This window comes from Phyllobates terribilis, unplaced genomic scaffold (assembly GCF_046119375.1).
Source record: "Phyllobates terribilis strain yellow unplaced genomic scaffold, ASM4611937v1 Scaffold_7__3_contigs__length_470593459, whole genome shotgun sequence".
Lineage (NCBI taxonomy): Eukaryota > Metazoa > Chordata > Amphibia > Anura > Dendrobatidae > Phyllobates > Phyllobates terribilis.
This window is the reverse complement of record NW_027362767.1, coordinates 7,711,089-7,854,780: the sequence shown is the minus strand read 5'-3', so window position 1 is coordinate 7,854,780 and position 143,692 is coordinate 7,711,089. Positions and strand designations below refer to the sequence as shown.

General features: G+C 51.3%; 5 protein-coding genes across 9 annotated transcripts; 2 read left to right on the top strand and 3 right to left on the bottom strand.

Annotated features, from left to right (window-relative positions):
• Window positions 1–54,914: 54,914 nt before the first annotated feature.
• EIF2B2 (eukaryotic translation initiation factor 2B subunit beta) lies at window positions 54,915–68,671 on the top strand. Of its 2 annotated transcripts, XM_073638095.1 has the most exons (9): window positions 54,915–55,184; window positions 66,527–66,647; window positions 67,043–67,191; window positions 67,362–67,525; window positions 67,609–67,701; window positions 67,733–67,885; window positions 67,966–68,103; window positions 68,337–68,403; window positions 68,492–68,671. In XM_073638095.1, the coding sequence occupies exons 1-9, from the start codon at window positions 55,022–55,024 to the stop codon at window positions 68,647–68,649; spliced, it is 1,206 nt and encodes a 401-aa protein (XP_073494196.1). In that variant the 5' UTR covers window positions 54,915–55,021; the 3' UTR covers window positions 68,650–68,671. The 2 variants fall into 2 exon arrangements, with proteins under 2 accessions (XP_073494196.1, XP_073494197.1); XM_073638096.1 differs by lacking the exon at window positions 67,609–67,701 and having other exon boundaries at window positions 54,917–55,184; window positions 67,790–67,885.
• Window positions 67,006–78,416, bottom strand: LOC141153373 (DNA mismatch repair protein Mlh3-like). Its single transcript, XM_073638079.1, has 10 exons — window positions 78,261–78,416; window positions 76,458–76,562; window positions 75,462–75,534; window positions 75,302–75,373; window positions 75,126–75,231; window positions 74,894–75,053; window positions 71,499–71,522; window positions 69,133–69,211; window positions 68,831–68,982; window positions 67,006–68,753 (listed from the first exon to the last, which is right to left on the bottom strand). The coding sequence occupies exons 1-10, from the start codon at window positions 78,414–78,416 to the stop codon at window positions 68,688–68,690; spliced, it is 993 nt and encodes a 330-aa protein (XP_073494180.1). The 3' UTR covers window positions 67,006–68,687.
• Window positions 78,417–78,499: 83 nt separating this feature from the next.
• ACYP1 (acylphosphatase 1) lies at window positions 78,500–87,775 on the bottom strand. Of its 2 annotated transcripts, XM_073638090.1 has the most exons (3): window positions 87,455–87,688; window positions 84,201–84,334; window positions 83,600–84,110 (listed from the first exon to the last, which is right to left on the bottom strand). In XM_073638090.1, exons 2-3 carry the CDS (start codon window positions 84,282–84,284, stop codon window positions 83,895–83,897), a joined length of 300 nt encoding a protein of 99 aa, XP_073494191.1. In that variant the 5' UTR covers window positions 84,285–84,334; window positions 87,455–87,688; the 3' UTR covers window positions 83,600–83,894. The 2 variants fall into 2 exon arrangements, with proteins under 2 accessions (XP_073494190.1, XP_073494191.1); XM_073638089.1 differs by lacking the exons at window positions 83,600–84,110; window positions 84,201–84,334 and adding an exon at window positions 78,500–81,555 and having other exon boundaries at window positions 87,455–87,775.
• ZC2HC1C (zinc finger C2HC-type containing 1C) lies at window positions 87,487–114,740 on the top strand. 3 transcript variants are annotated; one of them, XR_012247293.1, is made up of 6 exons: window positions 87,493–87,629; window positions 88,757–89,996; window positions 97,281–97,537; window positions 98,372–98,481; window positions 98,592–98,672; window positions 114,050–114,740. XR_012247293.1 is itself a non-coding variant. In XM_073638094.1 (4 exons), the coding sequence occupies exons 2-3, from the start codon at window positions 88,758–88,760 to the stop codon at window positions 97,530–97,532; spliced, it is 1,491 nt and encodes a 496-aa protein (XP_073494195.1). In that variant the 5' UTR covers window positions 87,487–87,620; window position 88,757; the 3' UTR covers window positions 97,533–97,537; window positions 114,050–114,733. The 3 variants fall into 3 exon arrangements, 2 of the variants coding, with proteins under 2 accessions (XP_073494195.1, XP_073494194.1); XM_073638094.1 differs by lacking the exons at window positions 98,372–98,481; window positions 98,592–98,672 and having other exon boundaries at window positions 87,487–87,620; window positions 114,050–114,733; XM_073638093.1 differs by lacking the exons at window positions 98,372–98,481; window positions 98,592–98,672 and having other exon boundaries at window positions 114,050–114,734.
• NEK9 (NIMA related kinase 9) lies at window positions 113,831–136,988 on the bottom strand. The gene is made up of 23 exons (XM_073638091.1): window positions 136,736–136,988; window positions 134,565–134,742; window positions 134,435–134,490; window positions 133,724–133,794; window positions 133,400–133,505; window positions 133,190–133,321; window positions 133,000–133,110; window positions 121,957–122,021; window positions 121,826–121,876; window positions 121,560–121,752; window positions 121,340–121,484; window positions 120,127–120,327; window positions 120,006–120,052; window positions 119,784–119,939; window positions 119,599–119,707; window positions 119,364–119,525; window positions 116,498–116,668; window positions 115,820–115,879; window positions 115,568–115,746; window positions 115,362–115,490; window positions 114,751–114,912; window positions 114,618–114,671; window positions 113,831–114,202 (listed from the first exon to the last, which is right to left on the bottom strand). The coding sequence occupies exons 1-23, from the start codon at window positions 136,898–136,900 to the stop codon at window positions 114,071–114,073; spliced, it is 2,835 nt and encodes a 944-aa protein (XP_073494192.1). The 5' UTR covers window positions 136,901–136,988; the 3' UTR covers window positions 113,831–114,070.
• Between the last annotated feature and the right edge of the window lie 6,704 nt (window positions 136,989–143,692).

Below are 143,692 nucleotides of genomic sequence, written 5' to 3'. Positions count from 1 at the left end.
TCTGCGTGTAATGACTCTATATAATAGATCGCTCTGCGTGTAATGACTCTATATAATAGATCCCTCTGTGTATAATGACTCTATATAATAGATCCCTCTGTGTGTAATGACTCTATATAATAGATCCCTCTGTGTGTAATGACTCTATATAATAGATCCCTCTGTGTGTAATGACTCTATATAATAGATCCCTCTGTGTGTAATGACTCTATACAATAGATCCCTCTGTGTGTAATGACTCTATATAATAGATCGCTCTGTGTGTAATGACTCTATATAATAGATCGCTCTGTGTGTAATGACTCTATATAATAGATCCCTCTGTGTGTAATGACTCTATATAATAGATCGCTCTGTGTGTAATGACTCTATATAATAGATCGCTCTGTGTGTAATGACTCTATATAATAGATCGCTCTGTGTGTAATGACTCTATATAATAGATCCTTCTGTGTGTAATGACTCTATATAATAGATCCCTCTGTGTGTAATGACTCTATATAATAGATCCCTCTGTGTGTAATGACTCTATATGATAGATCCCTCTGTGTGTAATGACTCTATATAATAGATCGCTCTGTGTGTAATGACTCTATATAATAGATCCCTCTGTGTGTAATGACTCTATATAATAGATCCCTCTGTGTATAATGACTCTATATAATAGAGCCCTCTGTGTGTAATGACTCTATATAATTGATCCCTCTGTGTGTAATGACTCTATATAATAGATCGCTCTGTGTGTTATGACTCTATATAATAGATCCCTCTGTGTGTAATGACTCTATATAATAGACCCCTCTGTGTGTAATGACTCTATATAATAGATCCCTCTGTGTGTAATGACTCTATATAATAGATCCCTCTGTGTGTAATGACTCTATATAATAGATCGCTCTGTGTGTTATGACTCTATATAATAGATCCCTCTGTGTGTAATGACTCTATATAATAGATCGCTCTGTGTGTTATGACTATATAATAGATCCCTCTGTGTGTAATGACTCTATATAATAGATCCCTCTGTGTGTAATGACTCTATATAATAGATCCCTCTGTGTGTAATGACTCTATACAATAGATCCCTCTGTGTGTAATGACTCTATATAATAGATCGCTCTGTGTGTAATGACTCTATATAATAGATCGCTCTGTGTGTAATGACTCTATATAATAGATCCCTCTGTGTGTAATGACTCTATATAATAGATCGCTCTGTGTGTAATGACTCTATATAATAGATCGCTCTGTGTGTAATGACTCTATATAATAGATCGCTCTGTGTGTAATGACTCTATATAATAGATCCTTCTGTGTGTAATGACTCTATATAATAGATCCCTCTGTGTGTAATGACTCTATATAATAGATCCCTCTGTGTGTAATGACTCTATATGATAGATCCCTCTGTGTGTAATGACTCTATATAATAGATCGCTCTGTGTGTAATGACTCTATATAATAGATCCCTCTGTGTGTAATGACTCTATATAATAGATCCCTCTGTGTATAATGACTCTATATAATAGAGCCCTCTGTGTGTAATGACTCTATATAATTGATCCCTCTGTGTGTAATGACTCTATATAATAGATCGCTCTGTGTGTTATGACTCTATATAATAGATCCCTCTGTGTGTAATGACTCTATATAATAGACCCCTCTGTGTGTAATGACTCTATATAATAGATCCCTCTGTGTGTAATGACTCTATATAATAGATCCCTCTGTGTGTAATGACTCTATATAATAGATCGCTCTGTGTGTTATGACTCTATATAATAGATCCCTCTGTGTGTAATGACTCTATATAATAGATCGCTCTGTGTGTTATGACTATATAATAGATCCCTCTGTGTGTAATGACTCTATATAATAGATCCCTCTGTGTGTAATGACTCTATATAATAGATCCCTCTGTGTGTAATGACTCTATATAATAGATCCCTCTGTGTGTAATGACTCTATATAATAGATCCCTCTGTGTGTAATGACTCTATATAATAGATCCCTCTGTGTGTAATGACTCTATATAATAGATCCCTCTGTGTGTAATGACTCTATATAATAGACCCCTCTGTGTGTAATGACTCTATATAATATATCCCTGTGTGTAATGACTCTATAGAATAGATCGCTCTGCGTGTAATGACTCTATATAATAGATCCCTCTGCGTGTAATGACTCTATATAATAGATCCCTGTGTGTACTGACTCTATATAATAGATCCCTGCGTGTAATGACTCTATATAATAGATCCCTGCGTGTAATGACTCTATATAATAGATCCCTGTGTGTACTGACTCTATATAATAGATCCCTCTGCGTGTAATGACTCTATATAATAGATCCCTCTGCGTGTAATGACTCTATATAATAGATCCCTCTGCGTGTAATGACTCTATATAATAGATCCCTCTGCGTGTAATGACTCTATATAATAGATCCCTCTGCGTGTAATGACTCTATATAATAGATCCCTCTGCGTGTAATGACTCTATATAATAGATCCCTCTGCGTGTAATGACTCTATATAATAGATCCCTTTGCGTGTAATGACTCTATATAATAGATCCCTCTGCGTGTAATGACTCTATATAATAGATCCCTCTGCGTGTAATGACTCTATATAATAGATCCCTCTGCGTGTAATGACTCTATATAATAGATCGCTCTGCGTGTAATGACTCTATATAATAGATCCCTGTGTGTACTGACTCTATATAATAGATCCCTCTGTGTGTAATGACTCTATATAATAGATCCCTCTGTGTGTAATGACTCTATATAATAGATCCCTCTGTGTGTAATTGTGGGGGTCGTGAATCCAGGTGCTCTTGCCCTCAAGCTTCAGAGCCATCGGGGTGGTGAGAAGCACAGTGTACGGTCCCTCGAACCGCGGCTGGAGGCAGTCTTTCCGGACAAACTTCTTCACATACACTAGATCGCCTGGGATGAAATCATGTACTGCATCACCTGTAGATTCTGGGAGAGAAGCAGATACTGGAGAGCGGGTGTTAGTCAATTCTCTAGACAAGGCAATCACAAATTTTACCACTCTATCATGTGTTTCAGACAACTCTTGGGGCCTAATCTCTCCTATCTTGGGTGGGGTCCCAAACAAAATTTTATAGGGAGTCAGCCCATGTTTGGCCTGAGAAGTGTGTGTGATATGATACAATACTATGGGGAGTGGGTCGGGCCAGGGGAGGGGATGATCTTAGGTCATTTTCAAGAGCTGGGTCTTGAGTGTGGAATTAATTCTCTCCACTTTGCCTGAACTGGCAGGATGGTATGGAGTGTGGAGGCCCAAATCTGTTCCCAACATGTTCCAGAGTTCTTCGTAGATATTTGCTGTGAAAGCTGGTCCTTGATCCGATTCTATGACTTGGGGAACTCCAAATCTGCAGGCAATTTCGGTGATCAGTTTCTTGGCTGTGACTTTAGCAGTCATGTTGACAACCGGGTAGGCCTCGGGCCAGGCTGAGCACATATCCACGGCTACCAAAACGTACTCCTATTTTCCTGCTTTAGGCATTTGGATATGGTCGACTTGTATTCTCTGCCAAGGGTAGTCTGGTTTAGCCAGGTGTTGGAGAGGGACCCGTGCCGCACACGTTGGGTTGCAGGTAGCGCAGACAGAGCAGGATTTTGAGTATGCAGTCACAGTGGAAGAGATTCCAGGTGCAAAGTACAGTTTCTTGATACATGCCAAGGCTTGATTCTTTCCTGTGTGTAGGCCCGTGAGCCCATGCTGCCACAGCTGAGTACATGCGTCTAGGCAAGCAAGGCTTCCCATCCACTTGGTAAAGAGTCGAGTTGACCTTTGAATCTTTGCGACCTGCCAGCACGGCTCCTGCCGCTTTCCATTGCTTGACTTCTTCAGTGGGGGTCTTCCTTTGTTTCTCACACAATTTTTCTTCAGGCATCCTGACCCCCCTGGATTCCACCCGTGTCTCCGCTGGACTTGTATGGTCTTCCGCCGGCTGTTCCTTGGCTCTTGCTCTAGTGAGCGCCACAGCTACGGTTTGCAGAGTCTCTCCCATCTCTTCTTCCTTTTCCTGCCACTTTGATGACACATTCTCCACTGCTGCAGTCTTGGCTGCTTGGTCAGCTAGGTGGTTGCCCCTGGCTTCTCTGGATTCTAGTCTTCCATGAGCCTTGACCTTCATAACAGCAACCTAAATGGGTAGTTCCAGGGCCTTCATTAGGGCCTTAATCCATGAGACATGTTTCACTGGTGTACCTGCAGCTGTGATGAATCCTCTAGACTTCCACAAGAGTCCAGAATCATTGCAAATTCCATGTCCATACCTGGAATCGGTATATACATATTCGCCTTTGTTCCTGCTGCCAGGTGGCAGGCCTCTGTGAGAGCCACAAGTTCAGCTTCTTGTGCAGACATGTATGGTGGTAGAGCTTCAGCCTTGAGGACTGTTAGGTCTGTTGTGACAGCATATCCCGTGTGGAACCTCCCTTGAGGGTCTGCGAAACGGGATCCATCAGTCCATAGGTGCAAGACAGGGTCTGCGAGCGGATGTGCCACCATATTCTCTGGAGCAGAAGTCTCTTCCTGCAAAATTTTTATACAATCATGAGGTTCTACCAATGGACCTTCACCCTCCTCACCTTCCCCCCTAGAAGGTGGAAGCAAAGTGGCAGGATTGATAGTCAGACATCTGGTCAGCTGACTTGTCAAAGAGGATGTGAGCAGCGTGGACCGCCTTAAGGCACGTGGAGGCAGTTCGGGCGACAGGGTCCAGGCGGGCTGAGTAGTAGCCCAAAGGCCGATACTTATGATCATAGCGTTGTGCTAGAACTCCAGAGGCATGACCTTCCGATTCCGAGACAAAAAGGTGAAATGGCTGAGTATAGTCTGGTAAGCCCAAGGCCGGGGCAGAGACAACAGCCTGTTTAAGGCGGTCAAAACATAGTCTGTGTTGATGAGAAACACGTGGATCTTCAGCATGAAGCCAAACTGAGCCTTCATCCTTGAGACAGTCGTACAGAGATTGCATGAGCTTTGAGGCATCAGGGATCCATTGCCTGCAGTAAGTGATGAGGCCAAGGAAAGTCTGCATAGCGGAATAGGTGGTTGGGAAAGTGATATCCATGATGGCTTGTTTTCTTTCTTCAGTCAGATGTCTAGTACCTTGTGATATACAATGTCCGAGGAAAATGACCTTGGGCAGACACCATTGGACTTTGCCTTTCGAGACTTTACAGTTAGCTGAGTGAAGAAACCAGAGAAGGGATGCTGACATCTCTGGCAAATTTTCTTCAGTGCCACAGAGTAAAAGATCATCCACATACTGTAGAAGGGTGACCTGAGGGTTCTCTTGAACCCATGGCTCCAGAATAGACTTCATAGAATGAGTGAATTGGTTAGGAGAGTTCTGGGCTCTTTGCGGAGTCCTGGTCCATGTAAGCTGTGCTCCTTGAAAGGTGAAGGCAGAAAGAAACCACGAATCTTCATGTAAGGGTATACTGAAGAAGGCGTTGGCCAGATCTAACACCGTAAACAAGGTGGCCGTTGGAGGCACCTGAGACAAAAGGGTGTTTGGGTTGGGTACCACTGGAGTTTCTAAAATGGTAGCTGCATTGACGGCTCTGAGATCCTGAACCAACCGGTATCTTGGAGGCTCTCCCGGAGCGGTTTTCTTTTTTACAGGAAAGAGGGGTGTATTGCATGGAGATACACATCTGACAAGGACTCCTGATTCCAGGAGGGAAGCGACTTGGGTACTCAAGCTTTGTTCTTGTGCAGCCTTGAGGGGGTATTGTGGCAACCGTGGGTACCTATGTCCAGGCTTGAGGTGTACTCGGACCGGGGGAACCTGCAGGAGGCCAACGTCCTCTGGCCCGCTGGACCACAGAGAGTGAGGGAACTGTGAGGTTGTATGGTCATCATCATGAGAGGGAAGGCTTTAAGAACACCGCGGTCTTCAGTCCCTTGTTTGGAATGAGGGTCCCGCAAAAGAAGCTCCATACCATGGTTTCCGAAAGTAATTGTTGCCTTCATCCGCTCTAAGAGATCGGCTCCCAACAGGTTGACAGGGCAAGTTTCAGAGACCAAGAATCTTGTGAGTACTCCGGTGAACGGTCCTGCAGACACAGGGACTGTGAGTGGAGAAGAAATATGTTGGCCTTCTACCCCAACACAGGTGAGGGTATCCGGTGATAGGGATACAGAAGGCGGGAGCTGTGCAGAAGAAATGACAGATGTGGCCGCCCCAGTGTCCACCTGTAACTCCAGTGGTTGATGGTCCACCTGTAAAGTGACAGTCTCTGAGGATGTGGTCAAGGCTACCACACTCCCAACATAACATTCATCCTTCAGAATCACGAGATTGTCTTCTGTTTCTAGATGATCCCTTGTCATCTCTTCTGTCTTGTTTTCTATATGTGGGAGGAGTATCATCACCTGTGCCTTTAACCATTACCCACTTGATTCCATGTTGGTTGCCAGGGGGTGGGTAGCTTTCTTGAGCTTGATATAGCATGGCAGGTGCAGCTTTCTTCTTTGGCTTAGTATCTTTTTCCATTTTTAGCATTGATTTTTGGAAAGCTTTAACGATGTCCACCGCGTCGTTGAAAGAAGAAGAACGAATCTCGGGCCGTACTCTCAGGACTTCATCTCTGAGAGCGTCTTGTAGGCCATCTACTAGGGCCTGAACCAACAGGGCGGCCTGCGTCCTGACGTGAAGACTGTATCCGAGATCCTCAAAATGCATGCTGAGTCTTGCAGCATATTTTTCCACAGATTCATCAGGGTTTTGTTGAACATCTTGTACAGACCCAGCTTGATCTGACAAGCGATCCTGAGCCCAGGCTTTTAACTGTTTCATGTATTCTAGGCCGGATTCATACGTACTAAGGGGTCCTGCTTTTGTGGAAACCATGGCCTTTTGAAAGCTCTCCGTTTTCGGCTAAGTGAGCCTGGCATTCTGCAGCCAGAGTAGAACCAACAGCAAGGGAAATTTTGCGAGCCAATCCTCCAACATGGCTCATACAGGTGTTTGCAGGGTTGACTATGGCCCCCACCCGATGTGTAAGGATGTCACCATAGCCTATTGACAGAGTGACAGGGCGTCCTGATGGGTCTACTAGATTACGGGAGCGGCAGGGGTCCCAGACTTCTGAGGGGCTGAGGGGTGGTGCTCTTTCAGCAGTTGCTTGGAGCAAGGGCCGGAGTACGGGTAATGGATGTGGGGTGAAGGATGCCATAGGAGACGTATGGGGTAAAGGAGGGGGGGGGGCTGGAGTATCTTGAGCCCATCCCTCATCTGGCTCCGTATCGTCTTGAGTAACAGTATGTTGGCGGAGGGAGAGCAGTCTGGCCTGAAATTCTGGGGAGTTGAGGAGGATATCCCCAGGGTTGTGGGTGACTTCCATAGGAAACAGGGGAAGCGTCTCAGCATCGTGGACTGGAGCAGAGGGTGTCACATTAGTTTCAGATGGGTGCTCTGGGACTGCGGGCTTTTCCACCTGTGCTGGTGGCTGGTAATATGCACCGGACGGATCTAGTAGTGGATATAGGCCGGATTGGGGCTTTCCGGGCCTCCCACAACAAGTAAGAGGTGTAGCAAGATGGCCGTTGGAGGGAGGAGGTGGAGTGGGATTGTTCTTGGAGGCAGGCTGGGCATCGTGCCATGGGCGGCCCCCCCCCCAGACACAGCAGAACTTCGGGTTTTGCTGTCAGCACATACGACACATCCATCCTTCCGATGATTTAGCGTCGGCGCCATTATAGGGTGGTGGCTGAGGGCTCGGTGTAGTGACAGGCATCAACGGGGTTACGGCCAATTTAGGGTCACATAACAAATCACATTCTACAGCTTTCATGTATCCGAACAAAGGCTCGGCATTCTCTGTTCCCCCCTGCACCATCTACTCTAAGATCTGCTTGAGTCTGGTGCAAAAATCCTCACCCAACTTTCCCAACTTCTGTGTAACACATTCTTTCCAAACTGAAGACTAAAGCCTGCCTGTACTGGATAAGCTTATCATGTTCTACAAATTCCTAACATTCTTCTTGCCTTCCCGTAACTCCACTAATTGGCTTAACTCCTACTGCAGCATTCCACAACTTACGAGATCTTTCAAATTTGAATATACTCAACATTTTCTTATAGAATGCAATGATCTGTCGCGACTCAGATCACTGGTGCAGTCCACAGGTCGCCATTCCTCAGTGTAGAGCACACCTCAATACACTGATGAGATAGAGAGACACCTCAATCTAACTCCTTTCCTAACCTTGAATGGCGACTTTACAGTGCGACTCACCACGGCACCCTGACTACAGGTCACCACCCGACAGTGTAGAGACACCTCGATACACTGATGAGATAGAGAGACACCTCAATCTATCTCCTTTCCTACCACGGTACCAACCGACAGTGTAGAGACACCTCAATACACTGTTTAGATAGAGAGACACCTCAATCTATCTGCTTTCCTACCACGGTACCACCCGACAGTGTAGAGACACCTCAATACACTGTTTCCTAACCTTGACTTTACAGCAGTCTCTGTGTTAGACGAAGAGCACTCCTCAATTCGTCACAGATTCTGACAGCACAACACCTCCTTTACACTACAATTCAGGAATGCTTTGAAACTTCGACTATCAGTTACGGGAGGCAGCTATCTAAGAAAAGTACAGTGACCGGGGGAGGAGGAGGTGGTGTGCACACGAGCACGCGCAGGCATGCGACGTCACTCGTTTTAACACTTGCTGGTTCAGGACGTGGTGCGGGACGCCCAAGGTCTCACCACTTGACCGGTCACCCACCCAGATCCAACCTGACAACCCAACAGGAACCGCTGCGGCTGACACACAGGCAAGTGAGACATATAAAATACATCTCAACTTACCGTGTTCGATGGAGGTTGATCAGGCCTCAAATTCAGCCACCGCGGTCACCACCAGGGAAGTCAGCAATATGGGTCCGGGAGGGCGGCGTACCGCTAGCCACGCCGCACGTTGAGCGCCATTTGTGGGGGTCGTGAATCCAGGTGCTCTTGCCCTCAAGCTTCAGAGCCATCGGGGTGGTGAGAAGCACAGTGTACGGTCCCTCGAACCGCGGCTGGAGGCAGTCTTTCCGGACAAACTTCTTCACATAATGACTCTATATAATAGATCCCTCTGCGTGTAATGACTATATAATAGATCCCTCTGCTTGTAATGACTCTATATAATAGATCCCTCTGCGTGTAATGACTCTATATAATAGATCCCTCTGTGTGTAATGACTCTATATAATAGATCCCTCTGCGTGTAATGACTCTATATAATAGATCCCTCTGCGTGTAATGACTCTATATAATAGATCCCTCTGTGTGTAATGACTCTATATAATAGATCGCTCTGCGTGTAATGACTCTATATAATAGATCCCTCTGCGTGTAATGACTCTATATAATAGATCCCTGTGTGTACTGACTCTATATAATAGATCCCTGTGTGTAATGACTCTATATAATAGATCCCTCTGTGTGTAATGACTCTATATAATAGATCCCTCTGCGTGTAATGACTCTATATAATAGATCCCTCTGCGTGTAATGACTCTATATAATAGATCCCTCTGCGTGTAATGACTCTATATAATAGATCCCTCTGTGTGTAAAGACTCTATATAATAGATCGCTCTGCGTGTAATGACTCTATATAATAGATCCCTCTGTGTGTAATGACTATATAATAGATCCCTCTGCGTGTAATGACTCTATATAATAGATCCCTCTGCGTGTAATGACTCTATATAATAGATCCCTCTGCGAGTAATGACTCTATATAATAGATCCCTCTGCGTGTAATGACTCTATATAATAGATCCCTCTGCGTGTAATGACTCTATATAATAGATCCCTCTGCGTGTAATGACTCTATATAATAGATCCCTCTGCGTGTAATGACTCTATATAATAGATCCCTCTGCGTGTAATTACACTATAGAATAGATCCCTCTGCATGTAATGACTCTATATAGTAGATCACTCCGTGTGTAATGACTATATAATAGATCCCTCTGCGTGTAATGACTCTATATAGTAGATCACTCCGTGTGTAATGGCTATATAATAGATCCCTCTGTGTGTAATGACTCTATATAATAGATCCCTGTGTGTACTGACTCTATATAATAGATCCCTGTGTGTAATGACTCTATATAATAGATCCCTCTGCGTGTAATGACTCTATATAATAGATCCCTGTGTGTACTGACTCTATATAATAGATCCCTGTGTGTACTGACTCTATATAATAGATCCCTCTGTGTGTAATGACTCTATATAATACATCCCTCTGTGTGTAATGACTCTATATAATAGATCCCTCTGCGTGTAATGACTCTATATAATGGATCCCTCTGCGTGTAATGACTCTATATAATAGATCCCTCTGCGTGTAATGACTCTATATAATAGATCCCTCTGCGTGTAATGACTCTATATAATAGATCCCTCTGCGTGTAATGACTCTATATAATAGATCCCTCTGCGTGTAATGACTCTATATAATAGATCCCTCTGCGTGTAATGACTCTATATAATAGATCGCTCTGTGTGTAATGACTCTATAAAATAGATCGCTCTGTGTGTAATGACTCTATATAATAGATCCCTCTGTGTGTAATGACTCTATATAATAGATCGCTCTGTGTGTAATGACTCTATATAATAGATCGCTCTGTGTGTAATGACTCTATATAATAGAGCCCTCTGTGTGTAATGACTCTATATAATAGATCCCTCTGTGTGTAATGCCTCTATATAATAGATCCCTCTGTGTGTAATGACTCTATATAATAGATCCCTCTGTGTGTAATAACTCTATATAATAGATCCCTCTGTGTGTAATGACTCTATATAAAAGATCGCTCTGTGTGTAATGACTCTATATAATAGATCCCTCTGTGTGTAATGACTCTATATAATAGATCCCGCTGTGTGTAATGACTCTATATAATAGATCCCTCTGTGTATAATGACTCTATATAATAGATCGCTCTGTGTGTAATGACTCTATATAATAGATCGCTCTGTGTGTAATGACTCTATATAATAGATCGCTCTGTGTGTAATGACTCTATATAATAGATCGCTCTGTGTGTAATTACTCTATATAATAGATCCCTCTGTGTGTAATGACTCTATATAATAGATCCCTCTGTGTGTAATGACTCTATATAATAGATCCCTCTGTGTGTAATGACTCTATATAATAGATCCCGCTGTGTGTAATGACTATATAATAGATCCCTCTGTGTATGACTCTATATAATAGATCCCTCTGTGTGTAATGACTCAATATAATAGAGCCCTCTGTGTGTAATGACTCTATATAATAGAGCCCTCTGTGTGTAATGACTCTATATAATAGATCCCTGTGTGTACTGACTCTATATAATAGATCCCTGTGTGTAATGACTCTATATAATAGATCCCTCTGCGTGTAATGACTCTATATAATAGATCCCTGTGTGTACTGACTCTATATAATAGATCCCTGTGTGTACTGACTCTATATAATAGATCCCTCTGCGTGTAATTACACTATAGAATAGATCCCTCTGCGTGTAATGACTCTATATAGTAGATCACTCCGTGTGTAATGGCTATATAATAGATCCCTCTGCGTGTAATGACTCTATATAGTAGATCACTCCGTGTGTAATGGCTATATAATAGATCCCTCTGTGTGTAATGACTCTATATAATAGATCCCTCTGTGTGTAATAACTCTATATAATAGATCCCTGTGTGTACTGACTCTATATAATAGATCCCTGTGTGTAATGACTCTATATAATAGATCCCTCTGCGTGTAATGACTCTATATAATAGATCCCTCTGTGTGTAATGACTCTATATAATAGATCCCTCTGCGTGTAATGACTCTATATAATAGATCGCTCTGCGTGTAATGACTCTATATAATAGATCCCTCTGCGTGTAATGACTCTATATAGTAGATCACTCCGTGTGTAATGGCTATAAAATAGATCCCTCTGTGTGTAATGACTCTATATAATAGATCCCTCTGTGTGTAATGACTCTATATAATAGATCCCTTTGTGTACTGACTCTATATAATAGATCCCTGTGTGTAATGACTCTATATAATAGATCCCTCTGCGTGTAATGACTCTATATAATAGATCCCTCTGTGTGTAATGACTCTATATAATAGATCCCTCTGCGTGTAATGACTCTATATAATAGATCGCTCTGCGTGTAATGACTCTATATAATAGATCCCTCTGCGTGTAATGACTCTATATAATAGATCGCTCTGCGTGTAATGACTCTATATAATAGATCCCTCTGCGTGTAATGACTCTATATAATAGATCCCTCTGCGTGTAATGACTCTATATAATAGATCCCTCTGTGTGTAATGACTCTATATAATAGATCGCTCTGTGTAATGACTCTATATAATAGATCCCTCTGTGTGTAATGACTCTATATAATAGATCCCTCTGTGTGTAATGACTCTATATAATAGATCGCTCTGTGTGTAATGACTCTATATAATAGATCCCTCTGTGTGTAATGACTCTATATAATAGATCCCTCTGTGTGTAATGACTCTATATAATAGATCCCTCTGTGTGTAATGACTCTATATAATAGATCCCTCTGTGTGTAATGACTCTATATAATAGATCCCTCTGTGTGTAATGACTCTATATAATAGATCCCTCTGTGTGTAATGACTCTATATAATAGATCCCTCTGTGTATAATGACTCTATATAATAGATCGCTCTGTGTGTAATGACTCTATATAATAGATCGCTCTGTGTGTAATGACTCTATATAATAGATCGCTCTGTGTGTAATGACTCTATATAATAGATCCCTCTGTGTGTAATGACTCTATATAATAGATCCCTCTGTGTGTAATGACTCTATATAATAGATCCCTCTGTGTGTAATGACTCTATATAATAGATCGCTCTGCGTGTAATGACTCTATATAATAGATCCCTCTGCGTGTAATGACTCCATATAATAGATCCCTCTGCGTGTAATGACTCTATATAATAGATCCCTCTGCGTGTAATGACTCTATATAATAGATCCCTCTGCGTGTAATTACACTATAGAATAGATCCCTCTGCGTGTAACGACTCTATATAGTAGATCACTCCGTGTGTAATGACTATATAATAGATCCCTCTGCGTGTAATGACTCTATATAATAGATCCCTCTGTGTGTAATGACTCTATATAATAGATCGCTCTGCGTGTAATGACTCTATATAATAGATCCCTCTGCGTGTAATGACTCTATATAATAGATCCCTGTGTGTACTGACTCTATATAATAGATCCCTGTGTGTAATGACTCTATATAATAGATCCCTCTGTGTGTAATGACTCTATATAATAGATCCCTCTGTGTGTATTGACTCTATATAATAGATCCCTCTGTGTGTAATGACTCTATATAATAGATCCCTCTGCGTGTAATGACTCTATATAATAGATCCCTCTGCGTGTAATGACTCTATATAATAGATCCCTCTGCGTGTAATGACTCTATATAATAGATCCCTCTGCGTGTAATGACTCTATATAATAGATCCCTCTGCGTGTAATGACTCTATATAATAGATCCCTCTGCGTGTAATGACTCTATATAATAGATCCCTCTGCGTGTAATTACACTATAGAATAGATCCCTCTGCGTGTAATGACTCTATATAGTAGATCACTCCGTGTGTAATGACTATATAATAGATCCCTCTGCGTGTAATGACTCTATATAGTAGATCACTCCGTGTGTAATGGCTATATAATAGATCCCTCTGTGTGTAATGACTCTATATAATAGATCCCTCAGTGTGTAATGACTCTATGTAATAGATCCCTCTGCGTGTAATGACTCTATAGAATAGATCCCTCTGCGTGTAATGACTCTATAGAATAGATCCCTCTGCGTGTGATGACTCTATATAATAGATCCCTCTGCGTGTAATGACTCTATATAATAGATCCCTGTGTGTACTGACTCTATATAATAGATCCCTGTGTGTAATGACTCTATATAATAGATCCCTCTGTGTGTAATGACTCTATATAATAGATCCCTCTGTGTGTAATGACTCTATATAATAGATCCCTCTGCGTGTAATGACTCTATATAATAGATCCCTCTGCGTGTAATGACTCTATATAATAGATCCCTCTGCGTGTAATGACTCTATATAATAGATCGCTCTGCGTGTAATGACTCTATATAATAGATCCCTCTGTGTGTAATGACTATATAATACATCCCTCTGTGTGTAATGACTCTATATAATAGATCCCTCTGTGTGTAATGACTATATAATACATCCCTCTGCGTGTAATGACTCTATATAATAGATCCCTCTGTGTGTAATGACTCTATATAATAGATCGCTCTGCGTGTAATGACTCTATATAATAGATCCCTCTGCGTGTAATGACTCTATATAATAGATCCCTGTGTGTACTGACTCTATATAATAGATCCCTGTGTGTAATGACTCTATATAATAGATCCCTCTGTGTGTAATGACTCTATATAATAGATCGCTCTGCGTGTAATGGCTCTATATAATAGATCCCTCTGCGTGTAATGACTCTATATAATAGATCCCTGTGTGTAATGACTCTATATAATAGATCCCTCTGTGTGTAATGACTCTATATAATAGATCCCTCTGTGTGTATTGACTCTATATAATAGATCCCTCTGTGTGTAATGACTCTATATAATAGATCCCTCTGCGTGTAATGACTCTATATAATAGATCCCTCTGCGTGTAATGACTCTATATAATAGATCCCTCTGCGTGTAATGACTCTATTTAATAGATCCCTCTGCGTGTAATGACTCTATATAATAGATCCCTCTGCGTGTAATGACTCTATATAATAGATCCCTCTGCGTGTAATGACTCTATATAATAGATCCCTCTGCGTGTAATTACACTATAGAATAGATCCCTCTGCGTGTAATTACACTATAGAATAGATCCCTCTGCGTGTAATGACTCTATATAGTAGATCACTCCGTGTGTAATGACTATATAATAGATCCCTCTGCGTGTGTAATGGCTATATAATAGATCCCTCTGTGTGTAATGACTCTATATAATAGATCCCTCTGTGTGTAATGACTCTATATAATAGATCCCTCTGTGTGTAATGACTCTATGTAATAGATCCCTCTGCGTGTAATGACTCTATATAATAGATCCCTCTGCGTGTAATGACTCTATATAATAGATCGCTCTGCGTGTAATGACTCTATATAATAGATCCCTCTGTGTGTAATGACTATATAATACATCCCTCTGCGTGTAATGACTCTATATAATAGATCCCTGTGTGTACTGACTCTATATAATAGATCCCTGTGTGTAATGACTCTATATAATAGATCCCTCTGTGTGTAATGACTCTATATAATAGATCCCTCTGTGTGTAATGACTCTATATAATAGATCCCTCTGTGTGTAATGACTCTATATAATAGATCCCTCTGCGTGTAATGACTCTATATAATAGATCCCTCTGCGTGTAATGACTCTATATAATAGATCCCTCTGCGTGTAATGACTCTATATAATAGATCGCTCTGCGTGTAATGACTCTATATAATAGATCCCTCTGTGTGTAATGACTATATAATACATCCCTCTGTGTGTAATGACTCTATATAATAGATCGCTCTGCGTGTAATGACTCTATATAATAGATCCCTCTGCGTGTAATGACTCTATATAATAGATCCCTCTGCGTGTAATGACTCTATATAATAGATCCCTCTGCGTGTAATGACTCTATATAATAGATCCCTCTGCGTGTAATGACTCTATATAATAGATCCCTCTGCGTGTAATGACTCTATATAATAGATCCCTCTGCGTGTAATGACTCTATATAATAGATCCCTCTGCGTGTAATGACTCTATATAATAGATCCCTCTGCGTGTAATTACACTATAGAATAGATCCCTCTGCGTGTAATGACTCTATATAGTAGATCACTCCGTGTGTAATGACTATATAATAGATCCCTCTGCGTGTAATGACTCTATACAGTAGATCACTCCGTGTGTAATGGCTATATAATTGATCCCTCTGTGTGTAATGACTCTATATAATAGATCCCTCTGTGTGTAATGACTCTATGTAATAGATCCCTCTGTGTGTAATGACTCTATATAATAGATCGCTCTGTGTGTAATGACTCTATATAATAGAGCCCTCTGTGTGTAATGACTCTATATAATAGATCGCTCTGTGTGTAATGACTCTATATAATAGATCCCTCTGCGTGTAATGACTCTATAGAATAGATCCCTCTGCGTGTAATGACTCTATAGAATAGATACCTCTGAGTGTAATGACTCTATAGAATAGATCCCTCTGCGTGTAATGACTCTATAGAATAGATCCCTCTGAGTGTAATGACTCTATAGAATAGATCCCTCTGCGTGTAATGACTCTATAGAATAGATCCCTCTGCGTGTTATGACTCTATATAATAGATCCCTCTGTGTGTAATGACTCTATATAATAGATCCCTCTGTGTGTAATGACTCTATATAATAGATCCCTCTGTGTGTAATGACTCTATATAATAGATCCCTCTGTGTGTAATGACTCTATATAATAGACCGCTCTTTGTGTAATGACTCTATATAATAGATCGCTCTGTGTGTATTGACTCTATATAATAGATCCCTCTGTGTGTAATGACTCTATATAATAGATCCCTCTGTGTGTAATGACTCTATATAATAGATCGCTCTGTGTGTAATGACTCTATATAATAGAGCCCTCTGTGTGTAATGACTCTATATAATAGATCCCTCTGTGTGTAATGACTCTATATAATAGATCGCTCTGTGTGTAATGACTCTATATAATAGATCCCTCTGTGTGTAATGACTCTATATAATAGATCGCTCTGTGTGTAATGACTCTATATAATAGATCCCTCTGCGTGTAATGACTCTATATAATAGATCGCTCTGCGTGTAATGACTTTATATAATAGATCGCTCTGCGTGTAATGACTCTATATAATAGACCTCTCTGCGTGTAATGACTATATAATAGATCCCTCTGTGTGTAATGACTCTATATAATAGATCCCTGTGCGTGTAATGACTCTATATAATAGATCCCTCTGTCTGTAATGACTCTATATAATAGATCCTTCTGTGTGTAATGACTCTATATAATAGATCCCTCTGTGTGTAATGACTTTATATAATAGATCGCTCTGTGTGTAATGACTCTATATAATAGATCGCTCTGTGTGTAATGACTCTATATAATAGATCGCTCTGTGTGTAATGACTCTATATAATAGATCCCTCTGTGTGTAATGACTCTATATAATAGATCCCTCTGTGTGTAATGACTCTATATAATAGATCGCTCTGCGTGTAATGACTCTATATAATAGATCCCTCTGCGTGTAATGACTCTATATAATAGATCCCTGTGTGTACTGACTCTATATAATAGATCCCTGTGTGTAATGACTCTATATAATAGATCCCTCTGTGTGTAATGACTCTATATAATAGATCCCTCTGTGTGTAATGACTCTATATAATAGATCCCTCTGCGTGTAATGACTCTATATAATAGATCCCTCTGCGTGTAATGACTCTATATAATAGATCCCTCTGCGTGTAATGACTCTATATAATAGATCCCTCTGCGTGTAATGACTCTATATAATAGATCCCTCTGCGTGTAATGACTCTATATAATAGATCCCTCTGCGTGTAATGACTCTATATAATAGATCCCTCTGCGTGTAATGACTCTATATAATAGATCCCTCTGCGTGTAATTACACTATAGAATAGATCCCTCTGCGTGTAATGACTCTATATAGTAGATCACTCCGTGTGTAATGACTATATAATAGATCCCTCTGCGTGTAATGACTCTATATAGTAGATCACTCCGTGTGTAATGGCTATATAATAGATCCCTCTGTGTGTAATGACTCTATATAATAGATCCCTCTGTGTGTAATGACTCTATGTAATAGATCCCTCTGCGTGTAATGACTCTATAGAATAGATCCCTCTGCGTGTAATGACTCTATAGAATAGATCCCTCTGCGTGTAATGACTATATAGAATAGATCCCTCTGCGTGTAATGACTCTATATAATAGATCCCTCTGTGTGTAATGACTCTATATAATAGATCCCTGTGTGTAATGACTCTATATAATAGATCCCTCTGTGTGTAATGACTCTATATAATAGATCCCTCTGTGTGTAATGACTCTATATAATAGACCGCTCTGTGTGTAATGACTCTATATAATAGATCCCTCTGCGTGTAATGACTATATAATAGATCCCTCTGTGTGTAATGACTCTATATAATAGATCGCTCTGTGTGTAATGACTCTATATAATAGATCCCTCTGTGTGTAATGACTATATAATAGATCCCTGTGTGTAATGACTCTATATAATAGATCCCTCTGTGTGTAATGACTCTATATAATAGATCCCTCTGTGTGTAATGACTCTATATAATAGACCGCTCTGTGTGTAATGACTCTATATAATAGATCGCTCTGTGTGTAATGACTCTATATAATAGATCCCTCTGTGTGTAATGACTCTATATAATAGATCCCTCTGTGTGTAATGACTCTATATAATAGATCGCTCTGTGTGTAATGACTCTATATAATAGATCCCTCTGCGTGTAATGACTATATAATAGATCCCTCTGTGTGTAATGACTCTATATAATAGATCGCTCTGTGTGTAATGACTCTATATAATAGATCCCTCTGTGTGTAATGACTATATAATAGATCGCTCTGTGTGTAATGACTCTATATAATAGATCCCTCTGTGTGTAATGACTCTATATAATAGATCGCTCTGTGTGTAATGACTCTATATAATAGATCCCTCTGCGTGTAATGACTCTATATAATAGATCGCTCTGTGTGTAATGACTTTATATAATAGACCCCTCTGTGTGTAATGACTCTATATAATAGATCCCTCTGTGTGTAATGACTCTATATAATAGATCCCTGTGCGTGTAATGACTCTATATAATAGATCGCTCTGTGTGTAATGACTATATAATAGATTGCTCTGTGTGTAATGTCTCTATATAATAGATCCCTCTGCGTGTAATGACTCTATATAATAGATCGCTCTGTGTGTAATGACTTTATATAATAGACCCCTCTGTGTGTAATGACTCTATATAATAGATCCCTCTGTGTGTAATGACTCTATATAATAGATCCCTGTGCGTGTAATGACTCTATATAATAGATCGCTCTGTGTGTAATGACTATATAATAGATCGCTCTGTGTGTAATGACTCTATATAATAGATCCCTCTGTGTGTAATGACTCTATATAATAGATCCCTCTGTGTGTAATGACTCTATATAATAGATCCCTCTTGTCATGAAAACGACACCCACTCTTGGGTCAGACCTTGCAGCTCTCTGGCGCCCCCTTATCCTGCTGGTCAAACACGGTATTGACAGAGGATAAGCACGGGTGCAGCTGCTCTAATTTATGTCGACTATTGCGGCACGTGATGTGACAGGACGTATATATACCACCAGTTCCTTCCAGGAACGTATATATACCTCCGACCAGCCACCCTCAAACCACAATATCACATAAATACTGGTATACTGCCACCACCGATCGCTTAACAGGTGGATCGGGTACCTGGTAGGTAACGTGAATTAGCGAGTGAGGAACGTGTTTGCTCGACATAGGACAAGATGAAAGAAGCTGGTAAATAATTAATGATTTACTCCCAAAAGGTGGGCAGTGTTTACAAAATATATACAAGATATTATAAAGGAGACAATTTACATGTATGCATAAACAGTTATTAAAATAAAAGGGATAAGTAATAGCAAAACCTGCTTCACAAGGTGATGGTCTCAGATTCTGTGGGGGGGACGGCTCCCCGGAAATTAGGCTTGATTCCTTCACGCAGCGTGTAGTGCATGCGTCTGCGTCCCTGGTTGGAATGGCTTGAAAAATGGCCGATCTGGTTTTTAGCAAGCAGCCAAAACTCTGGGGAACACCCCTTATTTACCTTACAAGGGGGCTCGGCTTTGCGAGCCCACCCAGCTGCAGAAGACCTAAAAAATCCTTCAGATTCCATATCTTGGTGTGGGGGGGTCCCACATCCAAGAGGGAGACATCATCTTGACCGTCACCAATATTCATGAAGATAGATATTAAATATGAAACCTCTATGACGCTCAGAAGCTCAGAATCCATTATCTCAGTTCCCGGTCATTCCTCAGTTATGCAAGTTATACTATTGTAATGGGAAAAAGCTAAGCATTCAAAAAACGTGGTTCCGATGTTTCTGTCAGACCTGTGCGTGATTAAAATTGGCATAAAACGTTTGTACAATTAAACAATGGGATTTTTTGGAGGGATTTTCCGGTTTGTTCCAGTGCTTGCCCTGGACTGAGGTTTTATGGCGGGTCATAAAAATTCCTGGTTTGGGGAAAAGCAAAAGTGAGTTCTATGTCTTCTCTTACAAACAGATAGGGGGTGGTTTTTTTTTTCCTTTTTAAAACATCTCTCATTTTTTAAAACTCGGGCAAAAATACCTTTTGCCTGACACCTCCCCCTTTTAGACTGCGCTATGGAGGTAGGACCTTCTGGTACTCCTCCAAGCGTATGTCTGGAGGCTCCCCTCGCCGGGACAACCCATCGGCATTGCCATGCTCGCTGCCCTTGCGGTGTTGAACGGTAAAGTCGTACTGCTGGAGGGTGAGGCTCCAGCGTAACAACCTTCCGTTGGCACCTGACATGGTGTGCAGCCAACTCAGGGGGTTGTGGTCAGTCACGACAGTGAAGGGGCGCCCGTACAAGTAAGGCTGTAAGCGGTTGAGGGCCCATACAATGGCCAGGCACTCCTTCTCTATGGTGGAATAGGCCACTTCCCTCGGCAGCAGTTTCCGGCTTAGGTACAACACGGGGTGTTCTTGGTTCCCCGAGTCGACCAGGCTGAGTACAGCACCGAGGCCAAACTCACTGGCGTCGGTCTGTACTAAGAGTGGCCGTGTGCCGTCGACCGCCTTTAGTACAGGAGAGCTGCTCAGGGCAGTCTTCAAAGCCCTAAAGGCCACCTCGCATTCATCCGTCCATTTGACGGAATGGGGTAGGCTCTTCCTGGTGAGGTCTGTCAAGGGCTTCGCAAGGCTACTATAGTCCTGCACAAAGCGTCTATAGTACCCTGCGGTGCCCAAGAAGGACTGCACCTGCTTCTTGGTCCTGGGGGTGGGCCAGGACACGATAGCGTTCACCTTCCCAGGCTCTGGCTTCAGAGTACCCCCACCTACCCGGTGCCCCAGGTAGTGGGCCTCGTTCATGCCAATCTGGCACTTTCCCGGCTTGATCGTCAAGCCCGCCTGGTGAATGCGCCCGAGCACCTGCTGCAGATGCTCGAGGTGATCCTCCCAGGTGGGACTGAAGATGGCAATGTCATCCAGGTACGCCACTGCGTACCTCTTCAGTCCCTGGAGAAGGTGGTTGACCATTCGCTGGAACGTGGCAGGGGCATTTTTCATGCCGAAGGGCATGACCGTGGATTCATACAATCCGAAGGGGGTGATAAAGGCGGACTTCTCCTGGGCCCCGGGGCTCAAGGGAATCTGCCAATATCCCCGACTCAAATCCATAATGGAGAGATAGCTCGCGCTGGCTAACCGCTCCAGCAGCTCCTCAATGCGTGGCATTGGTTGTGCGTCAGAGGCGGTGATAGCGTTGAGCCCCCTGTAGTCCACACAGAACCGGGTGGTCCGGTCCTTCTTAGGCACCAGGACTACAGGTGAGGCCCACGCGCTCTTGGACCGCTTAATCACCCCCAACTGCAGCATCTCCTCGACCTCCTGGCGCTTGACATGCTGCACCTCGTCGGAGATTCGATAGGCTGTCCGCCGGAGTGGGGCATGATTCCCGGTGTCCACTTCATGGACCGCCACTTCAGTCCTGCCAGGCAGGTTGGTGAACACTGCTTGGAAGGGTTTCAGCACTGCTTCCATCTGAGACCTCTGGTCTGCGGATAGCAAGTCGCTTAGCTCTACATCCTCTAGGGACCCGCTGGCCTTCGCTTGGGCGAGCATGTCCAAGAGGGGGTCATCCTCCCCATCCTCGGGCAGGTTGCAGACCGGTAGGACGCAGGTTCCACGTTCTTGATGAGCCTTCATCATATTAACGTGAAACGCCTTCCGCCTACCCCGCTCATGGTCAAGGGTGATCACGTAGGTGACCGGGTGGAGCTGTTGGTGAATGACGTACGGGCCTTCCCAGGCCGCCTGAAGCTTGTCCTTTGGTACGGGGACCAGCACCCACACCTTCTGACCCACCTGGTAGGTCCGTTCTCGGGCGTTCTGGTCGTACCAATGCTTCTGGTCAGCCTGGGCTTGCGCCAGGTTGTCATGCACCAACTGCGTCAAGGTCTGCATCTTGTCACGGAAGCGCATGACATACTCCACGATGGACACTCCTGGGGAGCTCGGCTCTTCTTCCCAGAATTCCCTTATCAAACCAAGGGGTCCTCGGACACGCCTGCCATACAGGAGCTCAAAGGGGGAGAACCCCGTTGAGGCCTGTGGAACCTCTCTGTAAGCAAATAGCAGGTGTGGGAGGTAACGCTCCCAGTCGCGACCCTGGGTTTCAACCAGCATTTTTAACATCTGTTTGAGGGTACCGTTGAATCGCTCACACAAACCATTGGTCTGTGGGTGATACGCGCTCGATACCAAATGCTGCACCTGCATTTTCTTACATAGAGCCTCCATTAAGCGTGACATGAACTGAGTCCCCTGGTCGGTAAGCATCTCCCTGGGAAATCCTACTCGCGAAAAGATGGCCAAGAGGGCGTCCGCCACCTTATCTGCCCTAATTGAGGACAGGGCTACTGCCTCCGGATACCGGGTAGCATAGTCTACCACGGTAAGGATGAATCGTTTTCCAGAGCTGCTGGGCATGGCCAGTGGTCCCACAATGTCCACAGCAATCCTCTGGAAAGGCTCCTCTATCACTGGCAAAGAGATCAGGGGGGCTTTGGGGGCCGGCCCTGACTTTCCCACTCTTTGACACGTGGTACAGGATCGACAGTAGTTCACCACATCTGTCCTCATTTTGGGCCAATAAAAGTGATGAGACAGCCGGGCCTTGGTTTTGCTGACCCCTAAGTGTCCAGCGAGTGGAATTTCATGGGCGATCCGCAACAACTCATCCCTGAATTGGTAGGGGACGACCAGCTGTCTTTCCCTCAGCCACTCCTGTTGGGGTGTACAGGGAACTGTCTCCCGGTACAACCTCCCTTGGTCCCAGAATATCCTCTCCTTATCCGACTCGGAGGTGGGTTTCTCTGCGAGGCTCCTTAACGTCTCCAGGCTAGCATCTGAGTGCAGAGCTGCCTGAAACTCCTGGCTGGAGGAAGCCAGAAGTGAGGTTAAGGCCACGTCCTCACTGGGACCCTCTGGGACCGGCTCTGGGTCCATAACTGATTCTGTTATTCCTCTGTCCGAGGAGGGTCCAGAAGGCAGGGCGTTACTTGCGTTCTGGGCACTCTGACTGCGGGTAACAGCGGCTATATAGGCCGTCTCCCCAGGGAATAACCCCGTCTAATTAGCCTGCGAGGCCATGAGAACTACTCCTCCATCATCCTCCATTACCTCAGGCACAGTGCTACGTATGGGGCAGCGACTATCAGCCAGGTCACCATCTGTTGTGACACTGGTCACTGGCACAGCACCACCTGCTTCATGGTCCTCGTGCCTCTCCCCATTACCCTTGGCACTGACCGTTGCTCCTGCTAGGGGATCCTCAGCAACATCACCCCGCAGAGTGACATGGCTGAGTTCTCCTGCACCTTTCAATATAACAACATCATCATCATCATCATCATCATCATCATCATCATCATCATCATGTAAAGCATTGACATTCACATTATCAGCATTAACCTTACCAACCGTATCAGATCGGGGAGGGGTGTCAGGGACATAATAAGCAAACATCCTCCCCAAATCAGTTCCCAACAAAACATTTGCAGGTAGGTTTTTGGATACTCCCACTTCCTTCACCCCACTCCCCGCACCCCAATCAATAAAAACCCGGGCCATGGGCAAGGGGCATCGGACGCCCCCAATCCCAGTGACAGTCAGGGTCTTTCCTGGAATAAGTGCTTCAGGGGACACCAGTTCGGGTCGGATGAGGGTTCGTTCGGCCCCAGCGTCCTTGAGGCCTACAGTGAGAGTGTTCCCCACCCTGACAGACTGAAAGTTTTCACAGGCCCTCCCAACCGGCCCACCCACCTAAAGAACTGAGGCATTAGGCCCTGGGGCCTTGGATGGGGGTTCTTCCTCTGCTTCTCTGGGCAAGTGGCGCTGAGATGACCAGTCTGGTTGCAGGAATAACACCTGCGGGCATCGGATGCAGGCAGGGCCTTGGCAACGGGAAAAAGGCCTCCGGAAGGTCGGCTGGCAGGGGCAGGGATGGTGGTTGATGGCTTACCCCCTTTCCAGCTGGCGACGACCGGCTTCCGCACCTCTGGTCTCCGGTTGGCCTCGTAGGTGTCTGCGATCTGCGCTGCTTTATTGGCATCAGGTGGCTCCCGATCCATCACGAACTGCCGTACCTCAGTCGGACACAGATGCAGGAACTGGTCTTTCACCATCAGGTCCTTTAGCTGCTCAAAGGTGGTCGCTGACAGTCCTTGGATCCACTGCTCAAAGTTGGTTCTGAGCCCGTCTACCACATCACGGTAGGTGTCATGTGGTCCACGTTGGAGGGTTCTGAATTTTTTCCGGTAAACCTCCGGAGTCAGCTGGTACTTTTTTATCAGGGCCTGCCTGACGGCCTCATAGTCTCCATCCTGCTCTCGAGGGAGGGAAGCAAACACCTCCAAAGCTTTTCCTCGGAGCCCTGGAGTCAAATATCTTGCCCATTGGTCGATGGGCAGCTGATACTGCCTGCAGGCCTTTTCAAAGCCTCGCAGAAATGTGTCCAAGTCCCCATCCTTTTCCATCACAGGGAAGTGCTCAGGACGAGGTTTAAAGCAGCTGGCACTGTTGGACTCACGGGTCTGCGTAGAGGGCGACTCCTTCTGAATCCGGGCTAGCTCCAGCTGGTGTTGTCGGTCAGCTTGTCGCTCAGCAGCCTCTCGGTCAGCTTGTCGCTCAGCCCGCTCCTGGAATTTCAGGATCAGCTCCAGTCGTCCATCATGATTGTCTGTGGCGAGCTCCTCCAAGGCCATCTGCAGGTGGGGGTCCACACTACCCTGGTTGCGGGTATGGCTGGCAATCACCGGTTGGACCCCGGCAGCAGCGCCATCCGGGCCTTGGCTGGCCGCCCCCTCATCAGGGCTCTGCTGTCGGACGGGCTCTGCAGCATCTTGTAACAGTTCAGAAATCATTTGTTCTCTGCTTTTGCCGTGGGGGTCAATGCCTTTGATTATACATATTCCAGTAAGAGTGTCCTTTTTCTGCTGGTGATACCAGGACTCCCCAACTACGACCATGATCACCAAAATAAAAATAGAAAAGAAAAAACGAAGAAGGGTAGGGGTAACTGCTACACATACAGTATTGTCTCAGATCTAATAAACACTGAGTTCGATCTTCAAAACTTTTGTGCAAGTTTTTAGTGAGAGGAATGATTGCTCAAACCAGATCACTAATGTCCTCTGATCCCACCGCTTGCCACCAATTTGTCATGAAAACGACACCCACTCTTGGGTCAGACCTTGCAGCTCTCTGGCGCCCCCTTATCCTGCTGGTCAAACACGGTATTGACAGAGGATAAGCACGGGTGCAGCTGCTCTAATTTATGTCGACTATTGCGGCACGTGATGTGACAGGACGTATATATACCACCAGTTCCTTCCAGGAACGTATATATACCTCCGACCAGCCACCCTCAAACCACAATATCACATAAATACTGGTATACTGCCACCACCGATCGCTTAACAGGTGGATCGGGTACTCGTTAGGTAACGTGAATTAGCGAGTGAGGAACGTGTTTGCTCGACATAGGACAAGAAGAAAGAAACTGGTAAATAATTAATGATTTACTCCCAAAAGGGGGGCAGTGTTTACAAAATATATACAAGATATTATAAAGGAGACAATTTACATGTATGCATAAACAGTTATTAAAATAAAAGGGATAAGTAATAGCAAAACCTGCTTCACAAGGTGATGGTCTCAGATTCTGTGGGGGGGACGGCTCCCCGGAAATTAGACTTGATTCCTTCACGCAGCGTGTAGTGCATGCGTCTGCGTCCCTGGTTGGAATGGCTTGAAAAATGGCCGATCTGGTTTTTAGCAAGCAGCCAAAACTCTGGGGAACACCCCTTATTTACCTTACAAGGGGGCTCGGCTTTGCGAGCCCACCCAGCTGCAGAAGACCTAAAAAATCCTTCAGATTCCATATCTTGGTGTGGGGGGGTCCCACATCCAAGAGGGAGACATCATCTTGACCGTCACCAATATTCATGAAGATAGATATTAAATATGAAACCTCTATGACGCTCAGAAGCTCAGAATCCATTATCTCAGTTCCCGGTCATTCCTCAGTTATGCAAGTTATACTATTGTAATGGGAAAAAGGTGAGCATTCAAAAAACGTGGTTCCGATGTTTCTGTCAGACCTGTGCGTGATTAAAATTGGCATAAAACGTTTGTACAATTAAACAATGGGATTTTTTGGAGGGATTTTCCGGTTTGTACCAGCGCTTGCCCTGGACTGAGGTTTTATGGCGGGTCATAAAAATTCCTGGTTTGGGGAAAAGCAAAAGTGAGTTCTATGTCTTCTCTTACAAACAGATAGGGGGTGTTTTTTTTTTCCTTTTTAAAACATCTCTCATTTTTTAAAACTCGGGCAAAAATACCTTTTGCCTGACATGACTCTATATAATAGATCCCTCTGTGTGTAATGACTCTATATAATAGATCGCTCTGTGTGTAATGACTCTATATAATAGATCGCTCTGTGTGTAATGACTCTATATAATAGAGCCCTCTGTGTGTAATGACTCTATATAATAGAGCCCTCTGTGTGTAATGACTCTATATAATAGATCCCTCTGTGTGTAATGACTATATAATAGATCCCTCTGTGTGTAATGACTCTATATAATAGATCGCTCTGTGTGTAATGACTCAATATAATAGAGCGCTCTGTGTGTAATGACTCTATATAATAGATCCCTCTGTGTGTAATGACTCTATATAATAGATCCCTCTGTGTGTAATGACTCTATATAATAGATCCCTCTGTGTGTAATGACTCTATATAATAGATCCCTCTGTGTGTAATGACTCTATATAATAGAGCGCTCTGTGTGTAATGACTCTATATAATAGATCCCTCTGCGTGTAATGACTCTATATAATAGATCCCTCTGTGTGTAATGACTCTATATAATAGATCGCTCTGCGTGTATTGACTCTATATAATAGAGCCCTCTGTGTGTAATGACTCTATATAATAGAGCGCTCTGTGTGTAATGACTCTATATAATAGATCCCTCTGTGTGTAATGACTCTATATAATAGATCCCTCTGTGTGTAATGACTCTATATAATAGATCCCTCTGTGTGTAATGACTCTATATAATAGATCCCTCTGTGTGTAATGACTCTATATAATAGATCCCTCTGCGTGTAATTACTCTATATAATAGATCCCTCTGTGTGTAATGACTCTACATAATAGATCGCTCTGTGTGTTGTGACTCTATATAATAGATCCCTCTGTGTGTAATGACTCTATATAATAGATCCCTCTGTGTGTAATGACTCTATATAATAGATCGCTCTGTGTGTAATGACTCTATATAATAGATCCCTCTGTGTGTAATGACTCTATATAATAGATCGCTCTGTGTGTAATGACTCTATATAATAGATCCCTCTGTGTGTAATGACTCTATATAATAGATCCCTGTGTGCAATGACTCTATAGAATAGATCCCTCTGTGTGTAATGACTCTATATAATAGATCGCTCTGTGTAATGACTCTATATAATAGACCCCTCTGTGTGTAATGACTCTATATAATAGATCCCTGTGTGCAATGACTCTATAGAATAGATCCCTCTGTGTGTAATGACTCTATATAATAGATCCCTGTGTGTAATGACTCTATATAATAGATCACTGTGTGTAATAACTCTATATAATAGATCCCTCTGTGTGTAATGACTCTATATAATAGACCCCTCTGTGTGTAATGACTCTATATAATAGACCCCTCTGTGTGTAATGACTCTATATAATAGATCCCTGTGTGCAATGACTCTATAGAATAGATCCCTCTGTGTGTAATGACTCTATATAATAGATCGCTCTGTGTAATGACTCTATATAATAGACCCCTCTGTGTGTAATGACTCTATATAATAGATCCCTCTGTGTGTAATGACTCTATATAATAGATCCCTCTGCGTGTAATGACTCTATAGAATAGATCCCTCTGCGTGTAATGACTCTATAGAATAGATCCCTCTGCGTGTAATGACTCTATAGAATAGATCCCTCTGTGTGTAATGACTCTATATAATAGATCCCTCTGCGTGTAATGACACTATATAATAGATCCCTCTGTATGTAATGACTCTATATAATAGATCCCTCTGTGTGTAATGACTCTATATAATAGATCCCTCTGCGTGTAATGACTCTATATAATAGATCCCTCTGCGTGTAATGACTCTATATAATAGATCGCTCTGCGTGTAATGACTCTATATAATAGATCCCTCTGCGTGTAATGACTCTATATAATAAATCCCTCTGCGTGTAATGACTCTATATAATAGATCCCTCTGCGTGTAATGACTCTATATAATAGATCCCTCTGTGTGTAATGACTCTATATAATAGATCCCTCTGTGTGTAATGACTCTATATAATAGATCCCTCTGCGTGTAATGACTCTATATAATAGATTCCTCTGTGTGTAATGACTCTATATAATAGATCGCTCTGCGTGTAATGACTCTATAGAATAGATCCCTTTGTGTGTAATGACTCTATATAATAGATCCCTTTGCGTGTAATGACTCAATAGAATAGATCCCTCTGTGTGTAATGACTCTATATAATAGATCCCTCTGCGTGTAATGACTCTATATAATAGATCACTCTGTGTGTAATGACTCTATATAATAGATCCCTTTGCGTGTAATGACTCTATAGAATAGATCCCTCTGTGTGTAATGACTCTATATAATATATCCCTCTGTGTGTAATGACTCTATATAATAGATCCCTCTGTGTGTAATTACTCTATAGAATAGATCCCTCTGTGTGTAATGACTCTATATAATAGATCCCTCTGCGTGTAATGACTCTATATAATAGATCCCTCTGCGTGTAATGACTCTATATAATAGATTCCTCTGCGTGTAATGACTCTATATAATAGATTCCTCTGCGTGTAATGACTCTATATAATAGATCCCTCTGTGTGTAATGACTCTATATAATAGATCCCTCTGCGTGTAATGACTCTATATAATAGATCGCTCTGTGTGTAATGACTCTATATAATAGATCCCTCTGTGTGTAATGACTCTATATAATAGATCCCTCTGTGTGTAATGACTCTATATAATAGATCCCTCTGCGTGTAATGACTCTATATAATAGATCCCTCTGTGTGTAATGACTCTATATAATAGATCCCTCTGCGTGTAATGACTCTATATAATAGATCCCTCTGCGTGTAATGACTCTATATAATAGATTCCTCTGCGTGTAATGACTCTATATAATAGATCCCTCTGCGTGTAATGACTCTATATAATAGATTCCTCTGCGTGTAATGACTCTATATAATAGATCCCTCTGTGTGTAATGACTCTATATAATAGATCCCTCTGCGTGTAATGACTCTATATAATAGATCGCTCTGTGTGTAATGACTCTATATAATAGATCCCTCTGTGTGTAATGACTCTATATAATAGATCCCTCTGCGTGTAATGACTCTATATAATAGATCCCTTTGCGTGTAATGACTCTATAGAATAGATCCCTCTGTGTGTAATGACTCTATATAATAGATCACTCTGTGTGTAATGACTCTATATAATAGATCCCTTTGCGTGTAATGACTCTATAGAATAGATCCCTCTGTGTGTAATGACTCTATAGAATATATGAGTTTCACTTTTTGTATTGAAGAACTGAAATAAATTAACTTTTTGATGATATTCTAATTTAGTGAGATGCACCTGTATATGTGTGTGTGTATATATATATATATGTTGTGGGGAAAATAACTATTTGATACACTGTCACCTACACAGAATGAAGAGGTCTGTAATTTTTATCGCAGGTCACTTCACCTGTGAGAGACAGAATCTAAAAATAAATCCAGAAAATCCCATTCTATGATTTTTAAATAATTAATTTGCATTTTATTGCATGAAATACGTATTTGATCACCGACCTACCAGCAAGAATTCTGGCTCTCACAGACCTGTTAGTGTTTCTTTAAGAAGCCTCCTACCCTGCACTCATTACCTGTATTAATTGCACCAGTTTGAACTCATTACCTGTATAAAAGACACCTGTCCACACACTCAATCACACTCCAACCTCTCCACCATGGCCAAGACCAAAGAGATGTCTAAGGACACCAGGGACAAAACTGTACCAAGGCGGGGATGGACTATAGGACAATAGGCAGCAGCTTGGTGAGAAGGCTACTGTTGGCACAATTATTAGAAAATGGAGGAAACACAAGATGATGTCAATCTTCCTCGGTCTGGAGCTCCATGCAAGATCTCGGCTCGTGGGGTAAGGATGATTCTGAGAAAGGTCAGCAATCAGCCCATGATTACACGGGAGGACCTGGTCAATGACCTGAAGAGAGCTGGGACCACAGTCTCAAACATTACCGTTAGTAACACACTACGCCGTCATGGATCAAAATCCTGCAGGGCACACAAGGTTCCCCTGATCACGCTAGCACATGTCCAGACCCGTTTGAAGTTCACCAATGACGATCTGGATGATGGAGGTATGGGAGAAGGTCATGTGGTCAGATGAAACCAAAATAGAACTTTTTGGCATTAACTCCACTCATTGTGTTTGGAGGAAGAAGAAGAAGGATGCGTACAACCCCAAGAACACCATCCCAACCATGAGGCATGGTGAGGGAAACATCATACTTTGAGGGTGCTTTTCTCTGAAGGGGACAGGACAACCGCACCGTATAGAAGGGAGGATGGATGGGGTCATGTACTGCGAGATGTTGGCCAACAACCTCCTTCCCTCAGTAAGAACATTGAAGATGGGTCGTGGCTGGGTCTTCCAGCATGAAAATGACCTGAAACACACAGCCAGGGCCACTAAGGAGTGGCTCCATAAGAAGCATCTCAAGGTCCTGGAGTGGCCTAGCCAGTCTCCAGACCTGAACCCAATAGAAAATCTTTGGATGGAGCTGAAACTCAATGTTACCCAGCGACAGCCCCGAAACCTGAAAGATCTGGAGAAGATCTGTATGGAGGAGGGGGCCAAAATCCCTGCTGCAGTGTGTGCAAACCGGGTCAAGAACTACAGGAAACGTCTGACCTCTGGAATTGTAACAAAGGTTTCTGCACCAAATATTAACTTCTGTTTTTCTATTGTATCAAATACTTATTTCATGCAATAAAATGCAAATTAATTATGTAACAATCATAGAATGGGATTTTCTGATTTTAGATTGTCTCTCACAGGTGAAGTGACCTACGATAAATATTACAGACCTCTCCATTCTGTGTAAGTGGGAAAACTTGCAAAATCGGCAGTGGATCTAATACTTACTTTCCCGACTGTATATATATGTGTGTGTGTGTGTGTGTGTATATGTGTGTATATATATATATACACACACACACATATATACGAAACACAGAAATAGAAAAAAAAAAAAGACGATAGAGGGGCCACTAATTTGAAAAAGATATTAGCAAAATTTATTATAGTCAGGTACATAATGAGGGTAAGGAAAGATACAATAGGAAGAACTTAAAAACAACCCACTCCACATGACACTCTCCATAGTAAGTCCTATTTATAATAAATCTTGCTAATATCTTTTTCAAATTAGTGGCCCTTCTATCGTCTTTTTTCTCTTTTTTTTTTTTTCTCTTTCTGTGTTTCGTATGTATTTTTGGCGATGGGGTCTATTTAGTCCATTTCAGGTAGTGTTCACTATGGAAAGAAATATAATGTTAATTTAGAAGATACACCCGAATCAGGGTGCGTACACTACCCTTTCTCCATGAATTGTGTGTTTTACACACACATACATACAGTGGGGGAAGATCTATATATACACTGCTCAAAAAAATACAGGGACCCCTGAAATCCCCCCTCCTAGATCTGAATGAATGAAATCTTCTCATTGAATACTTTGTTCTGTAGAAAGCTGAATGTGCTGACAACAAAATCACCCAAAAATCATCAATGGAAATCACATTTATTAACCAATGGAGGCCTGGATGTGGAGTCACCCCCAAAATTAAAGTGGAAAAACACACTACAGACTGATCCAACTGTGATGTAATGTCCTTAAAACAAGTCACAATGAGGCTGAGTATTGTGTGTGGCCTCCACGTGCCTGTATGACCTCCCTACAACGCCTGGGCATGCTCCTGATGAGGCTGAGTATTGTGTGTGGCCTCCACGTGCCTGTATGACCTCCCTACAACGCCTGGGCATGCTCCTGATGAGGCTGAGTATTGTGTGTGGCCTCCACGTGCCTGTATGACCTCCCTACAGCGCCTGGGCATGCTCCTGATGAGGCTGAGTATTGTGTGTGGCCTCCACGTGCCTGTATGACCTCCCTACAATGCCTGGGCATGCTCCTGATGAGGCTGAGTATTGTGTGTGGCCTCCACGTGCCTGTATGACCTCCCTACAATGCCTGGGCATGCTCCTGATGAGGCTGAGTATTGTGTGTGGCCTCCACGTGCCTGTATGACCTCCCTACAACGCCTGGGCATGCTCCAGATGAGGCTGAGTATTGTGTGCGGCCTCCACGTGCCTGTATGACCTCCCTACAATACCTGGGCATGCTCCTGATGAGGCTGAGTATTGTGTGTGGCCTCCACGTGCCTGTATGACCTCCCTACAACGCCTGGGCATGCTCCTGATGAGGCTGAGTATTGTGTGTGGCCTCCACGTGCCTGTATGACCTCCCTACAACGCCTGGGCATGCTCCTGATGAGGCTGAGTATTGTGTGTGGCCTCCACGTGCCTGTATGACCTCCCTACAACGCCTGGGCATGCTCCTGATGAGGCTGAGTATTGTGTGTGGCCTCCACGTCCCGGTATGACCTCCCTACAACGCCTGGGCATGCTCCTGATGAGGCTGAGTATTGTGTGTGGCCTCCACGTGCCTGTATGACCTCCCTACAACGCCTGGGCATGCTCCTGATGAGGCTGAGTATTGTGTGTGGCCTCCACGTGCCTGTATGACCTCCCTACAACGCCTGGGCATGCTCCTGATGAGGCTGAGTATTGTGTGTGGCCTCCACGTGCCTGTATGACCTCCCTACAACGCCTGGGCATGCTCCTGATGAGGCTGAGTATTGTGTGTGGCCTCCACGTGCCTGTATGACCTCCCTTCAATGCCTGGGCATGCTCCTGATGAGGCTGAGTATTGTGTGTGGCCTCCATGTGCCTGTATGACCTCCCTACAACGCCTGGGCATGCTCCTGATGAGGCTGAGTATTGTGTGTGGCCTCCACGTGCCTGTATGACCTCCCTACAACGCCTGGGCATGCTCCTGATGAGGCTCAGTATTGTGTGTGGCCTCCACGTGCCTGTATGACCTCCCTACAACGCCTGGGCATGCTCCTGATGAGGCTGAGTATTGTGTGTGGCCTCCACGTGCCTGTATGACCTCCCTACAACGCCTGGGCATGCTCCTGATGAGGCTGAGTATTGTGTGTGGCCTCCACGTGCCTGTATGACCTCCCTACAACGCCTGGGCATGCTCCTGATGAGGCTGAGTATTGTGTGTGGCCTCCACGTGCCTGTATGACCTCCCTTCAATGCCTGGGCATGCTCCTGATGAGGCTGAGTATTGTGTGTGGCCTCCATGTGCCTGTATGACCTCCCTACAACACCTGGGCATGGTCCTGATGAGGCCGAGTATTGTGTGTGGCCTCCACGTGCCTGTATGACCTCCCTACAACGCCTGGGCATGCTCCTGATGAGGCTGAGTATTGTGTGTGGCCTCCACGTCCCGGTATGACCTCCCTACAACGCCTGGGCATGCTCCTGATGAGGCTGAGTATTGTGTGTGGCCTCCACGTGCCTGTATGACCTCCCTACAACGCCTGGGCATGCTCCTGATGAGGCTGAGTATTGTGTGTGGCCTCCACGTGCCTGTATGACCTCCCTACAACACCTGGGCATGGTCCTGATGAGGCTGAGTATTGTGTGTGGCCTCCACGTGCCTGTATGACCTCCCTACAACGCCTGGGCATGCTCCTGATGAGGCTGAGTATTGTGTGTGGCCTCCACGTCCCGGTATGACCTCCCTACAACGCCTGGGCATGCTCCTGATGAGGCTGAGTATTGTGTGTGGCCTCCACGTGCCTGTATGACCTCCCTACAACGCCTGGGCATGCTCCTGACGAGGCTGAGTATTGTGTGTGGCCTCCACGTGCCTGTATGACCTCCCTACAACGCCTGGGCATGCTCCTGATGAGGCTGAGTATTGTGTGTGGCCTCCACATGCCTGTATGACCTCCCTACAACACCTGGGCATGCTCCTGATGAGGCTGAGTATTGTGTGTGGCCTCCACGTGCCTGTATGACCTCCCTACAACACCTGGGCATGGTCCTGATGAGGCTGAGTATTGTGTGTGGCCTCCACGTGCCTCTATGACCTCCCTACAACGCCTGGGCATGCTCCTGATGAGGCTGAGTATTGTGTGTGGCCTCCACGTGCCTGTATGACCTCCCTACAACGCCTGGGCATGCTCCTGATGAGGCTCAGTATTGTGTGTGGCCTCCACGTGCCTGTATGACCTCCCTACAACGCCTGGGCATGCTCCTGATGAGGCTGAGTATTGTGTGTGGCCTCCACGTGCCTGTATGACCTCCCTACAACGCCTGGGCATGCTCCTGATGAGGCTGAGTATTGTGTGTGGTCTCCACGTGCCTGTATGACCTCCCTACAACGCCTGGGCATGCTCCTGATGAGGCTGAGTATTGTGTGTGGCCTCCACGTGCCTGTATGAACTCCCTACAATGCCTGGGCATGCTCCTGATGAGGCTGAGTATTGTGTGTGGCCTCCACGTGCCTGTATGACCTCCCTACAACGCCTGGGCATGCTCCTGATGAGGCTGAGTATTGTGTGTGGCCTCCACGTGCCTGTATGACCTCCCTACAACGCCTGGGCATGCTCCTGATGAGGCTCAGTATTGTGTGTGGCCTCCACGTGCCTGTATGACCTCCCTACAACGCCTGGGCATGCTCCTGATGAGGCTGAGTATTGTGTGTGGCCTCCGCGTGCCTGTATGACCTCCCTACAACGCCTGGGCATGCTCCTGATGAGGCTGAATATTGTGTGTGGCCTCCACGTGCCTGTATGACCTCCCTACAACGCCTGGGCATGCTCCTGATGAGGCTGAGTATTGTGTGTGGCCTCCGCGTGCCTGTATGACCTCCCTACAACGCCTGGGCATGCTCCTGATGAGGCTGAGTATTGTGTGTGGCCTCCACGTGCCTGTATGACCTCCCTACAATGCCTGGGCATGCTCCTGATGAGGCTGAGTATTGTGTGTGGCCTCCACGTGCCTGTATGACCTCCCTACAACCCCTGGGCATGCTCCTGATGAGGCTGAGTATTGTGTGTGGCCTCCACGTGCCTGTATGACCTCCCTACAATGCCTGGGCATGCTCCTGATGAGGTTGCGGATGGTCTCCTGTGGGATCTCCTCCCAGACCTGGACTAAAGCATCCGCCAACTCCTGGACAGTCTGTGGTGCAACGTGACGTTGGTGGATGGAGCGAGACATGATGTCCCAGATGTGCTCAATCGGATTCAGGTCTGGGGAACGGGCGGGCCAGTCCATAGCTTCAATGCCTTCACCAATCCTGGTGTTCTGTGGCAAATGCCAAGCGTCCTGCACGGTGTTGGGCTGTGAGCACAACCCCCATCTGTGGACGTCGGGCCCTCATATCACCCTCATGGAGTCGGTTTCTAACCGTTTGTGCAGACACATGCACATTTGTGGCCTGCTGGAGGTCATTTTGCAGGGCTCTGGCAGTGCTCCTCCTGTTCCTCGTTGCACAAAGGCGGAGGTAGCGGTCCTGCTGTTGGGTTGTTGTCCTCCTACGGCCCACTCCACGTCTCCTGGTTTACTGGCCTGTCTCCTGGTAGCGCCTCCAGCCTCTGGACACTACGCTGACACACAGCAAACCTTCTTGCCACAGCTCGCATTGATGTGCCATTCTGGATGAGCTGCACTACCTGAGCAACTTCTGTGGGTTGTAGAGTCCATCTCATGCTACCACGAGTGTGAAAGCACAACCAACATTCAAAAGTGACCAAAACATCAGCCAGAAAGCATTGGTACTGAGATGTGGTCTGTGGTCCCCACCTGCAGAACCACTCCTTTATTGAGGGTGTCTTGATAATTGCCAATAATTTCCATCTATTCTCTATTCCATTTGCACAACAGCATGTGAAATTGATTGTCAATCAGTGTTGCTTCCTAAGTGAACAGTTTGATTTCACAGAAGTTTGATTTACTTGGAGTTATATTCTGTTGTTTAAGGGTTCTCTTTATTTTTTTTGAGCAGTGTGTGTGTGTGTATATATATATATATAATTTTTTTATTATTTGTTTTTGTGCTGTTGCAATACACACAAAGGAAATAAACTTGTGTATAAAAAAACATGTGTAATTGTAATAAATTAATAAATTCTGGGAGAAATACTTTATTCTCTGGAACAATATCAAGGGTGCCAACACTTTCAGCCATGACTGTATGCATATACACACATACAATCATGTCTGAAAGTGTTGGCACCCTTGATATTGTTCCAGAGAATAAAGTATTTCTCCCAGAATGTATTACAACTAGACGTTTTTTATGCACGTTATACAATTGTTGTCCCCCTCCTTAATATTTGGTTGCGCCCTTTGTAATAAATAACTGCGATCAATCGCTTCCTATAACCGTCAGCTTCTTCCTCCTCAGCTGGGATCTTGGACTCTTCTTCCAATCTGCTCCTGGTCTCATATGTGAAGACGTCTTCTCCCAACACCAATTGTAAGATCTCTCCACAGGTGATCAATGGGATTTAGATCCGGACTCATTGCTGCCACTTTAGAACTCTCCAGCGCTTTGTTTCCATTCCTTTTCTGGTGGTTTCTTGCAGTATGTTTGGGGTCATAGTCCTGCTGGAAGACCCATGACCTAGGACACAAATGCAGCTTTCTGACACTGGGCACTACATTGTGACCCAAAATCCTTTGGTAATCTTCAGATTTCATGACACCTTGCACACAGTCAAGGCACCCAGTGCCAGAGGCTGCAGAACAGCCTTAAAACATCTTTGAACCTCCACCATATCTGACTGTAGGCATTGTGTTCTTTTTTTTGTAGGCCTCATTCCATTTTCAGTGAACAGTAGAATGATGTGCTTTACCACAAAGCACTATCTTGGTCTCATCTGTCCACAAGACACTTTCCCAGAAGGATTTTGGCTTACTCACATACAGTGCAGACCAAAAGTTTGGACACACCTTCTCATTTAAAGATTTTTCTGTATTTTCATGACTATGAAAATTGTGCATTCACACTGAAGGCATCAAAACTATGAATTAACACATGTGGAATTATATACTTAACAAAAAAGTGTGAAACAACTGAAAATATGTCTTATATTCTAGGTTCTTCAAAGTAGCCCCCTTTTGCTTTGATGACTGCTTTGCACACTCTTGGCATTCTCTTGATGAGCTTTAAGTTCAATGTGTTCGACCCCAAGGCTGTAGGTCTGTTGGGGGGAGAAACAAAAAACAGGTGCAGATCTAAGTGTAGATGTATATATATATATATATATATATATATATATATAGAAACAGAAGAAAAATGAACTGCTCACCTTTAGCAGATCTTGTACCAAGGCTTATCGACCAATTCTGGTCTAATGTGGGTAGCTGGTCCCACCGGTATGCAGCTTCTATCTGGATTAAACGGATCTCCCAGCTGGAGTCCGTAAGAATAGGGTTCAGAGTGTGTATCCGGCTGATTGAGCGCTCCCAGGGTCACAAGGAATAATTATCCAAAAAAAGGATTTAATTCTTCAGAAGATTTATTCAGGTTGGTAAATAGATAAAACTTATAAATAAAACAACGCGTTTCGGCTATTAAAATTAAAGATATATAGCCTTCCTCAGGTCTAATGTAAGAGAGTCAATAGTGGTGGTTATATAGTCACTATAAAAACCTACCTAGTGAAATAATTATCCTAATCACATGTAAATTGGTTTGAGTTGGAACGCCCAAATCCCATTCTATAGAGACTCCGCTTTCTCAGAGTTAGGATTTTCCAGCTTTTTCCTCTGATTATAGAGCAGCTAAATTTGTCATAATAAAATTTTCCATAATAAAATTTTGGTAATGAAGATATTATACTTTCTCCTTCTCTTTCTTTCCTTTCTTTTTCTATCCCTTTAAGAGGAGAAAATAAGTGCATTAGTAGAAAAATCTATACCATGAACCTGAATTTAAGAAGATTTTCATTCAATAGGTATATCAATGAAATTCAGATAAGGGGAGCTTAATTCACATGGATATATATGCCAAAGGTAGTAAAACGGAGAGAGAGAGAAGGAAAAAAAAATAAAAAAAAAAAACGCATAAAAACGCAAGAGAAAAAAAAAAAAAAAAAAGGAGAGAGGTTATTATTATACATAGTGAATGAAACATTAATTGTGGAGATATCTCCGTGAACTCTATACATTCTCCAATTTATCATTGAGGTCATCAGGATACAAACACCGTAGTCTATATATCCAGAAGGCCTCCTTCTTGTTAAGTTGTTGGATCCTGTCGGGAATATCAGCCGGGATCTGCTCCACCGGTGTAAGTCTCACTTTGAATTTCTTATTATGGGTAGTAAGGAGATGTCTGGAGAGACTATGTGTTAATAAGCCATTTTTGGCGTTATATCTGTGGGCATTGAGTCGGGATCTCACCATTTGTGTGGTCCTACCCACGTACTGGAGACCACAATCACATGTAATAACGTAGATTACATAGTCACTAGTGCAGGTCAGGGGATCCTTGATATTAAAAGTCTCTCCTGTGCTATTCGATGTAATGGAATGGGACCCATGAGTTATTATATGACAGCGCTGACATTTTTTCTGAGAGCACCTATAAGTGCCATTCTGTGTGAGTCTATTTGTACTAATCGAGGGACAGATGCTTTTAGATTGAGGGAACACATCTCTACAACAACTGTTAAGAGGAGACTTTGTGCAGCAGGCCTTCATGGTAAAATAGCTGCTAGGAAACCACTGCTAAGGACAGGCAACAAGCAGAAGAGACTTGTTTGGGCTAAAGAACACAAGGAATGGACATTAGACCAGTGGAAATCTGTGCTTTGGTCTGATGAGTCCAAATTTGAGATCTTTGGTTCCAACCACCGTGTCTTTGTGCGATGCAGAAAAGGTGAACGGATGGACTCTACATGCCTGGTTCCCACCGTGAAGCATGGAGGAGGAGGTGCGATGGTGTGGGGGGGCTTTGCTGTTGACACTGTTGGGAATTTATTCAAAATTGAAGGCATACTGAACCAGCATGGCTACCACAGCATCTTGCAGCGGCATGCTATTCCATCCGGTTTGTGTTTAGTTGGACCATCATTTATTTTTCAACAGGACAATGACCCCAAACACACCTCCAGGCTGTGTAAGGGCTATTTGACCAAGAAGGAGAGTGATGGGGGGCTACGCCAGATGACCTGGCCTCCACAGTCACCAGACCTGAACCCAATCGAGATGGTTTGGGGTGAGCTGGACCGCAGAGTGAAGGCAAAAGGGCCAACAAGTGCTAAGCATCTCTGGGAACTCCTTCAAGATTGTTGGAAGACCATTTCCGGTGACTACCTCTTGAAGCTCATCAAGAGAATGCCAAGAGTGTGCAAAGCAGTCATCAAAGCAAAAGGTGGCTACTGTGAAGAACCTAGAATATAAGACATATTTTCAGTTGTTTCACACTTTTTTGTTAAGTATATAATTCCACATGTGTTAATTCATAGTTTTGATGCCTTCAGTGTGAATGTACAATTTTCATAGTCATGAAAATACAGAAAAATCTTAAAATGAGAAGGTGTGTCCAAACTTTTGCTCTGTACTGTACATTTTGGCATACTGCAGTCTAGCTTTATGTGTCTGTGTCAGCAGTGGGGTCTTCCTGGGTCTCCTGCCATAACGCTTAATTTCATTCACATGAGGACGGATAGTTCTCGCTGACACTGATGTACCCTTAGTCTGCAGGACAGCTGGAATTTCTTTGAACCTTGATTGGGGCTTATCCACCATCCGGACTATCCTGCGTTACAAACTTTCAGCAATTTGTTTCTGCTATCCATGTCCAGGGAGATTAGCTGCAGTGCCATGGGTTGTAAACTTCTGGATTATGTTGTGCACCGTGGACAAAGGAACATCAAGATCTCTTTGTAACCTTGAGATTGTTGATATTGTTCAACAATTTTGGTTCTCAAGTCCTCAGACAGTTCTCTTCTCCTCTTTCTGTTCTCCACGCTTAGTGTGGCACACACGGACACACAATGCAAAGATTGAGGCAACTTCTCCCCTTTTTATCTGGTTTCAGGTGTGATTTTCATATTGCCCGCGTCTGTTACTTGCCACAGGTTCAATTTTGGAAAGGTGCCAACAATTTTGTCTGGCCAATCTTTGGGGTTTTGTGTGAAATTATGTCTAATTTGCCTTTTTTTTTCTCTTATTTCCTTTGTGTGTATTGGAGCGACACAAAAAAACAAATGTGTATAACAAAACGTGTGTACCTAGAATAATTTTCTGAGAGAAATACTTCATTTTCTAAAACAATTTCAAGGGTGCCAACACTTTCAGCCATGAATTTTTATATAGATATAGCGTGTGTTACGGCTATAGCGCTGTACGTATGTGTGTACTTATATGCCTATATTCCTTTGTCTATCTACATACAGTGCTGTGCACAAGTTTTAGGCAGGTGAGAAGAAAATGCTGCGCAGTCAGAAGCTTCAGACACAGAAGGGTGACTGAAGAGAAGAAAAATGTAAATCATCAGTATCTGGTGACCGCCCGTCGCCTCCATCATCAGTATCTGGTGACCGCCCGTCACCTCCATCATCAGTATCTGATGACCGCCCGTCACCTCCATCATCAGTATCTGGTGACCGCCCGTCTCCTCCATCATCAGTATCTGGTGACCGCCCGTCTCCTCCATCATCAGTATACGGTGACCACCCGTCACCTCCATCATCAGTATCTGGTGACCGCCCGTCTCCTCCATCATCAGTATCTGGTGACCGCCCGTCTCCTCCATCATCAGTATCTGGTGACCGCCCGTCTCCTCCATCATCAGTATCTGGTGACCGCCCGTCCCCTCCATCATCAGTATCTGGTGACCACCTGTCACCTCCATCATAAGTATCTGGTGACCGCCCGTCTCCTCCATCATCAGTATACGGTGACCGCCCGTCTCCTCCATCATCAGTATCTGGTGACCGCCCGTCTCCTCCATCATCAGTATCTGGTGACCGCCCGTCTCCTCCATCATCAGTATCTGGTGACCGCCCGTCTCCTCCATCATCAGTATCTCGTGACCGTCCGTCCCCTCCATCATCAGTATCTGGTGACCACCTGTCACCTCCATCATCAGTATCTGGTGACCGCCCGTCTCCTCCATCATCAGTATACGGTGACCGCCCGTCTCCTCCATCATCAGTATCTGGTGACCGCCCGTCTCCTCCATCATCAGTATCTGGTGACCGCCCGTCTCCTCCATCATCAGTATCTGGTGACCGCCCGTCTCCTCCATCATCAGTATACGGTGACCGCCCGTCTCCTCCATCATCAGTATCTGGTGACCGCCCGTCTCCTCCATCATCAGTATCTGGTGACCGCCCGTCGCCTCCATCATCAGTATCTGGTGACCACCTGTCACCTCCATCATAAGTATCTGGTGACCGCCCGTCTCCTCCATCATCAGTATACGGTGACCGCCCGTCTCCTCCATCATCAGTATCTGGTGACCGCCCGCCTCCTCCATCATCAGTATCTGGTGACCGCCCGTCTCCTCCATCATCAGTATCTGGTGACCGCCCGTCTCCTCCATCATCAGTATCTGGTGACCGCCCGTCTCCTCCATCATCAGTATCTCGTGACCGCCCGTCCCCTCCATCATCAGTATCTGGTGACCACCTGTCACCTCCATCATCAGTATCTGGTGACCGCCGGTCTCCTCCATCATCAGTATCTGGTGACCGCCTGTCGCCTCCATCATCAGTATCTGGTGACCACCCGTCACCTCCATCATCAGTATCTGGTGACCGCCCGTCGCCTCCATCATCAGTATCTGGTGACCGCCCGTCGCCTCCATCATCAGTATCTGGTGACCGCCTGTCTCCTCCATCATCAGTATCTGGTGACCGCCCGTCTCCTCCATCATCAGTATCTGGTGACCGCCCGTCCCCTCCATCATCAGTATCTGGTGACCGCCCGTCTCCTCCATCATCAGTATCTGGTGACCGCCCGTCTCCTACATCATCAGTATCTGGTGACCGCCCGTCTCCTCCATCATCAGTATCTGGTGACCGCCCATCACCTCCATCATCAGTATCTGGTGACTGCCCGTCGCCTCCATCATCAGTATCTGGTGACCGCCCGTCTCCTCCATCATCAGTATCTGGTGACCGCCCGTCTCCTCCATCATCAGTATCTGGTGACCGCCCGTTGCCTCCATCATCAGTATCTGGTGACCGCCGGTCTCCTCCATCATCAGTATCTGGTGACCGCCCGTCCTCTTGACGCGCCCCCTGGGCCAGTGCTGTTAGGGATACCCGGAGCCGGATCAGATGGGGGTTGTAGTCTCCGAGTGGCTGTGACCCGGTCCGTGCCCAGGGTGTCAAGCTCAGTGTGTGGCAGTCCGTATAGATGTTACTAGATGTTCTTTTGTGTCGACTACGCCACCCGTTGAATTGCGGTCAGTACGGCCGCCGCTGCAGCAGGGTCCACTGAGGCTGGTGATGTATGTGCAGCTTAGGTAGTATAACCCCCAACGGGAGGGGTATAGCCTCAGGGGGTCAGTTGCAGAGGATGGGGGTTGTGATGGTGCAGCGAGGATGGAAATGAGACGCAGAGTCGGGCTGTGCAGTTCAGGGTTTGTTTACTTACTGCAGTTGTTCTGGTCACTCCGGCCTTAAGTGACCACCCGAGCCGTGCTGCGTCCACCAGGTCCTGGACTCGGCCAACCCCCAGGTGATTCTGGAGCGTGGTCCTGAGCTCCCTTTCTGTCCTGTCCTCTTCTCTGGCCTTCCCCACCAGGGATCCACCTATGTCCGGCTCCCTCGGGCCTCTTGGTGGTAAACCCTTGTCTCTGGGTTCCCTGACCCTATTCCTGGTCTGCCTTCCGGGTGGATTTAGTGGGTGGTCGTGGCAGATCCTGCCCACGACCTCCGGTTCCTGGCTAAGGTGTGCTGTAGCCTCTGCCAGCTTGGGATCCGGTACCCTGTTGCCAACTCTTCACCCTCTGATCTAATTTGGGCTCTTGGAGTTCCTTCTTTCTCCCCCTCTGGGTCTTTCTTTCTCCTCTCTCTTTCTCTTGGCCTTGGAGCTGCTCTTCTCCTCTGCTCTCTTCCTCTACAAAGACTGACAGACTGACCTCACTCTGCAAAAGACCCTGTCCTAAGATGGTGCCCACCTTATATACTCCCTCTATGTGTGAGCTCAGGTGACCAGCACCCAATGAGCTCCTAGCACTACCCAGACTGCTCCCCCTATCTGCCCCTACACTACTGGGATGTTCCACCCCCCTCCCACTCCAGCCAGGAACAGACACTGTCGTACCTGCACATTTCTCTAGTGGGAGTACCATCGGTCTGTTCCTCGGAAATGGGATGTGTGTAGTGCATGCAGCTAACTGAGCTCAGTTCCACACTCCATCCTTACCCGGGAGTGGAATATCACACCTCTGGGTTGAGGTGCAATACCCCTGTAGCAGCCGAATCCTCAGGGTGCTACATTCCCCCCTGGTAAATCACAGCACGTCCTCGGGCTGTAAAATATAAACATCCAAAACATACAAATTTTTTCATAAAACATCAACATATAAACATATAAAACATCACATATATTATCAGCAATAAACTTTTCATATAAATAACATTTTTGTAAACATTCCTGTCTCTGGTTCCTCCGGTCACGGTGCAACTTGTGACCGGGTAAAGTGCGACAGTCTCTCTTGGAATAAAACAGTTCCCTATAAAACCGGTAGGGGGCGCTTTAGGAAGCGCAACTATATACAAGGGAAATATGGCCGCTCTCAGTCCTCGGCCAGGTATTAGGGAGGATTGACCGCTCTCAGTCCTCGGTCAGTGGGAATAGGGACACACGGGGTTAACAGTTCACTCTTGGCTGGTCCCAACGGGGAACATATTTTAAATAAGTAACAGTTCCTGGTACCCCGACGGACAACTTTATACAGTCTCTCTCTACCGTACTTCAACGACGGCGTCCTCCTGCTCCTTCTTTAGGTTCTTCAGACCCGTCTGGGTCCTCTTGCTCCTCCTCCGTCAGGCGATGCACATGGAGGGCGTAGGGTCCTTTGGCACACTTGTGCCGGGTGAAGGTGACCTCATCACCCAGGTAAAGGTCACGACCTCTGTGTCCCTCCGGCAGATGGCTTTCTACGTCTCTGCGGGTCACAAAGACGTCGCCGGGGGTATGATGGTCTCTGATAAAGCCCCATCCGTGCTGCATGTTGAATTTTATCACAGTCCCGGTGGAAGGGGGACCATGAGCTGCACGGGGATTCCTCCTGGTCCGGCTCTTCTGCTCCGCGCTCCTTATCTGTGCTTGCTGTTCCCGGACCCGCCTCTCTCTCCGCTCCTTCTCGAAGACCTCGAGCTGCTGCCGGCAGCACTCTGCACGCTCTGCTGCGGCCGCCCGAGTCTCCTGAGTGAACCCCATGAGGTCTTCTCCAGTGGGGTCCCACTCAAACTGTGCCTCCTCCAGCGGGGGCGAGGTCCTCTTTACAGGCTTCGGAGCCGGAATCAGGGGCTCGCACATGGGCCTTGCTCTCTGGAGTTCCAGCTGAATGTACTCCTGGGGCCATACAAAGGGCTGCCCATCCGGGCACGTATGCTGGGCGAATAGATCTTCACCCAGGTGCGGCACTCTAGATGCTGAGGGCGCGTTGATGGTAGCGGCGCCCGGGTTAACCAGGCCTTGCGACCAGGCCTGGGGCACCTTAAAGGCAAAGGGCACCGTAAGAACGGCGGCGCCCTGGGTTATTCGGCCCTGCGACCAGGCCGGTGGCTCCGCGGAGGTAGGGGGCGCTGTTGGTATTGCGGCGCCCGGGGGTACTAGGCCTTGCGACCAGGCCGGTGGTATTTCCTGCTTGGCCACGCTCGAGGTCGAGGCGTGTGACGTCACAGGGGTCGCGGCCGCGGTTTCCGGTTGAGGCCTAGTCGGCGGCGGTGACGATGCAGCGACGGGCACGGCAGGGGGAATTTCGGGCTCTGCGACGGGGAGCTGGGGCAGGCACGCGGTTTCCCGGCTCGGGGTAGTGACGTCCCCTTTACCTGCCTCCATTCGTTCGGCTCCCTTCTCGGCGCCGTCTCCGGCCTTCAGTCCTCCTGCGCCATCCTCAGAGGCGGTCTGTCTCCTCGTCTCGGGTGGCGTGCTCCGCTGACGAGTCTCGATCTGCTGGGCCATCTCTCGGCTCCACTCCGCCAACGTCTCTCGTTGCACCCGGGCCAACCTCTGTGCGAGGCCCTCCAGCGCGGTCTGTGCACACTCCCGGTCTCGGGGGAGCTGTGTTAGGATCTCCAGCAGGCCTTCTGGAGTGGCGACCTGCAACAGGCTCCTGACCACTGGGTCGGTGCTGCCTGACTCTCCCTCCATCTCCGGGTAGGCTCTCTCTGGACTCTCTTCCAGACGTCTTGTCTCCGGGTGCGCTCTCTCCAGACTGCTCCAGGCGACACCCATCTTTGCTCTCTTCTTCTGTCTCCGCCCACATCGAGGGTGGTCCCGGGGCAACTTCAGTTCCAGGGGCAGTTCTCTCACGCTGATGGACACTTCCAGCATCACAGTCTCTGTTGGTGGGCGCGGTTTCCGCTTTTGGCGCCATTCTTCGACCTGGCCCACGATGGGAGGTGGCCTCTTGCCACCCTCTGGCACGCCCATAATGGCGTCCGCTCCCCCAAGGCGGGAAATCCTTGGAAATGGCGGGAATCGTCTCCCAGTGGCGGGAAACTCCATGGATGGCGGGAAAAAGCTGCAGATGGCGGGCAACGACCTGTGATGGGGCCCGATGGCGGGGACCCTCCGGAACCGGCAGGAGACTTCTTTTTAAGGTAACGGTGAACTTTTCTTCAGGCACGCAGTACCCGGTTGTTGCGGGCACGTTATCCTGCCGACTACGCCAAAGTTGACGCGCCCCCTGGGCCAGTGCTGTTAGGGATACCCGGAGCCGGATCAGATGGGGGTTGTAGTCTCCGAGTGGCTGTGACCCGGTCCGTGCCCAGGGTGTCAAGCTCAGTGTGTGGCAGTCCTTATGATGTTACTAGATGTTCTTTTGTGTCGACTACGCCACCCGTTGAATTGCGGTCAGTACGGCCGCCGCTGCAGCAGGGTCCACTGAGGCTGGTGATGTATGTGCAGCTTAGGTAGTATAACCCCCAACGGGAGGGGTATAGCCTCAGGGGGTCAGTTGCAGAGGATGGGGGTTGTGGTGGTGCAGCGAGGATGGAAATGAGACGCAGAGTCGGGCTGTGCAGTTCAGGGTTTGTTTACTTACTGCAGTTGTTCTGGTCACTCCGGCCTTAAGTGACCACCCGAGCCGTGCTGCGTCCACCAGGTCCTGGACTCGGCCAACCCCCAGGTGATTCTGGAGCGTGGTCCTGAGCTCCCTTTCTGTCCTGTCCTCTTCTCTGGCCTTCCCCACCAGGGATCCACCTATGTCCGGCTCCCTCGGGCCTCTTGGTGGTAAACCCTTGTCTCTGGGTTCCCTGACCCTATTCCTGGTCTGCCTTCCGGGTGGATTTAGTGGGTGGTCGTGGCAGATCCTGCCCACGACCTCCGGTTCCTGGCTAAGGTGTGCTGTAGCCTCTGCCAGCTTGGGATCCGGTACCCTGTTGCCAACTCTTCACCCTCTGATCTAATTTGGGCTCTTGGAGTTCCTTCTTTCTCCCCCTCTGGGTCTTTCTTTCTCCTCTCTCTTTCTCTTGGCCTTGGAGCTGCTCTTCTCCTCTGCTCTCTTCCTCTACAAAGACTGACAGACTGACCTCACTCTGCAAAAGACCCTGTCCTAAGATGGTGCCCACCTTATATACTCCCTCTATGTGTGAGCTCAGGTGACCAGCACCCAATGAGCTCCTAGCACTACCCAGACTGCTCCCCCTATCTGCCCCTACACTACTGGGATGTTCCACCCCCCTCCCACTCCAGCCAGGAACAGACACTGTCGTACCTGCACATTTCTCTAGTGGGAGTACCATCGGTCTGTTCCTCGGAAATGGGATGTGTGTAGTGCATGCAGCTAACTGAGCTCAGTTCCACACTCCATCCTTACCCGGGAGTGGAATACCACACCTCTGGGTTGAGGTGCAATACCCCTGTAGCAGCCGAATCCTCAGGGTGCTACACTCTCCATCATCAGTATCTGGTGACCGCCCATCGCCTCCATCATCAGTATCTGGTGACCGCCCGTCACCTCCATCATCAGTATCTGGTGTCCGCTGGTCTCCTCCATCATCAGTATCTGGTGACCACCCGTCCCCTATCATCAGTATCTGGTGACCACCCGTCGCCTCCATCATCAGTATCTGGTGACACTCGTCTCCTCCATCATCAGTATCTGGTGACCGCCCGTCGCTTCCATCTTCAGTATCTGGTGACCGCCCGTCCCCTCCATCATCAGTATCTGGTGACCGCCCGTCCTCTCCATCATCATTATTTGGTGCCCGCCGGTCTCCTCCATCATCAGTGTCCGGTGATCACTTCTTCGGGTGTACTTACACTGAGGCCGGATTTGCAGGCTCATGGAGCGGCCGAGGGCCGTCTGCACCTCATGATCCGTATTCAGACTGTGACATTGATGTGAGGATCCGGACTTGCTCCGGTGAATGAGTGACCGATTATATCAGGTGATAATGATCATTTTCAGATGGAGACTGGAACCGGTACCGGACTGGAAGTAAAAAGCAGCTGTGTCACATGACCTGCCCCCGCCCAGAACACCCCAATCAAGGAGAAATAGCAGCGCACAGTGCAAGGCTCAGTCACTTTTGCTCTCTTGGTCGCCCCCTCACTGCCCATAGGCTTTCAGACATAGAGAATAAACAAAGCACCAATCCTGCCCTTCCTCCTGTCCAGTGCAGCTCCTCCCCCGGTCCAGTGTCTGTCCTCCTCCGGTCCAGTGCCGCCCTTCCACCGGTCCAGTGTCTATCCTCCCTGTCCAGTGCAGCCCCTCCCCCGATCCAGTGCCGCCCCTCCATTGCTGCTCACATTTTGTTTATGGGCTGCAGTAATGAAATAACGGCTATATTGCATGTGACCGCTGCTGTCAATCACTAGCTCCTCCTTACACAGCAGCGCTCCTGACTTCTCTGGACCCCTCTGCAGCTTCTTGATCTGAAGAAAAATAAGGGTCAGTCACTGGAAATCCATCAGGCCGGATCCTTCTCTTCACAAAATTTCACCTGTCGCCGGAGAGTTGGGGCCTCGTACGCATAAATCAGTCGTCTGCGCCACCAAAATCTTTAGTCTAATGTGTATGGGGACCTGTAGACGGCAGCCGTTGTGAGCGGCAGCTGCCCAGCGCCGGCACTGCAGAGGGGGAGGGGAGCGGAGCGCTGTTTGCATTTAGTGCATAAGCAAAGATAACATATAAACCTGGAAAACCCACGAGGTTGGGCGACACTGATGACAGCATTGATGTGGATAGTACAAATCAATCAGTAGCCACAAGTCGTAGAGTAGCCCTGGCCTTAAAGTGAACCAGTCATGTCCGAAAACCTGTAGATGTTGGGATAATCTTCAGGTTAATCGCATTATGGAGGTGCTCGCCGCTGTGCTGGAAATGCGGCACCCGGGAAAAAAACAGCTTTATTCCTCCTGGGAGCCGCCGGCTTTCAGTTATACACCGGTGCGGTCGGTGCAGGTACAGTCGCACCAGCTGTAAGGACAGTGCAGAGCCGACTGTCAATCAATGCCGGCTGTCAGTCAGTGCCGAGGTGTGCCTACAGCTGCTGACAGTGTTCTGAGCGGTGACTGTTCACAAAGGCTGTATGACTGAAAGCCGGCAGCTCCCGGGAGGAATGAAGTTCTTATTTTCTAGGTGCCGCACTTCTAGAATGTAAGTGAAAGGTGAAGTTTGCCCAGTAACACTGCAGACGTAGAGACAGTGTGAGAGTTAATTGTGAGGACGGCCCATATTGGGTGGGCACTTTGGGAATCTGGATAGTTTTCAGAAACAGGAAGAAGTGAGTTCAGTAGTAGTTGTGAGAGGTGACAAGCAGCAGGCTCAGATTAAGGGCTGCTAGGGACAATGTGGGCCTAGTACCCCTGTGAATCTTCTGTAGCATTGAAGTATTCCCTCAGGCGCAGTCTCGCAGTGGGTTCTGAATGCAGAAGATTCAGAACCCACCCAAACTGAAGGAAACGGGACCTTGACAACCAAGAAGAGCTCAAGACTCTGCCACGTCACTTCAGGGCAGTCCATAATTGTGACCCCCGAACACTGAAAGTGCGAGGCATTGATGTCATACACTTGGGTTCCCGGGGAGGGAATGCCAAGCACCTTCTGGCCCAAAAAGAGGCCAGATGGATCGTCACTTTGGACACTGTGGCTCCGCGGGGCCTGAATGAGAATTTGGGGTTTTCGTCGTTTCTCTGAAGTGGGATATTTACCTCCTTTTGGAATAACATCTAAAATTTAAAATGGTTATTATATATTGTAAAAAATTCCTTTGCTCTCCTGTTGGCCCTATGGGTATTTCTCTATATGGGACTTTACTATGGTCATATGTTTTTATTGGGTGACTTTATTCTTGTGATTGATTTTACTTATTATCTTTTTATATTTAGTGATTTTGCCTCATGGACCCTCCACTTTGCTCCACTCTATCTGCGGTTGCTGACCCAAGCTTATGGATCCCCGTCAGTCTTATGCAGAAATGGACTAGATGGAGGACGCCCCCATATGAATATACTCCTCCTTCAAGTTGGGTGGGACGCTTGCGGGGAGGCGCTGATAACCTTGGCGCATGAGCCGTGAGTATCGGCTGATGAGCGGCCATCTTGGCCGATCACATGATCACACATGTGATCGTTTTGGGGGCGTATATAAGAGGTCCTTGCAGCTCTATCACATATGCCTCTTGAAAAAGCTAAATCCATTGGCGAAACGTATGTCGAGGCTCTAATTTGACCACTGTCCTGTCTCTGCACTGTTCCCCCCTGAGCTGGACCCCCGCCTATTGGGTGAGTGACTTGTGTCCTTTCATGGAATCGACTATGATAGTCTATCACAACTACAACTGAGTGATTGGTTTATTTGATTCCTCCTTTGTTTTTCCATTATTGTGCACTGTCTACTGGGGTCCTGTGGGGAAATATTTCCTTTTTCCCCCTTTTTCTCTGGTTAAGCTCAGTAATTGAATATGACCTATATATCTGTATGATTACACTTTGATAATACGATTTATAATTGATGTATCACTTTTTAATGAATCATACATTAATAAAGTCTTTTTATGCCATTATACTCGTGGGTTCTCCTGTGTTTATATGTTTTTGAGTAGGCACAAGTATGCGGTGATCGGGGATGAGTTGATTTTCCAGACCCCCTACCCGCAAAGATTATGATGTGGGCCGAAGTTCGTCTATTAAATGACTGAGTTTGGAGCGAACTTATATGTGATCCGTGTGACGGACAAACCACCGTTTTAAATACCTGGCCTGTAGGTAAGTAGTTTAACCAGCAAACCGGTGTCAATTGCTTCACTGACACACTGAAGGTAATTTTTAATGGAGGTCAGAAATGGCAGTATTTCCTGAAAACGTACACTACCGTTCAAAAGTTTGGGGTCATTTAGAAGTTTTATTATTTTTGAAAGAAAAGCCCATTTTTTTTCAATGAAGCTAACATTAAATGAATCAGAAATACACTCTATACATTGTTAATGTGGTAAATGACTATTCTAGCTGCAAACGTCTTGTTTTTATTGCAATATCTGCATAGGTGTATAGAGGCCCATTTCCAACAACCACCACTCCAGTGTTTTAATGGTACATTGTGTTTGCTAACTGTGTAAGAAGCTAATGGATGTTTATAAAACCCTTGCACAAGTATGTTATCCCAGCTGAAAATGGTTTGGCTGATTTGAGAAGCTATAACATTGACTTTCCTTTGAGCTAGTTGAGAATCTGGAGCATTACATTTGTTTGTTCTATGAAACTCTCAAAATGGCCAGAAAAAGAGAACTTTCATGTGAAACTCGACAGTCTATTCTTGTTCTTAGAAATGAAGGCTTATTCCATACGAGAAATTGCCAAGAAACTGAAGATTTCCTACAACGGTGTGTACTACTCCCTTCAGAGGAGAGCACAAACAGGCTCTAACCAGAGTAGAAAGAGAAGTGGGAGACCCCGCTGCACAACTGAGCAACAAGACAAGGACATTAGAGTCTCTAGTGTGAGAAATCGACGCCTCACAGCTCCTCAACTGGCAGCTTCATTAAATAGTACACGCAAAACGCCAGTGTCAACGTCTACAGTGAAGAGGCGACTCCGGGATGCTGGCCTTCAGGACAAAGAAAAAGCCATATCTGAGACTGGCTAATAAAAGGAAAAGATTAATATGGGCAAAAGAACACAGACATTGGACAGAGGAAGATTGGAAAAAAGTTTTATGGACAGGCGAATCAAAGTTTGAGGTGTTTGGATCACACAGAAGAACATTTGTGAGACGCAGAACAACTGAAAAGATGCTGGAAGAGTGCCTGACGCCATCTGTCAAGCATGGTGGAGGTAATGTGATGGTCTGGGGTTGCTTTGGTGCTGGTAAAGTGGGAGATTTGTACAAGGTAAATGGGATTTTGAATAAGGAAGGCTATCACTCCATTTTGCAACGCCATGCCATACCCTGTGCACAGTGCTTGATTGGAGCCAATTTCATCTCACAACTGGACAATGACCCAAAGCACACCTCCAAATTATGCCTGAACTATTTAGGGAAGAAGCAGGCAGCTGGTATTCTATCTGTAATGGAGCGGCCAGCGCAGTCACCAGATCTCAACCCCATTGAGCTGTTGTGGGAGCAGCTTGACCGTATGGTGCAAAAAGTGCCCATCAAGCCAATCCAACTTGTGGAGGGGCTTCAGGAAGCATGGGGGGAAATGTCTCAAGATGACCTCAGCAAATTAACAGCTAGAATGCCAAAGGTCTGCAATGCTGGAATTGCTGCAAAGGAGCATTCTGTGACCAAAGCAAAGTGTGAAGGAGAAAATTATTCTTTCTAATAAAAATCATTATTTCTAACCTTCTCAATGTCTGGATGATATTTTCTATTCATTTTGCAACTCATTTGATAAATAAAAGTATCATGGAAAACACAAAATTGTCTGGGTGACCCCAAACTTTTGAACGGTAGTGGATGTGATCCGTGTGACGCAGAAAACACAGTTTTAAATAGCTGGATTTTTAGCGCTGTAATATGGGAAGGACCTGGCTGTATTCTGCAGTGCCAACAAGGGAATGGTGCAGAACAGCAGTGTTCTCTGGATTGCTTTTTAAGCAAATTATGAGGATTAAGATGCAAAAAAAAAATATTCCTGGCCCCTGAGACCTGGGCCTATTTCTAGAAATATCTAACAGCAGCAGAAGACAGAACTGGAATGGAGCCTATCATGCTATATGCACTGCAGTCTGCTATATACACTGCCTACCTGATAGCTCTGCAGATGGATTAGTCCTCAGAAGGACTGTTTGTTGAGATGGATATGTGTCTCTAATATAGTTTGGAATACCTACACTAACTAGAAACAAGCAAACCTCTCCCTACACTGTCTGATCCGGAGTGACTGTGACGAGCATAGAAAAAAGAGAGGGGTCGCTCACTGGTCTATTCGGGTGCTCTGAAGAAAAGAGTAATCTCAATTGCAAAAAGAACTTCGGCACTCCATACATGAAAATGACGAGCATGGCGGCGCCAGGTCTGATATAGACCTGATGACGCTGTGCGTCAGCCAATCACTGTAATGCCACAACCAACATGGCTACGGCATTACAGAGCATGGCAGGCAATCCCTGCATGTTCATTGGCTCTGTAAAGAGCGCCAAACATGCAGGGAGGGGACCCAAGCTCCCACCGAGCAACCCCGGAAATACTCGGCGAGCGCCGAGCAGTGAGATGCTCGGGCGAGTACTTGTGAGTATGCTCGCCCATCACTAATGACAATAATAAACCTTTCTGCAGGAGGATCCTGATGTCAAGCGGCTACAAAAAATATAAAACTGGCACAAAAATGGTCATGAAGGTGGTGCGATAGCAGCGCTGTACTGAGGGGTAGAAGGTACCGGTTTGTTGTAGGCGGCGTGCCCATGCCCTGTAATCGCTGCGTCCACCTCTGCGCTGTGCAGAGGTAGCGCGGTGGATTTATAGAGGTCTCCGGCCCCCGCGCTTCTACCTGACGCAGTGTAAACTCACCGGCGGCTTTATGAGCCGCAGAATGTCGATCCGCCCCGTACAATGTGCAGGACGCGGCAACGCTGCACGGGCAGGGAACACAGCGGAGTCACCGGTGATCGGCCGCAGCGACAATACTCTGCACACACCACGCTGCAGCCGCCGGAGGGGGCATGTGGTGGTCCGGTGCATGGGGTCACTCTGCATTTAGGGCGTTCTCTGGCCCAGTCGGGGCTCACGGGCCGTAACATGAACCAGACGGATGGTGCCGGCGCAGTGACTGCACCATGACAGGCTGTGCGCCCCCTGGAGACGGCCGCTCACACCGCGCTCGCTCCGCCGCCACCACCGGTCTGTGATGCGGCTTCTCTGACCTGTAAGGATGAGTTCACACGTTGCGTTTTTCCTGCTTTTTTATGACGTTTTCAGCTGCGCTTTACGGCAGTCTATGAGATTTCAGTATCTCCGGCCTCACCGGAGTCTCCTGCTCTTCATGGAGCTGCGTATCTGCAGCACGTCGCGGCCTTCACCCATAGGACGCGCAAAAAACGCTGCAGAAAAGGCTGCAAAAAACCCAGGTGTAAAGGGGGTCAATGCATTTCTGGTGCCAAAACCTGAGGAACTTGCACCAGGTTATTATTTTATGCACTAAACTTTATCAACACAAGAGACCTGACAAAAACGCATCACAACCTGATGCAGCATCTTTACTGCCAAGAGAGCAGGTTTTGTCGCAGCAAAAATGCAATGTGAGAACATAGCCCAGAGACCAGACCAGAGCAGGGCGGATTGTGAGGCCGGAGGTGATTTAACCCTTTGGATAGCGGCTGTGATGGCTGGAATCTGCCGCTCCTCACCGCCGGTTGTTATTGCGAGGAGTTTTGTGGCCGAGTCCTCGCGCACTGAAGCAGGAGAGGCGCGCGGCCGTGACGTCACGTACAACGTGCCCGCGGCCCCTCGCGCACCTCTCCTGCCGCCGCCATCTTCCTGCTCTCGGTAACATGCCGGCCGCTAACGAGAAGGAGACGGAGCTGTCCGAGCGGATAGAGACCTTCATCACCGGCCTGAAGCGGGGAGGCGGGCGGCAGAGCTCGGAGGAGACGGCGCGGGAGACGGTGTCATTACTGCGCAGAATCATCGCCCAGGCCAGATGGGGGAATGCCGGTGAGAAAGAGCCACGTGACCGGGAGCGCGCAGCGCGTGCACATCGCACTGTGTATACATGTATACCCTGCACAGTACCCCCCCCTGTGTATGTATATATATATGTATACACCCTGCACAGTACCCCCCTGTGTATATGTATATATATGTGTGTATACACCCTGCACAGTACCCCCCCCTGTGTATATGTATATATATATATGTGTGTATACACCCTGCACAGTACCCCCCCCTGTGTATGTGTGTGTATATATATATACATACAGTACAGACCAAAAGTTTGGACACACCTTCTCATTTAAAGATTTTTCTGTGTTTTCATGACTATGAAAATTGTACATTCACACTGAAGGCATCAAAACTATGAATTACCACATGTGGAATTATATACTTAACAAAAAATGTGAAACAACTGAAAATATGTCTTATATTCTAGGTTCTTCACAGTAGCCACCTTTTGCTTTGATGACTGCTTTGCACACTCTTGGCATTCTCTTGATGAGCTTCAAGAGGTCGTCACCGGAAATGGTTTTCACTTCACAGGTGTGCCCTGTCAGGTTTAATAAGTGGGATTTCTTGCCTTATAAATGGGGTTGGGACCATCAGTTGTGTTGTGCAGAAGTCTGGTGGATACACAGCTGATAGTCCTACTGAATAGACTGTTAGAATTTGTATTATGGCAAGAAAAAAGCAGCTAAGTAAAGAAAAACGAGTGGCCATCATTACTTTAAGAAAGTAAGGTCAGTCAGTGCGAAAAATTGGGCAAACTTTGAAAGTGTCCCCAAGTGCAGTTGCAAAAACCATCAAGCGCTACAAAGAAACTGGCTCACATGAGGACCGCCCCAGGAAAGGAAGACCAAGAGTCACCTCTGCTTCTGAGGATAAGTTTATCCGAGTCACCAGCCTCAGAAATCTCAGGTTAACAGCAGCTCAGATTAGATACCAGGTCAATGCCACACAGAGTTCTAGCAGCAGACACATCTCTACAACAACTGTTAAGAGGAGACTTTGTGCAGCAGGCCTTCATGGTAAAATAGCTGCTAGGAAACCACTGCTAAGGACAGGCAACAAGCAGAAGAGACTTGTTTGGGCTAAAGAACACAAGGACTGGACATTAGACCAGTGGAAATCTGTGCTTTGGTCTGATGAGTCCAAATTTGAGATCTTTGGTTCCAACCACCGTGTCTTTGTGCGACGCAGAAAAGGTGAACGGATGGACTCTACATGCCTGGTTCCCACCGTGAAGCATGGAGGAGGAGGTGTGATGGTGTGGGGGGGCTTTGCTGGTGACTCTGTTGGGGATTTATTCAAAATTGAAGGCATACTGAACCAGCATGGCTACCACAGCATCTTGCAGCGGCATGCTATTCCATCCGGTTTGCGTTTAGTTGGACCATCATTTATTTTTCAACAGGACAATGACCCCAAACACCTCCAGGCTGTGTAAGGGCTATTTGACCAAGAAGGAGAGTGATGGGGGGCTACGCCAGATGACCTGGCCTCCACAGTCACCAGACCTGAACCCAATCGAGATGGTTTGGGGTGAGCTGGACCGCAGAGTGAAGGCAAAAGGGCCAACAAGTGCTAAGCATCTCTGGGAACTCCTTCAAGATTGTTGGAAGACCATTTCCGGTGACTACCTCTTGAAGCTCATGAAGAGAATGCCAAGAGTGTGCAAAGCAGTCATCAAAGCAAAAGGTGGCTACTTTGAAGAACCTAGAATATAAGACATATTTTCAGTTGTTTCACACTTTTTTGTTAAGTATATAATTCCACATGTGTTAATTCATAGTTTTGATTCCTTCAGTGTGAATGTACAATTTTCATAGTCATGAAAATACAGAAAAATCTTTAAATGAGAAGGTGTGTCCAAACTTTTGGTCTGTACTGTATGTGTATACACCCTGCACAGTACCCCCCCTGTGTATATGTATATACACCCTGCACAGTACCCCCCCTGTGTATATGTATATATATATGTGTATACACCCTGCACAGTACCCCCCCTGTGTATATGTATATATATATATGTGTATACACCCTGCACAGTACCCCCCCTGTGTATGTATATATATATATATGTGTGTATACACCCTGCACAGTACCCCCCCTGTGTATGTATATATATATATATGTGTGTATACACCCTGCACAGTACCCCCCCTGTGTATATGTATATATATATATGTGTATACACCCTGCACAGTACCCCCCTGTGTATATGTATATATATATGTGTATACACCCTGCACAGTACCCCCCCTGTGTATGTATATATATATATGTGTGTATACACCCTGCACAGTACCCCCCCTGTGTATATATATATATGTGTGTATACACCCTGCACAGTACCCCCCCTGTGTATATGTATATATATATATGTGTATACACCCTGCACAGTACCCCCCTGTGTATATGTATATATATATATGTGTATACACCCTGCACAGTACCCCCCTGTGTATATGTATATATATATGTGTATACACCCTGCACAGTACCCCCCCTGTGTATATGTATATATATATGTGTATACACCCTGCACAGTACCCCCCCTGTGTATATGTATATATATATATGTGTATACACCCTGCACAGTACCCCCCTGTGTATGTATATATATATGTGTGTATACACCCTGCACAATACCCCCCCTGTGTATATGTATATATATATATGTGTATATACACCCTGCACAGTACCCCCCCTGTGTATATGTATATATATGTGTGTGTATACACCCTGCACAGTACCCCCCCCCCTGTGTAGATGTGTATATATATATATATATATGTGTATACACCCTGCACAGTACCCCCCCTGTGTATATGTATATGTGTATATATATATATATATATATATATATGTGTGTGTATACACCCTGCACAGTACCCACCCCGTGTATGTATATATATGTGTGTATACACCCTGCACAGTACCCCCCCTGTGTATGTAATATATATATATATACACCCTGCACAGTACCCCCCCTGTGTATGTATATATATGTATACACCCTGCACAGTACCCCCCCTGTGTATGTATATATATATATATATATGTGTATACACCCTGCACAGTACCCCCCCCCTGTGTATGTATATATATATATATATATGTATACACCCTGCACAGTACCCCCCCCCCTGTGTATGTATATATATATATATATATGTATACACCCTGCACAGTACCCCCCTGTGTATGTATATATATATATATGTATACACCCTGCACAGTACCCCCCCCTGTGTATGTGTATATATATATATATATGTATACACCCTGCACAGTACCCCCCCCTGTGTATGTGTATATATATATATGTATACACCCTGCACAGTACCCCCCCTGTGTATGTATATATATATATATGTATACACCCTGCACAGTACCCCCCCCTGTGTATGTATATATATATATGTATACACCCTGCACAGTACCCCCCCCCCGTGTATGTATATATATATATGTATACACCCTGCACAGTACCCCCCCCCTGTGTATGTATATATATATATGTATACACCCTGCACAGTACCCCCCCTGTGTATGTATATATCTATATGTATACACCCTGCACAGTACCCCCCCCTGTGTATGTATATATATATATGTATACACCCTGCACAGTACCCCCCCCCTGTGTATGTATATATATATATGTATACACCCTGCACAGTACCCCCCCCCCCTGTGTATGTATATATATATATGTATACACCCTGCACAGTACCCCCCCCCTGTGTATGTATATATATATGTATACACCCTGCACAGTACCCCCCCTGTGTATGTATATATATATATATATATGTATACACCCTGCACAGTACCCCCCTGTGTATGTGTGTATATATATGTATACACCCTGCACAGTACCCCCCTGTGTATATATATATATATATGTATACACCCTGCACAGTACCCCCCTGTGTATGTATATATATATATATATATACACCCTGCACAGTACCCCCCCTGTGTATGTATATATGTATACACCCTGCACAGTACCCCCCTGTCTATGTATGTATGTATATGTATACACCCTGCACAGTACCCCCCCTGTGTATGTATATATGTATACACCCTGCACAGTACCCCCCCTGTGTATGTATATATATATATATATGTATACACCCTGCACAGTACCCCCCCTGTGTATGTATGTATGTATGTATGTATATATATATATATATGTATACACCCTGCACAGTACCCCCCCTGTGTATGTATATATATATATATATGTATACACCCTGCACAGTACCCCCCTGTCTATGTATATATATATATGTATACACCCTGCACAGTACCCCCCCTGTGTATGTATATATATATGTATACACCCTGCACAGTACCCCCCCTGTGTATGTATATATATATATGTATACACCCTGCACAGTACCCCCCCTGTGTATGTATATATATATATATATGTGTATACACCCTGCACAGTACCCCCCCCCTGTGTAGATGTGTATATATATATATGTATACACCCTGCACAGTACCCCCCCCTGTGTATGTATATATATGTATACACCCTGCACAGTACCCCCCCCTGTGTATGTATATATGTATACACCCTGCACAGTACCCCCCTGTGTATGTATATATATATATATATGTATACACCCTGCACAGTACCCCCCTGTGTATGTGTATATATATATATATATATATGTATACACCCTGCACAGTACCCCCCCTGTGTATGTGTATATATATATATATGTGTGTGTATACACCCTGCACAGTACCCCCCCTGTGTATATGTATATATATATATGTGTGTATACACCCTGCACAGTACCCCCCCCTGTGTATGTATATATATATATATATATATATATATATATATATGTATACACCCTGCACAGTACCCCCCTGTGTATGTGTATGTGTATATATATATGTATACACCCTGCAAAGTACCCCCCCTGTGTATGTATATATATATATGTATACACCTTGCACAGTACCCCCCCAGGCTACTAATATCAGCCCCCAGCTGAATACCTAGCCTTTACTAGCTATTAAAATGGGGGACCCCAAAAAAAATGAGTGGGGTCCCCCTATTTTAATAGCTAGCAAAGGCTAGGCAGACAGCTGGGGGCTGATATTAATAGCCCAGGAAGGGTGCCATGAATATTTGCCCCCTCCCAGGCTAGAAAAACCATCCGTGAGCCGCCCCAGAAATAGGATGCGCCAATTCTGGCACTTAGCCTCGCTCTTCCCACTGCCCTGTAGCGGTGGCAGTGGGGTAATAGGGTTGGGGTTGATGTCAGCTTATAATGCCAGCTGACATCAAGCCCAGGTTAGTAATGGAGAGGCGTCTATAAGACACCCCCATTACTAACCCCATAGTCAAAGTTAAATAAAAACACAAACACCCAGAATAAAGTCCTTTAATTGAAATAAACACTCAATTCTTTAATGTTCTAAATTAAACCATACTTACCATAACGCCCATTCCAGCTGAAGCCAACGATCTCCTGCAATAAAAGTAAAATAATAAACCAATCTCATCCTTACCTTTCCATGTTTCCCACGACAGCTCCAGCTCTGCTACGTTCACATGACAGGCTGGATCGCAGCCGAAAGCTGCCATCCAGCCTGTCATCCCGCAGACACTGAGAAGCGCAGGCATGCTTGCGCTCTGCAGTGTCTGGCTGTGACGGCATCCAGATGAGCAGAGGTCAGCTCACCTCATGCACGTCACTGACAGCGTGGGAGAATTCTCCTGCGCTCAGCGCTTGAGCAGGAGAATTCTCCCACGTTGGGATGGCAATGAGATGACAGGCTGGATCGCAGCTGAGCGCTGCCATCCAGCATGCCATCCTTCATAGACACTGCAGAGTGCAGGCATGCTTGCGCTCTGCAGTGTCTCTGAAGGATGACAAGCCGTCTGCTTAACCTCCGCTAGAGACTAATATTACGGGGAACCCCACGCCAATTTTTTTTTTAATAAATCCTTTATTTTAACACTAAATGACAAGTACAGTATTCAACACTGTCACTGTACTTCATATATATGTGACTGACATGTTTCTATCTATCTAATCTATGTGTGATACTCTATTCTTTCTGTTCTAAATTGTCGGGTACAGGTATATGCCGCTGCTGAATTGCCGGCTTTTCATGTTTCACTGTGAGCACTGTTCCCATCGATTTGGGCAACCACTGTAATGCCACAACCACCATGGCTGTCACATTACAGTGAGTGGCAGACAATCCCTGCATGATTGGTGCTCTAAATAGCGTCAGACATGCAGGACACGCTTTTGGTGCATGAACAGTTATCGAACATAACCTCGAACAGCCGAATTTGACATTGGCGAACAGTTCTAGTCGAACACCGCTCATCTGTAATCTCTACAACAACTGTTAAGAGGAGACTTAGTGCAGCAGGCCTTCATGGTAAAATAGCTGCTAGGAAACCACTGCTAAGGACAGGCAACAAGCAGAAGAGACTTGTTTGGGCTAAAGAACACAAGGAATGGACATTAGACCAGTGGAAATCTGTGCTTTGGTCTGATGAGTCCAAATTTGAGATCTTTGGTTCCAACCACCGTGTCTTTGTGCGACGCAGAAAAGGTGAACGGATGGACTCTACATGCCTGGTTCCCACCGTGAAGCATGGAGGAGGAGGTGTGATGGTGTGGGGGGGCTTTGCTGGTGACACTGTTGGGGATTTATTCAAAATTGAAGGCATACTGAACCAGCATGGCTACCACAGCATCTTGCAGCGGCATGCTATTCCATCCGGTTTGCGTTTAGTTGGACAATGATTTATTTTTCAACAGGACAATGACCCCAAACACCTCCAGGCTGTGTAAGGGCTATTTGACCAAGGAGGAGAGTGATGGGGTGCTACGCCAGATGACCTGGCCTCCACAGTCACCAGACCTGAACCCAATCGAGATGGTTTGGGGTGAGCTGGACCGCAGAGTGAAGGCAAAAGGGCCAACAAGTGCTAAGCAACTCTGGGAACGCCTTCAAGATTGTTGGAAGACCATTTCCGGTGACTACCTCTTGAAGGTCATCAAGAGAATGCCAAGAGTGTGCAAAGCAGTCATCAAAGCAAAAGGGGGCTACTGTGAAGACCCTAGAATATAAGACATATTTTCAGTTGTTTCACACTTTTTTGTTAAGTATATAATTCCACATGTGTTAATTCATAGTTTTGATGCCTTCAGTGTGAATGTACAATTTTCATAGTCATGGAAATATAGAAAAATCTTTAAATGAGAAGGTGTGTCCAAACTTTTGGTCTGTACTGTATATACACACACCCCTAATATATATACAGCCCATATATATACACTGCAAAGTACTACCTCTCCTGTCTTGTGTGTATATATATACAGTGCTCAAAAAATAAAAGGAACCCTTAAACAACAGAATATAACTCCAAGTAAATCAAACTTCTGTGAAATCAAACTGTCCACTTAGGAAGCAACACTGACTGACAATCAATTTCACATGCTGTTGTGCAAATGGAATAGACAATAGATGGAAATTATTGACAGTTATCAAGACACCCTCAATAAAGGAGTGGTTCTGCAGGTGGGGACCACAGACCACATCTCAGTACCAATGCTTTCTGGCTCATGGTTTGGTCACTTTTGAATGTTGGTTGTGCTTTCACACTCGTGGTAGCATGAGACGGACTCTACAACCCACAGAAGTTGCTCAGGTAGTGCAGCTCATCCAGGATGGCACATCAATGCGAGCTGTGGCAAGAAGGTTTGCTGTGTCTGTCAGCGTAGTGTCCAGAGGCTGGAGGCGCTACCAGGAGACAGGCCAGTACACCAGGAGACGTGGAGGGGGCTGTAGAAAGGCAACAACCCAGCAGCAGGACCGCTACCTCCACCTTTGTGCTAAGAGGAACAGGAGGAGCACTGCCAGAGCCCTGCAAAATGACCTCCAGCAGGCCACAAATGTGCGTGTGTCTGCACAAACTGTTAGAAACCGACTCCATGAGGGTGGTATGAGGGCCCGACGTCCACAGATGGGGGTTGTGCTCACAGCCCAACACCGTGCAGGACGCTTGGCATTTGCTACAGAACACCAGGATTAGTGAAGGCATTGAAGCTATGGACTGGCCGCCCGTTCCCCAGACCTGAACCCGATTGAGCACATCTGGGACATCATGTCTCGCTCCATCCACCGACGTCACGTTGCACCACAGACTGTCCAGGAGTTGGCGGATGCTTTAGTCCAGGTCTAGGAGGAGATCCCACAGGAGACCATCTGCAACCTCATCAGGAGCATGCCCAGGCGTTGTAGGGAGGTCATACAGGCACGTGGAGGCCACACACAATACTGAGCCTCATCAGGAGCATGCCCAGGCGTTGTAGGGAGGTCATACAGGCACGTGGAGGCCACACACAATACTCAGCCTCATCAGGAGCATGCCCAGGCGTTGTAGAGAGGTCATACAGGCACGTGGAGGCCACACACAATACTCAGCCTCATCAGGAGCATGCCCAGGCGTTGTAGGGAGGTCATACAGGCACGTGGAGGCCACACACAATACTCAGCCTCATCAGGAGCATGCCCAGGCGTTGTAGGGAGGTCATACAGGCACGTGGAGGCCACACACAATACTCAGCCTCATCAGGAGCATGCCCAGGCGTTGTAGGGAGGTCATACAGGCACGTGGAGGCCACACACAATACTGAGCCTCATCAGGAGCATGCCCAGGCGTTGTAGGGAGGTCATACAGGCACGTGGAGGCCACACACAATACTCAGCCTCATCAGGAGCATGCCCAGGCGTTGTAGGGAGGTCATACAGGCACGTGGAGGCCACACACAATACTCAACCTCATCAGGAGCATGCCCAGGCGTTGTAGGGAGGTCATACAGGCACGTGGAGGCCACACACAATACTCAGCCTCATCAGGAGCATGCCCAGGCGTTGTAGGGAGGTCATACAGGCACGTGGAGGCCACACACAATACTCAGCCTCATCAGGAGCATGCCCAGGCGTTGTAGGGAGGTCATACAGGCACGTGGAGGCCACACACAATACTCAGCCTCATCAGGAGCATGCCCAGGTGTTGTAGGGAGGTCATACAGGCACGTGGAGGCCACACACAATACTCAGCCTCATCAGGAGCATGCCCAGGTGTTGTAGGGAGGTCATACAGGCACGTGGAGGCCACACACAATACTCAGCCTCATCAGGAGCATGCCCAGGTGTTGTAGGGAGGTCATACAGGCACGTGGAGGCCACACACAATACTCAGCCTCATCAGGAGCATGCCCAGGCGTTGTAGGGAGGTCATACAGGCACGTGGAGGCCACACACAATACTGAGACTCATTTTGACTTGTTTTAAGGACATTACATCACAGTTGGATCAGCCTGTAGTGGGTTTTTCCACTGTAATTTTGGGGGTGACTCCACATCCAGGCCTCCATTGGTTAATAAATGTGATTTCCATTGATGATTTTTGGGTGATTTTGTTGTCAGCACATTCAGCTTCTACAGAACAAAGTATTCAATGAGAAGATTTCATCCATTCAGATCTAGGAGGGGGGATTTCAGTGTTCCCTTTATTTTTTTCAGCAGTGTATTATCCCCCCGGGGCCCCTAAACCTTTTTGCAATTACCTTACGTTGCTGTTTCGGCCTGTGAGTGGCGCTATCCGTGGCTGCTCACAGGCATCACGTGACCCCCGCGCTGACGTCACGACAAGTGAGGCGAAACTCAGCTCTGGGGTCCCCGTGGTGGCTGCTGGGTTGTGAGTGGGGTTACCCCCCACGTCACACCCGGCATCCACCGCCCGCTTTCCCAATGAATGGTGAGAGGCAGAGCGAGCGGTGGAAGCTGGGTGTGACGTGATTGATAACCCCACCCACAGCCTGGCATCCACCTGGAACACGCAAGACAAAGACCCCCGACTGCTGCCAGCACTTGTCGTGACATCGGCGGATGTCAGAGCAGGCGGCAGCCGGGAGTCACGTGATGCCTGTGAGCGGCCAGTGATAGCGCTGCTCACAGGCAATATCTGCAACATAAGGTAATTACAAAAATCCTTAGGGGCCCCGAGAGAATACATTGAGGGAGTAATATAAAGTACTGGACAACCCCTTTTAATGTTTGCAAACACAGACCTTAATTTTTGGAGACATGTCCTGTGATCTGATAAAACTAAAATTGAACTCTTTGGGCATAATGACCATCCTTACGTTTGGAGGAAAAAGGGAGAAGCTTGGATGCCTAAGAACACCATCCCAACTGTGAAACACGGGGGTGGCAGCATCACGTTGTGGGGTTGTTTTGCTGCAGGAGGGACTGGTGCACTTCACAAAATAGATGGCATCATGAGAAAAGAAGATTATGTGGCAATACTGAAGCAACATCTCAAGACATCAGCCAGGAGGTTAAAGCTTGGGCAGAAATGGGTCTTCCAAATGGACAATGACCCTAAGCATACTGCCAAAATGGTAACAGAGTGGCTTAAGGATAACAAAGTCAATGTTTTGGAGCGGCCATCACAAAGCCCTGATCTCAATCCTATTGAAAATCTATAGGCAAAGCTGAAAAGGCTGCGAGCGCTGAGCAAGACGACCTACAACTGGATCAGTTACACCAGTTCTGTCAGGAGGAATCGGCCCAAATTCCACCAACTATTGTGAGAAGCTTGTGGAAGGAGATCCCAAACGTCTGACCCAAGTCATTCAGGTTAAGGGCCATGGCACCAAATACTAATGAAATGTATGGAAACTTCTGACTTTGCAGTAAGTAATAAAAATGCCTTAAAACATTCTCTCTCTCTCTCATTATTCCGGCATTTGGCAAATATTAAAAATGATGGTAAATGACCTAAAACGGGAAAGGTTTATTCCGATTTCATGTCAGATATTGAGAAAAACCTGCAGATGTGTCTTATTATATAGTGGATGGAAACTTCTGGTTTCAGCTGTATAGAATATATTTACCAGGGTGGTGCACAGTCTGGACTAGAGGGGAAGCGCTGCTGACACTTCAGTGCGGTGTGCGCAGGGTTACCGCTGGAGTCAGTAAGCCAAACCTCCGACTCCTCAATGTCCATGCCACCGACTCCACGACTCAGACTCCCTCATACACGGCTGATGTGTAAGTGATAAATTTACTGTAGCACAGATTCATCTCAGCTAAAAGTCCAGACCCCGAGATCAGGAATAGGAGGAGCCTGGAGGCGACACGCTGCCACGTTTTGCTTCTGAGGCGACACGCTGCCACGTTTTGCTTCTGAGGCGACACGCTGCCACGTTTTGCTTCTGTACACAAGGCTGATATATTTGGGGGTCCATATAATGGCAATTTCCCATCTTCCAGGTGAACTGATGGTCATCATCCGCAGAGAGGGCCGGAGAATGACCGCAGCTCAGCCGTCTGAGACGACAGTAGGCAACATGGTACGACGCGTCCTGAAGCTGATACGCGAGGAATACAGCAGGTGAGCCGGCATCACGTCGTCTGCCTCCTCTCCCTCTGGCCCCGTCCTCCTCCCATGGATCCTCTGTTCTCTTAACCTCTCTGCCCTTCCTCTTCTTTCATGGGTCCTCAGTACCCCCCTCCTCGTCCTACGGGACCACTGTCCCCCTTCCCCTCCAGGATTCCCCAGCTCCCCTCTCTCTCTCTCTCTTCCTTCTTCGGGTCCTCCTCCTCTCCCATAGCTCCTCCGCTGCCCCCCCCCCCCCCTCGCTGCCAGTGTTGGTCCCTGCTCCCCTCCGCAGTATTGGTCTCTCCCCCCCCCCCCCCCTTTCCTTGCCAGTGTTTGTCTCTGCATACCCCCCCTTCCCCACCAGTGTTGGTCTCTGCCCCCCCCCCAGTGTCATCTGTTCTGTGCAGGTTGCGAGGGTGCAGTGAGGAGAATGAGCAGCAAGAGTCTCTGCACAAGCTGGTGACCGCGGAGGGGCCTAATGACGACTTTAATACCCCATTCCCACTGCTGAAGGCCAACGTGATCGAGGTGGTGAACGAGCTGCTGATAGAGCTGGGTAATTATGACGCAGATTCTGCACCAGGCGCCTGTGCACCCCCACCTGCCTGAAGCATCAGGGTGAGCGGCGCGTCTGTCGGTCAGGTGTGGCCGGCCACCCCATGCGTCTGTCTTGTCAGGTGTCACCGCGGCTCATCTCCTCTACTGACTCCATTATTTCTATGACAGAGGGGACGACGGACAACATCGCAGCTCAGGCCAAAGAACACATTCACTCCAACGAGGTGATCATGACCATCGGGTGCTCACGCACCGTACAACTCTTCCTGGAAGAAGCTGCCCGGAAGCGCAAGTTTCATGTCATTGTGGCCGAGTGTGCCCCCTTCTGTCAGGTATGTGTCACATCATGGTAGTAGTCTGCACCTTTTTTGGGGGGCGACTCATCTTGATGGCAGAGGTCACCATCTTTTGCCAGATACGAGTCTTGTCAGTGCGCCCCATTCTAGTGGGTATGTGGCGTGTCTTGGTGGTGGAGCGTACCCCCTTCTGGTGGGTATATGGCGGAGCGCGCCCCCTTCTGGCGGGTATATGGCGGAGCGTGCACCCTTCTGGCCGGTACCAGGACTCCCTTCACTATGGCTGAATTCTCCTTCCAGGGTCACGACTTGGCGGTCAGTTTATCCAAGGCAGGAATAGAGACCACCGTCATCACGGACGCCGCCATTTTTGCCGTCATGTCACGTGTTAATAAGGTGGGTGATGGAGGGAGCGGGTGGGCCGCCGTTTTGTCAGTCACCACAGTCCTTCATGCCTTTCTTTTTCTCCCTTCTAGGTCATCATAGGGACTAAGACCATCCTGGCCAATGGCTCCCTGCGGGCCGTGTCCGGCACACACACCCTCGCCCTGGCGGCAAAGCATCACTCCACCCCCCTGATAGTGTGCGCCCCCATGTTCAAGCTGTCGCCTCAGGTACCCCCCAATTCCTGTGGCGCAGAACCAGACGGTGCGCGTGTTTGTTGGGAAGAGGTGCAGTGTTGTCGGGGGACTCTCGCTGGGAGGAGGGGGTGCAGTGTTGTCGGGGGGGCTCTCGTTGGGAGTGCAGTGTTGTCGGGGGGGCTCTCGTTGGGAGTGCAGTGTTGTCGGGGGGCTCTCGCCGGGAGGAGGGGGTGCAGCGCATTGTCTGATCTTTGTTATCTTCACAGTTTCCTAATGAAGAGGATTCCTTCCACAAATTTGTGTCTCCACAAGAAGTCCTTCCCTTCTCAGAGGGTGAGTATTGGGCGACTGTGCGGAAGCGAGGGGGTGGCAGGGCTGACTCTGCGGGGGCGGCCCCATACTCATCCTCTGTTTCCCTCAGGGGAGATCCTGGCGGAGGTCAGCGCTCACTGCCCCATCTTCGATCACGTTCCGGCGGAGCTCATCACCCTCTTCATCTCTAATATTGGGGGGAACGCCCCGTCCTACATCTACCGGCTGATGAGCGAGCTTTACCACCCCGCCGACCACGAGCTGTGATGCAATAAACACGTGCCAGGTTGCCGCTGTTTGTCCCTTTATTTTGTCAGCTGCCACCTCAGCTGCCGCTGCCTCAGACGACGCAGGTTTGGAGATGGAGAAACCTGGGGAGAAAGAGAGGTCAGAGACATCGGGGGGCAGGGAGCGGTAACTGCCTCTGCAGGACATGGTGGGGTCTCACCTCTGGTTCGGGGGCCACGTGCTGCAGGTCAGCCAGGGGCAGGATTGATGGTCGTCCATGTGCACACTGGAACGGCAGAGCGCACTGGGCCAGAGAGCGCAGCAGCTGGCAGCACTCGGCCACAGTCAGCCGATGGTTAAACTTCACTGCCCCTGTGATCAGAGCGCATGGAAATAAAGCTGTGAGAACCTGTCCTTCGCTGCAGCTTGTGTAGGGGCTAGAGCCTGACGGCATGACAGATCGCCAGGAAGCTCGGATCCTGCGCGCGGCCGTAGCGGCACATAATGAGGTACCCGACTCACCATGACAGGCCTGCGACGCCAACACCCGGAGCACCGACCCCGGCACCGCGACGCTCCCTGCACCGGTCACCTGCAATAACTAAGGAGAAACGCCACAATCAGAACGGTGCCCCTCCCCCGCCATCATCCTAACCACAGTATACGGGGGTATACGACATCACCGTGTGTACAGGGGTACTGCTCAGCCCCTCATACAGCGGTGTATACACTGTGTTCCAAGTTATTATGCAAATAATATTTTCTCAGATTTTCCCAAATTACCTATATGAATTGCAGTCATTGTAATTTTCCAGTCAAATAACTATTCGAGTACAATTGAAAGGTTTTTGTACAAACTTCCTATGATAACAGGATATTTTTAAAGAAATAAAACACTCAAACTGCACTCAAAATGCATGTTCCAAATTATTATGCACAGCAGAGTTTTCAACCTTTTCATTTTAATAAAGAACAAAAAAATGGTGATTTGTGAAATTATAAGCATTAGCAGGTTATTACACACTGAAATCAAACAGTTTTCAACTCAAAACTTTATTCTAGGTGATGTTACATTTGCACATAGGACCGCTTGTTCGAAAGGAGCTTCTGAACTCTCTCGTCCATTGAATTTGTCAGGTTTTGGATGGTTTCTGCTTCAGTTGTTTTGCATGAGGACAGAATACCCTCCCAGAGCTGTTGTTAGATGTGAACTGCCTCCCGCCATCATAGACACTCCTTTTTATGATGCTCCAGAGGTTCTCAATGGGGTTGAGGTCAGGGGAGCATGGGGGTCACACCATAAGTTTGTCCCCTTTTATGCCCATAGCAGCCAGAGATGCAGATGTGTTATGTGCAGCATGAGACGGGGCATTATCATGCATGAAAATGATCTCGATGGTCCAGATGGATGGAGTGGAGGATGGCTGGTTGATGGACACCCCATGCAAACACGGCTACGGCGCTAACAAGGAGGAGGTGGAGTAATGTTTTGGGCTGGAATCATGGGGAGAGAGATTGTCGGCCCCTTTTAGGATCCCTGAAGGGGTAAAGATGAACTCCATAATGTATGTTAAGTTTCTCAAACAGCACTTCCTTCCATGGTTCAAGAAGAAGAACCGTGTATTCCGCAGCAAGATCATTTTCATGCATGATAATGCCCCGTCTCATGCTGCACATAACACATCTGCATCTCTGGCTGCTATGGGCATAAAAGGGGACAAACTTATGGTGTGACCCCCATGCTCCCCTGACCTCAACCCCATTGAGAACCTGTGGAGCATCATCAAAAGGAGTGTCTATGATGGCGGGAGGCAGTTCACATCTAAGCAACAGCTCTGGGAGGGTATTCTGTCCTCATGCAAAACAATTGAAGCAGAAACCATCCAAAACCTGACAAATTCAATGGACGAGAGAGTTCAGAAGCTCCTTTCCAACAAGGGGTCCTATGTGCAAATGTAACATCACCTAGAATAAAGTTTTGAGTTGAAAACTGTTTGATTTCAGTGTGTAATAACCTGCTAATGCTTATAATTTCACAAATCACCATTTTTTTGTTCTTTATTAAAATGAAAAGGTTGAAAACTCTGCTGTGCATAATAATTTGGAGCATGCATTTTGAGTGCAGTTTGAGTGTTTTATTTCTTTAAAAATATCCTGTTATCATAGGAAGTTTGTACAAAAACCTTTCAATTGTACTCGAATAGTTATTTGACTGGAAAATTACAATGACTGCAATTCATATAGGTAATTTGGGAAAATCTGAGAAAATATTATTGGCATAATAATTTGGAACACAGTGTAAAGCGTTCACAAGGTGGCGGCACAGATCCTTATGGTGGGATTTCAGTATTAGTGACCGAAGGAATAAATCCACAGGTTATCAGTAATGATGCATCCGCTACAGGGGCGCCCTCTATAGGAAAGAAGGTGTAATCCTAATCACAGCGATTCTTCACCGCGAGACTGCGGGGTCTTTAGCGTAACTGCAGCGAGACTGTGGGGTCCTTATCGCTCTGCCCCATGATCCTGTGGTGTTTGATCCATTATTGCCGGATGACTTTCTGGGTGATATAATATTACAGGTTGTGGATCCAGAGACCTCGTCTGATCGCCGCACGAGGAGGAGAGAAGGAATATTCCTCTAATATGTATGGGGCTATTAGGGTCTGACCTATGGGGGGGTCTGCCTTCCTCTGAATCTATGTGAGGCTGCAGGCTGAGCTCCATGGAGCATGAATGATAATAAATAGGGGCTGGAGGATTATTTGTTCCCATTATATGGTGAAGCGTTTTATGTTCAGCAATAAACCGCCGACTGTGCACCAACAGCATGCGGCAGCAGGGAGGTGGGGGCGGAGGCCGGGACGCGGGGGCCAGGGGGCTCTTACCTGCACCTGTTCCTGCAGATATTCCTGTGGAAGAGAGGAACAGTAAAATGTGAGCTCAGCGGTCAGTCTCACAGGGCACACGGCACCCACGCTCCGCTCACCTCCCGCAGGGCACACGGCCCCCACGCTCCGCTCACCTCCCGCAGGGCACAAGGCACCCACGCTCCGCTCACCTCCCGCAGGGCACGCGTCCCCCACGCTCCGCTCACCTCCCGCAGGGCACACGGCCCCCACGCTCCGCTCACCTCCCGCAGGGCACACGGCACCCACGCTCCGCTCACCTCCCGCAGGGCACGCGTCCCCCACGCTCCGCTCACCTCCCGCAGGGCACACGGCCCCCACGCTCCGCTCACCTCCTGCAGGGCACACGGCTCCCGCAGGGCACACGGCCCCCACGCTCCGCTCACCTCCTGCAGGGCACACGGCTCCCGCAGGGCACACGGCCCCCACGCTCCGCTCACCTCCCGCAGGGCACAAGGCACCCACGCTCCGCTCACCTCCCCGCAGGGCACGCGTCCCCCACGCTCCGCTCACCTCCCGCAGGGCACGCGTCCCCCACGCTTTCTCACCTCCCGCAGGGCACACGGCCCCCACGCTCCGCTCACCTCCTGCAGGGCACACGGCTCCCGCAGGGCACACGGCCCCCACGCTCCGCTCACCTCCCGCAGGGCACACGGCACCCACGCTCCGCTCACCTCCCCGCAGGGCACACGGTACCCGGCGCCCACGCTCCGCTCACCTCCCGCAGGGCACACGGCACCCACGCTCCGCTCACCTCCCGCAGGGCACACGGCACCCACGCTCCGCTCACCTCCCGCAGGGCACACGGCCCCCACGCTCCGCTCACCTCCCGCAGGGCACACGGCACCCACGCTCCGCTCACCTCCCCGCAGGGCACACGGTACCCGGCGCCCACGCTCCGCTCACCTCCCGCAGGGCACACGGCACCCACGCTCCGCTCACCTCCCGCAGGGCACACGGCACCCACGCTCCGCTCACCTCCCGCAGGGCACACGGCACCCACGCTCCGCTCACCTCCCGCAGGGCACACGGCACCCACGCTCCGCTCACCTCCCGCAGGGCACACGGCACCCACGCTCCGCTCACCTCCCGCAGGGCACACGGCACCCACGCTCCGCTCACCTCCCGCAGGGCACACGGAATCCACGCTCCGCTCACCTCCCCGCAGGGCACAAGGCACCCACGCTCCGCTCACCTCCCCGCAGGGCACAAGGCACCCACGCTCCGCTCACCTCCCGCAGGGCACAAGGCACCCACGCTCCGCTCACCTCCCCGCAGGGCACACGGCACCCACGCTCCGCTCACCTCCCCGCAGGGCACACGGCACCCACGCTCCGCTCACCTCCCCGCAGGGCACACGGCACCCACGCTCCGCTCACCTCCCCGCAGGGCACACGGCACCCACGCTCCGCTCACCTCCCCGCAGGGCACACGGCACCCACGCTCCGCTCACCTCCCGCAGGGCACAAGGCACCCACGCTCCGCTCACCTCCCGCAGAGCACACGGCACCCACGCTCCGCTCACCTCCCCGCAGGGCACACGGCACCCACGGTCCGCTCACCTCCCGCAGGGCACACGGCACACGGCACCCACGCTCCGCTCACCTCCCGCAGGGCACACGGCACCCACGCTCCGCTCACCTCCCGCAGGGCACACGGCACCCACGCTCCGCTCACCTCCCGCAGGGCACACGGCACCCACGCTCCGCTCACCTCCCGCAGGGCACACGGCACCCACGCTCCGCTCACCTCCCCGCAGGGCACAAGGCACCCACGCTCCGCTCACCTCCCGCAGGGCACGCGGCCCCCACGCTCCGCTCACCTCCCGCAGGGCACGCGGCCCCCACGCTCCGCTCACCTCCCGCAGGGCACGCGGCCCCCACGCTCCGCTCACCTCCCGCAGGGCACACGGCTCCCGCAGGGCACACGGCACCCACGCTCCGCTCACCTCCCCGCAGGGCACAAGGCACCCACGCTCCGCTCACCTCCCGCAGGGCACGCGGCACCCACGCTCCGCTCACCTCCCGCAGGGCACGCGGCACCCACGCTCCGCTCACCTCCCGCAGGGCACGCGGCACCCACGCTCCGCTCACCTCCCGCAGGGTACGCGGCCCCCACGCTCCGCTCACCTCCCGCAGGGCACGCGGCCCCCACGCTCCGCTCACCTCCCGCAGGGCACGCGGCCCCCACGCTCCGCTCACCTCCCGCAGGGCACGCGGCCCCCACGCTCCGCTCACCTCCCGCAGGGCACGCGGCCCCCACGCTCCGCTCACCTCCCGCAGGGCACGCGGCCCCCACGCTCCGCTCACCTCCCGCAGGGCACGCGGCCCCCACGCTCCGCTCACCTCCCCGCAGGGCACGCGGCCCCCACGCTCCGCTCACCTCCCCGCAGGGCACGCGGCCCCCACGCTCCGCTCACCTCCCGCAGGGCACGCGGCGCCCACGCTCCGCTCACCTCCCGCAGGGCACGCGGCCCCCACGCTCCGCTCACCTCCCGCACGGTACCCGGCGCCCACGCTCCGCTCACCTCCCGCAGGGCACACGGCGCCCACGCTCCGCTCACCTCCCCGCAGGGCACACGGCGCCCACGCTCCGCTCACCTCCCCGCAGGGCACACGGCGCCCACGCTCCGCTCACCTCCCCGCAGGGCACACGGCACCCACGCTCCGCTCACCTCCCCGCAGGGCACAAGGCCCCCACGCTCCGCTCACCTCCCGCAGGGCACGCGGCCCCCACGCTCCGCTCACCTCCCGCAGGGCACGCGGCCCCCACGCTCCGCTCACCTCCCGCAGGGCACGCGGCCCCCACGCTCCGCTCACCTCCCGCAGGGCACGCGGCCCCCACGCTCCGCTCACCTCCCGCAGGGCACGCGGCCCCCACGCTCCGCTCACCTCCCGCAGGGCACGCGGCCCCCACGCTCCGCTCACCTCCCGCAGGGCACGCGGCCCCCACGCTCCGCTCACCTCCCGCAGGGCACGCGGCCCCCACGCTCCGCTCACCTCCCGCAGGGCACGCGGCCCCCACGCTCCGCTCACCTCCCGCAGGGCACGCGGCCCCCACGCTCCGCTCACCTCCCGCAGGGCACGCGGCCCCCACGCTCCGCTCACCTCCCGCAGGGCACGCGGCACCCACGCTCTGCTCTCCTGCAGAGCGCACCTCACACACGCTCTGCTCTCCTGCAGAGCGCACCTCACACACGCTCTGCTCTCCTGCAGAGCGCACCTCACACACGCTCTGCTCTCCTGCAGAGCGCACCTCACACACGCTCTGCTCTCCTGCAGAGCGCACCTCACACACGCTCTGCTCTCCTGCAGAGCGCACCTCACACACGCTCTGCTCTCCTGCAGAGCGCACCTCACACACGCTCCGCTCACCTCCACAATACTCCTGAGCACCGGCCTCCTCCCTCTCTGGGTCTCGTTGGCCTCCCTCTCCAGGAAACATAAAGGGATCTCACTGACCAATATCCGAGGGCTCCCGATGTCGGGGAATGAAAGGCTGAGGCCCAGTCTCCACAGCGATGCGGCTCGTGTCCTGCAGGAGAAGCAGCAGTAGTCATGGCGCAGCGTGGCACCCAGTGGCGACACTGGTAGAAGTGGCAATTACCTAAGTATGCGATATTCTTCCTCCGACACGTGAACCTCTAGAGCCGGATCCACCACAGAAACCTTCAGCCGCCGCTCCCGGCATTCAGAGGAGCCTTCAAAAGAGTCTACAAGATCGACAGTCGTGAAAGCTGAGTATGCGCCAGCAGCCGCGGTCCCCGCCGTGTGTGCACCTACCTGCGATCAGCTGCTCCAGGCGCACACGCTCATGTGCAGCATGCTGGTCCACTAATACCAGGAGCTGGCCACCTGTACAGGAGACGTGGCACACAACAGATCACTGGCCGGCACCGACAGATCCTCCGATCCATCATTACTGCCCCGCCTGATCTCTTACCTGACACCTCGGAGAGTCCCGGCCCGGCCTCCATCACACAAGCGATAAACTTACTGTCCACCTGCTGCAGCACCTGGAACAATGAGGAGGTGGTGGGGGCTCGGCCGCGAGAGATGGGCGGCGGGGGGCTCGGCCGCGAGAGATGGGCGGCGGGGGGGCTCGGCCGCGAGAGATGGGCGGCGGGGGGGCTCGGCCGCGAGAGATGGGCGGCGGGGGGGCTCGGCCGCGAGAGATGGGCGGCGGGGGGGCTCGGCCGCGAGAGATGGGCGGCGGGGGGGCTCGGCCGCGAGAGATGGGCGGCGGTGGGGCTCGGCCGCGAGAGATGGGCGGCGGGGGGGCTCGGCCGCGAGAGATGGGCGGCGGGGGGGCTCGGCCGCGAGAGATGGGCGGCGGGGGGGCTCGGCCGCGAGAGATGGGCGGCGGGGGGGCTCGGCCGCGAGAGATGGGCGGCGGGGGGGCTCGGCCGCGAGAGATGGGCGGCGGTGGGGCTCGGCCGCGAGAGATGGGCGGCGGGGGGGCTCGGCCGCGAGAGATGGGCGGCGGGGGGGCTCGGCCGCGAGAGATGGGCGGCGGGGGGGCTCGGCCGCGAGAGATGGGCGGCGGGGGGGCTCGGCCGCGAGAGATGGGCGGCGGTGGGGCTCGGCCGCGAGAGATGGGCGGCGGGGGGGCTCGGCCGCGAGAGATGGGCGGCGGGGGGGCTCGGCCGCGAGAGATGGGCGGCGGGGGGGCTCGGCCGCGAGAGATGGGCGGCGGGGGGGCTCGGCCGCGAGAGATGGGCGGCGGGGGGGCTCGGCCGCGAGAGATGGGCGGCGGGGGGGCTCGGCAGAGAGAGATGGACGGCGGGGGGCTCGGCAGAGAGAGATGGACGGCGGGGGGCTCGGCAGAGAGAGATGGACGGCGGGGGGCTCGGCAGAGAGAGAGATGGGCCGTGGGGGCTCGGCAGAGAGATGGACGGCGGGGGCGGTCAGACCCTCCACCAGTGCCCCGCACTCTTACCTTCATGCTGTGCACCATCTCCTTGGTGAAACGGTACGGACACAGAATGTTGTGGATCTTCACTGACAGAACATCCGAATGTTCCCGACTCACATCCACCGCAAGCTGAGAATGGAGAAGAGAGATCAGCAGTCGCCCAGATCATCATAGTCCTGTCGGGAAAACATGTACACGGTCCTGTGCGGCACACACAGTGGCATGTAAAAGTTTGTGCACCCTTGGTGAAAATTACTGTTGTTGTGAACAGTTAAGTAAATTGAAGATGAAATGATCTATAAAAGACCTAAAGTTACAGATGACGCATTTCCTTTGTATTTTAGGGGGAAAAATGTATATACTGTCATTTTTTACCATTAAAAAATTACAAAAAGGAAAATGAGCCGATGTAAAAGTTTGTGCACCTTGGAGATTTGTGTGCTCAGATAACTTTGACCAATTTTTCAGACCTTAATTAGTCTGTTAGGGTTATGGCTTGTTCACCATCATCGTTGGGAAAGGCCGGTGATGCAAATTAAAGCCAGCCTCCTCTAACCTTGTGCCATAAACAGCAGCCATGGCTTCTTCTAAGCAGCCGCCGAGCGCTGAAAATGGTGGAGGCCACAAAGCAGGAGAAGCTATAAGAAGATAGCGAAGCGTTTTCAAGTTGCCCTTTCCTCAGTTCGAAATGTAAATAAGAAATGGCAGATACCAAGAACAGTGGAGGTCAAGATAAGGTCTGGAAGACCAAGCAAAATGTTAGTGAGAGCAGCTCGTAGGATTGCTAGAGAGGCAAATCAGAAGCCCTGACCGAAAAAGACCTTCAGAAAGATTCAGCAGAGTCTGGAGTTGTGGTACATTGTTCTACTGTTCAGAGACACCTGCACGAATATGGCCTTCAATGAAGAGTCATCAGAAGTAAACCTCTCCTGCGTCCTCACCATAAAATTCAGCATCAGAAGTGCAAAAGAACATCTAAACAAGCCTGAAGCATTGTGGAAACAAGTCCCATGGACCGATGAGGTAACATAGAAGTCTGTGGCCACAATGATCAAAGGTATGTGTGGAGAAAAAAAGGGCACAGAATTTCAGGAAAAGAACATCTCACCAACCATTAAGCATGGGGGAGGATCAATCATGTTTTGGGGTTGTGCTGCAGCCAATGGCATGGGGAATATTTCACGGGTAGAGGGAAGAATCGATTCAATGAAATCTGTGAAAATAGGATGGCTTCTACAAATAGATAATGATCCTAAACACACGTCACAATCCACAATAGACGACATCAAAAGGCGCAAGCTGAAGGTTTTACAATGGCCCTCACGGTCTGCTAATCTGAACATCATTGAAAATCTATAGCTAGACCTCAAAATAGCAGAACATGCAAGACGCCCCAGAAATCTCACAGAACCGGAAGAATTCTCCAAGGAAGAAAGGATGAAAATCCCTCAAACAAGAACTGAAAGACTCTTGTCTGGCTGCAAAAAGCGTTTACAATTTGTGATACTCTCAAAAGGGGGCGCTACTAGGTACTAACCATGCAGGGTAAAATATATATTTTGCCCAAGATACAAAGGAAATGCGTCATCTGTAATTTTAGGCCTTTTAAATCATTTCATCTTCAACTTGCTTAACTGTTCACAATAACTGGAATTTTGACCAGGGGTGTACAAACTTTTACATGCCACTGTACGTGTATGCAGTCCTGTGTGGCGTCCGGCGCATACGTGTGGCGTCCGGCGCGGGAGGAGCAGATTTCCGTGTAGCACAGGTGTACATGTGCAGTCAGAATGCAGCACAGATGCCATTGGTGGCCAGCACACTCACCACTGGATGGCGCTCATACACCGGGTTGGTCCATTCAGTGTAGAGCGAGGACAGGGCCCCATTATCTGCAGGAGACAGCACCATTACTACACCGTCTATCAGTGACGCAGCGGCGGCCATCACTACCTGTCTGTCCTGCTGCTGCGTCTCTCTCATGCCGGGGCCTGGGCAGGAAAGGTAAAAGGGCTTGACTCTTAAAGGGATGACTCTGATACTGGAAGCCTAGAGCAATGAGAGCAGAGATGACATAACTGGCCAGCGGGAGACGCTGCAGTCACACGCCTTCTGTACAATGATTCATTGGGGTCCTCCACCCCACCATACAGGTATACATACCGCTACTGCAGACCACGTTCACCGCCATGTTGGAGAAGTCCTTGGTGCAGGCAGCTGGCGTGTCCCTGGTGGGGGCGCTATAACTGCTGAGCCCTGTCGTGGTGTTAATGAAGACACTTTTACCTAGAGACTCTTGGTAGCAGTGCAGCCATTCATGGGACACGGGCCCATCTAGGGGGTCATCAGCCGATCGCCCCCCGGGGCTCCGTGCTGATTGCTGCATCTGATTGGCACCGTTACCACAGATGGCAGCGGGGCTGTGGGGTGCACTCGGGGCAGGCTTACCCGTACCCCACCACCTCTCGCTCTGGTTCCTTAGCCGGCACAGTTTGGTGGTTAATGTTGGGGAACATTCTGGATGATGAGATTCTCTTTGTTTTATGCCCACATACTCTGGCGGTCCTGGCGGGGTGGTCCGCACAGCAGAGGGGGGCATATCTGTACCAGCACAATGGATAAGATGGATGGCTTCACTCTTCCCAGGGCATTTGGGGGGTTGTTCCTGATAATCCCTATCCACCGGACACTTCTTTCCATAGCGTCTTCTGAACTTGTCCAGGGTCCCCCCCAGGCTGGAGGCCACGCTCAGCTGGATCTTCGTGGGCTCTGTACCAGGTCTCTGATTTTTATTCTTCACCCTTTTGGTTGCTCGGCCTTTTTGTTGTTCGTTTGGTAATGGATATGGAGCAGATATCGCTGTACAAACAGCTGATTTACTGATGTCCTTCTGTAGAGGCTCAGATCGAGTCCCGGGACATCTAGGGTAAGGGGGAGTGTGGGGTACAGATGAGGTGGTCTTCTCACTCGTGGCACAAGACAGAGCAGTGGAGGCCGCTCCAGGACTGCTATAGCTAGGGTAAGGGGGAGTGTGGGGTACAGATGAGGTGGTCTCACTCGTGGCACAAGACAGAGCGGTGGAGTCAGCTCCAGGACTGCTACATCTAGGGTTAGAGGAGTTTGAGGGTACAAATGAGGTGGTCTTCTCATTCGTCGCACAAGACAGAGTAGAGGAGGCAGATCTAGTCCCGGGACATCTAGAGTTAGGGGGGTTTTGGGGTACAGATGAGGTGGTCTTCTCACTCGTGGCACTGGACAGAGCAGTGCAGACAGATCCAGTCTGGGGACATCTAGGGTTAAGGGGGTTTTGGGGTACAAATGAGGTGGTCTTCTCACTTATGGCACAGGGCAGAACAGTGGAGACCGACCCAGTACTGGAACATCCAGGGTTAGGGGGAGTGTGGGGTATAGTGGAGGTGGTCTTCTCACTCGTAGTACAGGATAGAGTGGTGCAGGCAGATCCAGTATTGCTATATCTAGGGTTAGAGGAGTTTTGGGGTACAGATGAGGTGGTCTTCTCACTCATAGCACAGGGCAGAGCAGTGGAGGCAGATCCAGTATTGCTATATCTAGGGTTAGAGGAGTTTTGGGGTACAGATGAGGTGGTCTTCTCACTCGTAGTACAGGATAGAGTGGTGGAGGCAGATCCAGTATTGCTATATCTAGAGTTAGAGGGGCTTGGGGGTACAGATGAGGTGGTCTTGCTCGTGGCACATGACAGAGTGGTGGTGAACATTGTCCCCTCGTGTATTGTGCAGGTATTAGGAGGAGGTAGGGAGCTCCTACCATGGTTTCCTGCAACCTCCTGGATGTCACATACTTTCCTGCTGTCGCGTGACACCATGAGTGTCTGAGAGACTGTTCCAGGGAGCTGGTGGTCTTCCTGAGCCCCCGCTTCTGAGATATCACTGCTCCTGTTTACAGACTTGGATCTCAGATGAGCTGCATCTGAGTGGTGCGATTTCCAGGGGTCCTGGGGTGGGCCGGACCGCTCACCCTCCTCACAGGATGAATCAGACCTATGTTTTTGGCTAGATGCGATCATGGCTTCTTTTGATGGTTCTAGGAGCAGGTTCTCCCTCTTCAGAAAAGTCCTGAGCCCCTGCTCCGTGCAGCTCATTACCGCGTCCCAGTCCTGGAACTGGATCAATGTCTTATCCGGCTGAAAGCAGATGTCATACCCGGACGCAGGACACTGGATATTAACTATGAAGATACCGTAGAGATCAGTGGCAGAGCGCGGACGGCTGCTCGCTCTGCAGATGGCGCTCTCCTTCCTTATGATGGAGTCCATGAGTTTATGTAGGCTCGTTTTCAGGACCAGGCGCTGGTTGACGTACAGGAACTGCATGGTCCTGTTGTAGTGGCCCTCGCGGCTGACGAGTCCCTGCATTGTGAACGTGCCGTGTGTGTGCTGCGCCTCCCGCAGGCCCTGGCTTCTGGACAAGCCATAGATCTGGCAAAATCGGGAACACAGGTCCTTGGTTTTTGGTAACTGAAGCAGCACAGAATGAGCAGAGTCATTTCTCAAGGAGAAGGAGACGCACGGCCTCAGCAGAGAGATGGCCTCCACCCGGTGACGGATCCGCTCCAGCTCCAGTGCCGGGTCCAGACATCTCCTGCGGACGGGCAAACTGGAGAACAGGCTGTAGATGGTGACTGTGGTCCCAGCACTGGGTCGGGGGCTTTCTACCTCCACAACCTCCAGTGGGTTCCCTTTCTGGAAGAGTCTGCTGAACGTCTGCTGAGAGTCTCTGTGCTTGGAGCAGATGTCCACCACGCTGGACGTGTCCACCATACTCGCTATAGCTTCTCCCCGAAAACCATAAAACCGCAGCTCCTCCAGGTCCTCGACGGTGTGACATTTACTCGTGAAGTACCTCCTGCCCACGCGCTCCATGTCTTCACGGCACAGTCCGCACCCATTGTCCACAACCTGCACCTTGAAGGTTTCCAGGTCCACACGCACCGCGATGCACGAGGCCCCCGCATCCACGCTGTTCAGCACCAGCTCCTCCACACACTGCGCCACCGAGGTGACGGCCACGGCCGAGCGCAGCCGGCACCTCACCTCTTCTGCCAAAGCTCGGAGCATGGAGACCATCAGGTCACGGCCTCACCGCTGTAGAAGGAGAAGGACAAAGAGTTACTATACAACACAGCTTACCTATACATCCCGGACTACTGCTCCGATCTGCACTACTACAACCATCATCCACATCTATTACTGCCGACAACCAGCCTGTATACAAATGTTGGAGGTTGTCAGCCCCGCCCCCTGGTGGTGACAACAATAATAGACATGTTCTCCTCTATGCTGTGACCCACAGACGAGGGGCTCGTACAGGACCCCCCTCTATACTGTGACACGCAGACGAGGGGCTCGTACTGTAAAGTACATATCGATATTCATGCTATAGTTACTTCATTTCTGCTGCTTGCTTCTAAAATCATGTTATTATTACTCCGTGCATAGCATACATTCTTTTATTCTTTTCTCCTGCTTCACATGCAATTTTCTCACAGGAACCTTTTCTCTCAAGAACATTCTATGAAACACCGTGCTCCTGTTATCTAACTAGTCTGAGCCGGGATGTGTATAACCTTGTAACTTTCCATCATGCACCGAACTAACGATAATATGACCATATATGTGTTTCCGTAATAATTGTACTAACATTGGTTTAAGCCTGTAGTATGGCTGTAGGTGATTGGCTATTGATATACTCAAAACAATATATAATGCTAAGTAGAATAAACGGGGTTAGAGATTCTCCGGATCCCCCCATATAGAACTTTGTCTCCATCTGGCTTTCTGTTGAATTGCGCAATCAACCTTGTAACATAATAATTTGACACTCACTTGGTCAACCGTGAAGGGTCATTGCTGCCCTCCCTCAACAGTACAGGACCCCCCTCTATACTGTGACACGCAGACGGTGGGCTCGTACAGGACCCCCCTCTATACTGTGACACGCAGACGAGGGTCTCGTACAGGACCCCCCTCTATACTGTGACACGCAGACGAGGGTCTCGTACAGGACCCCCCTCTATACTGTGACACGCAGACGAGGGTCTCGTACAAGACCCCCCTCTATACTGTGACATGCAGACGCCCTCTATACTGTGACACGCAGACGCCCTCTATACTGTGACACGCAGACGAGGGTCTCGTACAGGACCCCCCTCTATACTGTGACATGCAGATGAGGGTCTCGTACAGGACCCCCCTCTATACTGTGACATGCCGACGAGGGGCTCGTACAGGACCCCCCTCTATAGTGTGACATGCCGACGAGGGGCTCGTACAGGACCCCCCTCTATACTGTGACACGCAGACGAGGGGCTCGTACAGGACCCCCCTCTATACTGTGACACGCAGACGAGGGTCTCGTACAGGACCCCCCTCTATAGTGTGACATGCAGATGAGGGTCTCGTACAGGACCCCCCTCTATAGTGTGACATGCCGACGAGGGGCTCGTACAGGACCCCCCTCTATACTGTGACACGCAGACGAGGGGCTCGTACAGGACCCCCCTCTATACTGTGACACGCAGACGAGGGTCTCGTACAAGACCCCCCTCTATACTGTGACACGCAGACGCCCTCTATACTGTGTCACGCAGACGAGGGTCTCGTACAGGACCCCCCTCTATACTGTGACACGCAGACGAGGGTCTCGTACAGGACCCCCCTCTATACTGTGACACGCAGACGAGGGTCTCGTACAGGAACCCCCTCTATACTGTGACACGCAGACGCCCTCTATACTGTGACACGCAGACGAGGGTCTCGTACAGGACCCCCCTCTATACTGTGACACGCAGACGAGGGTCTCGTACAGGAACCCCCTCTATACTGTGACACGCAGACAAGGGTCTCGTACAGGACCCCCCTCTATATTGTGACATGCCGACGAGGGTCTCGTACAGGATCACCCTCTATACTGTGACACGCAGACGAGGGACTCGTACAGGACCCCCCTCTATACTGTGACACGCAGACGAGGGACTCGTACAGGACCCCCCTCTATACTGTGACACGCAGACGAGGGGCTCGTACAGGACCCCCCTTATACTGTGACCCACAGATTGTACGTAGGGCTGTATTAAGGACAGATGTGAATGGACGCCGTATCGGACGCTGGGAGGCAGAGACGAGGATCATCAGTAGAAGACAAACACTTTAATATTGGAGTGGGTAGAGGCGGCAGACACCGTGCACTGGTAGGACATCACATATATGGTGGGGTGGTCACTATGAATTGTGAGGGTCTGAGCAGCACAAAGCTGAGGTTGGGAGTCCATGCATGCAATATTAGTCTTTGCGACCTGACTTGGTAGCGGCCATGGGGCTCAGCCCAATGGGGTACACAGAGAGGCAAAACCTGCTCTATGCAGCAAGAGCCGTCCTATGGGTCAGGCCACTACGAGAGTCGTGACGCCGCACAGCAGAGCCGGTCACTTGCGGATCTGGAAGCCGGCATGTTCCAGCTGCAGGATCTTCTTCTCATTATGGAATTGGGCCCCTGTGATTCTGGACTTTGGGCTCCCTGTTTTCTGCAGCCATTGCTGCATTTCCCGCATTTTGGCCACAGGACCTTGTAATTGACCTCTGACCGTTCCATGTTCTGTATTCTGCACCCATCCGACCAGACCCAGACGAGTCCCCTCTGCCTGCAACAGGGGAAACACAAGTCACACAGGGCCCCCAAACAGGAGGGTGGTCATCACTGCTGGTGCACCATGTGCCGGTCCCTCAGTTACCTGTGTGTGCTTGCGAAAGAAAACACCTTGAACCTTCCCAAAGACCTCATAGTCCAGACAGATAAAGGTGTCACCCTCCGTCATGATCCTGGGGGTGGAGCAGACTGGCACAGTCCGCAAACACACAGTGGCACCTGAAAAGGATAGAAAACACAAGGGACTGACTGGGGGCCACGCGGCTGTGCTGCCGCCATGCCCATGTGCCCTGCCGCCACGCCCGTGTGCGCACACGTTAGAAAAACTGAGTGGAAAATGAAGTACACCCTTACTGCTTCTATTTAGGGGGCAAATAGTGGCCAGCTGCTGCTAATCAAATGCTCTCCGTAAGGGCTCGTTCACACCACTGTATACATCGGAGCAGTGCTAAGGACCGTTTTTTTTATACCCGTGTGACCCCGGCCGATGAGCTTCAGCTGTTCTGTTTGCCGGTTGGGAGCAGTCAAGCGCATAGTAACAATACCAAGAAGGAAAGACACCAGCAAGGACTCTAGAGAAGTAATTGCTGCTGCCCATCACTCTGAGGAGGGTTATAAGGCCAAATCCAGACAATCTGGAGTCCATCATTCTACAGCGAGAAAGATTATTCACAAGTGGAAAACATTCAAGACAGATTTGTTTTCATGCAATGGACGTCAAGGAAAATTCAACCCAAGGTCAGATAAACTGCATGAAACTCAAGAGCTCCAGCTCAGGCACTAAAGGTCTCAGCAAGTTACATGCTCAAGTCCATGACAGCACAATAAGAAAAAGAACAACAACAACGAGCCAGCAAGGTTAACGCTGAAAGGTGAGTATCAAAAAGGAATAGTCGGCACTCCGTATAGCTAGAGTGGTGCACGTGGAAAACAATGTCTGTAGGAAAAGAAAATCCCGGCACTCACGTGTTGATAATCAGTTGATTTATTCCACAACTCACACAAGACGTTTCAGCCTGTCCAAGGCTTTTTTCAATTGTTGAAAAAAAGCCTTGGACAGGCTGAAACGTCTTGTGTGAGTTGTGGAATAAATCAACTGATTATCAACACGTGAGTGCCGGGATTTTCTTTTCCTACAACGCTGAAAGGTGGGCTGTCCTCATTGTACAATGGGACGGGGGGGCAACTGTCCTCCTAGTACAGAGGGTGGGGGGGCGACTGTCCTCCTAGTACAGAGGGTGGGGGGGGCGACTGTCCTCCTAGTACAGAGGGTGGGGGGGGTGACTGTCCTCCTCGTACAGAGGGTGGGGGGGGGTGACTGTCCTCCTCGTACAGAGGGTGGGGGGGGCGACTGTCCTCCTCGTACAGAGGGTGGGGGGGGGGCGACTGTCCTCCTCGTACAGAGGGTGGGGGGGGCGACTGTCCTCCTCGTACAGAGGGTGGGGGGGGGCGACTGTCCTCCTCGTACAGAGGGTGTGGGGGGCGACTGTCCTCCTCGTACAGAGGGTGGGGGGGGTGACTGTCCTCCTCGTACAGGGGGTGGGGGGGGCGACTGTCCTCCTCGTACAGAGGGTGGGGGGGGGGCGACTGTCCTCCTCGTACAGAGGGTGGGGGGGGCGACTGTCCTCCTCGTACAGAGGGTGGGGGGGGCGACTGTCCTCCTCGTACAGAGGGTGGGGGGGGCGACTGTCCTCCTCGTACAGAGGGTAGGGGGGGGCGACTGTCCTCCTCGTACAGAGGGTAGGGGGGGGCGACTGTCCTCCTCGTACAGAGGGTAGGGGGGGGCGACTGTCCTCCTCGTACAGAGGGTAGGGGGGGGCGACTGTCCTCCTCGTACAGAGGGTAGGGGGGGGCGACTGTCCTCCTCGTACAGAGGGTAGGGGGGGGCGACTGTCCTCCTCGTACAGAGGGGGGGGGGGCGACTGTCCTCCTCGTACAGAGGGGGGGGGGGGGGGGGAGTTGTCCTCCCCGTGCAGGGGGTGGGTGACTGTTCTCCTCGTACGGGGGGGGAAGTTGTCCTATCCCGTGCAGGGGGTGGGGGGGCGACTGTTCTCCTCCTAGTGCAGGGGGTAGGGGGGGCGACTGTCCTCCTCGTACAGAGGGTGGGGGGGGGCGACTGTCCACCTCGTACAGAGGGTGGGGGGGGCGACTGTCCTCCTCGTACAGAGGGTGGGGGGGCGACTGTCCTCCTCGTACAGAGGGTGGGGGGGGCGACTGTCCACCTCGTACAGAGGGTGGGGGGGCGACTGTCCTCCTCGTACAGATGGTGGGGGGTCGACTGTCCTCCTCGTACAGAGGGTGGGGGGGGCGACTGTCCTCCTCGTACAGAGGGTGGGGGGGGCGACTGTCCTCCTCGTACAGAGGGTGGGGGGGGCGACTGTCCTCCTCGTACAGAGGGTGGGGGGGGCGACTGTCCTCCTCGTACAGAGGGTGGGGGGGGCGACTGTCCTCCTCGTACAGAGGGTGGGGGGGGCGACTGTCCTCCTCGTACAGAGGGTGGGGGGGTGACTGTCCTCCTCGTACAGAGGGTGGGGGGGGCGACTGTCCTCCTCGTACAGAGGGTGGGGGGGGCGACTGTCCTCCTCGTACAGAGGGTGGGGGGGCGACTGTCCTCCTCGTACAGAGGGTGGGGGGGGGCGACTGTCCTCCTCGTACAGAGGGTGGGGGGGCGACTGTCCTCCTCGTACAGGGGGGTGGGGTTGTCCTCCTCGTACAGAGGGTGGGGGGGGGCGACTGTCCACCTCGTACAGAGGGTGGGGGGGGCGACTGTCCACCTCGTACAGAGGGTGGGGGGGGCGACTGTCCACCTCGTACAGAGGGTGGGGGGGGCGACTGTCCTCCTCGTACAGAGGGTGGGGGGGCGACTGTCCACCTCGTACAGAGGGTGGGGGGGGCGACTGTCCACCTCGTACAGAGGGTGGGGGGGGCGACTGTCCTCCTCGTACAGAGGGTGGGGGGGCGACTGTCCTCCTCGTACAGAGGGTGGGGGGGGCGACTGTCCTCCTCGTACAGAGGGTGGGGGGGGCGACTGTCCTCCTCGTACAGAGGGTGGGGGGGGCGACTGTCCTCCTCGTACAGAGGGTGGGGGGGGCGACTGTCCTCCTCGTACAGAGGGTGGGGGGCGACTGTCCTCCTCGTACAGAGGGTGGGGGGGGGCGACTGTCCTCCTCGTACAGGGGGGTGGGGTTGTCCTCCTCGTACAGGGGGGTGGGGTTGTCCTCCTCGTACAGAGGGGTGGGGTTGTCCTCCTCGCACAGAGGGTGGGGGGGGGGTTGTACAGTATATGATACCGCAGTCCTATCATTCCCCCGCTCACAGACGCGGTTCCCGGTCACACACCTGCAGATCTCCAGCCGTTCCTATGACTACAGAGCTGATCGGTAGGCGCTTAATGATGATGCCATCAGCGTCAGCCCTTCTCTGACGTCACGTCGCTTCGCTGCCTAGCAACGAGCACAACAAAACTGAGCAGTGAAGTGCGAGAGCAGCGGTCCTGTGGCCCCAAGTGAGTGCGGTAAGGGCCCCCCAGATAGCCAGCATGTGTTCGGGGACCCGTGTAGTGTGGAGCCGGGTCCCGGGGGGTTGGCGGCCCGTGTAGTGTGGAGCCGGGTCCCTGGTGGGAGGCGGCCCGTGTAGTGTGGAGCCGTGTCCCGGGGGGTTGGCGGCCCGTGTAGTGTGGAGCCGGGTCCCGGGGGGTTGGCGGCCCGTGTAGTGTGGAGCCGGGTCCCGGGGGGTTGGCGGCCCGTGTAGTGTGGAGCCGGGTCCCTGGTGGGAGGCGGCCCGTGTAGTGTGGAGCCGTGTCCCGGGGGGTTGGCGGCCCGTGTAGTGTGGAGCCGGGTCCCGGGGGGTTGGCGGCCCGTGTAGTGTGGAGCCGGGTCCCGGGGGGTTGGCGGCCCGTGTAGTGTGGAGCCGGGTCCCGGGGGGTTGGCGGCCCGTGTAGTGTGGAGCCGGGTCCCGGGGGGTTGGCGGCCCGTGTAGTGTGGAGCCGGGTCCCGGGTGGGAGGCGGCCCGTGTAGTGTGGAGCCGGGTACCGGGGGGTTGGCGGCCCGTGTAGTGTGGAGCCGGGTCCCGGGTGGGAGGCGGCCCGTGTAGTGTGGAGCCGGGTACCGGGGGGTTGGCGGCCCGTGTAGTGTGGAGCCGGGTCCCGGGGGGTTGGCGGCCCGTGTAGTGTGGAGCCGGGTCCCTGGTGGGAGGCGGCCCGTGTAGTGTGGAGCCGGGTCCCGGGGGGTTGGCGGCCCTTGTAGCGTGGAGCCGGGTCCCATGGAGGCGGCCCGTGGAGTCGGGTGCCGAGGAGGCGGCCCGTGGAGCCTAGTGCCGGGGTGCCGGCCCGCGTAGCGTGGAGCCGGGTGCCGGCCCGCGTAGCGTGGAGCCGGGTCCCGGGGAGGCGGCCGTGTAGCGTGGAGATGGGTCCCGGGGAGGCGGCCGTGTAGCGTGGAGATGGGTCCCGGGGAGGCGGCCGTGTAGCGTGGAGCCGGGTCCCGGGGAGGCGGCCCGCGTAGCGTGGAGCCGGGTCCCGGGGAGGCGGCCGTGTAGCGTGGAGCCGGGTCCCAGGGCGTTCTGCTCTGGGATCTGACCTTTCCTCGCTCACCTATGGGTGGTTGCTCTATAGAGTATTGACTTTTCTCCGTCCTTTCCTTCCAGGATGGCGAGACTATCGCTGGCTTCCTTCACGTCTGCTGAGGGCCGGGGTGAATGTCAGCTGTCGCCCCTCCGTCCAAGACAAGGTCCCCTCCTTCCCTCTAAACTGGAGCTGTTAAAGAATGAATACCAGGAGCGAGCGCTGCAGGAGAAAGAGCAGAAAATGCTAAAACTTCTGACGCAGCAACAAGAGCGCATCTCCCAGCGGATCACCGGCTCCAGAACCCAGCAGCCTCTAGAGGAGAAGGCCTGGGCTTCTAACTGGACCGTGGCGAAAAGGACAGCAGGTGTGGACAGGGCGCACCTGCTAAAGCCCGTGTATCCTCACAGTCATCCCAAAGTACCCCGCTGTCCATCAGCCAGTGCTGCCAGCATCAAGCCCTCACTGCCACATGTCCGCTCCAAGTCGGGACCAAGTCGCCCTGACCAATGGCAAGAACTGGAGAAACGTGAGATGAATCTGGAGGCTGAAATCCGCAGGAAAGAGGCGTTACTGCGAGAAAAGCTGCGCAGAACAGAGGAAGAACTGCGGCGCATCCAGAAGGAAAAGGAAGAATCAGAATGGGAGGAAAGGAAGGCCCGAGAGATCCAAGACACCAAGACGAGGTCTAGAAGAACCAAACTGGAGGAAGGAGACGGCGGAGGCAGGAAGAGGGCCACCAAAGACAGAACAGAGAAGGTCACAAACAACAACCCCCTCTCTATAGATCAGTACAGGGGGGGCAGGGAGAGGGCCATAAAAGATAGTCACCTTTCCATAGACCAGTATAGTGGAAGCAGGGAGCCGGCCACCAGGCACAGTGCCCACTCCATAAACCAGTACAGCTGGGGCAGGATGAAGGCTGAGGAGGATAGCAGCCTCTCAATAGTAGAGTCCCGTCAGCAGTCTCATGGAGGCAGAGGCTCGGGCCATCCTGCGGTCACACAAGTTGAAGACACATTTCATCAGCTCACACTGGAGGCTCCTAGGGTGCAGGACATGGGACTTCCATCATCTGGTCTCCTGGATGAGGAGATATTGCTCCAAGGAAACTTCCCTCAGAACCCGGGCCAGCCGCTCGTCCAATGTCAGCTGTGTGGCCGACGCTTTATGGCACATCGTCTGCAGAAGCATGCTGCGGTATGCCAGAAGACACACAGCTCCAGAAGGAAAGTGTTTGACTCCTCCAAGGCCCGAGCCAAAGGAACTGATCTAGAGCCGTATCTGCACAAGAAGAGGGATCGAACGTCCCCACTGCCCCAGGTCAGCCGCCCCCTCTCTCTCCTTGCCTTCTTGCCTAACGCATCTTCTCTTCACCTTCTCTCCTTGCCTTCTTGCCTAACGCATCTTCTCTTCACCTTCTCTTCACCTTCTCTCCTTGCCTTCTTACCTCCCGCATCTTCTCTTCACCTTCTCTCCTTGCCTTCTTGCCTAACGCATCTTCTCTTCACCTTCTCTCCTTGCCTTCTTACCTCCCGCATTTTCTATTCACCTTCTCTCCTTGCCTTCTTACCTCCCGCACCGTCTCTTCACCTTCTCTCCTTGCCTTCTTACCTCCCGCACCGTCTCTTCACCTTCTCTCCTTGCCTTCTTACCTCCCGCATCTTCTCTTCACCTTCTCTCCTTGCCTTCTTACCTCCCGCATCTTCTCTTCACCTTCTCTCCTTGCCTTCTTACCTCCCGCATCTTCTCTTCACCTTCTCTCCTTGCCTTCTTACCTCCCGCATCTTCTCTTCACCTTCTCTCCTTGCCTTCTTACCTCCCGCATCTTCTCTTCACCTTCTCTCCTTGCCTTCTTACCTCCCGCATCTTCTCTTCACCTTCTCTCCTTGCCTTCTTACCTCCCGCATCTTTTCTTCACCTTCTCTCCTTGCCTTCTTACCTCCCGCATCTTTTCTTCACTTTCTCTCCTTGCCTTCTTACCTCCCACATCTCCTCTTCACCTTCTCTCCTTGCCTTCTTACCTCCCGCATCTCCTCTTCACCTTCTCTCCTTGCCTTCTTACCTCCCGCATCTTCTCTTCACCTTCTCTCCTTGCCTTCTTACCTCCCGCATCTTCTCTTCACCTTCTCTCCTTGCCTTCTTACCTCCCGCATCTTCTCTTCACCTTCTCTCCTTGCCTTCTTACCTCCCGCATCTTTTCTTCACCTTCTCTCCTTGCCTTCTTACCTCCCGCATCTTCTCTTCACCTTCTCTCCTTGCCTTCTTACCTCCCGCATCTTCTCTTCACCTTCTCTCCTTGCCTTCTTACCTCCCGCATCTTCTCTTCACCTTCTCTCCTTGCCTTCTTACCTCCCGCATCTTCTCTTCACCTTCTCTCCTTGCCTTCTTACCTCCCGCATCTTCTCTTCACCTTCTCTCCTTGCCTTCTTACCTCCCGCATCTTCTCTTCACCTTCTCTCCTTGCCTTCTTACCTCCCGCATCTTCTCTTCACCTTCTCTCCTTGCCTTCTTACCTCCCGCATCTTTTCTTCACCTTCTCTCCTTGCCTTCTTACCTCCCGCATCTTTTCTTCACTTTCTCTCCTTGCCTTCTTACCTGCCGCATCTCCTCTTCACCTTCTCTCCTTGCCTTCTTACCTCCCGCATCTTCTCTTCACCTTCTCTCCTTGCCTTCTTACCTCCCGCATCTTCTCTTCACCTTCTCTCCTTGCCTTCTTACCTCCCGCATCTTCTCTTCACCTTCTCTCCTTGCCTTCTTACCTCCCGCATCTTCTCTTCACCTTCTCTCCTTGCCTTCTTACCTCCCGCATCTTTTCTTCACCTTCTCTCCTTGCCTTCTTACCTCCCGCATCTTCTCTTCACCTTCTCTCCTTGCCTTCTTACCTCCCGCATCTTCTCTTCACCTTCTCTCCTTGCCTTCTTACCTCCCGCATCTTCTCTTCACCTTCTCTCCTTGCCTTCTTACCTTCCGCATCTTTTCTTCACCTTCTCTCCTTGCCTTCTTACCTCCCGCACCTTCTCTTCACCTTCTCTCCTTGCCTTCTTACCTCCCGCACCGTCTCTTCACCTTCTCTCCTTGCCTTCTTACCTCCCGCACCGTCTCTTCACCTTCTCTCCTTGCCTTCTTACCTCCCGCACCGTCTCTTCACCTTCTCTCCTTGCCTTCTTACCTCCCGCATCTTCTCTTCACCTTCTCTCCTTGCCTTCTTACCTCCCGCATCTTCTCTTCACCTTCTCTCCTTGCCTTCTTACCTCCCGCATCTTCTCTTCACCTTCTCTCCTTGCCTTCTTACCTCCCGCATCTTCTCTTCACCTTCTCTCCTTGCCTTCTTACCTCCCGCATCTTCTCTTCACCTTCTGCCCTTGCCTTCTTATCTCCCGCATCTTCTCTTCACCTTCTCTCCTTGCCTTCTTACCTCCCGCATCTTCTCTTCACTTTCTCTCCTTGCCTTCTTACCTGCCGCATCTCCTCTTCACCTTCCCTCCTTGCCTTCTTACCTCCCGCATCTTCTCTTCACCTGCTCTCCTTGCCTTCTTACCTCCCGCATCTTCTCTTCACCTTCTCTCCTTGCCTTCTTACCTCCAGCATCTTCTCTTCACCTTCTCTCCTTGCCTTCTTACCTCCCGCATCTTCTCTTCACCTTCTCTCCTTGCCTTCTTACCTTCCGCATCTTCTCTTCACCTTCTCTCGTTGCATTCTTACCTCCCGCACCTTCTCTTCACCTTCTCTCCTTGCCTTCTTACCTCCCGCACCTTCTCTTCACCTTCTCTCCTTGCCTTCTTACCTCCTGCACCTTCTCTTCACCTTCTCTCCTTGCCTTCTTACCTCCCGCACCTTCTCTTCACCTTTTCTCCTTGCCTTCTTACCTCCCGCACCGTCTCTTCACCTTCTCTCCTTGCCTTCTTACCTCCCGCATCTTCTCTTCACCTTCTCTCCTTGCCTTCTTACCTCCCGCATCTCCTCTTCACCTTCTCTCCTTGCCTTCTTACCTCCCGCATCTCCTCTTCACCTTCTCTCCTTGCCTTCTTATCTCCCGCACCTTCTCTTCACCTTCTCTCCTTGCCTTCTTATCTCCCGCACCTTCTCTCCTTGCCTTCTTACCTCCCGCACCTTCTCTTCACCTTCTCTCCTTGCCTTACCTCCCGCATCTTCTCTTCACCTTCTCTCCTTGCCTTCTTACCTCCCGCATCTTCTCTTCGCCTTCTCTCGTTGCATTCTTACCTCCCGCACCTTCTCTTCGCCTTCTCTCCTTGCCTTCTTACCTCCCGCACCGTCTCTTCACCTTCTCTCCTTGCCTTCTTACCTCCCGCATCTTCTCTTCACCTTCTCTCCTTGCCTTCTTACCTCCCGCATCTTCTCTTCACCTTCTCTCCTTGCCTTCTTACCTCCCGCATCTTCTCTTCACCTTCTCTCCTTGCCTTCTTACCTCCCGCATCTTCTCTTCACCTTCTCTCCTTGCCTTCTTACCTCCCGCATCTTCTCTTCACCTTCTCTCCTTGCCTTCTTACCTCCCGCATCTTCTCTTCACCTTCTCTCCTTGCCTTCTTACCTCCCGCATCTTCTCTTCACTTTCTCTCCTTGCCTTCTTACCTGCCGCATCTCCTCTTCACCTTCCCTCCTTGCCTTCTTACCTCCCGCATCTTCTCTTCACCTGCTCTCCTTGCCTTCTTACCTCCCGCATCTTCTCTTCACCTTCTCTCCTTGCCTTCTTACCTCCAGCATCTTCTCTTCACCTTCTCTCCTTGCCTTCTTACCTCCCGCATCTTCTCTTCACCTTCTCTCCTTGCCTTCTTACCTTCCGCATCTTCTCTTCACCTTCTCTCGTTGCATTCTTACCTCCCGCACCTTCTCTTCACCTTCTCTCCTTGCCTTCTTACCTCCCGCACCTTCTCTTCACCTTCTCTCCTTGCCTTCTTACCTCCCGCACCTTCTCTTCACCTTCTCTCCTTGCCTTCTTACCTCCCGCACCTTCTCTTCACCTTCTCTCCTTGCCTTACCTCCCGCATCTTCTCTTCACCTTCTCTCCTTGCCTTCTTACCTCCCGCATCTTCTCTTCGCCTTCTCTCGTTGCATTCTTACCTCCCGCACCTTCTCTTCGCCTTCTCTCCTTGCCTTCTTACCTCCCGCACCGTCTCTTCACCTTCTCTCCTTGCCTTCTTACCTCCCGCATCTTCTCTTCACCTTCTCTCCTTGCCTTCTTACCTCCCGCATCTTCTCTTCACCTTCTCTCCTTGCCTTCTTACCTCCCGCATCTTCTCTTCACCTTCTCTCCTTGCCTTCTTACCTCCCGCATCTTCTCTTCACCTTCTCTCCTTGCCTTCTTACCTCCCGCATCTTCTCTTCACCTTCTCTCCTTGCCTTCTTACCTCCCGCATCTTCTCTTCACCTTCTCTCCTTGCCTTCTTACCTCCCGCATCTTCTCTTCACTTTCTCTCCTTGCCTTCTTACCTGCCGCATCTCCTCTTCACCTTCCCTCCTTGCCTTCTTACCTCCCGCATCTTCTCTTCACCTGCTCTCCTTGCCTTCTTACCTCCCGCATCTTCTCTTCACCTTCTCTCCTTGCCTTCTTACCTCCAGCATCTTCTCTTCACCTTCTCTCCTTGCCTTCTTACCTCCCGCATCTTCTCTTCACCTTCTCTCCTTGCCTTCTTACCTTCCGCATCTTCTCTTCACCTTCTCTCGTTGCATTCTTACCTCCCGCACCTTCTCTTCACCTTCTCTCCTTGCCTTCTTACCTCCCGCACCTTCTCTTCACCTTACCTCCCGCACCTTCTCTTCACCTTCTCTCCTTGCCTTCTTACCTCCCGCACCTTCTCTTCACCTTCTCTCCTTGCCTTCTTACCTCCCGCACCTTCTCTTCACCTTTTCTCCTTGCCTTCTTACCTCCCGCACCGTCTCTTCACCTTCTCTCCTTGCCTTCTTACCTCCCGCATCTTCTCTTCACCTTCTCTCCTTGCCTTCTTACCTCCCGCATCTTCTCTTCACCTGCTCTCCTTGCCTTCTTACCTCCCGCACCTTCTCTTCACCTTCTCTCGTTGCATTCTTACCTCCCACACCTTCTCTTCGCCTTCTCTCCTTGCCTTCTTACCTCCCACATCTTCTCTTCACCTTCTCTCCTTGCCTTCTTACCTCCCACATCTTCTCTTCACCTTCTCTCCTTGCCTTCTTACCTCCCGCATCTCCTCTTCACCTTCTCTCCTTGCCTTCTTACCTCCCGCATCTCCTCTTCACCTTCTCTCCTTACCTTCTTATCTCCCGCACCTTCTCTTCACCTTCTCTCCTTGCCTTCTTATCTCCCGCACCTTCTCTCCTTGCCTTCTTACCTCCCGCACCTTCTCTTCACCTTCTCTCCTTGCCTTACCTCCCGCATCTTCTCTTCACATTCTCTCCTTGCCTTCTTACCTCCCGCATCTTCTCTTCGCCTTCTCTCGTTGCATTCTTACCTCCCGCACCTTCTCTTCGCCTTCTCTCCTTGCCTTCTTACCTCCCGCATCTTCTCTTCGCCTTCTCTCCTTGCCTTCTTACCTCCCGCACCTTCTCTCCTTGCCTTCTTACCTCCCGCACCTTCTCTCCTTGCCTTCTTACCTCCCGCACCGTCTCTTCACCTTCTCTCCTTGCCTTCTTACCTCCCGCATCTTCTCTTCACCTTCTCTCCTTGCCTTCTTACCTCCCGCATCTTCTCTTCACCTTCTCTCCTTGCCTTCTTACCTCCCGCATCTTCTCTTCGCCTTCTCTCCTTGCCTTCTTATCTCCCGCACCTTCTCTTCACCTTCTCTCCTTGCCTTCTTACCTCCCGCACCTTCTCTTCACCTTCTCTCCTTGCCTTCTTATCTCCCGCACCTTCTCTTCACCTTCTCTCCTTGCCTTCTTACCTCCCGCACCTTCTCTTCACCTTCTCTCCTTGCCTTCTTATCTCCCGCACCTTCTCTTCACCTTCTCTCCTTGCCTTCTTATCTCCCGCACCTTCTCTTCACCTTCTCTCCTTGCCTTCTTACCTCCCGCATCTTCTCTTCACCTTCTCTCCTTGCCTTCTTATCTCCCGCACCTTCTCTTCGCCTTCTCTCGTTGCATTCTTACCTCCCACACCTTCTCTTCGCCTTCTCTCCTTGCCTTCTTACCTCCCGCATCTTCTCTTCACCTTCTCTCCTTGCCTTCTTACCTCCCGCATCTTCTCTTCACCTTCTCTCCTTGCCTTCTTACCTCCCGCATCTTCTCTTCACCTTCTCTCCTTGCCTTCTTACCTCCCGCACCTTCTCTTCACCTTCTCTCCTTGCCTTCTTACCTCCCGCACCTTCTCTTCACCTTCTCTCCTTGCCTTCTTACCTCCCGCACCTTCTCTTCACCTTCTCTCCTTGCCTTCTTACCTCCCGCACCGTCTCTTCACCTTCTCTCCTTGCCTTCTTACCTCCCGCATCTTCTCTTCACCTTCTCTCCTTGCCTTCCTACCTCCCGCATCTTCTCTTCACCTTCTCTCCTTGCCTTCTTACCTCCCGCATCTTCTCTTCACCTTCTCTCCTTGCCTTCTTACCTCCCGCACCTTCTCTTCACCTTCTCTCCTTGCCTTCTTATCTCCCGCACCTTCTCTTCACCTTCTCTCCTTGCCTTCTTATCTCCCGCACCTTCTCTTCACCTTCTCTCCTTGCCTTCTTATCTCCCGCACCTTCTCTTCACCTTCTCTCCTTGCCTTCTTACCTCCCGCACCTTCTCTTCACCTTCTCTCCTTGCCTTATCTCCCGCACCTTCTCTTCACCTTCTCTCCTTGCCTTCTTATCTCCCGCACCTTCTCTTCACCTTCTCTCCTTGCCTTCTTACCTCCCGCATCTTATCTTCACCTTCTCTCCTTGCCTTCTTATCTCCCGCACCTTCTCTTCACCTTCTCTCCTTGCCTTCTTACCTCCCACACCTTCTCTTCGCCTTCTCTCCTTGCCTTCTTATCTCCCGCACCTTCTCTTCACCTTCTCTCCTTGCCTTCTTACCTCCCGCATCTTCTCTTCACCTTCTCTCCTTGCCTTCTTATCTCCCGCACCTTCTCTTCACCTTCTCTCCTTGCCTTCTTATCTCCCACACCTTCTCTTCACCTTCTCACCTCCCGCATCTTCTCTTCACCTTCTCTCCTTGCCTTCTTACCTCCCGCATCTTCTCTTCACCTTCTCTCGTTGCATTCTTACCTCCCACACCTTCTCTTCGCCTTCTCTCCTTGCATTCTTACCTCCCACACCTTCTCTTCGCCTTCTCTCCTTGCCTTCTTACCTCCCACATCTTCTCTTCACCTTCTCTCCTTGCATTCTTACCTCCCACACCTTCTCTTCGCCTTCTCTCCTTGCCTTCTTACCTCCCACATCTTCTCTTCACCTTCTCTCCTTGCCTTCTTACCTCCCGCACCGTCTCTTCACCTTCTCTCCTTGACTTCTTACCTCCCGCATCTTCTCTTCACCTTCTCTCCTTGCCTTCTTACCTCCCGCGTCTTCTCTTCACCTTCTCTCTTTGCCTTCTTACTTCCCGCATCTTCTCTTCACCTTCTCTCCTTGACCTCATAAATCTTGATATGTCACTGGTCTGTATTTGCTTTTTCATCCCCTATGTCCACGTTTCTCTTTTTCTCAGGTGAAGGTTAACTCCTGGCGTCAGAAGCATGAGTCTTTCCTGAGGACGATCCGTCAGGCACGGGTAGTGCAGGATGTTATTGCCAGAGGTGGGAGGATATCTGACCTTCCTCCTCCTCCCCCCGAGGAGAACCCCGATTATGTGTCGTGTCCTCACTGCAGCCGGCGCTTTGCTCCACGTGCAGCTGAACGACATATTCCCAAGTGTGAGACAATTAGAAGCAAGCCTCGGCCTCCACCATCCCGCCGCTGACACAGGTACGAGGCCGCCTGCAGTAGTCTGTATAGTATATGTTACTTTCTCAGGACTGTAGAGGGCGTCACAGTGTCTGGCCATACAGACGAGGCTCCTGCCATGTAGTGTCCAGCATCCGCGGGACATCTGCTGAGCAGTGGCTCCAGTGTCTGAACATCTTCAGTCCTAGCTGTGTAATTGTCTGTTTATCACATGGTGCGACCTGTGTGGGCAGATGAGGAGGGATCATCGGCCTGTACAGAACAACACGCTGCTGTGTCAGACGCTGGCAGCGCCCCCCACAGTAGACATTGGCCAGTGCACAGTGCCAAACCCCACAACATGTCCATGTAAAGTGTGACTGAAGCCGCTTCTGCAGCGAGACCCCGCCAAAGCCAACAAGGCCGCCGCCCAACACCTGTCCCTCAGCTGCAGTTTTATAATAAAAAAAAAAATAAAAATAAACTGGCTTTACCCCCCCTCCCTGGGTCCAGCACTAGTTCTTCCCTGCTGCTCCCCATGTCTGGTATTGTCTCAGCACTGCAGCCAATCAGTGAGCTCAGTGACTTCGGTCATTAGAAGAGTTAGAGCTGCGGAGCTCACTGACTGGTATTGTCTCAGCACTGCAGCCAATCAGTGAGCTCAGTGACTTGGGTCATTAGAAGAGTTAGAGCTGCGGAGCTCACTGACTGGTATTGTCTCAGCACTGCAACCAATCAGTGAGCTCAGTGACTTGGACCATTAGAAGAGTTAGAGCTGCGGAGCACACTGACTGGTATTGTCTCAGCGCTGCAGCCAGTCACCAAAAGCAGCAACAGCAAATATGATAATTGCTTACCGGTAATTTGATTTTCCAGAACCATGACAGCACCATGCAGAGAGAGAGGATATCCGACCCCAGGAAACCTATCAAAATAAAAGGGGTGGCTCCTCTCCTCCTCCCCCGTGTGTTTACAGACAATAAGAGGTAACTGCCTTGTTAAGACATATGCATACAACAATAGTGATCAACATTCACCTTATAGAGTTTACACAAACCAGTGGGGTTTTGTTTTTGTTTTTTGTTTTTTAAAACAGGACGTTTTCCACCACCAAAGTAAAAGAAGAAGTGAGGGAAGTAGCACGGCGCTGTCATGGTTCTGGAAAATCAAATTACCAGTAAGCAATTATCATATTTACCCTTCACTATGACAGCACCGTACAGAGAGATTAAACCCTTTCCGACCTGGTCAGTAATAATACGCACCAGGTCAGAAAGGCCGGTTCATCATGGGCTCTGGCGGTGAGCCCGCACTGAACCGAGCACATGTCAGCTGATTATTACAGCTGACATGTGCCCGCAACAGCCGCGGGTGGAATCGCAATCCATCCGCGGCTGTTAACATGTTGAATGCCGCTGTCAATCTCTGACAGCAGCATGCTCTTCCGGGAAGCGCGTCCTAAGCCCCGCCCATCGGTGACCCCGTCATGTGATCGCGGGTCACCAATGGATGGGCATGACAACCCAGGGTCTGCAGTAGACGCCTGTGGTTGTCATGTCTCAATTGCTATGAGCGCCACCTAGTGGTCAGCGCTCATACAACATAAGCATTTCTGCTGCATACAAGCGATCTGCTCATCGCGGCCCGGTTACTTCCTGATTCTTATAGCTGCTGTGGGCGCACTCCTAATGCGTCCCCAGCCTATTGCTGTGAGTCACTGGATATTTAAACCCCCTCCACCCAGAAGGAGGTGCCTGAGCAATACTAACTATCGGTGTGCTCCTTGCCTCTGAGTTGCCAGGTCTTGTTCTGCTTCTTGTCTGTTTCTGCCACCCTGGGGGCCGCATACCCAGGCCTGTTACCTGTATCTGTGACTTCTAGTCTGTTTCCGCCACCCTGGGGGCTGTATACCCAGGCCTGTTACCTGTGACTTCTAGTCTGTTTCTGCCACTCTGGGGGCTGTATACTCAGGCTCGTTCCTGTATCTCGTTGCAGTATCAGTTCCTGTCTGAACTGTCTCCTAGTCTGTTACCTGTTTGTTTCTATGTTTGTACCTTCCCTCTTCCTGCAGTGTCTGAACCTGCACCTAACTCCAACTCGTTGTCTCTGTACTTCTGTTTGTGAGTTTAGTGTCCACTCGCTACTTCATTGTAAGTACCTTGTGTGTATCTGGTTCTGCTTGTCCCTTTTCCCTTCCTCCGTATCTACCTCCTGTGTTCTAGCCATCTTTCTGTATTTTCCAATCTGTTCCATGTGAACAGAGCCCTGTCCTCTCTGCCTGCACCTTCAGCCCTGTTCTGCTCTGCCTTGTCCACCGCACCTGCGGTTTCGCTCCGCTCTGCTTGCTCTCCGCGTCAGCGGTTTCTCTCTGCTCTGTCTTGCCCACCTCTCCGGCTGTTCCTCTCTGCTCTGCCTTGTCCACCGCACCTGCGGTTTCGCTTTGCTCTGCTTGCTTACCGCACCTGCGGTTCCTCTCTGCTCTGCCTTGTCCACCGCTCCAGCGGTTTCGCTCTGCTCTGCCTTGTCCACCGCTCCGGCGGTTTCGCTCTGCTCTGCCTTGTCCACCGCACATGCGGTTTCTCTCTGCTCTGTCTTGCCCACCGCTCCGGCGGTTCCTCTCTGCTCTGCCTTGTCCACCGCACCTGCGGTTTCGCTCTGCTCTGCTTGCTTACCGCACCTGCGGTTTCGCTCTGCTCTGCCTTGTCCACCGCTCCGGCGGTTCCGCTCTGCTCTGCCTAGTCCTCTGCTCCGGCGGTTTCGCTTTACTCTGCTTGTCTACCACATCTGCGGCTCTGTTCCTGTCTCCCAGTCTGTACTGGACCCTACCCAGTCTGCATACCAGCCGTGCTTGCCAGTACCCACCGGTCTGCATACCAGCCGTGCTTCCCAGCACCTACCTGTCTGCATACCAGCCGTGCCTGCCAATACCCACCTGTCAGTATGCCAGTCTAACCGGCCTGTTCCTGCATTCCCCGGTGTGGGTCAACAGCTGTGACCGGGGTCTGACCTGGAGTAGCACCTGGTCCCTCTACTCGGTTCCTCCTTGGTTCACGGAGTCGACTGAGCCGCCGTGCGACCTTGGTCGGATCAGGTTGATACTTAGTTACGCCAGTCCAGGCACTCCTCGGTTCATGGTAAAGTGGGATCACTAATCACGCTCACGCCAGTCAGTCCGGGCGCGAGCGTAACAGTTTGCTCAGGCCATGGTTCCCGTTGAGCCCCACGGCCTTTCGCTCTGAGACATTTTGAATCCTTGTCTGGCGAATACGTGCACCAAGAAAAAAAAAATTCTCAAGCTGTGGCCCAGGCGATATACGCATCAGCCCAAATGGATCTATCAGCACTCGTTCCTGCGGATCCACCACGGTACTATGGGGATCCAAAACGAAGCCGTGCATTTGTGGAGCAATGTATGCTGCATTTCAAGTTCTATGCTCACTATTTTCCTACCGATCGGGTTAAAGTAGCATTTATGATGTCCTACCTAGCGGGTGATGCCTTGAAATGGATCACCCCCCTATGGGAAGCATGGGATCCTATCATCTTTGACCTGTAGGCCTTCCTGGTGGCCTTTCTAATGGTCTTCGATGACCCTTATCCTGAAGCCTCTGCTAAAGCTTCCCTTCCCAGTATCCTGGAGCAGCCCCGATGGGTAATGTGTGTAGGTAGCCTACCAGTCCTCCAGCCCGAAGAGACTACTGCCCACCCAGAATCCACACAGGAGGACTATGCTCCACAGAATACTTCTCTTCCCAACCTCAAGAGGCAGTCCAGACGTGCAAGGCGTAGAGGTAAACCATCACGCCAGGTTCTGTCCTCCCACAGACCTCCTGTTCACCAGCCTGTAAAAGCAGCTACCCGCACTGAATCCATGAAGGGTGACCATGTTCGTCAGGCGAAGCAGAGGCCGGAACTCAGTCACAAAATCGGATTGCGGTCCCGCTGTGGTTGTTTGGGACCCCCTGACGGTCTTTGTCCAGCGAAGGTTGGAGAATCCCAAGACATTAGGCCTGTAGGAGAGGCTGCCCTTGGCGTTAGTGTTTCCTCTCCACAGATGACCATGACTGTCTCCTTGGCAAGTGAAGGCCTCGGATTAACCGGAAGTTTCGGGCTTAAAGCCTTGAAGAGTCTGTGTCTGATTCCCATCCGACAACTCCAGAAGCCGGTTTGGGCATGGTCAGCGGAAGGACGAGCCCTACTCCGAAACAGTCAAAATATGTTTGTACAAATTAAGCTCCAGATTGGAGCATTACACATGAAGAAGTTCACGTTCCAGGTGCTGACTGGCTTACCCACAGGTCGTCCTGAACCGAGAGATCTAGTGCCCGCTCAGGTCTGGAGATCCTGCATGGTGTATCCTGGGGGACTGCTAAGGTACAAGGGGTGTCCAGTCCCCATATCTTCAGGACAGTCAGCAGTTTCTTCTTCTTCTTCACCAGATCTGCTAGTCACTGACTCACTGTGCGCTGAAGTCTCCGAAGGAAGAGAAGCGGAGGCGATGTCCCCACACAGTCTCGACGATTGTACCAATGATCTGGCTTCAGGTACCGTCCCGCCTTACAGACATGTCATCTCTGAAACCAGATTGAAGATGGTCCCTAAGCAAGGACCCTCCGTCTCTAATAAATCTGGTCTTACATCCATCAAGGCGGTGTTTACCCCCGAGTCTCTGCACCCCTCCAACCAGGCAGAGGACCTCCAGTTGTCTCCTGAATCCTCCGGGGTGCTACCTGATAACAAATGGAGAGAGACTTTCCTACACCCTGTACCTGGTACTTCGCCCACTTCATCCAGTAAGCTTGGCAAAGTGTATTTCAAAGCAGTGATTACCCCCGAGTCTCTGCACTCCTCCATCCAGGCTGGGGACCTCCAATTGTCTCCTGAATTTCCCGGGGTGCTACCTGATAAACGGAGAGAGACTTTCCTACACCCGGTACGCCGCCCACTTCATCCAGTAAGCTTGGCAAAGTGTACGTCAAGGCGGTGGTTACCCCCGAGTCTCTGCACCCCTCCAACCAGGCGGAGGACCTCCAGTTGTCTCCTGAATCCACCAGGGTGCTACCTGATAACAAATGGAGAGAGACTTTTCTGTGTGCTGTTCCTGGTACTTCACCCACTTCATCTGCTACTGAGGATGGCTTGATAAGAGGAAGCATACTAGTCACCAAGATGATACCAGTTTCGTTTCCTCTAATGGACAGAAGAGGTATCATAGAATGGTAGAGTTGGAAGGGACCTCCTGGGTCATCTGGTCCAACCCCCTGCTCAAAGCAGGATTCACTAGATCATCTCAGACAGATGTCTGTCCAGCCTCTGTTTGAAGACGTCCATTGAAGGGGAACTCACCACCTCTCGTGGCAGCCTGTTCCACTCATTAATCACCCTAACTGTCAAAAAGTTTTTTCTAATATCTAATCTGTGTCTCCTCCCATTTAGTTTCATCCCATTGCTTCTAGTCTTTCCTTGTGCAAATGAGAATAAAGATGATCCTTCTACAATGTGACAGCCCTTGACATATTTGTAGACAGCTATTAAGTCTCCTCTCAGTCTTCTTTTTTGCAAGCTAAACATTCCCAAATCCTGCAACCGTTCCTCATAGGACATGGTTTGCAGACCAGTCACCATTCTGGTCGCTCTTCTCTGAACTTGCTCCAGTTTGTCTATGTCTTTTTTAAAATGTGGTGCCCAAAACTGTACACAGTATTCCAGATGAGGTCTGACCAAAGAGGAGTAAAGACCGATAATGACTTCACGTGATCTAGACTGTATGCTTCTGTTAATACATCCCAGAATTGTATTTGCCTTTTTTGCTGCTGCATCACACTGTTGACTCATGTTCAGTCTATGATCTATTAGTATACCTAAGTCTTTTTCACATGTACTGTTGCTTAGCTCTATTCCTCCCATTCTGTATATGCTTTTTTCATTTTTATTGCCCAGATGTAGTACTTTGCATTTTTCCCTGTTAAAAACCATTCTGTTGGTTGCTGCCCACTGCTCCAGTTTATTTAGGTCTTTTTGAATCCTCTCTCTCTCTTCTCTAGTATTAGCTATCCCTCCTAGCTTTGTGTCATCAGCAAATTTAATCAGTTTACCCTCAATTCCTTCATCTAAATCATTGATAAAGATGTTGAACAATACAGGTCCCAGGATGGAGCCCTGTGGTACCCCACTTGAGACATTCATCCAGCTGGATGTGAAGCCATTTACAACCACCCTTTGAGTCCGATCACTAAGCCAGTTATGAATCCACCTAACAGTTGCCTGGTCCATTGCATACTTGGTCATTTTTTCAATAAGGATGATGTGAGATACTTTGTCAAATGCTTTGCTGAAGTCAAGATATACTATATCTACAGCATTTCCCTGATCCACCCAGTCAGTGATTCTGTCATAGAAGGAAATTAAGTTAGTCTGACATGACTTGTTAGTTACAAACCCATGCTGACTCTGGTTAATCACTTCATTCTTATCCATGTACTTACATACATGTTGTTTAATAATTTGTTCAAAGATCTTTCCTGGTATAGAAGTCAGACTCACCGGCCTATAGTTCCCTGGGTCCACCTTCTTCCCCTTTTTGAAGATAGGAACAACATTTGCTCTTCTCCAGTCTTCTGGGACTTCTCCTGTTTTCCAAGAATTTTCAAAGATTATGGAGAGTGGTTCTAAAATTTCTTCTACGATCTCCTTCAGTACTCTGGGGTGTAATTCATCTGGACCTGGAGACTTGAACTCATTTATGTTAGCTAAATATTCCCTCACAAGCTTTCTGTTTACAGATAACTTGGATTCCTCTATTCCTTTAAAAGGACAGTGAAGATCAGTTGATGTTACATTTTCTTTCTGAGGGAAAACAGATGCAAAATAGGAATTAAAAAGTTCGGCCTTCTCAACATCCTCTCTTACCATTTCTCCATTTTCATCCTGTAAAAATCCTATAGCATCTTTGACTTTTCTTTTACTTTTGACATACCCCCAAAATCCTTTTTTATTGCTTTTGACATCTCTTGCAAGCCTTAATTCATTGTCAGCTTTAGCTAACCTGATACGTGCCCTGCAGGATCTGCAGACTGCATTATAATCTTCTTTAGATATGCCTCCCTCTTTCCATTTAATAAACATTTCTTTCTTTCTTTTTAGCATGTGTTTAGGTAATCCTCTTGAAGAGAAGGATTGGCCTCCAAATTCTCTGCAGAAGACCCTTGCAGGCTTGAAGAAGAGGGGGCGTAAAGGGGGGGGTACTGTAACATCCCTGGCGGCGTGCTTGCATAGTGCACCACCTCCCACTATGCAAGACCGCAATCTTACCTGTCAGTCCAGCCTGCAAACCTTGCTCCAGTTCATGCTGTGTGCATGTCTCTTGTCTGATTGCTTAGGGCGGCGGCCCGGTTACTTCCTGATTCTTCTAGCTGCAGTGGGTGCACTCCTAATGCGTCCCCAGCCTATTGCTGTGAGTCACTGGATATTTAAACCCCCTCCACCCAGAAGGAGGTGCCTGAGCAACACTAACTATCGGTGTGCTCCTTGCCTCTGAGTTGCCTGGTCTTGTTCTGCTTCTTGTCTGTTTCTGCCACCCTGGGGGCCGCATACCCAGGCCTGTTACCTTTGACTTCTAGTCTGTTTCCGCCACTCTGGGGGCTATATACCCAGGCTCGTTCCTGTATCAGTTCCTGTCTGAACTGTCTCCTAGTCTGTTACCTGTTTGTTTCTATGTTTGTACCTTCCCTCTTCCTGCAGTGTCTGAACCTGCACCTAACTCCAACTCGTTGTCTCTGTACTTCTGTTTGTGAGTTTTGTGTCCACTCGCTACTTCATTGTAAGTACCTTGTGATTCTGCTTGTCCCTTTTCCCTTCCTCCGTATCTACCTCCTGTGTTCTAGCCATCTTCCTGTATTTTCCAGTCTGTTCCATGTGACCAGAGCCCTGTCCTCTCTGCCTGCACCTTCAGCCCTGTTCTGCTCTGCCTTGTCCACCGCACCTGCAGTTTCGCTCCGCTCTCCTTGCTCACCGCATCAGCGGTTTCGCTCCGCTCTCCTTGCCCACCGCTGCGGCGGTTCCTCTCTGCTCTGCCTTGTCCACCGCACCTGCGGTTTCGCTTTGCTCTGCTTGCTTACCGCTCTGGTGGTTCCTCTCTGCTCTGCCTTGTCCACCGCTCCGGCGGTTTCGCTCTGCTCTGCCTTGTCTACCGCTCCGGCGGTTTCTCTCTGCTCTGTCTTGCCCACCGCTCCGGCGGTTCCTCTCTGCTCTGCCTTGTCGACCGCACCTGCGGTTTCACTCTGCTCTGCTTACCGCACCTGCGGTTTCGCTCTGCTCTGCCTTGTCCACCGCTCCAGCGGTTCCGCTCTGCTCTGCCTAGTTCTCCGCTCCAGCGGTTTCGCTTTACTCTGCTTGTCTACCGCATCTGTGGCTCTGTTCCTGTCTCCCAGTCTGTACTGGACCCTACCCAGTCTGCATACCAGCCGTGCTTGCCAGTACCCACCTGTCTGCATACCAGCCGTGCTTCCCAGCACCCACCTGTCTGCATACCAGCCGTGCCTGCCAATACCCACCTGTCAGTATGCCAATCTAACCGGCCTGTTCCTGCATTCCCCGGTGTGGGTCAACAGCTGTGACCGGGGTCTGACCTGGAGTAGCACCTGGTCCCTCTGCTCGGTTCCTCCTTGGTTCACGGAGTCGACTGAGCCGCCGTGCGACCTTGGTTGGATCGGGTTGATACTTAGTTACGCCCCTCCAGGCACCCTCGGTTCATGGTACAGTGGGATCACTAATCACGCCAGTCAGTCCGGGCGCGAGCGTAACACTCTGCTTGTCCACCGCACCTGCGGTTTCGCTCTGCTCTGCTTGTACACCGCACCTGCAGTTTCGCTCTGCTTGTCCACCGCACCTGCGGTTTCGCTCTGCTCTACCCCGCTTGTCCTCCGCGCCTGCCATTCTGCTCTGCTAGTCCACCGCACCCGCGGCTCTGTTCCTGTATCCCAGTCTGTACTGGTCCCTATCCAGCCTGCGTTCATACCTGCCAGTATCTGCCTGTCTGCATTCCAGCCGTGTCTGTCAGCACCTTTATTGAATCACATTAAAACGTGAAGCGGGAAGAAGAGTGCTTCACCTGGAGGACGACGGCTGTTTCGCGCCTATCTGCGCTTCTACGGGTCACTATACACAGAGGACGTGACGGAGGTCAGTATATAATACCCCAACACACCTGGCAATGTGTAATCCGTGTGACGTCACCACCCCCTAAAAATGCTTACAAAACATACAAGTTACTCTATTACCGCAGCAGAAGAAAAACAATTAGATCATGAAAAGCTAGAGATGTCTAATTTATCACGTAATCCCTGTGGGACGCGGCGCTCGTCTGCGCAAGATCCACCTCGCTGCTCTTCTCTGGAGGAGCCGGTGCCAATCTCCTCCTCGTGGAGGTCCGTGATCCGGCTCTACACCAGCAAATACACCTGAATTACCATACAACCCTTAGATGTTGTATTAGGCTCTGAGAGACTTCAGTCTGAATAGACTTCATGTTCCCGAAAGCGTATAAACATCGGACGAATGGTTTTGCCTCTGTAAAAGAACAAACATGGGCAAAATAATTACATCGACCACAAACTATGTGCGACATGAAGTGAGTTCTCTGCAGTATGGTATACATCACCTATTGTAAGGGATTTGTCTGTAAGATGGAGCGCACAGAAACTACAATTGCCACATTTAAAAAATTACCTTTACAGCCTGTTTGCAACCAGTTTTTGGAAGGGCACTTAAATCCGTTGTGCCCCAATAAATCTTTTAGGTTTTTACTTCTACAGGAGATCAGGGGCCACTTGCTACTATCTCAGACGTCTTGTTCTAATATATGCCAATATTTGTATATAGCGAAGCTAATTTGCCTATCCATTGCACTAAATTTAAAGCTAAAAATTAATCTTTTTTTTCTAGCTACAATTTAATAAATCTCTTTGGGTAAACGCATTGGTTTTGCTCTCCAAAGGCTTAAACTATTGTATCCCAGAGACTTTTTTGATTTTACCCAGTTTAGGATTGACATGTTTAAGGCAACCAGGAAGATAAACTTGTAGAAATCTTTCATTTCTCACTTACAGGTAGAACAGCAAGTCCCAGAAGGAGAAAGGCTGTGCCGTATAGGCCCTCTGGGCTTTAGTGTGGGTAATATAGATGGTAATTCTTTGGCAGCAATAAGAAGTGATGCAGCTGTGTTCCAAAAATTGGTTGCAAACAGGCAGTAAAGGTAATTTTTTAAATGTTCAATTGTAGTTTCTGTGCGCTCCATCTTACAGACAAATCCCTTACAATAGGTGATGTATACCATACTGCAGAGAACTCACTTCATGTCGCACATAGTTTGTGGTCGATGTAATTATTTTGCCCATGTTTGTTCTTTTACAGAGGCAAAACCATTCGTCCGATGTTTATACGCTTTCGGGAACATGAAGTCTATTCAGACTGAAGTCTCTCAGAGACTAATACAACATCTAAGGGTTGTATGGTAATTCAGGTGTATTTGCTGGTGTAGAGCCGGATCACGGACCTCCACGAGGAGGAGATTGGCACCGGCTCCTCCAGAGAAGAGCAGCGAGGTGGATCTTGCGCAGACGAGCGCCGGCTCCTTACAGGTATTACGTGATAAATTAGACATCTCTAGCTTTTCATGATCTAATTGTTTTCCTTCTGCTGCGGTAATAGAGTAACTATGTTTTGTAAGCATTTTTTAGGGGGTGGTGACGTCACACGGATTACACATTGCCAGGTGTGTTGGGGTATTATACCGTTAGGTCCATATATATTTGGACAGAGACAAAATTTTTCTAGTTTTGGTTCTAGACATTACCACAATGAATTTTAAACAAAACAATTCAGATGCAGTTGAAGTTCAGACTTTCAGCTTTCATTTGAGGGTATCCACATTAAAATTGGATGAAGGGTTTAGGAGTTTCAGCTCCTTAACATGTGCCACCCTGTTTTTAAAGGGACCAAAAGTAATTGGACAATTGACTCCAAGGCTATTTCATGGACAGGTGTGGGCAATCCCTTCGTTATGTCATTCTCAATTAAGCAGATAAAAGGCCTGGAGTTGATTTGAGGTGCGGTGCTTGCATTTGGAAGGTTTTGCTGTGAAGTAAACATGCGGTGAAAGGAGCTCTCCATGCAGGTGAAACAAGCCATCCTTAAGCTGCAAAAACAGAAAAAACCCATCCGAGAAATTGCTACAATATTAGGAGTGGCAAAATCTACAGTTTGGTACATCCTGAGAAAGAAAGAAAGCTCTGGTGAACTCATCGATGCAAAAAGACCTGGGCGCCCACGGAAGACAACAGTGGTGGATGATCGCAGAATAATCTCCATGGTGAAGAGAAACCCCTTCACAACAGCCAACCAAGTGAACAACACTCTCCAGGAGGGGGCGTATCAATATCCAAATCTACCATAAAGAGAAGACTGCATGAGAGTAAATACAGAGGGTTCACTGCACGGTGCAAGCCACTCATAAGCATCAAGAATAAAAAGCCTAGACTGGACTTTGCTAAAAAACATCTAAAAAAGCCAGCACAGTTCTGGAAGAACATTCTTTGGACAGATGAAACCAAGATCAACCTCTACCAGAATGATGGAAAGAGAAAGGTATGGCGAAGGTGTGGTACAGCTCATGATCCAAAGCATACCACATCATCTGTAAAACATGGCGGAGGCAGTGTGATGACTTGGGCATGCATGGCTGCCAGTGGCACTGGGTCACTAGTGTTTATTGATGATGTGACACAGGACAGAAGCAGCCGAATGAATTCTGATGTATTCAGAGCCATACCGTGTGCTCAGATCCAGCCAAATGCAGCCAAACTGATTGGTCGTCGTTTCATACTACAGATGGACAATGACCCAAAACATAAAGCCAAAGCAACCCAGGAGTTTATTAAAGCAAAGAAGTGGAATATTCTTGAATGGCCAAGTCAGTCACCTGATCTCAACCCAATTGAGCATGCATTTCACTTGTTAAAGACTAAACTTCAGACAGAAAGGCCCACAAACAAACAGCAACTGAAAACCACCGCAGTGAAGGCCTGGCAGAGCATCAAAAAGGAGGAAACACAGCGTCTGGTGATGTCCATGAGTTCAAGACTTCAGGCAGTCATTGCCAACAAAGGGTTTTCAACCAAGTACTAGAAATGAACAGTTTATTTACAATTATTTCATCTGTCCAATTACTTTTGGTCCCTTTAAAAACAGGGTGGCACATGTTAAGGAGCTGAAACTCCTAAACCCTTCATCCAATTTTAATGTGGATACCCTCAAATGAAAGCTGAAAGTCTGAACTTCAACTGCATCTGAATTGTTTTGTTTAAAATTCATTGTGGTAATGTCTAGAACCAAAATTAGAAAGATGTTGTCTCTGTCCAAATATATATGGACCTAACTGTATACTGACCTCCGTCACTTCCTCTGTGTATAGTGACCCGTAGAAACGCAGATAGGCACAAAACGGCCGTCGTCCTCCAGGTGAAGCACTCTTCTCCCCGCTTCACGTTTTAATGTGATTCAATAAAGGTGAATATTTTTTATGGACCGGTCCGTGCCATCTTCTTCTTCCTTATTTGGTATTTTATATGGACTGGTTTTTACTGATCAGCGCCCGGTACCTGAGGGAGAGCTGTACTTCTGAGTACAGAGGAGCTGGTTTTTGTTACTTTTTTGTGGAGGTTTTCTCTATCATCTGTGAGCAGCGATATAGCTAAATAGTCTACTGAACAGGGGAGAATCTGACAGGGGTCCAAGGGTGAGACCCCCAGTCCTGTGAGAAGTGATTAGGTGGCTGCAGCCGGAGTTCATGTTAGGCTGAGTATATGCAGGTGCACCGCGATCCCGGGCAAGCAGAGGCGAAGCCGAGGTTTAATGTGCCGAGCACAGAACAACCCGAATATAAGATACGCGGGAGCCCAGCCACGACCCCGACACATGGGGCCGCTCATAACATATGGGAGTCCAGCCACGACCCCGACACATGGGCCGATCATAACATATGGGAGCCCAGCCACGACCCCGACACATGGGCCGATCATAACATATGGGAGCCCAGCCACGACCCAGACACATGGGCCGATCATAACATAAGGGAGCCCAGCCACGACCCCGACACATGGAGCCTCTCATAACATATGGGAGCCCAGCCACGACCCCACACATGGGGCCGCTCATAACATATGGGAGCCCAGCCACGACCACGACACATGGGGCCGCTCATAACATATGGGAGCCCAGCCACGACCACGACACATGGGCCGCTCATAACATATGGGAGCCCAGCCACGACCCCGACACATGGAGCCGATCATAACAGATGGGAGCCCAGCCACAACCCCGACACATGGGCCGATCATAACATATGGGAGCCCAGCCACAACCCCGACACATGGGGCCGATCATAACATATGGGAGCCCAGCCACAACCCCGACACATGGGGCCGCTCATAACATATGGGAGCCCAGCCACAACCCCGACACATGGGGCCGCTCATAACATATGGGAGCCCAGCCACAACCCCGACACATGGGGCCGCTCATAACATATGGGAGCCCAGCCACAACCCCGACACATGGGGCCGCTCATAACATATGGGAGCCCAGCCACGACCCCGACACATGGGGCCGATCATAACATATGGGAGCCCAGCCACGACCCCGACACATGGAGCCTCTCATAACATGGGAGCCCAGCCACGACCCCGACACATGGAGCCGCTCATAACAAATGGGAGCCCAGCCACGACCCCGACACATGGAGCCGCTCATAACATATGGGAGCCCAGCCACGACCCCGACACATGGGCTACTCATAACATATGGGAGCCCAGCCACGACCCCGACACATGGAGCCGCTCATAACAAATGGGAGCCCAGCCACGACCCCGACACATGGAGCCGCTCATAACATATGGGAGCCCAGCCACGACCCCGACACATGGGCTACTCATAACATATGGGAGCCCAGCCACGACCCCACACATGGGGCCGATCATAACATATGGGAGCCCAGCCACGACCCCGACACATGGAGCCGATCATAACATATGGGAGCCGAGCCACGACCCCAACACATGGGGCCGATCATAACATATGGGAGCCCAGCCACGACCCCACACATGGGGCCGCTCATAACATAAGGGAGCCCAGCCACGACCACGACACATGGGGCCGCTCATAACATATGGGAGCCCAGCCACGACCACGACACATGGGCCGCTCATAACATATGGGAGCCCAGCCACGACCCCGACACATGGGCCGCTCATAACATATGGGAGCCCAGCCACGACCCCGACACATGGGCCGCTCATAACATATGGGAGCCCAGCCACGACCCCGACACATGGGCCGCTCATAACATATGGGAGCCCAGCCACGACCCCGACACATGGGCCGCTCATAACATATGGGAGCCCAGCCACGACCCCGACACATGGGGCCGCTCATAACATATGGGAGCCCAGCCACGACCCCGACACATGGGCCGCTCATAACATATGGGAGCCCAGCCACGACCCCGACACATGGGCCGCTCATAACATATGGGAGCCCAGCCACGACCCCGACACATGGGGCCGCTCATAACATATGGGAACCCAGCCACGACCCCACACATGGGCCGATCATAACATATGGGAGCTCAGACACAATCCTGATTTGTGCAGCAGATCATAGCGTCCGTTTCTCTGTGCTGTGCCCGGGTGCATAGAATGGGGCACACGGGGGTGCACTTACTTTCTGCACAGTATGACGCACACTGGTGGCGCTCAGGGTGTATGATGGAGGCACACAGGGGGGCACTTGCTTTCTGCACAGTATTGGGCACACGGGGGGGGGGGGACTTACTTTCTGCAGTATGAAGCACACGGGGGGGCACTTACTTTTTGCACAGTATTGGGCACACTGGTGGTGCTCAGGGTGTATGATAGTGGCACAAGGGGGTGCACTTACTTTCTGCACAGTATGAGGCACACTGGTGGTACTCCGGGTGCATGATGGTGGTACACGGGGGGGCACTTTCTGCACAGTATGAGGCACACTGGTGGTACTCCGGGTGCATGATGGTGGTACACGGGGGGGCACTTGCTTCCTGCACAGTATGAGGCACACTAGTGGTACTCAGGGTGCATGATGGTGGCACATGGGGAGGGGGGGGGGCACTTTCTACACAGTATGAGGCACACTGGTGGTGTTCAGGGTGCATGATGGTGGTACACGGGGGGGGCACTTTCAACACGGTATGAGGCACACTGGTGGTGCTCAGGGTGCATGATGGTGGTACACCGAGGAGGGGGGGGGGGGGCACTTGCTCCCTGCACAATATGAGGCACACTGGTGGTGTTCAGGGTGCATGATGGTGGTGCACGGGGGAGGGAGGGGGGCACTTACTTTCTGCACAGTGTGAGGCACACTGGTGGTGTTCAGGGTGCATGATGGTGGTACACGGGGGGGGGCACTTTCTGCACAGTGTGAGGCACACTGGTGGTGTTCAGGGTGCATGATGGTGGTACACGGGGGGGCACTTTCTGCACAGTATGAGGCACACTGGTGGTACTCCGGGTGCATGATGGTGGTACACGGGGGGGGCACTTGCTTCCTGCACAGTATGAGGCACACTAGTGGTACTCAGGGTGCATGATGGTGGCACATGGGGAGGGGGGGGGCACTTTCTACACAGTATGAGGCACACTGGTGGTGTTCAGGGTGCATGATGGTGGTACACGGGGGGGGCACTTGCTCCCTGCACAATATGAGGCACACTGGTGGTGTTCAGGGTGCATGATGATGGTGCACGGGGGGGGAGGGGGGCACTTTCTGCACAGTGTGAGGCACACTGGTGGTGTTCAGGGTGCATGATGGTGGTACACCTGGGGGGGGGGGGCACTTGCTTCCTGCACAGTATGAGGCACACTGGTGGTGCTCAGGGTGCATGATGGTGGCACACTGGGGGGGCACTTGCTTCCTGCACAGTATGAGGCACACTGGTGGTGCTCAGGGTGCATGATGGTGGTACACCGGGGGGGGGGGGGTCACTTGCTTTCTGCACACTATGAGGCACACTGGTGGTGCTCAGGGTGCATGATGGTGGCACACCGGGGGGGGGGCACTTACTTTCTGCACAGTATGAGGTACACTGGTGGTGTTCAGGGTGCATGATGGTGGCACACGGTGGGGGGGCACTTACTTTCTGCACAGTATGAGGCACACTGGTGGTGCTCAGGGTGCATGCTGGTGGCACACCAGGGGGGGGGGGGGGGGCACTTACTTTCTGCACAGTATTGGGCACACAGCGGCTTAGCTTTACACAGTGTTTAATTTCACATTTAGTGTGCGGCGGGCCCGGAGCGTGGCTGAATACTGCTGACCGTACGCCGGCCCTGCCAGTGCCCGCATTCACTTTAGCCTGTACATCTTTGGCGTGCAGAAACTGTCCAGTCTGGCAATAATCCCCACGGGCACATAGGGGGCGCTGTGCTCAGATAAGGCACTGACAAGTCTTTTCATTTATAACAGGAACGGGCTGTGGTGCAGAAATCACATGGGGGTCCCAGAAGCAGAGCGACAGGGGTCTGTGCCCAAGAAGCACCAGGAGCCCTCATCACAGTCTTCTCTGGAGGTCTCTGTGCTGCCGGCGGCTGAGGACGCGCCCTTCATCCAGAGCGCCACCTGCAGGGAGAAGAGCAGCTTATTCAGGGCATGATGGCTGCTGGCGGACCCCTAAGCCCTCTACCAGCCGGCCCTTACATATACACCTCATGGAGTACTGGTGCTAAGACTGGTCTTATACAGAGAGGTCCTGTGCCCCCGACAGCGGAGTGCCACCTGGGGTGGGAGAGCCGCGAGCCGGCCGTGTATCTGCACAATCCTCTCCAGTAAAGACAATGAAACGTACATGTCCGTGTGTGTGTGTGTGTGTGTGTGTGTGTGTGTGTGTGTGTGTGTGTGTGTGTGTGTGTGTGTGTGTGTGTGTGTGTGTGTGTGTGTGTGTGTGTGTGTGTGTGTGTGTGTGTGTGTCCGTCCATCTTTTCTGAGCAGCAGGCAGACGGAGTACATGGGGAGGGCAGTGAGCATGCTCTGTTACCTGTCTCTGCAGCACCTGGATCATCTCCCCTTGTTTACTGACCATCTGACCTTCCTAGAAAGACAAGCAGGACGTCACATTTCCATGAGGAACAATGGAGGATTAGTGACATCGCACAGACTCTCACACCAACCTGAGATGCTGCCTGCAGCCGCTCCTCCAGCGCCTGAACCTGCACCGCCAGCCGAGCATTGTCTCTGCGCAGGCTCTCCTGCTCGCTCATACAGGCGCTTACCAGTCCCTGCAGTCTCTTCACCTCTTCCTGCAGAGAGCTGCATACACAAGTCTGGGCCTCCTGGAAATAGGTTTATGTAGGATATCACAAGCACGGCCCCGCCCCCTCCTCCACCACCAATCTCTCGGCCCCTCCCTCACCAATCGCTCGTCCCCGCCCCCAATCGCTCGGCCCCTCCCCCTCCAATCTCTCAGCCCCTCCCCCACCAACCTCTTGGCCCCTCCCCCTCCAATATCTCATCCCAGCCCCCTCCGCCACCAATCTCTCTCTTTCTTTGCCATTCTCTCGGCCCCGCCGCCCCCGCCATTCTCTCGGCCCCGCCGCCTCCGCCATTCTCTCGGCCCCACCACCGCCATTCTCTCGGCCCCACCACCGCCATTCTCTTGGCTCCGCTGCCTCCGCAGTTCTCTCGGCCCCGCCGCCCCCGCCATTCTCTCGGCCCCGCCGCCCCCGCCATTCTCTCGGCCCCGCCGCCCCCGCCATTCTCTCGGCCCCGCCGCCTCCAGTACCTGTGTGGCCGTCTCATCTGCCGGTTTCTTGTGCGGCTCTTCCAGCGGTAGAGCCTGGTCCTGGGAGAAGTCCATACTGAGAAATGCGGGAGATTCAGGCATGGGGATGAACTCTGCCTCCTCCAGCTCCTGCTCGGGGTAAGGGATAATGAAGATCCGGCCTGACCGCGTGCCCGCTGTGTGCACGTGGGGAGTGCCCATCTTACCTGTCGCAGCCAGCTGGGGCACGCGCTGCTCTCCATGTTTCCGGTGGTATTAAAAGGGCCGGTCTCCGGTTCTGCCTCCATCGTCCCACGGAAGCCATCACTGGGTTCGGACGCTATGGACTCGCTGGCACTGTCCCCTTCACCTTCTGCTGAGCCCCGAGAAGAGCAGCTCTGTGCCACTGTGGGGGGAGCAATGAGCACCCGCTGCGTCTGCACAGACCCCTCACATCATTAACCCCTTCCCACACTCACGCGTTCCAATCGAGAGGCCGCTGCTGTTCGAGCGAATCGTTTTTGAGTTCAGTACTTTTTCTGTCAAAAATAATATGAGAATAAGAAAAGAGCAACACACAAACCCCCACAATCCACACCGACCCAATCATCCTGCAGCTGAGACCGCCAGCACGAGCAGTACCGACCCAATCATCCTGCAGCTGAGAGCGCTCCACAAGCAGCACCGGCCCCACCGCAGAGAGCGCCCCCACAATCAGCACCGGCCCCACAGCAGAGCGCGCCCCCACGATCAGTACCGGCCCCACAACGGAGAGCGCCCCTACGATCACCACCGGCCCCACCTCAAAGAGCGCCCCCACGATCAGCACAGGCCCGACAACAGAGAGCGCCCCCACGATCAGTAACGGCCCCACAGCAGAGAGCGCCCCCACAATCAGTACCGGCCCCACAGCAAAGAGCGCCCCCACGATCAGCACCGGCCCCACAGCAGAGAGCGCCCCCACGATCAGCACCGGCCCCACAGCAGAGAGCGCCCCCACGATCAGCACCGGCCCCACAGCAGAGAGCGCCCCCACGATCAGCACCGTCCCCACAGCAGAGAGCGCCCCCACGATCAGCACTGGCTCAAACGCCCACCACAGAGAGAGCCCCTACAAGCAGCCCCAGGCCGACCACCCCACAATGGAGAATGCTCACCCACAATAAGGATGGTGTGCCAGCCACAGCAGGAAAGGTCAGTCACGTGGTGCAAAGAGCCAAATATTGGACGTGGCCATGAGGTGCAGATGTCAGAGCCTTGAGGGCGCTCGTTTGGTGTCATGGCAAGACGGCCATTCCCTCCATTACCCCAGGCAAAGATGTGGTTATCTGAAGGAAAAGCAGATGGCTGCTGGTGAGGTGCATCACTCCGCCAGCATTCCCCATCCCTGCTTGTACCACGCTCCTCCCCTTTGTACCACTATTCAGGTGCCATTCACCCATGTACTACCCCCCCTCCCATCCCAGCACCATGATTCAATGTTCTGTCCACTCCCTCCATGTACCGCAACCCCCACCTCCCCAGCCCACCGCCATCCCTCCAAGTACTGAGCTCCCCCCGTCCATGTACCACAACCCCAACAGCCCACCGCCATCCCTCCCCCATCCATGTACCACATCACACCCCCAGCCCACCGCCATCCCTCCAAGTACTGAGCTCCCCCCGTCCATGTACCACAGCCCACCGCCATCCCTCCCCCATCCATGTACCACATCACACCCCCAGCCCACCGCCATCCCTCCAAGTACTGAGCTCCCCCGTCCATGTACCACAACCCCCACAGCCCACCGCCATCCCTCCCCCATCCATGTACCACATCACACCCCCAGCCCACCGCCATCCCTCCAAGTACTGAGCTCCCCCGTCCATGTACCACAACCCCCACAGCCCACCGCCATCCCTCCCCCATCCATGTACCACATCACACCCCCAGCCCACCGCCATCCCTCCAAGTACTGAGCTCCCCCCGTCCATGTACCACAACCCCAACAGCCCACCGCCATCCCTCCCCCAGCCCACCGCCATCCCTCCAAGTACTGAGCTCCCCCGTCCATGTACCACAACCCTCACAGCCCACCGCCATCCCTCCCCCAGCCCACCGCCATCCCTCCAAGTACTGAGCTCCCCCGTCCATGTACCACAACCCTCACAGCCCACCGCCATCCCTCCCCATCCATGTACCACATCACACCCCCAGCCCACCGCCATCCCTCCAAGTACTGAACTCCCCCGTCCATGTACCACAGCCCACCACCATCCCTCCCCCATCCATGTACCACATCACACCCCCAGCCCACCGCCATCCCTCCAAGTACTGAGCCCCCCCCGTCCATGTACCACATCACACCCCCAGCCCACCGCCACCCCTCCAAGTACTGAGCTCCCCCCGTCCATGTACCACAACCCCAACAGCCCACCGCCATCCCTCCCCCATCCATGTACCACATCACACCCCCAGCCCACCGCCATCCCTCCAAGTACTGAGCTCCCCCCGTCCATGTACCACAACCCCAACAGCCCACCGCCATCCCTCCCCCATCCATGTACCACATCACACCCCCAGCCCACCGCCATCCCTCCAAGTACTGAACTCCCCCGTCCATGTACCACAACCCCCACAGCCCACCGCCATCCCTCCCCCATCCATGTACCACATCACACCCCCAGCCCACCGCCATCCCTCCAAGTACTGAGCTCCCCCCGTCCATGTACCACAACCCCAACAGCCCACCGCCATCCCTCCCCCATCCATGTACCACATCACACCCCCAGCCCACCGCCATCCCTCCAAGTACTGAACTCCCCCGTCCATGTACCACAACCCCCACAGCCCACCGCCATCCCTCCCCATCCATGTACCACATCACACCCCCAGCACACCGCCATCCCTCCAACTACTGAGCTCCCCCCGTCCATGTACCACAACCCCCACCGCCATCCCTCCCCCATCCATGTACCACATCACACGCCCAGCCCACCACCATCCCTCCAAGTACTGAGCTCCCCCGTCCATGTACCACAACCCCCACAGCCCACCGCCATCCCTCCCCATCCATGTACCACATCACACCGCCATCCCTCCAAGTACTGAACCCCCCTGTCCATGTATCACTACCCCCACCTCCACAGCCCACTGCCATCCTTCCAAGTACTGAACCCCCCCACCTCCCCAGCCCACCGCTATCCCTACGTACAACCTTCCCCCATTCATGTACCACATCAAACCCACAGCCATCCCTTCCAAGTACTGAACTCCCTCCATCCATGTACCTCATCACACCCCCACCTCCGCCATCCCTCCAAGTACTGAAACCCCCCCGTCCATGTACCACAACCCCCACCTCCACAGCCCACTGCCATGCCTCCAAGTACTGAACCCCCACACCTCCCCAGCCCACCGCCATCCCTACATACAACCCTCCCCCATTCATGTACCACATCACACCCACCACCATCCCTCCAAGTACTGAGCTCCCCTGTCCATGTACCACATCACACCCCCACCTCCCTCAGCCCACCGCCATCCCTCCAAGTACTGAGCTCCTCCTGTCCATGTACCACATCACACCCCCACCTCCCTCAGCCCACCGCCATCCCTCCAAGTATTGAACCCCCCCCCCCCCATCCATGTACCGCATCACACCCCCACCCAGCTCCATCCCTCCATGTACTACCCACCCCATCCCGGCACCATCTCCTCCACTTCGCACCCCCAAGACATCACCTATGTAAGGAAGGCACATCCTGGTGCCATTCCTTCATGTACCATCCCCCTCCCATGCCCCTTTATGAAATGCCCCTCCCATGCCTCCATTTACCACCCAAACCTCCCCAGACCCATGTCGATGCCATCCCTCCCATACAACCCTCCGCCATCCCAGAACCATTCCTCCATCTACTGCCCCCCTGCCCTATAGCATCCCTACAGTACCACCGAACATACCCCACCCCAGCACCATCCCCCCATGTACCACTGCCACCACTCCTGCCACCATCCTCCCTCCCCTGCGTACTGTCACTCACCGTCTGTGGCTGCAATGGTGAACTCATCCCCACAGGACACTCTTATCACCTGCTTTCCACCAAGAGGTCCACCCAGGAGATTGATGCCCAGATGCTTGCGGTAGTCGCCCACACCCAGCTGCCCACACTTATTAGAGCCAAAGGTCAAGAGACGGCCACGCTCTAAAATACAAAGTGCACACGTGAAAGCAGAGCTGGCGCAGGGCAGGCGGCCGGCACTGGACTCGCTCCTCACCATCTATGGCGGCGGTGTGGGTCTTTCCCGGAGACACGCTGCGCACTTTATAGAAGGAGAGTGGCTTGGCGAGGGTCAGCGACGTGGTGTACGGGACCTCACGATAAGCCTAAGGACAAAGCAGCTACATCACACAAAGCAGCAGAAAATCAGCTGTGCACAGTCCCCGGCACTCAGCCGCTCACCTCGTGGTTAATGATGCCCGCCGTGCACTGGTTCAGCCCCAGTTTGTTGTGTTCATTCAAGCCGCAGGCGAGAACTTTACCCGACTGGGTGAGAAGGAAGCTGCCGTCAGCGCCACAGCTGACACTCACGATGCACAGGCCGCGCTGCACCTCCACCTGACAACGGGAGAGGCGGTCACCAACCATCTAACAAGAGAAAGACCGGAAGGGCCAAGTACTCACCCTCTGAGGTGTGGAGACATCGTCCTCCGAGTCCAGACCCAGGCGTCCTGCACAGAAGACACACAAGTCACAGCCACATGCAGCACTGCGCAGCGGCGCCGTGCGTTGTACCGCCACGTACCGTACTCTCCGCAGCCCCACGAGTACACACACTTGCTGCGAGTCAGAACCATCACATGACTGTCACCGCAAGACACCTGCTCAATAGGCTCATGCAGAAAGAAATCCACCAGGACAGGCTCCAGGACCTCCGAACCCAAGCTCTGATCCACTCCGAGGCAGCCATAGTAATCCGAACCAAAGGAGTAGAGCTGCCCCTCATCTGCATGGCAGGAAGAAAGGTGCACTAGCTGCAGAGCGTTACAGCCCCAACCCACTGGTGATACACCGCCCCCACTCAACGGTTATACTCCCCAACACATGTGATAGAGAAGGAGGGAGGGAAAGAAAGAGGCGAGAGGGAGGGAGGGAAAGAAAGAGGCGAGAGGGAGGGAGGGAAAGAAAGAGGCGAGAGGGAGGGAGGGAAAGAAAGAGGCGAGAGGCTGGGGGGGTAAGAGGCGAGAGGGTGGGGGGGGGTAAGAGGCGAGAGGGTGGGGGGGGTAAGAGGCGAGAGGGTGGGGGGGTGTAAGAGGCGAGAGGGAGGGGGGGTGTAAGAGGCGAGAGGGAGGGGGGGTAAGAGGCGAGAGGGAGGGGGTGAGCAAAGGAAGGAGAGAGGAGGGAGGTAGGTCTGAGGAAGACGTTTGTCCGATGCTGAAACACGCAGTCCAGTATCCCTTTAGGTTCTCATGTAGATGTCCTCTGCCCGTCTGTCAGGTTCCTCATCGCTTAGGTCACCCCCTTTTTTTACTTTTTAACCCATTTATCTGTTCCATGGTGGCTCCTGCCTCCACCATCACCTGGGGCCGCCGCAGCTGATTCATCCCATCTCTGGCTTTGGAACAGGGTTGTGCTTGCTATCTGAACATCCCTCCTGGTTGAGGAGACCCCCGATATGCCATCAGCCCTCACCATGTCCACTTTACTACGTCTTTCTGCACTACGGAGCGCCCGGCCTTTTTCTCCTCACTCTCCTGCCCCCTATAGGCCGGCTCTTCCGTGGTCGAGTCTTCTGGACGGGCTGCAGCCCATCAGTGTAGTGCGAGCTGCCCGTACAGAACATGCCCCATCTGCTCCAATATACTAAAATGAAATTATAGCTATTTCTACTCATTCACCTCCTGCTCCCCCCAGCGGTGACATAACATCACTCACACATAGTGATAATGATGTCCGTGAAGAGCTGTGGAAATTACTGATGCTATATCAGCAAGAAAAAATAAGTACACCCCACTCACCGGTGATGCACATGGTGAAATCCCCCCCACAGCTGACTTGTTGCACAGATTTGCCCTGCAGCTTCTCCACATGCTTTGGCTGTCGGTACGAGGCGCGGTCTCCGTGCCCCAGTTGTCCGTGGAGCTTTGAACCTCCCTGCATATTCTGGGGGCGAGGAGATTGTGTGTCAGCTACACGTAGATAAGGCGGCATTTACTGTTCATGGCCAGTGGGACTCACCACCCAGGTGTACAGCTCCTTCTCCACGGTCACCACTGCAAAGTGAGCATCTCCCGCACACACCTGCCGAGCACGGCACCCTCCCTTAAACACATCCAGCTTCTGAGGAGTGGACTTTCCACCTCCCCACACATAGACTTCACTACTTCGAGATGTGACCACTGCAACAGGGGCCTCAGTGACGGTGCCGGGCCTTCATAGACAGGGGAGACTGTAAGTGCCAGAAGTCAGGTGTGAACAGCGCCGTGCAACATCCATATCCTCACCTAGGTCTCTTGTTGGACTTGTTGAGGAGAGACACTCGTTCTTCCATATCCCTGTATCGGAAAAAATAGACATCTCATCACCCCACCCATGCAACAGCTAACCTAACCCAGAAGTGCCCTGCTGCAAATACCTCCGACGACGACACAGCAACGATCGCTCCAAGATCTCATCCGCACTTGGTCTCAGCTCCGGGTCCTAAAACAGAAGCCAAGACAACAAGAGGTAGAAGCTGACACAGCCGCACTACACCTATCAGCTCCCGGGAAATACACGCTCACCAGCTGCAGACACAGCCGCACTACACCCATCAGCTCCCGGGAAATACACGCTCACCAGCTGCACACACAGCCGCACTACACCCATCAGCTCCCGGGAAATACACGCTCACCAGCTGCACACACAGCCGCACTACACCTATCAGCTCCCGGGAAATACACGCTCACCAGCTGCACACACAGCCGCACTACACCTATCAGCTACCGGGAAATACACGCTCACCAGCTGCACACACAGCCGCACTACACCTATCAGCTCCCGGGAAGTACACGCTCACCAGCTGCACACACAGCCGCACTACACCTATCAGCTCCAGGGAAATACACGCTCACCAGCTGCACACACAGCCGCACTACACCTATCAGCTCCCAGGAAATACACGCTCACCATCTGCAGACACAGCCGCACTACACCCATCAGCTCCTGAGAGTACAAGCTCACCTGCTGCAGACACAGCCGCACTACACCTATCAGCTCCCGGGAAGTACACGCTCACCAGCTGCACACACAGCCGCACTACACCTATCAGCTCCAGGGAAATACACGCTCACCAGCTGCACACACAGCCGCACTACACCTATCAGCTCCCGGGAAATACACGCTCACCAGCTGCACACACAGCCGCACTACACCTATCAGCTCCCGGGAAGTACACGCTCACCAGCTGCACACACAGCCGCACTACACCCATCAGCTCCCGGGAAATACACGCTCACCAGCTGCACACACAGCCGCACTACACCCATCAGCTCCCGGGAAATACACGCTCACCAGCTGCAGACACAGCCGCACTACACCTATCAGCTCCCGGGAAATACACGCTCACCAGCTGCACACACAGCCGCACTACACCCATCAGCTCCCGGGAAATACACGCTCACCAGCTGCACACACAGCCGCACTACACCTATCAGCTCCCGGGAAATACACGCTCACCAGCTGCATACACAGCCGCACTACACCTATCAGCTCCCGGGAAGTACACGCTCACCAGCTGCACACACAGCCGCACTACACCTATCAGCTCCAGGGAAATACACGCTCACCAGCTGCACACACAGCCGCACTACACCTATCAGCTCCCGGGAAATACACGCTCACCAGCTGCACACACAGCCGCACTACACCTATCAGCTCCCGGGAAGTACACGCTCACCAGCTGCACACACAGCCGCACTACACCCATCAGCTCCCGGGAAGTACACGCTCACCAGCTGCACACACAGCCGCACTACACCCATCAGCTCCCGGGAAATACACGCTCACCAGCTGCACACACAGCCGCACTACACCTATCAGCTCCTAGGAAGTTCAAGCTCACCTGCTGCAGACACAGTCCACTACACCCATCAGCTCCTGAGAGTACAAGCTCACCTGCTGCAGACACAGCCGTACTACACCTATCAGCTCCAGGGAAGTACACGCTCACCTGCTGCAGACACAGCCGCACTACACCTATCAGCTCCCGGGAAGTACACGCTCACCAGCTGCAGACACAGCCGCACTACACCCATGAGCTCCCAGGAAATACAAGCTCACCTGCTGCAGACACAGCCGCACTACACCTATCAGCTCCCGGGAAATACACGCTCACCAGCTGCAGACACAGCCGCACTACACCTATCAGCTCCCAGGAAATACACGCTCACCAGCTGCAGACACAGCCGCACTACATCTATCAGGTCCTGAGAGTACAAGCTCACCTGCTGCAGACACAGCCGTCCTACACCCATCAGCTCCTGAGAGTACAAGCTCACCTGCTGCAGACACAGCCGTCCTACACCCATCAGCTCCTGAGAGTACAAGCTCACCTGCTGCAGACACAGCCGCACTACATTCATCAGCTCCCGGGAAATACACACTCACCTGCTGCAGACACAGCCGCACTACACCTATCAGCTCCTAGGAAGTTCAAGCTCACCTGCTGCAGACACAGTCCACTACACCCATCAGCTCCTGAGAGTACAAGCTCACCTGCTGCAGACACAGCCGCACTACACCCATCAGCTCCTGAGAGTACAAGCTCACCTGCTGCAGACACAGCCGTCCTACACCCATCAGCTCCTGAGAGTACAAGCTCACCTGCTGCAGACACAGCCGCACTACATTCATCAGCTCCCGGGAAATACACACTCACCTGCTGCAGACACAGCCGCACTACACCTATCAGCTCCTAGGAAGTTCAAGCTCACCTGCTGCAGACACAGTCCACTACACCCATCAGCTCCTGAGAGTACAAGCTCACCTGCTGCAGACACAGCCGTACTACACCTATCAGCTCCAGGGAAGTACACGCTCACCTGCTGCAGACACAGCCGCACTACACCTATCAGCTCCCGGGAAGTACACGCTCACCAGCTGCAGACACAGCCGCACTACACCCATGAGCTCCCAGGAAATACAAGCTCACCTGCTGCAGACACAGCCGCACTACACCTATCAGCTCCCGGGAAATACACGCTCACCAGCTGCAGACACAGCCGCACTACACCTATCAGCTCCCAGGAAATACACGCTCACCAGCTGCAGACACAGCCGCACTACATCTATCAGGTCCTGAGAGTACAAGCTCACCTGCTGCAGACACAGCCGTCCTACACCCATCAGCTCCTGAGAGTACAAGCTCACCTGCTGCAGACACAGCCGTCCTACACCCATCAGCTCCTGAGAGTACAAGCTCACCTGCTGCAGACACAGCCGCACTACATTCATCAGCTCCCGGGAAATACACACTCACCTGCTGCAGACACAGCCGCACTACATTCATCAGCTCCCGGGAAATACACACTCACCTGCTGCAGACACAGCCGCACTACACCTATCAGCTCCTAGGAAGTTCAAGCTCACCTGCTGCAGACACAGTCCACTACACCCATCAGCTCCTGAGAGTACAAGCTCACCTGCTGCAGACACAGCCGCACTACACCCATCAGCTCCTGAGAGTACAAGCTCACCTGCTGCAGACACAGCCGTCCTACACCCATCAGCTCCTGAGAGTACAAGCTCACCTGCTGCAGACACAGCCGCACTACATTCATCAGCTCCCGGGAAATACACACTCACCTGCTGCAGACACAGCCGCACTACACCTATCAGCTCCTAGGAAGTTCAAGCTCACCTGCTGCAGACACAGTCCACTACACCCATCAGCTCCTGAGAGTACAAGCTCACCTGCTGCAGACACAGCCGCACTACACCCATCAGCTCCTGAGAGTACAAGCTCACCTGCTGCAGACACAGCCACACTACACCCATCAGCTCCTGAGAGTACAAGCTCACCTGCTGCAGACACAGCCGCACTACACCTATCAGCTCCCGGGAAGTACACGCTCACCAGCTGCAGACACAGCCGCACTACACCTATCAGTTCCCGGGAAGTACAAGCTCACCTGCTGCAGACACAGCCATGCTACAACTAACAGCTACAGGGAAGTACAAGCTCACCTGCTGCAGACACAGCCGCACTACACCTATCAGCTCCTAGGAAGTTCAAGCTCACCTGCTGCAGACACAGTCCACTACACCCATCAGCTCCTGAGAGTACAAGCTCACCTGCTGCAGACACAGCCGCACTACACCTATCAGCTCCAGGGAAGTACACGCTCACCTGCTGCAGACACAGCCGCACTACATCTATCAGCTCCCAGAAAGTACAAGTTCACCTGCTGCAGACACAGCCGCACTACATCTATCAGCTTCCAAGAAATACAAGCTCAACTGCTGCAGACAAAGCTGCACTACACCTATCAGCTCCTGGGAGTACACACTCACCTGCTGCAGACACAGCCGCACTACATCTATCAGCTCCTGAGAGTACAAGCTCACCTGCTGCAGACACAGCCGTCCTACACTCATCAGCTCCTGAGAGTACAAGCTCACCTGCTGCAGACACAGCCGCACTACACCCATCAGCTCCTGAGAGTACAAGCTCACCTGCTGCAGACACAGCCGCACTACACCCATCAGCTCCTGAGAGTACAAGCTCACCTGCTGCAGACACAGCCGCACTACACCCATCAGCTCCTGAGAGTACAAGCTCACCTGCTGCAGACACAGCCGCACTACACCCATCAGCTCCTGAGAGTACAAGCTCACCTGCTGCAGACACAGCCGCACTACACCTATCAGCTCCAGGGAAGTACACACTCACCTGCTGCAGACACAGCCGCACTACACCTATCAGTTCCCGGGAAGTACAAGCTCACCTGCTGCAGACACAGCCATGCTACAACTAACAGCTACCGGGAAGTACAAGCTCACCTGCTGCAGACACAGCCGCACTACACCTATCAGCTCCTAGGAAGTACAAGCTCACCTGCTGCAAACACAGCCGCACTACATTTATCAGCTCCTGAGAGTACAAGCTCACCTGCTGCAGACACAGCTGCACTACACCTATCAGCTCCAGGGAAGTACACGCTCACCTGCTGCAAACACAGCCGCACTACATCTATCAGCTCCCAGGAAGTACAAGCTCACCTGCTGCAGACACAGCCGCACTACATCTATCAGCTCACAGGAAGTACAAGCTCACCTGCTGCAGACACAGCCGCACTATACCCATCAGCTTTCAAGTAATACAAGCTCAACTGCTGCAGACAAAGCTGCACTACACCTATCAGCTCCTGAGTGTACAAGCTCACCTGCTGCAGACACAGCCGCACTACACCTATTAGCTCACGGGAAGTACAAGTTCACCTGCTGCAGACACAGCCGCACTACACCCATCAGGTCCTGGGAAGTACACGCTCACCTACTGCAGACACAGCTCCACTACACCTATCAGCTCCTGAGAGTACACGCTCACCTGCTGAAGACACAGCCGCACTACACCCATCAGCTCCTGAGTACACGCTCACCTGCTGCAGACACAGCTGCACTACATCTATCAGTTCCCGGGAAATACAAGTTCACCGGCTGCAGACACAGCTGCACTACACCTATCAGCTCCTGAGAGTACAAGCTCACCTGCTGCAGACACAGCCGTCCTACATCCATCAGCTCCTGAGAGTACAAGCTCACCTGCTGCACACACAGCCGCACTACACCCATCAGCTCCTGAGAGTACAAGCTCACCTGCTGCAGACACAGCCGCACTACACCTATCAGCTCCAGGGAAGTACACAATCACCTGCTGCAGACACAGCCGCACTACATCTATTAGCTCACGGGAAGTACGAGTTCACCTGCTGCAGACACAGCCGCACTATACCTGTCAGTTCCCGGGAAATACAAGTTCACATGCTGCAGACACAGCCGCACTACACCTATTAGCTCCTAGGAAGTACAAGCTCACCATCTGCAGACACAGCCGCACTACACCTATCAGCTCCTGGGAGTACAAGCTCACCTGCTGCAGACACAGCCGCACTACATCTATCAGCTCCTGGGAGTACAAGCTCACCTGCTGCAGACACAGCCGCACTACACCTATTAGCTCCTAGGAAGTACAAGCTCACCATCTGCAGACACAGCCGCACTACACCTATCAGCTCCTGGGAGTACAAGCTCACCTGCTGCAGACACAGCCGCACTACATCTATCAGCTCCTGGGAGTACAAGCTCACCTGCTGCAGACACAGCCGCACTACACCTATCAGCTCCTGGGAGTACACACTCACCTGCTGCAGACACAGCAGCACTATACCCATCAGCTCCTGGGAGTACACACTCACCTGCTGCAGACACAGCCGCACTACATCAATCAGCTCCTGGGAGTACAAGCTCACCTGCTGCAGACACAGCCGCACTACATTCATCAGCTCCCGGGAAATACACACTCACCTGCTGCAGACACAGCCGCACTACACCTATCAGCTCCTGAGAGTACACAATCACCTGCTGCAGACACAGCCGCACTATACCTGTCAGTTCCCGGGAAATACAAGCTCACCTGCTGCAGACACAGCCGCACTACATTCATCAGCTCCCGGGAAATACACACTCACCTGCTGCAGACACAGCCGCACTATACCCATCAGCTCCTGAGAGTACAAGCTCACCTGCTGCAGATACAGCCGCACTACATTCATCAGCTCCTGAGAGTACACACTCACCTGCTGCAGACACAGCCGCACTACATTCATCAGCTCCCGGGAAATACACACTCACCTGCTGCAGACACAGCCGCACTACACCTATCAGCTCCTGAGTGTACAAGCTCACCTGCTGCAGACACAGCCGCACTACACCTATTAGCTCACGGGAAGTACAAGTTCACCTGCTGCAGACACAGCCGCACTACACCCATCAGCTCCTGAGAGTACAAGCTCACCTGCTGCAGACACAGCCGCACTACACCCATCAGCTCCTGAGAGTACAAGCTCACCTGCTGCAGACACAGCCGCACTACATTCATCAGCTCCCGGGAAATACACACTCACCTGCTGCAGACACAGCCGCACTACATTCATCAGCTCCCGGGAAATACACACTCACCTGCTGCAGACACAGCCGCACTACACCTATCAGCTCCTAGGAAGTTCAAGCTCACCTGCTGCAGACACAGTCCACTACACCCATCAGCTCCTGAGAGTACAAGCTCACCTGCTGCAGACACAGCCGCACTACACCCATCAGCTCCTGAGAGTACAAGCTCACCTGCTGCAGACACAGCCGTCCTACACCCATCAGCTCCTGAGAGTACAAGCTCACCTGCTGCAGACACAGCCGCACTACATTCATCAGCTCCCGGGAAATACACACTCACCTGCTGCAGACACAGCCGCACTACACCTATCAGCTCCTAGGAAGTTCAAGCTCACCTGCTGCAGACACAGTCCACTACACCCATCAGCTCCTGAGAGTACAAGCTCACCTGCTGCAGACACAGCCGCACTACACCCATCAGCTCCTGAGAGTACAAGCTCACCTGCTGCAGACACAGCCACACTACACCCATCAGCTCCTGAGAGTACAAGCTCACCTGCTGCAGACACAGCCGCACTACACCTATCAGCTCCCGGGAAGTACACGCTCACCAGCTGCAGACACAGCCGCACTACACCTATCAGTTCCCGGGAAGTACAAGCTCACCTGCTGCAGACACAGCCATGCTACAACTAACAGCTACAGGGAAGTACAAGCTCACCTGCTGCAGACACAGCCGCACTACACCTATCAGCTCCTAGGAAGTTCAAGCTCACCTGCTGCAGACACAGTCCACTACACCCATCAGCTCCTGAGAGTACAAGCTCACCTGCTGCAGACACAGCCGCACTACACCTATCAGCTCCAGGGAAGTACACGCTCACCTGCTGCAGACACAGCCGCACTACATCTATCAGCTCCCAGAAAGTACAAGTTCACCTGCTGCAGACACAGCCGCACTACATCTATCAGCTTCCAAGAAATACAAGCTCAACTGCTGCAGACAAAGCTGCACTACACCTATCAGCTCCTGGGAGTACACACTCACCTGCTGCAGACACAGCCGCACTACATCTATCAGCTCCTGAGAGTACAAGCTCACCTGCTTCAGACACAGCCGTCCTACACCCATCAGCTCCTGAGAGTACAAGCTCACCTGCTGCAGACACAGCCGCACTACACCCATCAGCTCCTGAGAGTACAAGCTCACCTGCTGCAGACACAGCCGCACTACACCCATCAGCTCCTGAGAGTACAAGCTCACCTGCTGCAGACACAGCCGCACTACACCCATCAGCTCCTGAGAGTACAAGCTCACCTGCTGCAGACACAGCCGCACTACACCCATCAGCTCCTGAGAGTACAAGCTCACCTGCTGCAGACACAGCCGCACTACACCTATCAGCTCCAGGGAAGTACACACTCACCTGCTGCAGACACAGCCGCACTACACCTATCAGTTCCCGGGAAGTACAAGCTCACCTGCTGCAGACACAGCCATGCTACAACTAACAGCTACCGGGAAGTACAAGCTCACCTGCTGCAGACACAGCCGCACTACACCTATCAGCTCCTAGGAAGTACAAGCTCACCTGCTGCAAACACAGCCGCACTACATTTATCAGCTCCTGAGAGTACAAGCTCACCTGCTGCAGACACAGCTGCACTACACCTATCAGCTCCAGGGAAGTACACGCTCACCTGCTGCAAACACAGCCGCACTACATCTATCAGCTCCCAGGAAGTACAAGCTCACCTGCTGCAGACACAGCCGCACTACATCTATCAGCTCACAGGAAGTACAAGCTCACCTGCTGCAGACACAGCCGCACTATACCCATCAGCTTTCAAGAAATACAAGCTCAACTGCTGCAGACAAAGCTGCACTACACCTATCAGCTCCTGAGTGTACAAGCTCACCTGCTGCAGACACAGCCGCACTACACCTATTAGCTCACGGGAAGTACAAGTTCACCTGCTGCAGACACAGCCGCACTACACCCATCAGGTCCTGGGAAGTACACGCTCACCTACTGCAGACACAGCTCCACTACACCTATCAGCTCCTGAGAGTACACGCTCACCTGCTGAAGACACAGCCGCACTACACCCATCAGCTCCTGAGTACACGCTCACCTGCTGCAGACACAGCTGCACTACATCTATCAGTTCCCGGGAAATACAAGTTCACCGGCTGCAGACACAGCTGCACTACACCTATCAGCTCCTGAGAGTACAAGCTCACCTGCTGCAGACACAGCCGTCCTACATCCATCAGCTCCTGAGAGTACAAGCTCACCTGCTGCAGACACAGCCGCACTACACCTATCAGCTCCAGGGAAGTACACAATCACCTGCTGCAGACACAGCCGCACTACATCTATTAGCTCACGGGAAGTACGAGTTCACCTGCTGCAGACACAGCCGCACTATACCTGTCAGTTCCCGGGAAATACAAGTTCACATGCTGCAGACACAGCCGCACTACACCTATTAGCTCCTAGGAAGTACAAGCTCACCATCTGCAGACACAGCCGCACTACACCTATCAGCTCCTGGGAGTACAAGCTCACCTGCTGCAGACACAGCCGCACTACACCTATCAGCTCCTGGGAGTACAAGCTCACCTGCTGCAGACACAGCCGCACTACATCTATCAGCTCCTGGGAGTACAAGCTCACCTGCTGCAGACACAGCCGCACTACACCTATTAGCTCCTAGGAAGTACAAGCTCACCATCTGCAGACACAGCCGCACTACACCTATCAGCTCCTGGGAGTACAAGCTCACCTGCTGCAGACACAGCCGCACTACATCTATCAGCTCCTGGGAGTACAAGCTCACCTGCTGCAGACACAGCCGCACTACACCTATCAGCTCCTGGGAGTACACACTCACCTGCTGCAGACACAGCAGCACTATACCCATCAGCTCCTGGGAGTACACACTCACCTGCTGCAGACACAGCCGCACTACATCAATCAGCTCCTGGGAGTACAAGCTCACCTGCTGCAGACACAGCCGCACTACATTCATCAGCTCCCGGGAAATACACACTCACCTGCTGCAGACACAGCCGCACTACACCTATCAGCTCCTGAGAGTACACAATCACCTGCTGCAGACACAGCCGCACTATACCTGTCAGTTCCCGGGAAATACAAGCTCACCTGCTGCAGACACAGCCGCACTACATTCATCAGCTCCCGGGAAATACACACTCACCTGCTGCAGACACAGCCGCACTATACCCATCAGCTCCTGAGAGTACAAGCTCACCTGCTGCAGATACAGCCGCACTACATTCATCAGCTCCTGAGAGTACACACTCACCTGCTGCAGACACAGCCGCACTACATTCATCAGCTCCCGGGAAATACACACTCACCTGCTGCAGACACAGCCGCACTACACCTATCAGCTCCTGAGTGTACAAGCTCACCTGCTGCAGACACAGCCGCACTACACCTATTAGCTCACGGGAAGTACAAGTTCACCTGCTGCAGACACAGCCGCACTACACCCATCAGCTCCTGAGAGTACAAGCTCACCTGCTGCAGACACAGCCGCACTACACCCATCAGCTCCTGAGAGTACAAGCTCACCTGCTGCAGACACAGCCGCACTACATTCATCAGCTCCCGGGAAATACACACTCACCTGCTGCAGACACAGCCGCACTACACCTATCAGCTCCTGAGAGTACAAGCTCACCTGCTGCAGACACAGCCGCACTACACCTATCAGCTACTGAGAGTACAAGCTCACCTGCTGCAGACACAGCCGTCCTACACCCATCAGCTCCTGAGATTACAAGCTCACCTGCTGCAGACACAGCCGCACTACATTCATCAGCTCCCGGGAAATACACACTCACCTGCTGCAGACACAGCCGCACTACATCAATCAGCTCCTGGGAGTACACACTCACCTGCTGCAGACACAGCCGCACTACATTCATCAGCTCCCGGGAAATACACACTCACCTGCTGCAGACACAGCCGCACTACATCAATCAGCTCCTGGGAGTACACACTCACCTGCTGCAGACACAGCCGCACTACATTCATCAGCTCCCGGGAAATACACACTCACCTGCTGCAGACACAGCCGCACTACACCCATCAGCTCCTGAGAGTACAAGCTCACCTGCTGCAGACACAGCCGCACTACATTCATCAGCTCCCGGGAAATACACACTCACCTGCTGCAGACACAGCCGCACTACACCTATCAGCTCCTGAGAGTACAAGCTCACCTGCTGCAGACACAGCCGCACTACACCCATCAGCTCCTGAGAGTACAAGCTCACCTGCTGCAGACACAGCCGTCCTACACCCATCAGCTCCTGAGAGTACACACTCACCTGCTGCAGACACAGCCGCACTACACCTATCAGCTCCTGAGAGTACAAGCTCACCTGCTGCAGACACAGCCGCACTACACCCATCAGCTCCTGAGAGTACAAGCTCACCTGCTGCAGACACAGCCGTCCTACACCCATCAGCTCCTGAGAGTACACACTCACCTGCTGCAGACACAGCCGCACTACATCAATCAGCTCCTGGGAGTACACGCTGTTATCCAGCTCTACGGCCCAGTTTCCCTGCACGATCTTTACACACAGGTTGAGTGGGTTCTGTGGGTAGAGTGAGAAGTGAGACAGCAGCTTTAGCAGAGACAGGCGAAGGTCCGGGACAGAAGTGACAGGCGCTCACCGTGGCGTCAAACGTGCGAGTCAGTGTCAGCAGCTCATACAGCACGCAGCCCACCGCCCAGATGTCAGACTTGAAGCTGTACTTCACTCCTTGGCAGAGCTCTGGAGACATGTAGTAGAGGGTGCCGACACACTGCAAGCAGAGCACAGATAGGAGGTCACCGGGAGCAGAGTCCTCCGCACACACGCCTGGCACACAGCCGCCACTCACCGTCTCTGCCATCGAGAACTCAGAGTTCAGCTGCTTGGCCAGTCCGTAGTCCCCCAACTTTATCAGGTTGGCTTTAGTGAGGAAGATGTTCAATGTCTTAATGTCTCTGCAAGAGAAAGGGACCGTCCATTAGCTACACCCTCCCCCATGGGCAATGCCCAGTAGCTCCACCCTCCCCCATGGGCAACGCCCAGTAGCTCCACCCTCCCCCATGGGGACCGCCCATTAGCTCCCTCCCAACATCTCCATAGAAGATGTTTGCGCGGACATTTCCCCAATATCTCCATAGTCTCCGGCTCTTGGATACACCCAGCGAGTGCTCACCGGTGCAGGATCCCGGCCCGGTGGATGCAGCTGACTGCAGAGACAATTTGGAATAGATACCAGACAACCATCTGTGGAGAGGGACAGAACCGTCACAATGCAAGTAATCCACCCCTGCAGAGCCCCGCCCACTTATCAATCCAATCTGCAGAGCCACGCCCACTTATCAATCCCAACCCCTGCAGAGCCCCGCCCACTTATCAATCCCATCTGCAGAACCCCGCCCACTTATCAATCCCAACCCCTGCAGAGCCCCGTCCACATACTAACCCCACCATGCAGAGCCCCGCCCACTTACTAACCCCACCATGCAGAGCCCCGCCCACTTACTAACCCCACCATGCAGAGCCCCGCCCACGTACTAACCCCACCATGCAGAGCCCCGCCCACTTACTAACCCCACCCGCAGAGCACGGCCCAGTTACCAATCCCAACCCCCCCACATTTACTGACCCCCTCACAGCCCCGCCCACTAACTAATCCCCACCCCCCGCAGAAGTCGGCATAGAAGCCCCTCATTATTATCAATCATCACTCACACTAAATGCAGCACAATTAACCCCAAATCCACCCACGCAGTTACTTTTGCCACCACAGTGGAGCCCAGTAGAATTATCAAACAGAACCTACAATTATTCCCTCCTCCACGGAGCACAACAGCTATTAATCCCTTCTCCTGCAGAGACCCCTCACCTCGCAGAGCCCCCTCACCTCCTCCTGGAACAGCTCCTCCTTCTGCCGGACGATCTTGTCAAACAAATTGCCACCTGTGGAAATGAATCTGATGTCAGAGCGGCGGTGTGGCCCTCGAGAGGGACAGGACAGCAGAGCGTCAGCTCACCGTTACAGTACTCCAGCTCGATCAGCAGCGTGTTACTGTCCAGGAAGTGGTTGTAATAAGCGATAATGTTATCGTGCTGCAGAAGCGACAGGATGACAATCTCATTCAGAGCATCGCGGCGCTCCTTCTCCGACAACCGCGCCAGACCAACCTCCTTCCACACCACCAGGGAGTCATCCTGAGAGAGGAAGGGAGTCAGAGGCTCAGGTGCAGAGAGAGATGGGGGTGTTATCCGATAGTGAGGGGGGAGGGGTTTTCGCTACAGATCTTCTAAGATCCCACCTACACTATGATCATTTTCCCTCCTCCTTAGCTCACCGGTTATCAGTTCCCCTCCTCTTCCTCCTCCTACTCTCTCCGGTTATCAGTTCCCCTCCTCCTCTTCCACCTCCTTCTTTCTCGGGTTATCGGTTCTCCTCCTCCTCTTACTGGTTATCAGTTCCCCTTCTCTTCCTCCTCTCCTCGGTTATCAGTTCCCCTCCTCTCGCCGGTTATCAGTTCCCCTCCTCTCGCCGGTTATCAGTTCCCCTCCTCCTCCTCCTCTCGCCAGTTATCAGCTCCCCTTCTTTTCCTCCTCTCCTCGGTAATCAGTTCCCTTCCTCCTCCTCTTCTCCCCGGTTACCAGAAACCTTCCTCCTCCTCTCCCCAGTTACAATTCCCTCCCTCCTCCTCCTCCTCTCCCCGGTTATCAGTTCCACTCCACCTCCTTCTCCTCTCACCCGGTTATCAGTTCCCCTCCTCCTCTCCCTGGTTATCAGTTCCCCTCCTCTTCCTCCTCCTACTCTCTCCTGTTATCAGTTCCCCTCCTCCTCTTCCTGGTTATCAGTTCCCCGCCTCCTCTTCCACCTCCTACTTTCTCCGGTTATCGGTTCCTCTTCTCTTCCTCCTCTCCTCGGTTATCAGTTCCCCTTCTCCTCTCGCCGGTTACCAGTTCCCCTCCTCCTCCTCCTCTCGCCGGTTACCAGTTCCCCTCCTCCTCCTCCTCTCGCCAGTTACCAGTTCCCCTCCTCCTCCTCTCGCCAGTTACCAGTTCCCCTCCTCCTCCTCTCCCCGGTTACCAGTTCCCCTCCTCCTCCTCTCCCCGGTTACCAGTTCCCCTCCTCCTCCTCTCCCCGGTTACCAGTTCCCCTCCTCCTCCTCTCCCCGGTTACCAGTTCCCCTCCTCCTCCTCTCCCCGGTTATCAGTTCCCTTCCACCTCCTCTCCCCGGTTATCAGTTCCCTTCCACCTCCTCTCCCCGGTTATCAGTTCCCTTCCACCTCCTCATCTCTGGGGTTACTAGTTCCCTTCCTCCTCTCCTCCCCAGTTATCAGTTCTCCTCCTCCTCTCCCCGGTCATCAGTTCCTCCTCCTCCTCCTCTCCCCGGTCATCAGTTCCTCCTCCTCCTCCTCTCCCCGGTCATCAGTTCTTCCTCCTCCTCCTCTCCCCGGTCATCAGTTCCTCCTCCTCCTCCTCCTCCTCCTCTCCCCGGTCATCAGTTCCTCCTCCTCCTCCTCTCCCCGGTCATCAGTTCCTCCTCCTCCTCCTCTCCCCGGTCATCAGTTCCTCCTCCTCCTCCTCTCCCCGGTCATCAGTTCCTCCTCCTCCTCCTCTCCCCGGTCATCAGTTCCTCCTCCTCCTCCTCTCCCCGGTCATCAGTTCCTCCTCCTCCTCCTCTCCCCGGTTATCAGTTCCTCCTCCTCCTCCTCTCCCCGGTCATCAGTTCCTCCTCCTCCTCCTCTCCCCGGTCATCAGTTCCTCCTCCTCCTCCTCTCCCCGGTCATCAGTTCCTCCTCCTCCTCTCCCCGGTCATCAGTTCCTCCTCCTCCTCCTCCTCCTCTCCCCGGTTATCAGTTCCTCCTCCTCCTCCTCCTCCTCCTCTCCCCGGTTATCAGTTCCTCCTCCTCCTCCTCCTCTCCCCGGTTATCAGTTCCCCTCTTCCTCCTCCTCTCCCCGGTTATCAGTTCCCCTCTTCCTCCTCCTCTCCCCGGTTATCAGTTCCCCTCTTCCTCCTCCTCTCCCCGGTTATCAGTTCCCCTCTTCCTCCAGCTCTCCCCGGTTATTAGTTCCTCCTCCTCCTCCTCCTCTCCCCGGTTATCAGTTCCTCCTCCTCTCCCCGGTTATCAGTTCCCCTCTTCCTCCTCCTCTCCCCGGTTATCAGTTCTCTTCCTCCTCCTCTCCCCGGTCTCAGACCTCGGTTCTCCGGTACAGGGTGGCCTCGCCGTAGGCCCCGTGTCCCAGCACTCGGATGGGGATGTAGTGCAGCTCCTCCTGCTCCGCCCCGCAGCTCCGCACCGAGTCTCCATAGTCGGAGTTGATAGAGTCACAGTGACGGTCGTACCGGCTGAGGGCGGACATGGCGGAATCAACGGCCACCGCCAGCCGCCATAGTGTTGACCCCTGACCCGGAATTGTAGACCCGGCGGCCGGAAACAGCTGAGACGTGACTTCACAACCTGCGCCATGTCTGAGCAGGGAGGTGTGAGCCAGTCACTCGGATTCATGATGTAGTGATGGTGGAGGGGAGGAGAGGAGATGAGCTGTAGTGATGGTAGAGGGGAGGAGAGGCGCTGTAGTGATGGTAGAAGGGAGGAGAGGCGCTGTAGTGATGGTGGAGGAGAGGCGCTGTAGTGATGGTGGAGGGGAGGAGAGGAGCTGTAGTGGTGGAGGAGAGGAGATGAGCTGTAGTGATGGTGGAGGAGAGGAGCCGTAGTGATGGCGGTGGAGGAGAGGAGCTGTAGTGACGGGGGAGGCGATGAGAGGAGCTGTAGTGATGGTGGAGGCGATGAGAGGAGCTGTAGTGATGGTGGAGGGGAGGAGAGGTGCTGTAGTGATGGTGGAGGGGAGGAGAGGCGCTGTAGTGATGGTGGAGGGGAGGAGAGGCGCTGTAGTGATGGTGGAGGGGAGGAGAGGCGCTGTAGTGATGGTGGAGGGGAGGAGAGGTGCTGTAGTGATGGTGGAGGGGAGGAGAGGCGCTGTAGTGATGGTGGAGGGGAGGAGAGGAGCTGTAGTGATGGTGGAGGGGAGGAGAGGAGCTGTAGTGATGGTGGAGGGGAGGAGAGGAGCTGTAGTGATGGTGGAGGAGAGGAGCTGTAGTGATGGGGGAGGCGAGGAGAGGAGCTGTAGTGATGGAGGAGAGGAGCTATAGTGATGGTGGAGGGGAGGAGATGAGCTGTAGTGATGATGGAGGGGAGGAGATGAGCTGTAGTGATGATGGAGGGGAGGAGAGGAGCTGTTGTTATGGTGGAGGGGAGGAGAGGAGCTGTAGTGATGGTGGAGGGGAGGAGAGGAGCTGTAGTGATGGAGGAGAGGAGCTGTAGTGATGGTGGAGGGGAGGAGAGGAGCTGTAGTGATGGTGGAGGAGAGGAGCTGTAGTGATGGTGGAGGAGAGGAGCTGTAGTGATAGTGGAGGAGAGGAGCTGTTGTGATGGTGAAGGGGAGGAGAGGAGCTGTAGTGATGGTGGAGGAGAGGAGCTGTAGTGATGGTGGAGGGGAGGAGAGGAACTGTTGTGATGGTGGAGGGGAGGAGAGGAGCTGTAGTGATGGTGGAGGGGAGGAGAGGGGCTTTAGTGATGGTGGAGGGGAGGAGAGGAGCTGTAGTGATGCTGGAGGGGAGGAGAGGAGCTGTTGTGATGCTGGAGGAGAGGAGCTGTTGTGATGCTCGAGGAGAGGAGCTGTATTGATGGTGGAGGGGAGGAGAGGAACTGTTGTGATGGTGGAGGAGAGGAGCTGTAGTGATGGTGGAGGGGAGGAGAGGAGCTGTAGTGATGCTGGATGGGAGGAGAGGAGCTGTAGTGATAGGGGAGGAGAGGAGCTGTAGTGATAGGGGAGGAGAGGAGCTGTTGTGATGCTGGAGGGGAGGAGAGGAGCTGTTGTGATGCTGGAGGGGAGGAGAGGAGCTGTTGTGATGCTGGAGGGGAGGAGAGGAGCTGTTGTGATGCTGGAGGGGAGGAGAGGAGCTGTTGTGATGCTGGAGGGGAGGAGAGGAGCTGTAGTGATGGGGGAGGAGAGGAGCTGTAGTGATGGGGGAGGAGAGGAGCTGTAGTGATGGTCGAGGAGAGGAGCTGTAGTGATGGTCGAGGAGAGGAGCTGTAGTGATGGTGGAGGGGAGGAGCTGTAGTGATGGTGGAGGGGAGGAGCTGTAGTGATGGTGGAGGGGAGGACCTGTAGTGATGGAGGAGAGGAGCTGTTGTGATGGAGGGGAGGAGCTGTAGTGATGGTGGAGGGGAGGAGCTGTAGTGATGGAGGAGGGGAGGAGCTGTAGTGATGGAGGAGAGGAGCTGTAGTGATGGTGGAGGGGAGGAGAGGAGCTGTTGTGATGGTGGAGGGGAGGAGAGGAGCTGTTGTGATGGTGGAGGAGAGGAGAGGAGCTGTAGTGATGGTGGAGGAGAGGAGAGGAGCTGTAGTGACGGTGGAGGAGAGGAGAGGAGCTGTAGTGATGGAGGAGAGGAGCTGTTGTGATGGAGGGGAGGAGCTGTAGTGATGGTGGAGGGGAGGAGCTGTAGTGATGGTGGAGGGGAGGAGCTGTAGTGATGGAGGAGGGGAGGAGCTGTAGTGATGGAGGAGGGGAGGAGCTGTAGTGATGGAGGAGAGGAGCTGTAGTGATGGAGGAGAGGAGCTGTAGTGATGGTGGAGGGGAGGAGAGGAGCTGTTGTGATGGTGGAGGGGAGGAGAGGAGCTGTTGTGATGGTGGAGGGGAGGAGCTGTTGTGATGGTTGGGTGGAGGAGCTGTAGTGATGGAGGAGGGGAGGAACTGTAGTGATGGAGGGGAGGAACTGTAGTGATGGAGGAGAGGAGCTGTTGTGATGGTTGGGTGGAGGAGCTGTAGTGATGGTGGAGGGGAGGAGAGGAGCTGTAGTGATGGTGGGGGGTGAAGTAGCTGGCTTTCTCCGCACGTTACAGCACAGCTCAGGTCACGTGGCTGATCACACAGTGACGGACTGGTCAGTGACTTTCCTTCTCCCTGCGCCCTATCACCTTTTAATGTGTTCCGTCCCCATGGTAACACTTCCTGGCAGCGGGACTCTGCGGGCTGTGTATCCCGGATGTCCCGCACTCAGGAATCATTATGACTAGTGGGCGTGGTTACAACAGACTGCGCAGCCCCGCCCCCGCCCGACCAAGCGTGTACAATTACTATAACAACAGCTCATGTATTCCGTCACTCCGTCACGCGCACAGGCCCGTCCTTATATGGTGCCGGAAATGTGACGTTGCGCGTGGACGCTGTTGTACTTGTAACCATAGCAACAAGCCGAGCAGTGACGTCACCGCGTTGTCTTCAACTCCGCTCTAAACATAGAGGGAGACATCGGCTATATATATAGTGTGTGTACAGTGTGTGTGTGTGTGTATATATATAGTGTGTGTGTATATATATATAGTGTGTGTGTGTGTATATATATATAGTGTGTGTGTGTGTATATATATATAGTGTGTGTCTGTATATAGTGTGTGTACACCCTGCACAGTACCCCCCCTGTGTATATATACACTGCTCAAAAGAATACAGGGACCCCTGAAATCCCCCCTCCTAGATCTGAATGAATGAAATCTCATTGAATACTTTGTTCTGTAGAAGCTGAATGTGCTGACAACAAAATCACCCAAAAATCATCAATGGAAATCACATTTATTAACCAATGGAGGCCTGGATGTGGAGTCACCCCCAAAATTACAGTGGAAAAACAAACTACAGGCTGATCCAACTGTGATGTAATGTCCTTAAAACAAGTCACAATGAGCCTCAGTATTGTGTGTGGCCTCCACGTGCCTGTATGACCTCCCTACAACGCCTGGGCATGCTCCTGATGAGGCTGAGTATTGTGTGTGGCCTCCACGTGCCTGTATGACCTCCCTACAACGCCTGGGCATGCTCCTGATGAGGCTGAGTATTGTGTGTGGCCTCCACGTGCCTGTATGACCTCCCTACAACGCCTGGGCATGCTCCTGATGAGGCTGAGTATTGTGTGTGGCCTCCACGTGCCTGTATGACCTCCCTACAACGCCTGGGCATGCTCCTGATGAGGCTGAGTATTGTGTGTGGCCTCCACGTGCCTGTATGACCTCCCTACAATACCTGGGCATGCTCCTGATGAGGCTGAGTATTGTGTGTGGCCTCCACGTGCCTGTATGACCTCCCTACAACGCCTGGGCATGCTCCTGATGAGGCTGAGTATTGTGTGTGGCCTCCAGGTGCCTGTATGACCTCCCTACAACGCCTGGGCATGCTCCTGATGTGGCTGAGTATTGTGTGTGGCCTCCACGTGCCTGTATGACCTCCCTACAACGCCTGGGCATGCTCCTGATGTGGCTGAGTATTGTGTGTGGCCTCCACGTGCCTGTATGACCTCCCTACAGCGCCTGGGCATGCTCCTGATGAGGCTCAGTATTGTGTGTGGCCTCCACGTGCCTATATGACCTCCCTACAACGCCTGGGCATGCTCCTGATGAGGCCGAGTATTGTGTGTGGCCTCCAGGTGCCTGTATGACCTCCCTACAACGCCTGGGCATGCTCCTGATGTGGCTGAGTATTGTGTGTGGCCTCCACGTGCCTGTATGACCTCCCTACAACGCCTGGGCATGCTCCTGATGAGGCTGAGTATTGTGTGTGGCCTCCACGTGCCTGTATGACCTCCCTACGACGCCTGGGCATGCTCCTGATGAGGCTGAGTATTGTGTGTGGCCTCCACGTGCCTGTATGACCTCCCTACAACTCCTGGGCATGTTCCTGATGAGGCTGAGTATTGTGTGTGGCCTCCACGTGCCTGTATGACCTCCCTACAACGCCTGGGCATGCTCCTGATGAGGCTGAGTATTGTGTGTGGCCTCCACGTGCCTGTATGACCTCCCTACAACGCCTGGGCATGCTCCTGATGAGGCTGAGTATTGTGTGTGGCCTCCACGTGCCTGTATGACCTCCCTACAACGCCTGGGCATGCTCCTGATGTGGCTGAGTATTGTGTGTGGCCTCCACGTGCCTGTATGACCTCCCTACAAAGCCTGGGCATGCTCCTGATGAGGCTGAGTATTGTGTGTGGCCTCCACGTGCCTGTATGACCTCCCTACAACGCCTGGGCATGCTCCTGATGAGGCTGAGTATTGTGTGTGGCCTCCACGTGCCTGTATGACTTCTCTACAACGCCTGGGCATGCTCCTGATGAGGCTGAGTATTGTGTGTGGCCTCCACGTGCCTGTATGACCTCTCTACAACGCCTGGGCATGCTCCTGATGAGGCTGAGCATTGTGTGTGGCCTCCACGTGCCTGTATGACCTCCCTACAACGCCTGGGCATGCTCCTGATGACGCTGAGTATTGTGTGTGGCCTCCACGTGCCTGTATGACCTCTCTAAAACGCCTGGGCATGCTCCTGATGAGGCTGAGTATTGTGTGTGGCCTCCACGTGCCTGTATGACCTCCCTACAATGCCTGGGCATGCTCCTGATGAGGCTGAGTATTGTGTGTGGCCTCCACGTGCCTGTATGACCTCCCTACAACGCCTGGGCATGCTCCTGATGAGGCTGAGTATTGTGTGTGGCCTCCACGTGCCTGTATGACCTCCCTACAGCGCCTGGGCATGCTCCTGATGAGGCTGAGTATTGTGTGTGGCCTCCACGTGCCTGTATGACCTCCCTACAACGCCTGTGCATGCTCCTGATGAGGCTGAGCATTGTGTGTGGCCTCCACGTGCCTGTATGACCTCCCTACAACGCCTGGGCATGCTCCTGATGACGCTGAGTATTGTGTGTGGCCTCCACGTGCCTGTATGACTTCTCTACAACGCCTGGGCATGCTCCTGATGAGGCTGAGTATTGTGTGTGGCCTCCACGTGCCTGTACGACCTCTCTACAACGCCTGGGCATGCTCCTGATGAGGCTGAGTATTGTGTGTGGCCTCCACGTGCCTCCACGTGCCTGTATGACCTCCCTACAGCGCCTGGGCATGCTCCTGATGAGGCTGAGTATTGTGTGTGGTCTACACGTGCCTGTATGACCTCCCTACAATGCCTGGGCATGCTCCTAATGAGGCTGAGTATTGTGTGTGGCCTCCACGTGCCTGTATGACCTCCCTACAGCGCCTGGGCATGCTCCTGATGAGGCTGAGTATTGAGTGTGGCCTCCACGTGCCTGTATGACCTCCCTACAACGCCTGGGCATGCTCCTGATGAGGCTGAGTATTGTGTGTGGCCTCCACGTGCCTGTATGACCTCCCTACAACGCCTGGGCATGCTCCTGATGAGGCTGAGTATTGTGTGTGGCCTCCACGTGCCTGTATGACCTCTCTACAACGCCTGGGCATGCTCCTGATGAGCCTGAGTATTGTGTGTGGCCTCCACGTGCCTGTATGACCTCCCTACAACGCCTGGGCATACTCCTGATGAGGCTGAGTATTGTGTGTGGCCTCCACGTGCCTGTATGACCTCCCTACAACGCCTGGGCATGCTCCTGATGAGGCTGAGTATTGTGTGTGGCCTCCACGTGCCTGTATGACCTCCCTACAGCGCCTGGGCATGCTCCTGATGAGGCTGAGTATTGTGTGTGGCCTCCACGTGCCTGTATGACCTCCCTACAACGCCTGGGCATGCTCCTGATGAGGCTGAGCATTGTGTGTGGCCTCCACGTGCCTGTATGACCTCCCTACAATGCCTGGGCATGCTCCTGATGACGCTGAGTATTGTGTGTGGCCTCCACGTGCCTGTATGACTTCTCTACAACGCCTGGGCATGCTCCTGATGAGGCTGAGTATTGTGTGTGGCCTGCACGTGCCTGTATGACCTCTCTACAACGCCTGGGCATGCTCCTGATGAGGCTGAGTATTGTGTGTGGCCTCCACGTGCCTGTATGACCTCCCTACAACGCCTGGGCATGCTCCTGATGAGGCTGAGTATTGTGTGTGGCCTCCACGTGCCTGTATGACCTCCCTACAACGCCTGGGCATGCTCCTGATGACGCTGAGTATTGTGTGTGGCCTCCACGTGCCTGTACGACCTCCCTACAACGCCTGGGCATGCTCCTGATAAGGCTGAGTATTGTGTGTGGCCTCCACGTGCCTGTATGACCTCTCTACAACGCCTGGGCATGCTCCTGATGAGGCTGAGTATTGTGTGTGGCCTCCACGTGCCTGTATGACCTCTCTACAACGCCTGGGCAT

What these genes read in the sequence shown, in the direction of transcription:
- LOC141153373 (XM_073638079.1), bottom strand. Translation starts at nt 78,416, where the DNA reads ATGAGAGAGACGCAGCAGCAGGACAGACAGGTAGTGATGGCCGCCGCT. An exon ending in CCTGGAGCAGCTGATCGCAG is followed by an intron (nt 75,232 to 75,301) that starts GTAGGTGCACAC and finishes TCGATCTTGTAG; the next exon opens with ACTCTTTTGAAGGCTCCTCT. An exon ending in GAAGAATATCGCATACTTAG is followed by an intron (nt 75,054 to 75,125) that starts GTAATTGCCACT and finishes CTTCTCCTGCAG; the next exon opens with GACACGAGCCGCATCGCTGT.
- ZC2HC1C (XM_073638093.1), top strand. Translation starts at nt 88,758, where the DNA reads ATGGCGAGACTATCGCTGGCTTCCTTCACGTCTGCTGAGGGCCGGGGT. An exon ending in GAACGTCCCCACTGCCCCAG is followed by an intron (nt 89,997 to 97,280) that starts GTCAGCCGCCCC and finishes TCTTTTTCTCAG; the next exon opens with GTGAAGGTTAACTCCTGGCG.
- NEK9 (XM_073638091.1), bottom strand. Translation starts at nt 136,900, where the DNA reads ATGTCCGCCCTCAGCCGGTACGACCGTCACTGTGACTCTATCAACTCC. An exon ending in CCCTGTACCGGAGAACCGAG is followed by an intron (nt 134,743 to 136,735) that starts GTCTGAGACCGG and finishes TTCCTCTCTCAG; the next exon opens with GATGACTCCCTGGTGGTGTG. An exon ending in GCCCCAGCTGGCTGCGACAG is followed by an intron (nt 115,491 to 115,567) that starts GTAAGATGGGCA and finishes TACCCCGAGCAG; the next exon opens with GAGCTGGAGGAGGCAGAGTT.
- EIF2B2 (XM_073638095.1), top strand. Translation starts at nt 55,022, where the DNA reads ATGCCGGCCGCTAACGAGAAGGAGACGGAGCTGTCCGAGCGGATAGAG. An exon ending in ATACGCGAGGAATACAGCAG is followed by an intron (nt 66,648 to 67,042) that starts GTGAGCCGGCAT and finishes TGTTCTGTGCAG; the next exon opens with GTTGCGAGGGTGCAGTGAGG. An exon ending in CGAGCTGCTGATAGAGCTGG is followed by an intron (nt 67,192 to 67,361) that starts GTAATTATGACG and finishes TTTCTATGACAG; the next exon opens with AGGGGACGACGGACAACATC.
- ACYP1 (XM_073638089.1), bottom strand. Translation starts at nt 81,537, where the DNA reads ATGGTCTCCATGCTCCGAGCTTTGGCAGAAGAGGTGAGGTGCCGGCTG.